The 131,781-nt window shown below is 39.4% G+C and overlaps 9 protein-coding genes and 1 pseudogene across 13 annotated transcripts; 6 read left to right on the forward strand and 4 right to left on the reverse strand.

Moving 5' to 3' along the window:
• The first annotated feature begins 10,815 nt into the window (after positions 1-10,815).
• Positions 10,816-15,630, forward strand: LOC117490567 (annotated as a pseudogene).
• Positions 15,631-27,171: 11,541 nt separating this feature from the next.
• On the forward strand, positions 27,172-32,446 carry LOC117490624 (diamine acetyltransferase 2-like). Its single transcript, XM_034140382.1, has 6 exons — positions 27,172-27,471; positions 27,664-27,715; positions 29,156-29,239; positions 29,445-29,546; positions 31,800-31,840; positions 32,069-32,446. Exons 1-6 carry the CDS (start codon positions 27,409-27,411, stop codon positions 32,246-32,248), a joined length of 522 nt encoding a protein of 173 aa, XP_033996273.1. The 5' UTR covers positions 27,172-27,408; the 3' UTR covers positions 32,249-32,446.
• LOC117490625 (diamine acetyltransferase 2-like) lies at positions 27,217-45,084 on the forward strand. Of its 2 annotated transcripts, none has more exons than XM_034140384.1 (6): positions 27,217-27,357; positions 34,771-34,822; positions 43,876-43,959; positions 44,165-44,266; positions 44,432-44,472; positions 44,706-45,084. In XM_034140384.1, exons 2-6 carry the CDS (start codon positions 34,792-34,794, stop codon positions 44,883-44,885), a joined length of 438 nt encoding a protein of 145 aa, XP_033996275.1. In that variant the 5' UTR covers positions 27,217-27,357; positions 34,771-34,791; the 3' UTR covers positions 44,886-45,084. The 2 variants fall into 2 exon arrangements, with proteins under 2 accessions (XP_033996275.1, XP_033996274.1); XM_034140383.1 differs by lacking the exon at positions 27,217-27,357 and adding an exon at positions 34,456-34,578.
• Positions 45,085-47,042: 1,958 nt separating this feature from the next.
• Positions 47,043-50,812, reverse strand: LOC117490658 (claudin-15-like). The gene is made up of 5 exons (XM_034140435.1): positions 50,596-50,812; positions 49,411-49,575; positions 47,873-47,954; positions 47,674-47,784; positions 47,043-47,164 (listed from the first exon to the last, which is right to left on the reverse strand). Exons 1-5 carry the CDS (start codon positions 50,810-50,812, stop codon positions 47,065-47,067), a joined length of 675 nt encoding a protein of 224 aa, XP_033996326.1. The 3' UTR covers positions 47,043-47,064.
• A 6,772-nt stretch (positions 50,813-57,584) lies between these two features.
• On the reverse strand, positions 57,585-69,515 carry grk1b (G protein-coupled receptor kinase 1 b). Its single transcript, XM_034140261.1, has 7 exons — positions 68,817-69,515; positions 67,368-67,495; positions 66,205-66,362; positions 65,536-65,619; positions 64,152-64,276; positions 63,842-64,043; positions 57,585-57,868 (listed from the first exon to the last, which is right to left on the reverse strand). Exons 1-7 carry the CDS (start codon positions 69,513-69,515, stop codon positions 57,585-57,587), a joined length of 1,680 nt encoding a protein of 559 aa, XP_033996152.1.
• Positions 69,516-76,370: 6,855 nt separating this feature from the next.
• Positions 76,371-82,953, forward strand: slc25a35 (solute carrier family 25 member 35). Its single transcript, XM_034139806.1, has 5 exons — positions 76,371-76,880; positions 76,981-77,046; positions 77,407-77,559; positions 79,047-79,181; positions 81,022-82,953. The coding sequence occupies exons 1-5, from the start codon at positions 76,509-76,511 to the stop codon at positions 81,196-81,198; spliced, it is 903 nt and encodes a 300-aa protein (XP_033995697.1). The 5' UTR covers positions 76,371-76,508; the 3' UTR covers positions 81,199-82,953.
• A 2,118-nt stretch (positions 82,954-85,071) lies between these two features.
• Positions 85,072-91,225, reverse strand: LOC117490146 (mannose-P-dolichol utilization defect 1 protein-like). The gene is made up of 7 exons (XM_034139743.1): positions 91,094-91,225; positions 90,227-90,292; positions 89,127-89,259; positions 88,577-88,662; positions 87,021-87,136; positions 86,401-86,511; positions 85,072-86,315 (listed from the first exon to the last, which is right to left on the reverse strand). Exons 1-7 carry the CDS (start codon positions 91,182-91,184, stop codon positions 86,205-86,207), a joined length of 714 nt encoding a protein of 237 aa, XP_033995634.1. The 5' UTR covers positions 91,185-91,225; the 3' UTR covers positions 85,072-86,204.
• Positions 91,226-92,172: 947 nt separating this feature from the next.
• On the forward strand, positions 92,173-97,908 carry LOC117490169 (transmembrane 4 L6 family member 4-like). 3 transcript variants are annotated; one of them, XM_034139784.1, is made up of 5 exons: positions 92,173-92,448; positions 93,313-93,378; positions 95,967-96,100; positions 96,881-97,100; positions 97,433-97,908. In XM_034139784.1, exons 1-4 carry the CDS (start codon positions 92,272-92,274, stop codon positions 97,092-97,094), a joined length of 591 nt encoding a protein of 196 aa, XP_033995675.1. In that variant the 5' UTR covers positions 92,173-92,271; the 3' UTR covers positions 97,095-97,100; positions 97,433-97,908. The 3 variants fall into 3 exon arrangements, with proteins under 3 accessions (XP_033995675.1, XP_033995673.1, XP_033995674.1); XM_034139782.1 differs by having other exon boundaries at positions 92,174-92,448; positions 96,881-97,110; XM_034139783.1 differs by having other exon boundaries at positions 92,174-92,448; positions 96,881-97,105.
• A 3,178-nt stretch (positions 97,909-101,086) lies between these two features.
• si:ch211-137i24.10 (uncharacterized protein LOC565274 homolog) lies at positions 101,087-106,980 on the forward strand. The gene is made up of 5 exons (XM_034140113.1): positions 101,087-101,396; positions 102,197-102,262; positions 103,953-104,086; positions 104,823-105,009; positions 106,731-106,980. Exons 1-5 carry the CDS (start codon positions 101,220-101,222, stop codon positions 106,737-106,739), a joined length of 573 nt encoding a protein of 190 aa, XP_033996004.1. The 5' UTR covers positions 101,087-101,219; the 3' UTR covers positions 106,740-106,980.
• A 104-nt stretch (positions 106,981-107,084) lies between these two features.
• slc25a15b (solute carrier family 25 member 15b) lies at positions 107,085-116,055 on the reverse strand. Of its 2 annotated transcripts, none has more exons than XM_034140112.1 (7): positions 115,771-116,055; positions 113,580-113,676; positions 112,718-112,976; positions 112,476-112,613; positions 110,835-111,010; positions 109,757-109,915; positions 107,085-108,278 (listed from the first exon to the last, which is right to left on the reverse strand). In XM_034140112.1, the coding sequence occupies exons 2-7, from the start codon at positions 113,632-113,634 to the stop codon at positions 108,157-108,159; spliced, it is 909 nt and encodes a 302-aa protein (XP_033996003.1). In that variant the 5' UTR covers positions 113,635-113,676; positions 115,771-116,055; the 3' UTR covers positions 107,085-108,156. The 2 variants fall into 2 exon arrangements, with proteins under 2 accessions (XP_033996003.1, XP_033996002.1); XM_034140111.1 differs by having other exon boundaries at positions 113,580-113,680.
• Between the last annotated feature and the right edge of the window lie 15,726 nt (positions 116,056-131,781).

Raw genomic sequence — 131,781 nt, forward strand, 5'->3', positions numbered from 1 at the left:
TGTCCTTTATTTTTATGTGAACTAGTTTGATCTTTTAATTAATACAACTATCTTTTCTTGAAATATGTAGGAACTCATAATCTCCCAGGAACATTATAATGATTCTATGCAATCATTCTCCAGAAATATATTTATTCATGTGTAAAACATACTAAAATCCACAGGAACACTTGCAAACATACCTAATGCATGACAAGACATAACAAAAATAGGTACCACTTTACAATAAGACTACCCTTATAAAGGGTTTACGAATAGTTTGTAATTAGTTTATTAATTAGGTTGTGAATACTTTATCAATCATGAATAAGCTTTTATAAGACATGAGATAAACAGGGCAACTGTGACCGGCTGCTTGCCACATAGTGAGCCCACATTTATCTGTACTGCTAAGTCTTATATTGGCTACTTCGCTTACTTCGTCTTCTTCATCAGCTACATTAGCATCCTTGGTATCTGTTGCTCACTGAGTTGATTCTCGCTAAGTAGCCAATATAAGGCTTAGTCATCTTGCCAAATAGTGAGCCTGTGTTGATGTATGAAAACTATGTTACAACTGGTTTATAAATGGTTCTTAATGATTAATAAAGTGTTTACAACCTAATTCATAACCTAATTATAAACCCTTTATGAATCCTTTATAAGGGTAGTCTTATTGTAAAGTGGTACCCAAAAATATATATAAACGTACAAATAAAAAGGTTGCATTGGTTTCAATTTTGTTACTCAAGTGTTTTGGTTCGAGAGTCTAATTGAAAACAATTCTCACTTTGTGCAGATTTACAATATTACCAAGACGTTTTGATAGATTTTAGATCATTTTACTTTGGTGTATAATTACTTGAATACCAGCCTGTTTATTTAGAGTAGATAAATAGTGCAATTTCCCAGAGAGAGGAGCGCTGTATGACATGTAATGGTGGTCCATTTAACAATCTCTTTGTAGATTTCTTCGTAGTGTGCAAAACGTCAATGCCTAATATTATTTGAATAGCCTATCAAATTAATAACAGGGTAATGTAGACATGTGTTCCCCCCAAATCTTACACGAATCACCCCAGCCACAAACTGTTCTTTCTGTTGCCGTCTGGCAGACGTTACCGCAGCATCCTGGCAAGGACAAGAAGATTCGGAGACAGTTTCTTCCCGCGGGCAGTGAGACTGTTAAAAAAATTGAACTGTTGAAACAACATCAAACATTCAACTGCTACTCAGTAGTATGTATCTAATACCTAATATATATATATCATTCCAATAACTTGTATATAGACTCATACTGCACTATTCCACATCATAACTTTATTTCATTTTTATAACTATTATTATTTTTGTATTGCTCATGCTCTTATTGTTATTATGTTATGTTATTATGTTGCATTGTTGGAGAAGCCTGTGACATAAGATTTTCAACTGCATAATTACTCTGTAGCTATGTCAGATTGACAATAAAGAACCTTGAACCTTGAATTGACTGATCTTTTATTTTTGAAGGATCAAACCAAACTGACCAGCCGGAACTTCCGGTATCGCGTAAAGTCTGCTTTTAACATCAACGCGGTTACTGTTTGTAGTCACTTGACGTCTCTCTGAGGAACAAAAAGGTAGTGGAGAAGTCAGGATTAAGAGTGAAGTGTAGAGAATTAGCAACAAAGATGCATTTCAAAGTACGGGCTGCAACAAAAGAAGACTGCAAAGAAATATCGAGAATGATATTGGTGAGTTTTGGGTTGTTAAGCTGACATGTTGCTTTACTGTGCCTAATGTAATACACAGTGGCGGCGCCAGAGCATTTTTGTTGGGTAATCTATGGTAGCCCTGCTGAAAAAACCAGCTAAGACCAACAAGGCTGGTCAGGCTGGTAAACCAGCCTGACCAGCCAGTCAATATTAGGCTGGATTAGTTTGCTGGTTAAGAGGGGTTTTGGACACTTTAGCTGGTCAGGATAGCTGGTTTGGTCACAGTGGTCTAGCTGGTCACCATTAGCTGGTCGGGATAGCTGGTTTAGCTGGTAAAAGCTGGTGGTCACAGTGGTCTAGCTGGTCAGGATAGCTGGTTTGGTCACAGTGGTCTAGCTGGTCACCATTAGCTGGTCGGGATAGCTGGTTTAGCTGGTAAAAGCTGGTGGTCACAGTGGTCTAGCTGGTAACCATTAGCTGGTCGGGATAGCTGGTTTAGCTGGTAAAAGCTGGTGGTCACAGTGGTCTAGCTGGTCACCATTAGCTGGTCGGGATAGCTGGTTTAGCTGGTAAAAGCTGGTGGTCACAGTGGTCTAGTAGCTGGTCACCATTAGCTGGTCAGGATAGCTGGTTTAGCTGGTAAAAGCTGGTGGTCACAGTGTTCTAGCTGGTCACCATGAGCTGGTCAGACTTGTATGATCTTGAGTAGAACTTTAGCTGGGATTACTTGATGGCAGTGTTGTAGTCAAGTCATCAATTCACGAGCCCAAGTCACTCTCGAGTCACCACTCTTCGAGTCCGAGTCCAAGTCCGAGTCACCAAGGAAGAGTCGTAGTCGAGTCCGAGTCCAAGTCCGAGTCACCCAAGGAGTGTCCGAGTCGAGTCCGAGTCCGAGTCAGCATTACCTGTGTTCGAGTCCGAGTCCAAGTCTGAGTCACCCAAGGAGTGTCCGAGTCGAGTCCGAGTCATCATTACCTGTGTTCGTGTTCGAGTCCGAGTCCAAGTCAGCGTACGCGATAATTCACGAGTCCGAGTCCGAGTCCAAGTCATCGTGCGCGAGAATTCACGAGTCCAAGTCCGAGTCACGTCAATCAGTGCGCGAGTCCGAGTCGAGTCACGAGTCCCGAAAATCGGCACTCAAGTCCGAGTCCAGGACTCGAGTACTCCATCTCTGCTTGATGGTTAAGCTGGTCATATGTGATGATGAAACACTCTCACCCAATTGCAGTAGCTCAATCTATCATTTCAGATCAGAGCACCTACCTTACCAGAAACTTCAGAACTACAGATTACTTCATATTTTTAAGCAGTTTCCTTCAACTGTTTCTTTCCGCTTTTTCACAAGGTCCTGTATTTTTTGTGAAATGTAGTAACCGGCCAACTTTTCCCTCTCGGTCATCTCCACGTTTTGTGAATTCAGCCATCCTCTGAAGCACTCTTGAAAAGAGAAAGGAAAAACAGATTAACTTTTAGATTTGTGTTATGATTACTTAACCTCTTAAACCCTGAGCCTGTTTTTCAGGTCTCAGGCTCGAAAATGACATTCCCAGAACAAATTACCATATCTTCCCTTCTAAAAGGGTTAAAGTAATAATCTTTATTCTCAAAGTAATGATAAACCTGTGAGTTGGATGTAGAAAAGTCAGAATCAATATAGATGTATATATATAGGTAAGACAGCTTTTATGTGCGCAGCTCCACTTGCTTGGAACAATCTTCAGCAAGAATTGAAACTGAGCAATCTCATTCCTCTGCATGTTTTTAAAGCTAGGCTAAATGAAATGCTCGTTGATACTATGGGTACTTGTAAATGTCTATAACTATGTAAATGTATCCTGTAAATATAATGTATGATGTCCTTTATTGTTTTATGTTTCATGTGGAACCTATATGCTGCAGGTCTCCCTTGAAAAAGAGATCTATGATCTCAATGGGACCAATCTGGTTAAATAAAGGTTTGAAATGAAATGAAATGACATTGGAATGATTTCAAACCTGTTTTTATTTATCCTAATAATTATAAAGGTGTGCCTTGGAAAAGGCCCAAAATTGTGCACACAAAACATATTTTCGGCTGCCCGGGCATAAGGAAGTAGCTCTACTTATGAAATCTCTGTTAGTTTAAACTCCCACTTCACTACTTTACATTCAAAACAAATAGCTTATAAAATGTGGCACGGCATTATTGATAAAGCTACATATTAGTCTATAAAATAGTTACATCATACTTATCTTAACCAGCAACACCAATAAAATACTGCTTCACATAAATGCATCGCAAATAATCATCAGTTTTTATTCAATGCATATAGAGGCAACTGAACCACACATCAACATTTCATCCATGCATTTCTTCACTTGTCAGTTGTTGTTCAAGCTCTCAAACAAACAAGCGGGCAGTACATCACATTGGCTCTTTTTGCTGCTACTTTGACAACATGGTTGCAACCGGTTTTGTTTTCGTGCTGTTGATGCCAATTTTTCATTTTTTTAGAAAGTGAGTTGATGATTTCATAAACTAAGAGTGAGGTACATTTTCGCCTCGCAAATTTTCCATCCAAATGAAGCAACATTTCTAAATCATTTTCAGACAAATTTGACTACACATGTTAGTGTTGTTAGATCTTATTGTCTTATATTTTTGTACAGCACTTTGAATTGCTTTGTGTTGAAAGGTGCTATATAAATGCCTAGTGATGACTCAAAATCTACTAGGATTAATAAATGTCCAAAGTGTCTATTACGTTAGTAGGAAATCCAAGCTAGAGCAATTGAGCATTGGAATAGAACATGTTGTTTCATAAGGCCCAATGAGAACAAACACGAGGCAGAATCTAAACAGGAAAGTGTAAAAACATGTTGAATCATTAAACATCTGATAGAACAAGAACAAGACACAACTAGTTTTTGTTTTTCTAAAAACAAAACAATGAGGTAGATACTAGCTGTCATTTTTTTTAAGGAGGGGCAGCTTGGGCGTATTGTTGTACATAGCCGTGGGAACATGTTTCAAATGGGGGGTGCTGTGGGGATGACACCAGGGCTGGTTCTGACCAATTTGCTGCCCTAGGCAAGATTTGTGCTGGTTCATTTATATCTTATTTTACCAGTTAACATTTATTTATTTATCCATATTTTTTAATCTCTCCAGTTTTAAAGGATATTGTTGGTTTACTGTCCTATAGTATACATTGGAATGATTTCAAACCTGTTTTTATTTATCCTAATAATTATAAAGGTGTGCCTTGGAAATATTTGTTTACATAAATTGTGATAAAACCGTTTGAGACACACTGAGATAACTTAGACTAAAGTGAACTATCTAAACACTAAAATGATTGGTCGTACTTTTTACAGTATTACGGCTTCCACAGATGACATTTTTTTATGGATTTTTTGTCAAAGCACTTAAGATATTCATTCCTATCGGGATGTTAAGAGCATTCCATGGAATATAACAAAAAGTGTATCTAGCCGGTTTCTCAAAGTTACCTACCCTACCTTTAAGTTGCTAAATTAACGTACACTGTAACTGTAAAACAACTTACCACTATTTAGGAAAGGCTCTGATCAGGAGGGTTGACTAGTAGGACAGCAAAGAGGTGGAGGAGGTCTATGTACAACCATTGGTAGATGTTACACCTGAAAGAAAGATAAGGAAATAAAAGAAGACAGGAGTACAAACATCCTCTTAAAGGTGGGGTAGATAAGTTTGAGAAACCGGCTCGAGATACACTTTTTGTTATATTCCATGGAATGCTCTTAACATCCCGATAGCAATGAAAATCTTAAGTGCTTTGACAAAAAATCCATAAAAGAATGTCATCTGTGGAAGCCGTAGTACTGTAAAAAGCACGACCAATCATCTGAGCCGGCCCGGCTAAAGTAACTGGATGGCCTACCTGCCTGTCAGCCTTCCATCTGTGCACAAACTTATCTCGTGCCCTCATTAGTCATGTGCGCGTTCGTGTGTGTTGGAGAAGGGGCTCTGTAAGGAAGTGGCAGATATTTTCCGGCTGTGTATTTTCAAATTCTAGCGCACTCGAGCTGGTTTCTACAAAATTACCTACCCCACCTTTAAGTAAAAGACCAAATCATGTCAAGCTTTAACCTGAGCCTGTTTTTTCAGTCTTTACAATGCAATGTTGGAAAATACCTTCTAAAGGCTCAATTCAAACTCAATACCATAAATAACTGGGTACCAAAGTGCTTTACCTGATAGAACACGTTCCACATGGAGCAGCAACCATCCGGCTCGGCCTTTTGCTGCATATCATCTCCTCCCTCTCCACTGTTTCCATTAGATCTCTACTGTCCAATAAAACTGAAATTCCCCAAAAAATCATATTAAAAAAGTTAAAAACAATAACTTGCTTTTGGCATTGAAATGGATTAGAATCTCACCATTTTCCTGGATGTCAGGAAGGCCAGGAAGTCATTCCCTTCAAGTCCGCAACCAGTCATAGGAGTTCAAATGCAAAGCCTGAACGATGACAAGAGCGGGAGACTTACATTTTCCAATTATATTTTTAATTAATACCAGAGCAGTGTGTACATAGGCCCTGTACGACATGCAGAGAACAGATCAAATCCCCTGACAGACTCACACACTTTGGTGATATCCTCTTCTGATAATGTTTCTTTTTTTTAGCAGTAAAGTAACATTACTCAAAGTATATGTCAGACCCAACTCAATTACAGTATGTTTTGCATCTCCTCAACAATGGTCTGTATCATTGAGTAGAAAAAAACTGTCCCTACAATTTCAGGTAGATTAACACACATTTGTAAGAAAAGTTTACAATGAAGCCCTCTTTGTATTAAGCGAGCTGCCACAGAAAGTACAGCTTAACATGCTAACCTTTGGTGGAGAGCTACAGTTAGCTAACTTCATGTTCAACACAACACCTCTAATGGCATTACATTGACGATTTTAAACAAAACGTAACTCTCTCAACTTGTAAGATAACGTTAAGTTAACTTACAACTTATAGCTGCATCACGTTTTTCAGGGGAAACACAAACTGGAGAAAACGTTAGCTGCTAACTGTTGTTAGCTAAGACAGCTAGCCTCCTAGCAAACGTAAGGTTAAGTTAACATTAACGTAACGTTGTAAGAAAGCAAAACGAACCTTCGAGAAAGCTTTTACTCTCAGACTTGGTGAAATTGTGTAGTGTTGCTTACCTCCAGAAGGACTTTTAGCGCGTTTCCCAGTAGACAGAGCTGTCAGAGCGGTGCCTCTCAGAAGAGCAGCCGCTGGGCGGAGTCACAGAAACGTTCAACTGATCTTCACTCCTCGACCGTTAGTGCCAGTCAAAACATACCGCTTTGTTTCAACCACTGCCGTCTCGCCGTTCCCCCGTGTCCCGCCCTCTCTGTCTGTCTGTGTCTATTTCAGTTTCGCTAGCAAGACTGCTGGTAGACCAGCTTCACCAGCTTCACCAGCATAGACCAGCTAAAACCAGCATAGACCAGCATGACATCCATGCTGGGCTATGCTGGTTTAGCTGACCAGGCTGGTCTTGAACCAGCAAGAACAGCCTGGCCAGCTTGTCCAGCCTGGTAAACCAACTAAACCAGCCTAACACCAGCCTAAAACCAGCTAAAACCAGCTAAAACCAGCTAAAACCAGCTAAAACCAGCAACCATCTTAAGCTGGTCTATGCTGTTTTTTTCAGCAGGGAGGGCTAACCCATACAGTGGTGGTGCTCAAGTCAGTATTTGCAATGTAATTACATACACGCTATATCGCCCCCCTTGACAGTGAAACGCCACGCGTGAGGTTTAGATTATTTCCCTGTCTCAATCAAAATGGAACTGTATGAAATAAAACGGCACATTTGTCTTGTAGTAAATAAAAAGGGATCACTGTGAACGTGACGTATGATAGTACACGTTGAAGATCCAATGGGGATACTGAATGGCGGTTTCGATTGATCTCAATCAATAAGGCATGACGCAGATCCAACGTTGCGTTGCTCTGATTGGCTGTAGGTCTATTCAAATTGCATTCGGAGGCATTTTGATCTGACCGCGGCCGCGCTGATATTATAACGCCAGAGAATTTCCACACCTTTAGTGTATAAAACTCCCCCACTACTTAGACTATTCCTTGCACCCCTCTTATAGCATAAGCCCGAATGGTCTCAACCATATTGCATCAGTAACGTGCACTTTAGTGATGGGAATTATGGCTCTTTGAAGGGAGCCGGATCTTATGGCTCCGTTCCTTTCAAAGAGCCGTTCAAAAGAGCCGTTTTTTTAAGGTTACTAGGTTTATCTGCAAAATAATCACCAGGATAATGATTGACTGTATTGCCAGACCTAATGTCAATAATCGGCATTGTAAACATGACACAAGGTGGCGCCATATCCATGTCATCATGTCAGTGAATGTACTTTGAATTTACCCTCTGTATGTGTTAAAGCTCCCATGTCATGCTTTTCCGGTTATTACCCGTCCCCTTGTGTGTTATGAAGGTTTTTATGCATGTAAACGGTGTGCAGAGTCAAAACCCTCAAAGTACACCCTGTAGCGAGTAAAACTCTAACACAGAAAATACCTCCCCAAAACGCCTCGTTGGAGATACGTCACTCCCCATTTGATTCTTCCGGGTACCGCCTGATGTCATGCGGTACCCGGAACGAAATGGACCAATCCCGAAGAGCTATGGCCACACCAGCAGCGGCGTGTTCCTCCTCCAGAGGTTCGAAGAACCGGCATTTCACAGACGAAAGCTTCCAAAACATTGCCCAGTTTGAGGCCGGATATGCACAGCTTGTTTGGACCGTTTGGAGCAGGGGAAGATCTGGGTATACAACCTGTAAGTTTGCATTGTTATTTGTGTATTTATCAAACAAGACTGTTTAAATGTGTAAACTGTGTTGGACTGCTAAGCCATTGACACAGTGCTAACTAAGTTGCTAGAGTTTCCATATATCAACTCTAATATCAGCAGATGGCCTTGCATACATACATAGCAGGAGAATGTCTGCATTCACACACAAAATACCTATTGACAGTATACTCCGGGTGATTTGCCGTGCGGTCAGTCGCGAAACGTAATTACATTATAGCTGGCGTAGCGATCTAACACACGGAGCTAGAGCTAGTTTTGGTCGGAAAAACATTTTTGTGATGCTACGTTGCTAGCGTTTAAATATATCAACTACAATGTCAGCAGATGGCCTTACATGTTTGTCATGGCAGGAGAATGTCTGCAGTCACACACACGGAATACTCATACAGTATACTCCGGTTTACCGTACATTGTGACCGTACATATACTGCATGTAGCTAACGAGGCTAGCTGTATGCTAGCGCAAAACAATGTATTCATGCAAGTTACATTGTATGGTAGCAGAATACCCGTATACGATTGCAATTATAAACACGTTATTGCTAGCCTAATATGAACCACTAGCTTTTGTTCATAGTAGTTTTATTACACTGCATTATAGTTGCCTTTCCTCCAAGCTAACGTTCATATCGTGTTAGCTACCAAGGTAAACAAAGCTAGGTTAGCATATTAGCAGGCAAGCTGTTCATTACACAACTACTACTAACGAATCTAAAACAACTAAGTTTCTCTAATATTTTGTGATTTGCATTTGATTTCGTCCAGCCAGATCCTGGCGGACAATCCATGACGGGGAAGGGACTTCTACTGAGGCCTCGTGCTAAAAGGCACCGCACCGACTGTGCGCAGGCAAGATGCGAGGAGGAGGAATATACCGTGTGTATATATGTATATTTATGTTCATTTTGTACATTTCTAAAAATAAAGTTTAATGGAAATACTTAGTAGGCCTATCCTTTCTTCCCTGAATTCATATATAGCAAACCATGATTTGATTTCTCATCAAACAGTAGTAGTTTATAACGGGTAAAAATAACTTACTCTTTGTTATGAGAGTGGCTCGTAGGCCACAACGGAAAGACAAGGAGACATACACGAGTTTACAAAACCACAGCACATTTATTGTGGTAAATGCAGAGATAGGTGGTTGAGAGGATCGCAGAGTTAGTCTTCCTGCAGCCGCTTTGGAGAGAGACTGGGGCCGTCGTGTCCGGAGGTGTCCGTGATCGTGCTGATTAGCCTCTTCAGCTCCACCCCATCGTAAGACAAAGGCCCTGGGGCCGTCACACTCTTCTATAACAACAGTTCCGTACCGACGCCATGATAAGACTGATGTTACGCTGAGAGCAGCCGGGAAAAGCACTGACATGGGCGCAGCCTCTCTGGTGGTTGACTAATCAGAACGAGTGGCCGAGCTGACCAATCGGAGCACACTAGGCTCACAGGGAGGGGGGGGCAAGAGCTCCAACGAGTCGTTTAGTGGAGAAAGTGAATACTGCTGAATACACATGCTTGACAGAGATGCTGTATGCGAAACCAATGTGAGTTTGGAAAATTGCACAGTATAAATCTATTTTAGTATACCTCAACAATGTAATTATGATGAGTGGAAATGGCCATGACATGGGCCCTTTAAGTAAATAAAGTTGCCTTGCCTTGAATGAAATTCATGCAACTCTTAATATTAGATACTGTGTTTTTAAGTGGCGATGGAGATTATTTGTTGATCCTGCTTTAAAGGATATTTTGCCTTTACAAATGGTGCGCTTTATCACTGCCTGGGTTTTGGTTGAAGTGAATCCAAATGCTGCTGCGTTTTCGCGTTTGGCTCATTTTCCATCCGAAAAACACGTTGTCTACCTGTCCTGTACCACTTGTTATGACTTCTCTCTCGCGTATTCCGTTAAGACCCACCCCATCTCACTCCTCGTGCTGAAACCTACCAAACAGAGTAGGGGCGGGTCTTCACAGAATACGTTTGGGGAACAAAATCAAGCTTTTTTAAAAGGCGAGTGGATTTTGGCAGGGCAGTGAGTGCGGACCAACGATTGAACGATAACAAGAACGGCTCTCACCAAGTAGGACTCGGTTCCCCTCGTTCGTACCAAACAGCCGTTCAAAAGAATCGGCTCGTTCGCGACCGACACATCACTACTGTTTGTAGTCACTTGACGTCTCTCTGAGGAACAAAAAGGTAGTGGAGAAGTCAGGATAAAGAGTGAAGTGTAGAGAATTAGCAACAAAGATGCATTTCAAAGTACGGGGCTGCAACAAAAGAAGACTGCAAAGAAATATCGAGAATGATATTGGTGAGCTTTGGGTTGTTAAGCTGACATGTTGCTTTACTGTGCCTAATGTAATACACCTGACTTCACTGTGTGTTGAAACCATAACTTTAGGTTGAACGTCTTTAAGGTTATTTGTTAAATGAAAGAGCCTTACGCCATTTATTGTATACATATTGACACATAAAGTGTGGTTTTAACCCCCTTTTTCTCAGGAATTGGCGGTTCATGAAAAAATGCCCGACCAAGTGAAGATATCCCATGAAGGTAATGCTCCTAATAATGTATTGGACAAACACTGCAAATGATGGCATCGATAATTAAAACAAATGCTGTGTTTTTCCTACTCTGGATATCAATGTCTGTGAAAGAGCTCTATAGTACCAGCATATCAGTTATAATTATGAGTGCTACTGGGTTTGCATGTTGAAGTGTGACATTGTCTAAAGTGCAGTGGTGGAAAGTAACTAAGTACATTTACTCAAGTACTGCACTTAAGTACACATTTGAGGGTACTTGTATTTAACTGGAGTATTTTCATTTTTTTACTTCTACTGTAGCCTACTACATTTTGGCCACTACAACTATTTTACAGATGTATTACTAGTAACTTTATAAATAAAGATATTGACACACAATGCTTTTTTTGGTATAGATTAAACCATCCAACATTATATTTAAGTTCACAAGAACCACAAGTGGTACCAGAAAATTATTGGCAGCAATTTTGCTTTGAAATAATTAAGAGTTTTTCCTGCAAGATCTTTTACTCCTAGTACATTTTTCTAATCGTACCTACATACTTTTATTTAAGGTACATTCTCGATGCAGTACTTTTATTTAAAATTGAGTATGATAACAGTGTGGTATTATTACTTTTACTCAAGTCAAGTGTCTGAATACTTTTTCCACCACTGTCTAAAGTGTAGGCTACAGTGTCCGTTAGTTATTATAGCCTGAAATAGGAAATGCAAGACTTTGCAACGAGACTAAGATAAACAGGTTTGCATTAATCAGTAACTGTATTACAGTGAGTTTGGATCTTCAGGATCAGGAGGCAGATTGCATGGCACTGATTTGTTTCCACTTTTCCAACATTGGAAGCTGAGTTTCTGTATGAGTTACTCCTAACAAAAGGCTGTCTCCCTTTTATAACTGTTTAAAGTTGAGTTGTAAGTAATTGAGGGTCTGTTTAGAAAGCAGGCGATGAATATAAGCACATCAGCCAGACAGTACAAAGTGTGACTATGATGTGTACAATACAAAGGTACCAGGGTTGAGTTTTTGACCACTATTGTAGAGCAGTATTTGTACTATTGACTGTACATAGATGTCTACCGATGTTCGAAGAATTACTAGTTTACTTAAGTAAAAGTACACATACTGAAGTAGGAAATGCATTCAATATGTTTATGAGTTAACAACTTAGTCTGCATGAAACCTTCCAATTTAAAGATGTGCGGTAGTTGGTTGTGCTAAAGTCAAATCATTTCTTAAGTCTCTTGTCTAATTGACTATTTTGTAGCAGTGTTATTATCCTTAGCTTATAAGAGCAGAGTTGCAACAAAAAAAAAAGGTTGAGAATTAATTTTGAAATGTTTCAAATCTTGTTTTATGATGTGTCACTTGGTTGCAGATCATTGATATTATTTATAATGTAAAATGTTGCTTTTAGGTGCTTAATTCTGTTTGTTTGTTTGTTTACTTTAGAACTGGAGCGGGACGGTTTTCTGCCAGAATCCTTCCTTTGAATGCCTCGTTGCAGAAGTGCCTGAGGAGAATAAATCTAAAGATGGTAAAGTGTTGATCAAAGCCATGGTTATCTCCCCCTGTCAGCATGCTCCAAACTTATAGGCATCTAGCACAGATAATAAAAGGTCAATAATGATTTAAAAAAAATGCAAAACAAGAAAAACAATCCTCTTTATTTGTGGCCATTTCAATGTTTCTGTAACTCTTTCTGCTTGTCTTTGAAGTGCTTGTTCCTTTTTGTCCATGTAGGATTCACAGTAGTTGGATATGCCCTTTACTTTTACACTTACAGTACATGGAAGGGGCCGACAATGTTTTTGGAGGACCTGTACGTGATGCCAGAATTCAGAGGTAAACTATGTGTTAAAGGGCCCATGTCATGGCCATTTCCACTGATCTAATTACATTGTTGAGGTATACTAAAATAGATTTATACTGTGCAATTTTCCAAACTCACATTGGTTTCGCATACAGCATCTCTGTCAAGCATGTGTATTCAGCAGTATTCCTTTCTCCACTAAACGACTCGTTGGAGCTCTTGCCCCCCCCTCCCTGTGAGCCTAGTGTGCTCCGATTGGTCAGGCTCGGCCACTCGTTCTTGATTAGTCAACCACCAGAGAGGCTGCGCCCATGTCAGTGCTTTTCCCGGCTGCTCTCAGCGTAACATCAGTCTTATCATGGCGTCGGTACAGCGGTATATTTTATATACATATATATTTTAACTGTTGTTATAGAAGAGTGTGACGGCCCCAGGGCCTTGTCTACGATGGGGTGGAGCTGAAGAGGCTAATCCGCACGATCACGGACACCTCCTCCAAAGCGGCTGCAGGAAGACTAACTCTGCGATCCTCTCAACCACCTATCTTTGCATTTACCACAATAAATGTGCCGTGGTTTGTAAACTCGTGTATGTCTCCTTGTGTTTCCGTTGTGGCCTACGAGCTACTCTCATAACAAAGAGTAAGTTATTTTTACCCGTTATAAACTACTACTGTTTGATGAGAAATCAAATCATGGTTTGCTATATATGAAGTCAGGGAAGAAAGGATAGGCCTACTAAGTATTTCCATTAAACTTTATTTTTAGAAATGTACAAAATGAACATAAATATACATATATACACACGGTATATCATTCATTCCTCCTCCTCGCATCTTGCCTGCGCACAGTCGGTGCGGTGCCTTTTAGCACCCTCAGTAGTAGTAGAATCCCTTCCCCGTCATGGATTGTCCGCCAGGATCTGGCTGGACGAAATCAAATGCAAATCACAAAATATTAGAGAAACTTAGTTGTTTTAGATTAGTTAGTAGTAGTTGTGTAATGAACAGCTTGCCTGCTAATATGCTAACCTAGCTTTGTTTACCTTGGTAGCTAACACGATATGAACGTTAGCTTGGAGGAAAGGCAACTATAATGCAGTGTAATAAAACTACTATGAACAAAAGCTAGTGGTTCATATTAGGCTAGCAATAACGTGTTTATAATTGCAATCGTATACGGGTATTCTGCTACCATACAATGTAACTTGCATGAATACATTGTTTTGCGGCTAGCATACAGCTAGCCTCGTTAGCTACATGCAGTATATGTACGGTCACAATGTACGGTAAATCACAGTACAGTATACTGTATGAGTATTCCGTGTGTGTGACTGCAGACATTCTCCTGCCATGACAAACATGTAAGGCCATCTGCTGACATTGTAGTTGATATATTTAAACGCTAGCAACGTAGCATCACAAAAATGTTTTTTCTGACCGAAACTAGCTCTAGCTCCGTGTGTTAGATCGCTACGCCAGCTATAATGTAATTACGTTTCGCGACTCGACCGGCAAATCACCCGGAGTATACTGTCAATAGGTATTTTGTGTTTGAATGCAGACATTCTCCTGCTATGAGATACATGTATGCAAGGCCATCTGCTGATATTAGAGTTGATATATGGAAACTCTAGCAACTTAGTTAGCACTGTGTCAATGGCTTAGCAGTCCAACACAGTTTACACATTTAAACAGTCTTGTTTATAAATACACATAACAATGCAAAAACTTACAGGTTGTATACCCCAGATCTTCCCCTGCTCCAAACGGTCCAAACAAGCTGTGCATATCCGGCCTCAAACTGGGCAATGTTTTGGAAGCTTTTGTCTGTGAAATGCCGGTTCTTCGAACCTCTGGAGGAGGAACACGCCGCTGCTGGTGTGGCCATAGCTCTTCGGGTATGGTCCATTTCGTTCCGGGTACCGCATGACATCATGCGGTACCCGGAAGAATCAAATGGGCAGTGACGTATCTCCAACGAGGCGTTTTGGGGAGGTATTTTCTGTGTTAGAGTTTTACTCGCTACAGGGTGTAACTTTGAGGGTTTTGACTCTGCACACCGTTACATGCATAAAAAACCTTCATAACACACAAGGGGGACGGGTAATAACCGGAAAAGCATGACTGGGAGCTTTAAGTACTTTTCAAGAAAGCCTTGAAGTTCTCACGAATACTTTCAAGGCTACTTTCAAGTACAAAGCAGTACACGTTTTATGTACTGCTTTGGTCTTGCAATATCTGTTTCATTCATTGTGTAAACGTTTTGTATTGATTTACCTTTACAGGAAATGGATTTGGAAAGGTTTACTGTGCAAAGTCGCTAAGGTAAGAATGTGCTTTCTTTAAAGATTATTTTTGACTAGTACAGCTAAACATTGACCGGAAGGAGAGAGAGGGAGGGGACGACATGCTGGTAAAGACTCCCATACATTGGACACACGTTCTGCAAGTTGAGCCAATAGGGGCACACCAAGGATGTTTGTTGGCCTCTAAAGCGCATTTAAAGAAATAATGTCCAGTGTGATGAAGAAGAAGATGGCTGTTCTGTTTCTCAGGTGGGGAAGGAGAAGCAGTGTGTGCGGCTGCAGTTATCAGTGCTGGACTGTAATACCCCGGCCAGAGACTTCTACGCCTGCTAAAGGCGCTCAGGACCTCACAGACAGCGAAGGATGGCACTGTATACGCTTTGACGGACAAAACCTGGACAATTTAGCCAATGAGGCTCCAAAAGATTAAATGTCTGCCGAGGAAACATGTATCTTGCTCTGAAAACATGTCACTGGTATTGAAACAGTGCCAAATTAAGCTTCACTAAACCTGGCATGCTCCTGGTTTAACAATCATGAAAAAAATTATGTTTCTTATTTACAGTGACCTACATGAAATCTATCATTTTATATACTCATCTTTTTAATAAAGTACTTTGACCCTCATTCCTTTTGCAGTTCATGGATAATCTTTGTCTCCTTTCAGTGAAGAACAATGTTTGTATGCATTTACATTATTATTATCGCCTAAATATGTTTAATCCTTAAAATCAAACAATCATGTTTCATATTTACAAAAACCTGCATGTAATCTATATACTTTTAATCAAACCACCTCTGACCTCTCCTTCATTTCACAGTTATGGTTAAGCTTTGTCACCTTTCAGTGATGAGTGCTCATTTTCTTTGTAATTTCATTATACCCAAAAAATGTTTGCAACTTTCATATCAATATTTGTGAAAGTGTAAAAAGAATATTTAGACAGTGATCTAGTCCTGAGTTTATTTCCTACTTTATTTCGTGTCGGTGATGATGGTTAAAGATTGTGATCAGTTTGGCCAATGAAGCTCCACAAGATTAGAAGTCAGCCAAGGAAAAAAAAATGTTCTCGTTACAAACAATGTGTTTGGTTATAAAACATTGCCAATTTAAACTTCACAACCTGGGACCTCACTGCCTTTTTTTCTTGTGGTTCATCATCATTATGTATCATGTTACATATTTACAAAAACGTGTGTGTAATCTATATGCTTTTAATTAAACAACCTCTGACCTTCCTTCATTTCACAGTTATTTCATCTAAATACAATCCTAGATGTAACACCATGTCTATCCATTAGGTGGCATGTTTAACCATCTCAACATATTTGTATTTACAACTCAGTGAGTAGACAGTCAGGGAGTGATGAGGATAGATCATGAATCCAATCTTATTTGTGAGTATTTGCCCTCCCTGTTTTAAAGAAGTCAGGAGATGATTATGTCCAAGCCAGCCCTGTAACTCTAAATGTCCTTTAATTGTATGTGAACTAGTTTGATCTTTTAATTAATACAACTATCTTTTCTTGAAAATATGTAGGAACTCATAATCTCCCAGGAACATTATAATGATTCTATGCAATCATTCTCCAGAAATATATTTATTCATGTGTAAAACATACTAAAATCCACAGGAACACTTGCAAAACATACCTAATGCATGACAAGACATAACAAAAATAGGTACCACTTTACAATAAGACTACCTTATAAAGGGTTTACGAATAGTTTGTAATTAGTTTATTAATTAGGTTGTGAATACTTTATCAATCATGAATAAGCTTTTATAAGACATGAGATAAACAGGGCAACTGTGACCGGCTGCTTGCCACATAGTGAGCCCACATTTATCTGTACTGCTAAGCCTTATATTGGCTACTTCGCTACTTCGTCTCTTCATCAGCTACATTAGCATCCTTGGTATCTGTTGCTCACTGAGTTGATTCTCGCTAAGTAGCCAATATAAGGCTTAGTCATCTTGCCAAATAGTGAGCCTGTGTTGATGTATGAAAACTATGTTACAACTGGTTTATAAATGGTTCTTAATGATTAATAAAGTGTTTACAACCTAATTCATAACCTAATTATAAACCCTTTATGAATCCTTTATAAGGGTAGTCTTATTGTAAAGTGGTACCCAAAAATATATATAAACGTACAAATAAAAAGGTTGCATTGGTTTCATTTTGTTACTCAAGTGTTTTGGTTCGAGAGTCTAATTGAAAACAATTCTCACTTTGTGCAGATTTCACAATATTACCAATACGTTTTGATAGATTTTAGATCATTTTACTTTGGTGTATAATTACTTGAATACCAGCCTGTTTATTTAGAGTAGATAAATAGTGCAATTTCCCAGAGAGAGGAGCGCTGTATGACATGTAATGGTGGTCCATTTAACAATCTCTTTGTAGATTTCTTCGTAGTGTGCAAAACGTCAATGCCTAATATTATTTGAATAGCCTATCAAATTAATAACAGGGTAATGTAGACATGTGTTCCCCCCAAATCTTACACGAATCACCCCAGCCACAAACTGTTCTTTCTGTTGCCGTCTGGCAGACGTTACCGCAGCATCCTGGCAAGGACAAGAAGATTCGGAGACAGTTTCTTCCCGCGGGCAGTGAGACTGTTAAAAAAATTGAACTGTTGAAACAACATCAAACATTCAACTGCTACTCAGTAGTATGTATCTAATACCTAATATATATATACATTCCAATAACTTGTATATAGACTCATACTGCACTATTCCACATCATAACTTTATTTCATTTTTATAACTATTATTATTTTTGTATTGCTCATGCTCTTATTGTTATTATGTTATGTTATTATGTTGCATTGTTGGAGAAGCCTGTGACATAAGATTTTCAACTGCATAATTACTCTGTAGCTATGTCAGATTGACAATAAAGAACCTTGAACCTTGAATTGACTGATCTTTTATTTTGAAGGATCAAACCAAACTGACCAGCCGGAACTTCCGGTATCGCGTAAAGTCTGCTTTTAACATCAACGCGGTTACTGTTTGTAGTCACTTGACGTCTCTCTGAGGAACAAAAAGGTAGTGGAGAAGTCAGGATTAAGAGTGAAGTGTAGAGAATTAGCAACAAAGATGCATTTCAAAGTACGGGCTGCAACAAAAGAAGACTGCAAAGAAATATCGAGAATGATATTGGTGAGTTTTGGGTTGTTAAGCTGACATGTTGCTTTACTGTGCCTAATGTAATACACAGTGGCGGCGCCAGAGCATTTTTTTTGGGTAATCTATGGTAGCCCTGCTGAAAAAACCAGCTAAGACCAACAAGGCTGGTCAGGCTGGTAAACCAGCCTGACCAGCCAGTCAATATTAGGCTGGATTAGTTTGCTGGTTAAGAGGGGTTTTGGACACTTTAGCTGGTCAGGATAGCTGGTTTGGTCACAGTGGTCTAGCTGGTCACCATTAGCTGGTCGGGATAGCTGGTTTAGCTGGTAAAAGCTGGTGGTCACAGTGGTCTAGCTGGTCAGGATAGCTGGTTTGGTCACAGTGGTCTAGCTGGTCACCATTAGCTGGTCGGGATAGCTGGTTTAGCTGGTAAAAGCTGGTGGTCACAGTGGTCTAGCTGGTCACCATTAGCTGGTCGGGATAGCTGGTTTAGCTGGTAAAAGCTGGTGGTCACAGTGGTCTAGCTGGTCACCATTAGCTGGTCGGGATAGCTGGTTTAGCTGGTAAAAGCTGGTGGTCACAGTGGTCTAGTAGCTGGTCACCATTAGCTGGTCAGGATAGCTGGTTTAGCTGGTAAAAGCTGGTGGTCACAGTGTTCTAGCTGGTCACCATGAGCTGGTCAGACTTGTATGATCTTGAGTAGAACTTTAGCTGGGATTACTTGATGGCAGTGTTGTAGTCAAGTCATCAATTCACGAGTCCAAGTCACTCTCGAGTCACCACTCTTCGAGTCCGAGTCCAAGTCCGAGTCACCAAGGGAGAGTCGTAGTCGAGTCCGAGTCCAAGTCCGAGTCACCCAAGGAGTGTCCGAGTCGAGTCCGAGTCCGAGTCAGCATTACCTGTGTTCGAGTCCGAGTCCAAGTCTGAGTCACCCAAGGAGTGTCCGAGTCGAGTCCGAGTCATCATTACCTGTGTTCGTGTTCGAGTCCGAGTCCAAGTCAGCGTACGCGATAATTCACGAGTCCGAGTCCGAGTCCAAGTCATCGTGCGCGAGAATTCACGAGTCCAAGTCCGAGTCACGTCAATCAGTGCGCGAGTCCGAGTCGAGTCACGAGTCCCGAAAATCGGCACTCAAGTCCGAGTCCAGGACTCGAGTACTCCATCTCTGCTTGATGGTTAAGCTGGTCATATGTGATGATGAAACACTCTCACCCAATTGCAGTAGCTCAATCTATCATTTCAGATCAGAGCACCTACCTTACCAGAAACTTCAGAACTACAGATTACTTCATATTTTTAAGCAGTTTCCTTCAACTGTTTCTTTCCGCTTTTCACAAGGTCCTGTATTTTTTGTGAAATGTAGTAACCGGCCAACTTTTCCCTCTCGGTCATCTCCACGTTTTGTGAATTCAGCCATCCTCTGAAGCACTCTTGAAAAGAGAAAGGAAAAACAGATTAACTTTTAGATTTGTGTTATGATTACTTAACCTCTTAAACCCTGAGCCTGTTTTTCAGGTCTCAGGCTCGAAAATGACATTCCCAGAACAAATTACCATATCTTCCCTTCTAAAAGGGTTAAAGTAATAATCTTTATTCTCAAAGTAATGATAAACCTGTGAGTTGGATGTAGAAAAGTCAGAATCAATATAGATGTATATATAGGTAAGACAGCTTTTATGTGCGCAGCTCCACTTGCTTGGAACAATCTTCAGCAAGAATTGAAACTGAGCAATCTCATTCCTCTGCATGTTTTTAAAGCTAGGCTAAATGAAATGCTCGTTGATACTATGGGTACTTGTAAATGTCTATAACTATGTAAATGTATCCTGTAAATATAATGTATGATGTCCTTTATTGTTTTATGTTTCATGTGGAACCTATATGCTGCAGGTCTCCCTTGAAAAAGAGATCTATGATCTCAATGGGACCAATCTGGTTAAATAAAGGTTTGAAATGAAATGAAATGACATTGGAATGATTTCAAACCTGTTTTTATTTATCCTAATAATTATAAAGGTGTGCCTTGGAAAAGGCCCAAAATTGTGCACACAAAACATATTTTCGGCTGCCCGGGCATAAGGAAGTAGCTCTACTTATGAAATCTCTGTTAGTTTAAACTCCCACTTCACTACTTTACATTCAAAACAAATAGCTTATAAAATGTGGCACGGCATTATTGATAAAGCTACATATTAGTCTATAAAATAGTTACATCATACTTATCTTAACCAGCAACACCAATAAAATACTGCTTCACATAAATGCATCGCAAATAATCATCAGTTTTTTTCAATGCATATAGAGGCAACTGAACCACACATCAACATTTCATCCATGCATTTCTTCACTTGTCAGTTGTTGTTCAAGCTCTCAAACAAACAAGCGGGCAGTACATCACATTGGCTCTTTTTGCTGCTACTTTGACAACATGGTTGCAACCGGTTTTGTTTTCGTGCTGTTGATGCCAATTTTTCATTTTTTAGAGTGAGTTGATGATTTCATAAACTAAGAGTGAGGTACATTTTCGCCTCGCAAATTTCCCATCCAAATGAAGCAACATTTCTAAATCATTTTCAGACAAATTTGACTACACATGTTAGTGTTGATAGATCTTATTGTCTTATATTTTTGTACAGCACTTTGAATTGCTTTGTGTTGAAAGGTGCTATATAAATGCCTAGTGATGACTCAAAATCTACTAGGATTAATAAATGTCCAAAGTGTCTATTACGTTAGTAGGAAATCCAACCTAGAGCAATTGAGCATTGGAATAGAACATGTTGTTTCATAAGGCCCAATGAGAACAAACACGAGGCAGAATCTAAACAGGAAAGTGTAAAAACATGTTGAATCATTAAACATCTGATAGAACAAGAACAAGACACACCTAGTTTTTGTTTTTCTAAAAACAAAACAATGAGGTAGATACTAGCTGTCATTTTTTTTAAGGAGGGGCAGCTTGGGCGTATTGTTGTACATAGCCGTGGGAACATGTTTCAAATGGGGGGTGCTGTGGGGATGACACCAGGGCCGGTTCTGACCAATTTGCTGCCCTAGGCAAGATTTGTGCTGTTTCATTTATATCTTATTTTACCAGTTAACATTTATTTATTTATCCATATTTTTTAATCTCTCCAGTTTTAAAGGATATTGTTGGTTTACTGTCCTATAGTATACATTGGAATGATTTCAAACCTGTTTTTATTTATCCTAATAATTATAAAGGTGTGCCTTGGAAATATTGTTTACATAAATTGTGATAAAACCGTTTGAGACACACTGAGATAACTTAGACTAAAGTGAACTATCTAAACACTAAAATGATTGGTCGTACTTTTTACAGTATTACGGCTTCCACAGATGACATTTTTTTGGATTTTTTGTCAAAGCACTTAAGATATTCATTCTATCGGGATGTTAAGAGCATTCCATGGAATATAACAAAAAGTGTATCTAGCCGGTTTCTCAAAGTTACCTACCCTACCTTTAAGTTGCTAAATTAACGTACACTGAACTGTAAAACAACTTACCACTATTTAGGAAAGGCTCATCAGGAGGGTTGACTAGTAGGACAGCAAAGAGGTGGAGGAGGAGTCTATGTACAACCATTGGTAGATGTTACACCTGAAAGAAAGATAAGAAATAAAAGAAGACAGGAGTACAAACATCCTCTTAAAGGTGGGGTAGGTAAGTTTGAGAAACCGGCTCGAGATACACTTTTTGTTATATTCCATGGAATGCTCTTAACATCCCGATAGCAATGAAATCTTAAGTGCTTTGACAAAAAATCCATAAAAAATGTCATCTGTGGAAGCCGTAGTACTGTAAAAAGCACGACCAATCATTGAGCCGGCCCGGCTAAAGTAACTGGATGGCCTACCTGCCTGTCAGCCTTCCATCTGTGCACAAACTTATCTCGTGCCCTCATTGGTCATGTGCGCGTTCGTGTGTGTTGGAGAAGGGGCTCTGTAAGGAAGTGGCAGATTTTTTCCGGTTGTATTTTCAAATTCTAGCGCACTCGAGCTGGTTTCTCCAAAATTACCTACCCACCTTTAAGTAAAGACCAATCATGTCAAGCTTTAACCTGAGCCTGTTTTTTCAGTCTTTACAATGCAATGTTGGAAAATACCTTCTAAAGGCTCAATTCAAACTCAATACCATAAATAACTGGGTACCAAAGTGCTTACCTGATAGAACACGTTCCACATGGAGCAGCAACCATCCGGCTCGGCCTTTTGCTGCATATCATCTCCCCCTCTCCACTGTTTCCATTAGATCTCTACTGTCCAATAAAACTGAAATTCCCCAAAAAATCATATTAAAAAAGTTAAAAACAATAACTTGCTTTTGGCATTGAAATGGATTAGAATCTCACCATTTTTCCTGGATGTCAGGAAGGCCAGGAAGTCATTCCCTTCAAGTCCGCAACCAGTCATAGGAGTTCAAATGCAAAGCCTGAACGATGACAAGAGCGGGAGACTTACATTTTCCAATTATTTTTTAATTAATACCAGAGCAGTGGTGTACATAGGCCCTGTACGACATGCAGAGAACAGATCAAATCCCCTGACAGACTCACACACTTTGGTGATATCCTCTTCTGATAATGTTTCTTTTTTTTAGCAGTAAAGTAACATTACTCAAAGTTATGTCAGACCCAACTCAATTACAGTATGTTTTGCATCTCCTCAACAATGGTCTGTATCATTGAGTAGAAAAAAACTGTCCCTACAATTTCAGGTAGATTAACACACATTTGTAAGAAAATTTACAATGAAGCCCTCTTTGTATTAAGCGAGCTGCCACAGAAAGTACAGCTTAACATGCTAACCTTTGGTGGAGAGCTACAGTTAGCTAACTTCATGTTCAACACAACACCTCTAATGGCATTACATTGACGATTTTAAACAAAACGTAACTCTCTCAACTTGTAAGATAACGTTAAGTTAACTTACAACTTATAGCTGCATCACGTTTTTCAGGGGAAACACAAACTGGAGAAAACGTTAGCTGCTAACTGTTGTTAGCTAAGACAGCTAGCCTCCTAGCAAACGTAAGGTTAAGTTAACATTAACGTAACGTTGTAAGAAAGCAAAACGAACCTTCGAGAAAGCTTTTACTCTCAGACTTGGTGAAATTGTGTAGTGTTGCTTACCTCCAGAAGGACTTTTAGCGCGTTTCCCAGTAGACAGAGCTGTCAGAGCGGTGCCTCTCAGAAGAGCAGCCGCTGGGCGGAGTCACAGAAACGTTCAACTGATCTTCACTCCTCGACCGTTAGTGCCAGTCAAAACATACCGCTTTGTTTCAACCACTGCCGTCTCGCCGTTCCCCCTGTGTCCCGCCTCTCTCTGTCTGTGTCTATTTCAGTTTCGCTAGCAAGACTGCTGGTAGACCAGCTTCACCAGCTTCACACCAGCATAGACCAGCTAAAACCAGCATAGACCAGCATGACATCCATGCTGGGCTATGCTGGTTTAGCTGACCAGGCTGGTCTTGAACCAGCAAGAACAGCCTGGCCAGCTTGTCCAGCCTGGTAAACCAACTAAACCAGCCTAACACCAGCCTAAAACCAGCTAAAACCAGCTAAAACCAGCTAAAACCAGCTAAAACCAGCAACCATCTTAAGCTGGTCTATGCTGTTTTTTTCAGCAGGGAGGGCTAACCCATACAGTGGTGCTCAAGTCAGTATTTGCAATGTAATTACATACACGCTATATCGCCCCCTTGACAGTGAAACGCCACGCGTGAGGTTTAGATTATTTCCCTGTCTCAATCAAAATGGAACTGTATGAAATAAAACGGCACATTTGTCTTGTAGTAAATAAAAAGGGATCACTGTGAACGTGACGTATGATAGTACACGTTGAAGATCCAATGGGGATACTGAATGGCGGTTTCGATTGATCTCAATCAATAAGGCATGACGCAGATCCAACGTTGCGTTGCTCTGATTGGCTGTAGGTCTATTCAAATTGCATTCGGAGGCATTTTGATCTGACCGCGGCCGCGCTGATATTATAACGCCAGAGAATTTCCACACCTTTAGTGTATAAAACTCCCCCCACTTAGACTATTCCTTGCACCCCTCTTATAGCATAAGCCCGAATGGTCTCAACCATATTGCATCAGTAACGTGCACTTTAGTGATGGGAATTATGGCTCTTTGAAGGGAGCCGGATCTTATGGCTCCGTTCCTTTCAAAGAGCCGTTCAAAAGAGCCGTTTTTTTAAGGTTACTAGGTTTATCTGCAAAATAATCACCAGGATAATGATTGACTGTATTGCCAGACCTAATGTCAATAATCGGCATTGTAAACATGACACAAGGTGGCGCCATATCCATGTCATCATGTCAGTGATTACTTTGAATTTACCCTCTGTATGTGTTAAAGCTCCCATGTCATGCTTTTCCGGTTATTACCCGTCCCCTTGTGTGTTATGAAGGTTTTTATGCATGTAAACGGTGTGCAGAGTCAAAACCCTCAATACACCCTGTAGCGAGTAAAACTCTAACACAGAAAATACCTCCCCAAAACGCCTCGTTGGAGATACGTCACTCCCCATTTGATTCTTCCGGGTACCGCCTGATGTCATGCGGTACCCGGAACGAAATGGACCAATCCCGAAGAGCTATGGCCACACCAGCAGCGGCGTGTTCCTCCTCCAGAGGTTCGAAGAACCGGCATTTCACAGACGAAAGCTTCCAAACATTGCCCAGTTTGAGGCCGGATATGCACAGCTTGTTTGGACCGTTTGGAGCAGGGGAAGATCTGGGTATACAACCTTTAAGTTTGCATTGTTATTTGTGTATTTATCAAACAAGACTGTTTAAATGTGTAAACTGTGTTGGACTGCTAAGCCATTGACACAGTGCTAACTAAGTTGCTAGAGTTTCCATATATCAACTCTAATATCAGCAGATGGCCTTGCATACATACATAGCAGGAGAATGTCTGCATTCACACACAAAATACCTATTGACAGTATACTCCGGGTGATTTGCCGTGCGGTCAGTCGCGAAACGTAATTACATTAGCTGGCGTAGCGATCTAACACACGGAGCTAGAGCTAGTTTTGGTCGGAAAAACATTTTTGTGATGCTACGTTGCTAGCGTTTAAATATATCAACTACAATGTCAGCAGATGGCCTTACATGTTTGTCATGGCAGGAGAATGTCTGCAGTCACACACACGGAATACTCATACAGTATACTCCGGTTTACCGTACATTGTGACCGTACATATACTGCATGTAGCTAACGAGGCTAGCTGTATGCTAGCGCAAAACAATGTATTCATGCAAGTTACATTGTATGGTAGCAGAATACCCGTATACGATTGCAATTATAAACACGTTATTGCTAGCCTAATATGAACCACTAGCTTTTGTTCATAGTAGTTTTTATTACACTGCATTATAGTTGCCTTTCCTCCAAGCTAACGTTCATATCGTGTTAGCTACCAAGGTAAACAAAGCTAGGTTAGCATATTAGCAGGCAAGCTGTTCATTACACAACTACTACTAACGAATCTAAACAACTAAGTTTCTCTAATATTTTGTGATTTGCATTTGATTTCGTCCAGCCAGATCCTGGCGGACAATCCATGACGGGGAAGGGACTTCTACTGAGGCCTCGTGCTAAAAGGCACCGCACCGACTGTGCGCAGGCAAGATGCGAGGAGGAGGAATATACCGTGTGTATATATGTATATTTATGTTCATTTTGTACATTTCTAAAAATAAAGTTTAATGGAAATACTTAGTAGGCCTATCCTTTCTTCCCTGAATTCATATATAGCAAACCATGATTTGATTTCTCATCAAACAGTAGTAGTTTATAACGGGTAAAAATAACTTACTCTTTGTTATGAGAGTGGCTCGTAGGCCACAACGGAAAGACAAGGAGACATACACGAGTTTACAAAACCACAGCACATTTATTGTGGTAAATGCAGAGATAGGTGGTTGAGAGGATCGCAGAGTTAGTCTTCCTGCAGCCGCTTTGGAGAGAGACTGGGGCCGTCGTTCCGGAGGTGTCCGTGATCGTGCTGATTAGCCTCTTCAGCTCCACCCCATCGTAAGACAAAGGCCCTGGGGCCGTCACACTCTTCTATAACAACAGTTCCGTACCGACGCCATGATAAGACTGATGTTACGCTGAGAGCAGCCGGGAAAAGCACTGACATGGGCGCAGCCTCTCTGGTGGTTGACTAATCAGAACGAGTGGCCGAGCTGACCAATCGGAGCACACTAGGCTCACAGGGAGGGGGGGGCAAGAGCTCCAACGAGTCGTTTAGTGGAGAAAGTGAATACTGCTGAATACACATGCTTGACAGAGATGCTGTATGCGAAACCAATGTGAGTTTGGAAAATTGCACAGTATAAATCTATTTTAGTATACCTCAACAATGTAATTATGATGAGTGGAAATGGCCATGACATGGGCCCTTTAAGTAAATAAAGTTGCCTTGCCTTGAATGAAATTCATGCAACTCTTAATATTAGATACTGTGTTTTTAAGTGGCGATGGAGATTATTTGTTGATCCTGCTTTAAAGGATATTTTGCCTTTACAAATGGTGCGCTTTATCACTGCCTGGGTTTTGGTTGAAGTGAATCCAAATGCTGCTGCGTTTTCGCGTTTGGCTCATTTTCCATCCGAAAAACACGTTGTCTACCTGTCCTGTACCACTTGTTATGACTTCTCTCTCGCGTATTCCGTTAAGACCCACCCATCTCACTCCTCGTGCTGAAACCTACCAAACAGAGTAGGGGCGGGTCTTCACAGAATACGTTTGGGGAACAAAATCAAGCTTTTTAAAAGGCGAGTGGATTTTGGCAGGCAGTGAGTGCGGACCAACGATTGAACGATAACAAGAACGGCTCTCACCAAGTAGGACTCGGTTCCCCTCGTTCGTACCAAACAGCCGTTCAAAAGAATCGGCTCGTTCGCGACCGACACATCACTACTGTTTGTAGTCACTTGACGTCTCTCTGAGGAACAAAAAGGTAGTGGAGAAGTCAGGATAAAGAGTGAAGTGTAGAGAATTAGCAACAAAGATGCATTTCAAAGTACGGGCTGCAACAAAAGAAGACTGCAAAGAAATATCGAGAATGATATTGGTGAGCTTTGGGTTGTTAAGCTGACATGTTGCTTTACTGTGCCTAATGTAATACACCTGACTTCACTGTGTGTTGAAACCATAACTTTAGGTTGAACGTCTTTTAAGGTTATTTGTTAAATGAAAGAGCCTTACGCCATTTATTGTATACATATTGACACATAAAGTGTGGTTTTAACCCCCTTTTTCTCAGGAATTGGCGGTTCATGAAAAAATGCCCGACCAAGTGAAGATATCCCATGAAGGTAATGCTCCTAATAATGTATTGGACAAACACTGCAAATGATGGCATCGATAATTAAAACAAATGCTGTGTTTTTCCTACTCTGGATATCAATGTCTGTGAAAGAGCTCTATAGTACCAGCATATCAGTTATAATATGAGTGCTACTGGGTTTGCATGTTGAAGTGTGACATTTGTCTAAAGTGCAGTGGTGGAAAGTAACTAAGTACATTTACTCAAGTACTGCACTTAAGTACACATTTGAGGGTACTTGTATTTAACTGGAGTATTTTCATTTTTTACTTCTACTGTAGCCTACTACATTTTGGCCACTACAACTATTTTACAGATGTATTTACTAGTAACTTTATAAATAAAGATATTGACACACAATGCTTTTTTTGGTATAGATTAAACCATCCAACATTATATTTAAGTTCACAGAACCACAAGTGTACCAGAAAATTATTGGCAGCAATTTTGCTTTGAAATAATTAAGAGTTTTTCCTGCAAGATCTTTTACTCCTAGTACATTTTTCTAATCGTACCTACATACTTTTATTTAAGGTACATTCTCGATGCAGTACTTTTATTTAAAATTTGAGTATGATCACAGTGTGGTATTATTACTTTTACTCAAGTCAAGTGTCTGAATACTTTTTCACACACTGTCTAAAGTGTAGGCTACAGTGTCCGTTAGTTATTATAGCCTGAAATAGGAAATGCAAGACTTTGCAACGAGACTAAGATAAACAGGTTTGCATTAATCAGTAACTGTATTACAGTGAGTTTGGATCTTCAGGATCAGGAGGCAGATTGCATGGCACTGATTTGTTTCCACTTTTCCAACATTGGAAGCTGAGTTTCTGTATGAGTTACTCCTAACAAAAGGCTGTCTCCCTTTTATAACTGTTTAAAGTTGAGTTGTAAGTAATTGAGGGTCTGTTTAGAAAGCAGCGATGAATATAAGCACATCAGCCAGACAGTACAAAGTGTGACTATGATGTGTACAATACCAAAGGGTACCAGGGTTGAGTTTTTGACCACTATTGTAGAGCAGTATTTGTACTATTGACTGTACATAGATGTCTACCGATGTTCGAAGAATTACTAGTTTTACTTAAGTAAAAGTACACATACTGAAGTAGGAAATGCATTCAATATGTTTATGAGTTAACAACTTAGTCTGCATGAAACCTTCCAATTTAAAGATGTGCGGTAGTTGGTTGTGCTAAAGTCAAATCATTTCTTAAGTCTCTTGTCTAATTGACTATTTTGTAGCAGTGTTATTATCTTAGCTTATAAGAGCAGAGTTGCAACAAAAAAAAAGGTTGAGAATTAATTTTGAAATGTTTCAAATCTTGTTTATGATGTGTCACTTGGTTGCAGATCATTGATATTATTTATAATGTAAAATGTTGCTTTTAGGTGCTTAATCTGTTTGTTTGTTTGTTTACTTTAGAACTGGAGCGGGACGGTTTCTGCCAGAATCCTTCCTTTGAATGCCTCGTTGCAGAAGTGCCTGAGGAGAATAAATCTAAAGATGGTAAAGTGTTGATCAAAGCCATGGTTATCTCCCCCTGTCAGCATGCTCCAAACTTATAGGCATCTAGCACAGATAATAAAAGGTCAATAATGATTTAAAAAAAATGCAAAACAAGAAAACAATCCTCTTTATTTGTGGCCATTTCAATGTTTCTGTAACTCTTTCTGCTTGTCTTTGAAGTGCTTGTTCCTTTTTGTCCATGTAGGATTCACAGTAGTTGGATATGCCCTTTACTTTTACACTTACAGTACATGGAAGGGGCCGACAATGTTTTTGGAGGACCTGTACGTGATGCCAGAATTCAGAGGTAAACTATGTGTTAAAGGGCCCATGTCATGGCCATTTCCACTGATCATAATTACATTGTTGAGGTATACTAAAATAGATTTATACTGTGCAATTTTCCAAACTCACATTGGTTTCGCATACAGCATCTCTGTCAAGCATGTGTATTCAGCAGTATTCACTTTCTCCACTAAACGACTCGTTGGAGCTCTTGCCCCCCCCTCCCTGTGAGCCTAGTGTGCTCCGATTGGTCAGCTCGGCCACTCGTTCTGATTAGTCAACCACCAGAGAGGCTGCGCCCATGTCAGTGCTTTTCCCGGCTGCTCTCAGCGTAACATCAGTCTTATCATGGCGTCGGTACAGCGGTATATTTTATATACATATATATTTTTAACTGTTGTTATAGAAGAGTGTGACGGCCCCAGGGCCTTTGTCTTACGATGGGGTGGAGCTGAAGAGGCTAATCCGCACGATCACGGACACCTCCTCCAAAGCGGCTGCAGGAAGACTAACTCTGCGATCCTCTCAACCACCTATCTTTGCATTTACCACAATAAATGTGCCGTGGTTTTGTAAACTCGTGTATGTCTCCTTGTCTTTCCGTTGTGGCCTACGAGCTACTCTCATAACAAAGAGTAAGTTATTTTTACCCGTTATAAACTACTACTGTTTGATGAGAAATCAAATCATGGTTTGCTATATATGAATTCAGGGAAGAAAGGATAGGCCTACTAAGTATTTCCATTAAACTTTATTTTTAGAAATGTACAAAATGAACATAAATATACATATATACACACGGTATATCATTCATTCCTCCTCCTCGCATCTTGCCTGCGCACAGTCGGTGCGGTGCCTTTTAGCACCCTCAGTAGTAGTAGAATCCCTTCCCCGTCATGGATTGTCCGCCAGGATCTGGCTGGACGAAATCAAATGCAAATCACAAAATATTAGAGAAACTTAGTTGTTTTAGATTAGTTAGTAGTAGTTGTGTAATGAACAGCTTGCCTGCTAATATGCTAACCTAGCTTTGTTTACCTTGGTAGCTAACACGATATGAACGTTAGCTTGGAGGAAAGGCAACTATAATGCAGTGTAATAAAACTACTATGAACAAAAGCTAGTGGTTCATATTAGGCTAGCAATAACGTGTTTATAATTGCAATCGTATACGGGTATTCTGCTACCATACAATGTAACTTGCATGAATACATTGTTTTGCGCTAGCATACAGCTAGCCTCGTTAGCTACATGCAGTATATGTACGGTCACAATGTACGGTAAATCACAGTACAGTATACTGTATGAGTATTCCGTGTGTGTGACTGCAGACATTCTCCTGCCATGACAAACATGTAAGGCCATCTGCTGACATTGTAGTTGATATATTTAAACGCTAGCAACGTAGCATCACAAAAATGTTTTTCTGACCGAAACTAGCTCTAGCTCCGTGTGTTAGATCGCTACGCCAGCTATAATGTAATTACGTTTCGCGACTGACCGGCAAATCACCCGGAGTATACTGTCAATAGGTATTTTGTGTGTGAATGCAGACATTCTCCTGCTATGAGATACATGTATGCAAGGCCATCTGCTGATATTAGAGTTGATATATGGAAACTCTAGCAACTTAGTTAGCACTGTGTCAATGGCTTAGCAGTCCAACACAGTTTACACATTTAAACAGTCTTGTTTGATAAATACACATAACAATGCAAACTTACAGGTTGTATACCCAGATCTTCCCCTGCTCCAAACGGTCCAAACAAGCTGTGCATATCCGGCCTCAAACTGGGCAATGTTTTGGAAGCTTTTGTCTGTGAAATGCCGGTTCTTCGAACCTCTGGAGGAGGAACACGCCGCTGCTGGTGTGGCCATAGCTCTTCGGGATTGGTCCATTTCGTTCCGGGTACCGCATGACATCATGCGGTACCCGGAAGAATCAAATGGGCAGTGACGTATCTCCAACGAGGCGTTTTGGGGAGGTATTTTCTGTGTTAGAGTTTTACTCGCTACAGGGTGTACTTTGAGGGTTTTGACTCTGCACACCGTTTACATGCATAAAAACCTTCATAACACACAAGGGGACGGGTAATAACCGGAAAAGCATGACATGGGAGCTTTAAGTACTTTTCAAGAAAGCCTTGAAAGTTCTCACGAATACTTTCAAGGCTACTTTCAAGTACAAAGCAGTACACGTTTTATGTACTGCTTTGGTCTTGCAATATCTGTTTCATTCATTTTGTAAACGTTTTGTATTGATTTACCTTTACAGGAAATGGATTTGGAAAGGGTTTACTGTGCAAAGTCGCTAAGGTAAGAATGTGCTTTCTTTAAAGATTATTTTTGACTAGTACAGCTAAACATTGACCGGAAGGAGAGAGAGGGAGGGGACGACATGCTGTAAAGACTCCCATACATTGGACACACGTTCTGCAAGTTGAGCCAATAGGGCACACCAAGGATGTTTGTTGGCCTCTAAAGCGCATTTAAAGAAATAATGTCCAGTGTGATGAAGAAGAAGATGGCTGTTCTGTTTCTCAGGTGGGGAAGGAGAAGCAGTGTGTGCGGCTGCAGTTATCAGTGCTGGACTGTAATACCCCGGCCAGAGACTTCTACGCTGCTAAAGGCGCTCAGGACCTCACAGACAGCGAAGGATGGCACTGTATACGCTTTGACGGACAAAACCTGGACAATTTAGCCAATGAGGCTCCAAAAGATTAAATGTCTGCCGAGGAAAACATGTATCTTGCTCTGAAAACATGTCACTGGTATTGAAACAGTGCCAAATTAAGCTTCACTAACCTGGCATGCTCCTGGTTTAACAATCATGAAAAAAATTATGTTTCTTATTTACAGTGACCTACATGAAATCTATCATTTTATATACTCATCTTTTTAATAAAGTACCTTTGACCCTCATTCCTTTTGCAGTCATGGATAATCTTTGTCTCCTTTCAGTGAAGAACAATGTTTGTATGCATTTACATTATTATTATCGCCTAAATATGTTTAAATCCTTAAAATCAAACAATCATGTTTCATATTTACAAAAACCCTGCATGTAATCTATATACTTTTAATCAAACCACCTCTGACCTTCCTTCATTTCACAGTTATGGTTAAGCTTTGTCACCTTTCAGTGATGAGTGCTCATTTTCTTTGTAATTTCATTATACCCAAAAAATGTTTGCAACTTTCATATCAATATTTGTGAAAGTGTAAAAAGAATATTTAGACAGTGATCTAGTCCTGAGTTTATTTCCTACTTTATTTCGTGTCGGTGATGATGGTTAAAGATTGTGATCAGTTTGGCCAATGAAGCTCCACAAGATTAGAAGTCAGCCAAGGAAAAAAAAAATGTTCTCGTTACAAACAATGTGTTTGGTTATAAAACATTGCCAATTTAAACTTCACAACCTGGGACCTCACTGCCTTTTTTTCTTGTGGTTCATCATCATTATGTATCATGTTACATATTTACAAAAACGTGTGTGTAATCTATATGCTTTTAATTAAACAACCTCTGACCTTCCTTCATTTCACAGTATTTCATCTAAATACAATCCTAGATGTAACACCATGTCTATCCATTAGGTGGCATGTTTAACCATCTCAACATATTTGTATTTACAACTCAGTGAGTAGACAGTCAGGGAGTGATGAGGATAGATCATGAATCCAATCTTATTTGTGAGTATTTGCCCTCCCTGTTTAAAGAAGTCAGGAGATGATTATGTCCAAGCCAGCCCTGTAACTCTAAATGTCCTTTAATTGTATGTGAACTAGTTTGATCTTTTAATTAATACAACTATCTTTTCTTGAAATATGTAGGAACTCATAATCTCCCAGGAACATTATAATGATTCTATGCAATCATTCTCCAGAAATATATTTATTCATGTGTAAAACATACTAAAATCCACAGGAACACTTGCAAACATACCTAATGCATGACAAGACATAACAAAAATAGGTACCACTTTACAATAAGACTACCCTTATAAAGGGTTTACGAATAGTTTGTAATTAGTTTATTAATTAGGTTGTGAATACTTTATCAATCATGAATAAGCTTTTATAAGACATGAGATAAACAGGGCAACTGTGACCGGCTGCTTGCCACATAGTGAGCCCACATTTATCTGTACTGCTAAGTCTTATATTGGCTACTTCGTCTTCTTCATCAGCTACATTAGCATCCTTGGTATCTGTTGCTCACTGAGTTGATTCTCGCTAAGTAGCCAATATAAGGCTTAGTCATCTTGCCAAATAGTGAGCCTGTGTTGATGTATGAAAACTATGTTACAACTGGTTTATAAATGGTTCTTAATGATTAATAAAGTGTTTACAACCTAATTCATAACCTAATTATAAACCCTTTATGAATCCTTTATAAGGGTAGTCTTATTGTAAAGTGGTACCCAAAAATATATATAAACGTACAAATAAAAAGGTTGCATTGGTTTCAATTTTGTTACTCAAGTGTTTTGGTTCGAGAGTCTAATTGAAAACAATTCTCACTTTGTGCAGATTCACAATATTACCAATACGTTTTGATAGATTTTAGATCATTTTACTTTGGTGTATAAGTACTTGAATACCAGCCTGTTTATTTAGAGTAGATAAATAGTGCAATTTCCCAGAGAGAGGAGCGCTGTATGACATGTAATGGTGGTCCATTTAACAATCTCTTTGTAGATTTCTTCGTAGTGTGCAAAACGTCAATGCCTAATATTATTTGAATAGCCTATCAAATTAATAACAGGGTAATGTAGACATGTGTTCCCCCCAAATCTTACACGAATTGACTGATCTTTTATTTTGAAGGATCAAACCAAACTGACCAGCCGGAACTTCCGGTATCGCGTAAAGTCTGCTTTTAACATCAACGCGGTTACTGTTTGTAGTCACTCGACGTCTCTCTAAGGAACAAAAAGGTAGTGGAGAAGTCAGGATAAAGAGTGAAGTGTAGAGAATTAGCAACAAAGATGCATTTCAAAGTACGGGCTGCAACAAAAGAAGACTGCAAAGAAATATCGAGAATGATATTGGTGAGCTTTGGGTTGTTAAGCTGACATGTTGCTTTACTGTGCCTAATGTAATACACCTGACTTCACTGTGTGTTGAAACCATAACTTTAGGTTGAACGTCTTTTAAGGTTATTTGTTAAATGAAAGAGCCTCACGCCATTTATTGTATACATATTGACACATAAAGTGTGGTTTTAACCCCCTTTTTCTCAGGAATTGGCGGTTTATGAAAAAATGCCCGACCAAGTGAAGATATCCCATGAAGGTAATGCTCCTAATAATGTATTGGACAAACACTGCAAATGATGGCATCGATAATTAAAACAAATGCTGTGTTTTTCCTACTCTGGATATCAATGTCTGTGAAAGAGCTCTATAGCAGGGGTACTCAAACTTTTTTATTAAAGGTCCAGTTGTGAACTTTATACAAGGTCACTGGTCCGGATCAATGCCAGTAAAGTCCCCCCCCCCCCCCCCCCCTTCCCCCCCGACATGTCATTGCAGTTCATTAAAGGGTGTTTCATGTTGTCGTTGCTGTGGACCTTCTTAATCTACCTTCTTAACTTGTATATAGACTCGTACTACACTATTCCACATCATCACTTTATTTTATTTTATTTTATAACTATTATTCTTTTTGTATTGCTCTTGCTCTTATTGTTATTATGTTATTATGTTGCATTGTTGGAGAAGCCTGTGACATAAGATTTTCAACTACATAATTACTCTGTAGCTATGTCAGATTGACAATAAAGAACCTTGAACCTTTGGGGGACCCCTTCTGGTCCAAGCACTTGCCTGCCTTGCCTGTCGGTAAACGGCGCCCCTGTATACACACACACATTCAATACATACATACAGTATGGTGGCTTGAACTAGTGGGAGAAATGGCACTGTTTGTCTGTAGTCAATGCTTTGAACCTCGGCAAAAAAGGCATTAGAAGCATTAGAAAGTCAAGGTAAACTTGCGGTTAACTTGCGGTCTGCTATGCGTGTCACGCTCGCACACACAAGTAAATATATATGCACGTTCATTCTCACAACGCGTCAGACACAAGACGCACGTACATGATGATGTACATTAATTTATCAGAATCAGACATTTTTTTTTATTTATTTTTTTTATAATTTTTTATTTTTTATTTTATAATGGGACACAGGGTTCGGTCCGGATTGATTTGCAGTTCGGTCCGGATCCGGACCTTGGTCCGGAGTTTGAGAAGCCCTGCATTAGAAAGTCAAGGTAAACTTGCGGTTAACTTGCGGTCTGCTATGCGTGTCACGCTCGCACACACAAGTAAATATATATGCACGTTCATTCTCACAACGCGTCAGACACAAGACGCGCGTACATGATGATGTACATTAATTTATCCGAATCAGAATTCTTTTTTTTTATAATTTTTTTTTTAAAATGTTATAATGGGACACAGGGTTCGGTCCGGATTGATTTGCAGTTCGGTCCGGATCCGGATCTTGGTCCGGAGTTTGAGAAGCCCTGCTCTATAGTACCAGCATATTAGTGATGGGAATTATGGCTCTTTGAAGGGAGCCGGATCTTATGGCTCCGTTCCTTTCAAAGAGCCGTTCAAAAGAGCCGTTTTTTTAAGGTTACTAGGTTTATCTGCAAAATAATCACCAGGATAATGATTGACTGTATTGCCAGACCTAATGTCAATAATCGGCATTGTAAACATGACACAAGGTGGCGCCATATCCATGTCATCATGTCAGTGAATGTACTTTGAATTTACCCTCTGTATGTGTTAAAGCTCCCATGTCATGCTTTTCCGGTTATTACCCGTCCCCTTGTGTGTTATGAAGGTTTTTATGCATGTAAACGGTGTGCAGAGTCAAAACCCTCAAAGTACACCCTGTAGCGAGTAAAACTCTAACACAGAAAATACCTCCCCAAAACGCCTCGTTGGAGATACGTCACTCCCCATTTGATTCTTCCGGGTACCGCCTGATGTCATGCGGTACCCGGAACGAAATGGACCAATCCCGAAGAGCTATGGCCACACCAGCAGCGGCGTGTTCCTCCTCCAGAGGTTCGAAGAACCGGCATTTCACAGACGAAAGCTTCCAAAACATTGCCCAGTTTGAGGCCGGATATGCACAGCTTGTTTGGACCGTTTGGAGCAGGGGAAGATCTGGGTATACAACCTGTAAGTTTGCATTGTTATTTGTGTATTTATCAAACAAGACTGTTTAAATGTGTAAACTGTTGTTAGTTATTCTTGAACCCCGAGAGCAGGAGAGACTGAAAAGAGTCAAGGCAAGCTTATACAAGTTAACAGCATTTAATTACACAAAAGATGCGGTGGTTTACAAAAGGAATGTGCTCGTTGGTGGTTTGCTCCTCCCAGCTGTTTTGGTCCCGTCCGTCCGGGTCAGCTGCGGGCAAGGAGAGAGAGCGATCCTTCTTGGGTCTCCCGGGTAAGACCTGTAGTCTTCTCCTATTGGCCGGCGTCGACGGGGGCGTGTCCAATGCAAATCCTGCCGGTTTCTGCTGCTAAATTACATCACTCTGATGTCTGTGGTCATCTAAACATTCCCTAATAAACCTAATTCCAGCGTCAATAAATGAGTGTTAAACTCAGGGTGTTTTAGTGTACAACATCACGTTATTTCACCTTCAATTCACGGTTTGAAAACGTAGCATTTCGCCACAAGCTAATGCTAACCGGAAATGACGAAATTCACCAGCGGAAAAACCGGAAGTCACATGTGAATCTTCGGTTTTCAGAATAAAACAGATTTAAATGAAATAGTGTATTTCATTCAAATTACGCCACATCAACATTGATTTTAATTTCTAACAATCCCTCCTTTCACACCTTTTAAGGTGTGAACACAATACTGGAATCAATGAGTTCTTCATAAGACTGCTTTTAAACTGACTGTATGTTTTAGACTAAATTATGCCATAAAACATTGATTTTAATTTCTAACAATCCTTCCTTTCACACCTTTTAAGGTGTGAACACAATACTGAAATCAATGAGTTCTTCATCTGAACTTTGCATAGTACATAACTCATATAAAAAAACATACTATCAAAATGGAATGGTTCAAATAACAGTCATCAAAAATACAAAAAATACTTCGGTTGGTCTTCAACATAAGTTTTCCTTTGTGCTTAAACTTCTAGTTTTAACATTCAATATCACTTTTCAAAATAGCAGCAATTAGCTTGGTTTTTAACACTGTGTTGGACTGCTAAGCCATTGACACAGTGCTAACTAAGTTGCTAGAGTTTCCATATATCAACTCTAATATCAGCAGATGGCCTTGCATACATGTATCTCATAGCAGGAGAATGTCTGCATTCACACACAAAATACCTATTGACAGTATACTCCGGGTGATTTGCCGTGCGGTCAGTCGCGAAACGTAATTACATTATAGCTGGCGTAGCGATCTAACACACGGAGCTCGAGCTAGTTTTGGTCGGAAAAACATTTTTGTGATGCTACGTTGCTAGCGTTTAAATATATCAACTACAATGTCAGCAGATGGCCTTACATGTTTGTCATGGCAGGAGAATGTCTGCAGTCACACACACGGAATACTCATACAGTATACTCCGGTTTACCGTACATTGTGACCGTACATATACTGCATGTAGCTAACGAGGCTAGCTGTATGCTAGCGCAAAACAATGTATTCATGCAAGTTACATTGTATGGTAGCAGAATACCCGTATACGATTGCAATTATAAACACGTTATTGCTAGCCTAATATGAACCACTAGCTTTTGTTCATAGTAGTTTTATTACACTGCATTATAGTTGCCTTTCCTCCAAGCTAACGTTCATATCGTGTTAGCTACCAAGGTAAACAAAGCTAGGTTAGCATATTAGCAGGCAAGCTGTTCATTACACAACTACTACTAACGAATCTAAAACAACTAAGTTTCTCTAATATTTTGTGATTTGCATTTGATTTCGTCCAGCCAGATCCTGGCGGACAATCCATGACGGGGAAGGGACTTCTACTGAGGCCTCGTGCTAAAAGGCACCGCACCGACTGTGCGCAGGCAAGATGCGAGGAGGAGGAATATACCGTGTGTATATATGTATATTTATGTTCATTTTGTACATTTCTAAAAATAAAGTTTAATGGAAATACTTAGTAGGCCTATCCTTTCTTCCCTGAATTCATATATAGCAAACCATGATTTGATTTCTCATCAAACAGTAGTAGTTTATAACGGGTAAAAATAACTTACTCTTTGTTATGAGAGTGGCTCGTAGGCCACAACGGAAAGACAAGGAGACATACACGAGTTTACAAAACCACAGCACATTTATTGTGGTAAATGCAGAGATAGGTGGTTGAGAGGATCGCAGAGTTAGTCTTCCTGCAGCCGCTTTGGAGAGAGACTGGGGCCGTCGTGTCCGGAGGTGTCCGTGATCGTGCTGATTAGCCTCTTCAGCTCCACCCCATCGTAAGACAAAGGCCCTGGGGCCGTCACACTCTTCTATAACAACAGTTCCGTACCGACGCCATGATAAGACTGATGTTACGCTGAGAGCAGCCGGGAAAAGCACTGACATGGGCGCAGCCTCTCTGGTGGTTGACTAATCAGAACGCGTGGCCGAGCTGACCAATCGGAGCACACTAGGCTCACAGGGAGGGGGGGGCAAGAGCTCCAACGAGTCGTTTAGTGGAGAAAGTGAATACTGCTGAATACACATGCTTGACAGAGATGCTGTATGCGAAACCAATGTGAGTTTGGAAAATTGCACAGTATAAATCTATTTTAGTATACCTCAACAATGTAATTATGATCAGTGGAAATGGCCATGACATGGGCCCTTTAAGTAAATAAAGTTGCCTTGCCTTGAATGAAATTCATGCAACTCTTAATATTAGATACTGTGTTTTTAAGTGGCGATGGAGATTATTTGTTGATCCTGCTTTAAAGGATATTTTGCCTTTACAAATGGTGCGCTTTATCACTGCCTGGGTTTTGGTTGAAGTGAATCCAAATGCTGCTGCGTTTTCGCGTTTGGCTCATTTTCCATCCGAAAAACACGTTGTCTACCTGTCCTGTACCACTTGTTATGACTTCTCTCTCTCGCGTATTCCGTTAAGACCCACCCCATCTCACTCCTCGTGCTGAAACCTACCAAACAGAGTAGGGGCGGGTCTTCACAGAATACGTTTGGGGAACAAAATCAAGCTTTTTAAAAGGCGAGTGGATTTTGGCAGGCAGTGAGTGCGGACCAACGATTGAACGATAACAAGAACGGCTCTCACCAAGTAGGACTCGGTTCCCCTCGTTCGTACCAAACAGCCGTTCAAAAGAATCGGCTCGTTCGCGACCGACACATCACTACAGCATATCAGTTATTATTCAGGGATGCAAACTTGTCACCTTTCAGCGAAATTCGCCGTTTTGAATCCAAAATAGGTAGTTTGTGTGATTCATGTAGATCTGCAATACAAATATTTTTGGGGTATGGGGGGGGTCTGGGACCCGGAGTAATCTGCGGCCGCGAGCTGTTATGTGCCATCATGACACGCATGGTGTTCTTTTTTTATATATTATAATGAAGCGCGAGCTGTGTGCTCGAGTCTTCCTGCCTGTCGGCTCTGCTCATGGATGTATAATAAGGCTCTGCTGCTCCGGGATGAGGGTCTAGCTTCAGCAGCTACATTACCTATGGATGCGTTCGTTAATATTAACTGTGCGGTCCGGAGTCACTGTGGCACAGACTGGACCGCTGGTGAACAGCTGTTAGAACGGGCCGTTCAGGTGTTCCGAGCAGAGCTCCCTGTTGGAGCGGCAGAGCGTGATGTGCACTGAAAAGTGTTCCTGTCGCAATATTATCGCTGAGCTAGCTAACTAGCATACTTGTCACTATCTGCTAACGTTAGCTTTCGCCTTCGTTTTCAAATAGTTTTTTCATAGGCTATAAACGGAGGTGGTATAAGTATATATCTTGTACTTGAGTAAAAGTAGAAGCACTCAGACCTTGTACTAGAGTAAAAGTAGAAGTACTCAGATCTTGTACTAGAGTAAAAGTAGAAGTACTCAGGTCTTGTTCGTAAAAGTAGAAGTACTCAGATCTTGTACTTGAGTAAAAGTAGAAGTACTCAGGTCTTGTACTTGAGTAAAAGTAGAAGTACTCAGGTCTTGTACTTGAGTAAAAGTAGAAGTCCTGCATTCAAAATGTTCTTCAAGTAAAAGTAGAAAAGTATTCTCATCAAAATATAGTTAAAGTAGCGACAGTAAAAGTAGTCGTTGTGCAGATTGGTCCATTTCAGAATAATATATATGATATGTTTTATAATGATTGATCATGAAAGTGTTCTCAAAGCTGGTAAAGGTGCAGCTAGTTTGAATGACTTTGTATACTGCAGGGTAGCTTGTGAATTTACTCCAGGGGGGTATACTACGAATCTAGTTCAACATATCCTGGATATGTTTTGAGTTATCCGGTTGACTAAATCCAAAAAAAAAAACGCTCTCGCTAAACGGTCCTACGTCGCTGGCTATGAACTCGATCGCTCAAGCCAGCCGTGTCCTATCTAGTTAGGTGCGCGTTCACATAAAAGGGGTTGTATTTGGAGCGTTCGACCAATCACAAACATGGACAAGCCGTGTACTGACAGCGCAGCGCGTCATATATTTCCTGAATGAAAAGTCAACTAATATTAGACAAATATGAAGACGTTAAACTTTAAACATCCATGACTTAAACACTTTATCCAGGATAAAAGCCACATAGTTGCAGCTGCAAGGTGAATACTGCTGGTAAAAGAAAAAGTGTTTGAATACGTTCATTAACAGTTTTATGATATCAGCTGCCCCGTCTAAGACACGAGTGGATTTGACTTTAATTACATTTGACTCGAGTGTTTCGTCAACTTAATGTGTTGCTTAAAATAATACTTCTGCATACAGTATGTGACACTGTGAGTGTTGCACGGCCAGATACGGCTCAAGAAGCTGACTCAGATAAGGAAATATATGATACATTATGATGTGATATCATGTGATATGAATGATAATGGGACACATCGCCGTCTGCACTCACAGTGCAGCGGACTGTAGGCTACGTAATGTTACTTTGATCCGGTTACTTATGTCGTGGCAGATATTTAAGTAAGCTTTCTTAACGCTAATGTTATAATAGTCAGATTGCTCTGAAGATGGGAGGTGATATTCTATTAATTTTCACGTTCACACAGTCGGTGATTTTGGTCGGCCGTCTTTCCTGCAACGGCAGTTTAAACTGTATTTCCTTTCTCCTCCTGTCATATGAATTGATCGCTTTAAACTCCGCACACTGAGCTCTGATTGGTCAGCAGGCAGTGCTTTTATCCTGGAACCTATACTGCTCCGGAGGATAGCCGTTCAGAATAAGTTATCTAGCCCGCTAAAAAGTGAACCAGTTTCGTAGGACCGGAAACCCCTGAAGTTAGCTTGCTAAACGAAAATCTTGATTCGTAGTATACCCCCCAGGTGGAACTAAAGTCTGATTTAACACTTGATTATATTTCACATCATTCATCCACATCTGTAAAGTAACTAAAGCTATTAAATACATGTAGTGGAGTAGAAGTACACCATTTACCTCTGAACTGTAGTGGAGTAGAAGAACAAAGTAGCAACACATTGAAATACTTAAATAAAGTACAAGTATCTCAAAATTGTACCCAAGTATAGTACTTGTTGAGTTTATGAACTTAGTTACTTTACACCACTGGCTATACAGATAGAAAGACTAAGCCTTGCACAGAGGCATGAAAATACATGTTCAAAATGCTCAATAGTGCTGCCAAAATTATAAACTGACTGCTACACAATTCAAATAAATGCTTTTATACATTTCTATTAGATGTGACTCTTTGGCGTTTCTGTTATTATTAACTGCTTTAGTTGTTCTGACTGCTAAAATCCTCTGTTATTCCTCATTTTAAAGCCGATATTCCGTGGGGTCGGGGGGGTCGGATCCTTGTCACCTTTTTCATACCTGATGAGTTTGCATCCCTGTATTATGAGTGCTACTGGGTTTGCATGTTGAAGTGTGACATTGTCTAAAGTGCAGTGGTGGAAAGTAACTAAGTACATTTACTCAAGTACTGCACTTAAGTACACATTTGAGGGTACTTGTACTTAACTGGAGTATTTTCATTTTTTACTTCTACTGTAGCCTACTACATTTTGGCCACTACAACTATTTTACAGATGTATTTACTAGTAACTTTATAAATAAAGATATTGACACACAATGCTTTTTTTGGTATAGATTAAACCATCTAACATTATTTTTAAGTTCACAAGAACCACAAGTGGTACCAGAAAATGATTGGCAGCAATTTTGCTTTGAAATAATTAAGAGTTTTTCCTGCAAGATCTTTTACTCCTAGTACATTTTTCTAATCGTACCTACATACTTTTATTTAAGGTACATTCTCGATGCAGTACTTTTATTTAAAATTGAGTATGATAATAGTGTGGTATTATTACTTTTACTCAAGTCAAGTGTCTGAATACTTTTTCCACCACTGTCTAAAGTGTAGGCTACAGTGTCCGTTAGTTATTATAGCCTGAAATAGGAAATGCAAGACTTTGCAACGAGACTAAGATAAACAGGTTTGCATTAATCAGTAACTGTATTACAGTGAGTTTGGATCTTCAGGATCAGGAGGCAGATTGCATGGCACTGATTTGTTTCCACTTTTCCAACATTGGAAGCTGAGTTTCTGTATGAGTTACTCCTAACAAAAGGCTGTCTCCCTTTTATAACTGTTTAAAGTTGAGTTGTAAGTAATTGAGGGTCTGTTTAGAAAGCAGCGATGAATATAAGCACATCAGCCAGACAGTACAAAGTGTGACTATGATGTGTACAATACAAAGGTACCAGGGTTGAGTTTTTGACCACTATTGTAGAGCAGTATTTGTACTATTGACTGTACATAGATGTCTACCGATGTTCGAAGAATTACTAGTTTACTTAAGTAAAAGTACACATACTGAAGTAGGAAATGCATTCAATATGTTTATGAGTTAACAACTTAGTCTGCATGAAACCTTCCAATTTAAAGATGTGCGGTAGTTGGTTGTGCTAAAGTCAAATAATTTCTTAGTCTCTTGTCTAATGGACTATTTTGTAGCAGCGTTATTATCTTAGCTTATAAGAGCAGAGTTGCAACAAAAAAAAAGGTTGAGAATTAATTTTGAAATGTTTCAAATCTTGTTTTATGATGTGTCACTTGGTTGCAGATCATTCATATTATTTATAATGTAAAATGTTGCTTTTAGGTGCTTAATCTGTTTGTTTGTTTGTTTACTTTAGAACTGGAGCGGGACGGTTTCTGCCAGAATCCTTTCTTTGAATGCCTCGTTGCAGAAGTGCCTGAGGAGAATAAATCTAAAGATGGTAAAGTGTTGATCAAAGCCATGGTTATCTCCCCCTGTCAGCATGCTCCAAACTTATAGGCATCTAGCACAGATAATAAAAGGTCAATAATGATTTAAAAAAAATGCAAAACAAGAAAACAATCCTCTTTATTTGTGGCCATTTCAATGTTTCTGTAACTCTTTCTGCTTGTCTTTGAAGTGCTTGTTCCTTTTTGTCCATGTAGGATTCACAGTAGTTGGATTTGCCCTTTACTTTTACACTTACAGTACATGGAAGGGGCCGACAGTGTTTTTGGGGGACCTGTACGTGATGCCAGAATTCAGAGGTAAACTATGTCTTAAGTACTTTTCAAGAAAGCCTTCAAAGTTCTCACGAATACTTTCAAGGCTACTTTCAAGTACAAAGCAGTACACGTTTTATGTACTGCTTTGGTCTTGCAATATCTGTTTCATTCATTTTGTAAATGTTTTGTATTGATTTACCTTTACAGGAAATGGATTTGGAAAGGGTTTACTGTGCAAAGTCGCTAAGGTAAGAATGTGCTTTCTTTAAAGATGCATTTTGTCATGACTAGTACAGCTAAACATTGACAGGAAGGAGAGAGAGGGAGGGGACGACATGCGGTAAAGACTCCCATACATTGGACACACGTTCTGCAAGTTGAGCCAATAGGGCACACCAAGGATGTTTATTATCCTCTAAAGCGCATTCGAAAAGATAATGTCCAGTGTGATGAAGAAGAAGATGGCTGTTCTGTTTCTCAGGTGGGGAAGGAGAAGCAGTGTGTGCGGCTGCAGTTATCAGTGCTGGACTGGAATACCCCGGCCAGAGACTTCTACGCTGCTAAAGGCGCTCAGGACCTCACAGACAGCGAAGGAAGGCACTGTATACGCTTTGACGGACAAAACCTGGACAATTTAGCCAATGAGGCTCCAAAAGATTAAATGTCTGCCGAGGAAAACATGTATCTTGCTCTGAAAACATGTCACTGGTATTGAAACAGTGCCAAATTAAGCTTCACTAAACCTGGCATGCTCCTGGTTTAACAATCATGAAAAAAATTATGTTTCTTATTTACAGTGACCTACATGAAATCTATCATTTTATATACTCATCTTTTTAATAAAGTACCTTTGACCCTCATTCCTTTTGCAGTCATGGATAATCTTTGTCTCCTTTCAGTGAAGAACAATGTTTGTATGCATTTACATTATTATTATCGCCTAAATATGTTTAAATCCTTAAAATCAAACAATCATGTTTCATATTTACAAAAACCTGCATGTAATCTATATACTTTTAATCAAACCACCTCTGACCTTCCTTCATTTCACAGTTATGGTTAAGCTTTGTCACCTTTCAGTGATGAGTGCTCATTTTCTTTGTAATTTCATTATACCCAAAAAATGTTTGCAACTTTCATATCAATATTTGTGAAAGTGTAAAAAGAATATTTAGACAGTGATCTAGTCCTGAGTTTATTTCCTACTTTATTTCGTGTCGGTGATGATGGTTAAAGATTGTGATCAGTTTCCCAACAACATTGGTATTTCACCTAAATCCAATCATAGATGTAACACCAAGTCCCTCCAGTAGGTGGCATATTTAACGAACTGAATATGGAAAAATATGTATTATTTACTGTATAATTTCAAGGCTTAAAGGTGGGGTAGGTAAGTTTGAGAAACCGGCTCGAGATACACTTTTTGTTATATTCCATGGAATGCTCTTAACATCCCGATAGCAATGAATATCTTAAAGTGCTTTGACAAAAAATCCATAAAGAAATGTCATCTGTGGAAGCCGTAGTACTGTAAAAAGCACGACCAATCATTTTAGCCGGCCCGGCTAAAATAACTGGATGGCCTACCTGCCTGTCAGCCTTCCATCTGTGCACAAACTTATCTCGTGCCCTCATTGGTCATGTGCGCGTTCGTGTGTGTTGGAGGAGGGGCTCTGTAAGGAAGTCTGAAGGAAGAGGCAGTTTTTTTCCGGTTGTGTACTTTCAAATTCTAGCGCACTCGAGCTGGTTTCTCCATTCTTACCTACCCTACCTTTAATATGTGTCATGACTACAATATTAACCGTATTCTTTTTTTAGTCAAAGGAGACGATTGCAAACAAGCTTTGTAACCCAAAACACATGAACTAGTTTAATTGTTTAAACTATCTTTTCATGAAATATGTTGGAAATCATGATCTCCAAGGAACATTTTATATGGTTTTATGCAATCAGTTACTAGAAATATTTGTGTATAAAACTATAAAACATACTTAAAATCCACAGTAACAAATGCAGAATTACCCAATGTATGACATTACATTTTAAAAACATACACGTCCTCATTTTTCTTTTACAAAAAGTCATTTACATTTGTGTTTCTCAAATGTTCTGGTTCAGAGGTGGGATTCAAAATAAAATCACATTGTGTGATTGGAAACATCCACCAGAGTTTACCTGAGAGGAGAGCTTTTTGAGCTGTCTGTGTTTTTAGAGGCAAATGATTGACCAGAAAACCTGAGACAGATTTGAGGATACATTACAAAGGATAATACTTTATACCCTAACTGACTACACAATTGTAAAACAGTTAAAGGTGGTCCATTGATTACTAACTTGAGTTTATCCATAGTCCTACTAAAAAGTGATAAATAGGAGTTTAAAAACAATATAATCTGTAAACCTGAGTAAGATGACGTAGTATACATGCCCTAATGTCAGACAATCCAATTTGTCATGGTATATTTATCAGCATATGACCAATTGATCCAGCAATCATTATAATAAAGCTGGATAGTACAATTCAGGTACAGCAAAATGTAGCTTTAAAAGGTTTGGATAAAACAAAATCAAATCAAGAAAACGTATCTTCACCTCCTAAACATTGATTATGATCACTGACAAGACTTAAATGTTGACTTGAATTAAATGTATTACATCAACACATTTCACACAACTGTATTAGGTTAGTTGAAAGGAATAATATTAAGTTTAATCTAATATTTTTTCATTTAAACTTAATATTATTGCTTTCAACTAACCTTTTACAGTTATATGAAATCTTGAGTCTTATCAAAAGTGTTTTCCACTGTCATGGTCTGGTGAATTGGTCAAGTCATCTCTCAGACATAAGCATTTCTTCCATAGTTGCTGCGGGCAGACTGAGTCATCGCCCCAGCCGACAGCACGTGTCCTCTGGAGGATGGTTGGTATGGATATTGTCTGAAACACAAGACAAGTTTCAGTACTATGCACCATTTCTACTTGTTGGGAATATACTGAATGTACTCTTCCAATATCAGAGTCCACATGATAACAAAGGTATCCCAACTGTAGCTGAGTACATGACAGGATGTATGATTACCTAGAAGAGCATCAGGACTGTTTTAGGCATATGATAGCTATGTGATTAACATGATGATTCAGCCTCTATGGAGATAGACATATGACAAGCATGATCATTTCTGACGTGGAGCTAATCTGAAGTAAACATTGAATACTGCTTTATATTCCTCCATCTTGTGACTGTGTAACTCCCTCTCTTGTATATCAGCATGTGAAGGACACTGTTCAGGAACTAGTTGATGCTCTGTATGTGATGACTACTTCCATTCTGGAGAGGATCATAAATACATGGATCCTGATATTGAAGCTCAAGCCAGTGACGAGTGATATTTTTCGAATACTACTATACACACTCAATACCAAAAGTTTGCTCAACACATACTCACATTTTGTCGTTGGGATCGTTGACTTTGCAAGCACACAACAGGCATGCTCCTCCACAAATGGCAAGTGTGCCTGAAGACCAGCCGATATACAGGCCCTCTCCAATCTCATACCTGTGACACAATAAGAGTGAAAACATTAGAAAACAGCAGATATTGAGCCACAGTTCACAACATAGTGATGCAGAATGTATTTACTCACTTTGTCCCTGGATAAAACTGATCAAAGAACTGCTGCGTGATGTTGGCTGCGTACCAAGAAATGGCAATCATGGTGCAAATCCCTTCACAAAACAAAACACAAAACATTGTTTACTTTAGACAAGCGGGATGTATTCTTGATGAAAACAAAGCACACCGCTACGATAAAATGAACAACCTTTTTTAGTGCTTGAGTCATTTTAAGATTCGATTTGAGTAAAAAATGAAAGCCATGTTGGGAATATCAGTCCCAATTCATGCAATGGTGGATACAATTGGAGAGCCAGCAAATGTAAGCTAGATTTCTTGAAGTATGAAACTGAAAAACCAAGCTCAATCTTTCTAAGTCTTTCAGATGAAATAGGTAGCAGCACCACCTGCAATAGTCAGCGTTATCTAACAAGGAAGTTGCTAAATTGACCCCACTGTCAGCACCTCCCTCTGAAGCCACTCAAAATGATCATAATGAAATGTTAACATTTATTTTGTCTTTGAGTACTTGATTCATTGATTGCGGTCAGGATGTGAGGACTATTTCCCATCTTATCTTAAAAAGCATTAACCCATTCCATCCAATATTATACAATTATTAAGAAACCTGCAATGGTAGATGTCAGCTGTATATCCACTATACAAAATACTTCAACTTGACTAATTGCAAGAGTTTTTTGCTTGGGACACAAAGTACTCTGAGATTACCAGTGTCCGCTCGCTGCATTTATTTTTGTACTTAACATAGCAGGACTTATTCTTACAATCCAAATACCTTTGTTACTGGCAGCCTTTTGTGCAGGTTTGGATAACATTTTGAACTGGTGAGCCACTTACTGATAGCTTGTCTTCTGTACACAGAGATTTGGGTGCCAGAAGTGATTGATCTTTCTGGGTGTTTTTGTGTCTGTGTGTCCTCCTGAGGGCTTTTTATTTTCCTCAGTCAATTCAAAGTACTACGCAGGGACCTTTCTTCATTACCCAAATACATTTCAAGACATTTCTGACCACATTGTTTTAGTTTGCTTGGTTGCATCGCCATTGCGTCTGCCTTCACTTACTGGTCGGAGGCTCAGTCATTGGTACATATTCATCTATAAAGCCATGCTGGGTAAACTACGGACTTATATATGCTCTTTGATCTCACGGAGAGTGGCAAGTAGCTATTGCCTGAGATCCCAGGATGTGTTCTTATTACATGTGCCAAGTGCTAGGACTGTTTTAGGTACTAAAGCTTTTATGTGCGCTGCTCCTCTAGCTTGGAACACCATGCAAAAATCATTGAAACTGAGCAATTTGATTCCCTTGCATCATTTTAAAGCACGGCTGGATGAAATGTTATTGGATACCTGTCACTGTAAATAGGTTGCTAATGTATACCCCTGTAATTATGTTGTGATGTCCTTTTGTTTTCTGTTGTTTTTATGTGTAACTAATGTACCGCAGGTCTCCCTTGAAAAAGAGATCGTTGATCTCAATGGGATTTTTTAACCTGGTTAAATAAAGGCTACAAACAAACAAACATTACATCCATCCATAAGTCTTTACCCTGTAATAAAAAGAAGACTCCTCCAATGGCTGCGATCCTCCCCTTCAGGACGTAGTTTTCTCCTCCTATCTTTGAGCACTTCATTCCTACGAGAGTTGCCACGAGGCCAAATGTCCCGAACACGATGGCAGCGATCATGAGCGCCCGGGAGGCCTGAATGTACCCTGTGTGCAAACATAAAGAAAATACCATAATGTGGACTTGTATCAACATCACAATTGTTTCCTATTGTGTTAAAAACTCAAGTTGTAGACACAGTAATGACGTTTATTGATACAACAATACTTGTCGCGAGCCCCCTAGTGGCTCACTAATGGTTACCTTGGTCCTTTGAGCACATGCAGAACCCTCTAACAAACATAATGAGAGGGCTAAGACTACACAAAATACATCTCAACAAACACATGTTCTTCAATCCATCCAAACATCCATCGTATTCCAAATGATGGAATATGTTTGTAGATGTTAATGCCTCTTTAGTTTCAGTGAGTTGATTCTTGCTTCCTTGAAGGGGAGCCACACAGGTCTGAGTCATGACAGCAACTTTTTGAAAACTTAATTCCAACAAACAGAAGTATGTGTGATTGGAAAAGCATGTATTGGGATGAAAGATGTTTACTTCAGGGCTCGACTAGGCTTCCAGTTTCATGTTTCATGTGCTAAACATCCCTGGTCTCTTGTATCACTTTGCTAAATGCCTTTCCTGGTGGCATTAGTTAACAGTGTCCAACAGATTCACAAAGCTTTTATTAATTTATGAGTCTATTAGTGCGGGTTCACGGTGGCTGTGCTTGCTTATCTTCCCTCTCATTTTATTATATCTTATAAAACCCATTTTTACTACAGATTATGGCCAGTACAGTAGAACTCACCTAAAGGTACACTACAATCCTGTCTATGAAAACAAAGGAAAGTAAGGACAGCTGTTTCTCTACTGGTGAGTTTGATCCAGTGGTATAAGATTCAACATGTCAAGAGCAACTCTGTGTTTAATCTGACATAACCTGTTACAAAAGCCACTTCTCCCCACACAACTTGTATATTGCTTTATGAGTAAGGTATTGCTCATTAGCTACGTGGCAATCCTGATTCAGAATCCTGACTCCTTGAGTGGGTGGATTAGCATTAAAGCCAGATAAGTACTAATAGACGCTAATAAAGCTATTTATTTGTTGGCCACGTACCATTTAGTGCGAGCAAAGATGGAAAATCCCTGCAGTTGTGAACTCCCGTAGAGTCAGTTGCACAGGACATCCATAGGTTTTCATAGATGGTTGATGTAGTGATAACATTACCATCCACTGAAGAAACCTTCCAGTATCGGTTTGGAAGTGCGATCCCAACCATCAGCCAGGCCAGAAACCCCAGGAGGAAGGCCAAAGCTTCAACTATGGCATTCATACTCGCTAGTTTCCTTTATCCGACCAATGTAGAGTTATCCCAAATAAGAGAAAATAATAAAAACGTTGACTTCCAGATATCTTCCTGCGCAAGCGTGTGGATTTGTCGGCCCCAAAGTCCCAAAGTGCCAGACCCATTCCCACCGACCCAGATGATACAGAAAGCCACAAATTAATGATTCATCCCAAATAGACCACTTATGATTTCCCCTTTCATTCTCAGCTCTATTGAAGCTATTCAAAGACTCCAAATGTTTACCCTAGTCAAGTTTCACCAACCTTTAAACCTGCGCTTAATAACGTCTGTAGACTCTCAGCTATTTGTCACCTTTTGAAGTTTCCTTTGAATACTCTGTCAATAATTTCAAAATGTTATTGATGGGATTCGAGTCACGTTTTGGCTCCTCATGTTACCCTGTGTCCGAGGGATGATGGGTAGGTGAGTGGTGTTGGAGGGTGAAGGTGCAAAAGTACACACATCCTTTACTCAAGTAGAAGTACAGATACTCGTGTTTAAAAATACTCTGGTAAAAGCAGAAGTACTGACTAAACTTCGTTACTCAAGTAAAAGTAAAGAAGTATGGGCTTTGAAATGTACTAGCGTACCATGCTGTGAATGGATCTGGCCCTTCCTACATCCAGGACATGGTTAAACCATACACCCCAGCACGTGCACTCCGCTCTGCATCAGCCAAACGGCTCGCTGCACCCTCACTGCGAGGGGGACCCAAGTTCCCATCAGCAAAAACACGTCGGTTTGCTATCCTGGCTCCAAAATGGTGGAATGAGCTCCCCATTGACATCAGGACAGCAGAAAGCTTACACATCTTCCGGCGCAGACACAAAACTCATCTCTTTCGACTCCACTTCGAGCGATAAAATGACTAACAAAGCACTTATATAGTAACAAAGGACTGGCTTATCTAAAGCCAGTTGAGTAGCACTTGAAATGGTTTGGCTCTATGAAACCTGATGTACTTATATGATTCGGTTTTCTTCAAGTTTGTATCTTCTTGGTCGAATGCACTTATTGTAAGTCGCTTTGGATAAAAGCATCAGCTAAATGCAATGTAATCTAATGTAAAAGTAAAAAGTACCCATAACTAGCAGCTGTTTTAAAGAGTACCTGACCTCCCTTTATATTAATAGAACAATAATGTCATTGTTAGCTAATGAATGTTTCCATGCTGAACAACGACAACGTTGTCATTGGTCCCTCTTCTTTAGAGAAGACCAGGAAATGATGGATACACGGATCGTGTTCAAATCAATAGGCACGCAATGGCTCTAAATAATAATGATCACGCCACCAAACACACATTCAAACTAAAGTAACCAGCCTGTTTGGAAAATGTAAGAAGTAGAAAGTACAGGTATTTGTATTCAAAATGTAAGAAGTAAAAGTAAAGAGTCGTCAGAAAAATAAGTAGTGGAGTAAAGTACTGATTTATTTGTACTCCACTACTTCCCACCTCTGCTCACCACACACCCAGAACCAGATGTTCCCCAGCTGATAAACCTGTTTGCTTCTCTGACAACTGAGCCCAGGAGACGTGAGTTATTAGTTAACAAATGAAGCGTTGTTTGTCCGCTATCAGGCCTTTATCATCATAGTGATGAAGTGCCTCTGCAGTCTTTAGGCCACACAAGCAAAAGAAAAGACTTGACTGTATTTCAAATGAATTAAAACTCAACACAAGAACCATTTGTTTTTACTGTTTTAAGTCAAAGTCGACTTCATGGACATTTCTAAAGACATATTTTAGGTGGTTTTGTACAAGATGACATTATATTTATAGCAGTACACAGTCCCAAAAAGAATGAAGTACAATTGCACAAGAAATTACAACAGCCTGACTAAACTGCTTACTAAATAAAATATGCAATTACCACTTAATATGGTCATACTCATTGGTACGCTCTTGTACAATGTAAGGATATCCTTATAGCCCTTTTAAACTGTTATTTTGTATTATTGAAAATGTGTTCATGCAATAATATACATGTAATCAAGTACAATCCATATTGCTAAGTGGATGTCAATTCCTCTTATTCAACCTAAAAAAATATATACAATTCAAGCTCCACAAACTTCACAGAGCTAATTATGTATTAGTATTATGCAGCTGCTGTTGTAGATAACACCACCAGTATAGCATTATATATGTTAATAATCTACATTTCTCTGAAGTAGGGCTTTCTGATTCTGTATGTATAGTTTATATACATTTTTTAACAAAGGAAAGTTGTGCTACGATTGTAAAATCATGTACAGTATATAAAGCAATTTTTCTCTAAGTATGACGTAGATTTGAAAATGCACAGTCAGCTATTACATAAAGCTGATTCATCAAAAACTGAAAGCACAAGTGATAATGGGAAAAATATCTATAGAACCTAAAGTACATTATTATTAATTACTATTAGCAGTCACATTTCTTCTTCTTTTTGTACAGCAGTTACAACAAAAATGACTTGTAAAACATTGTGATCCAGCTGATAGAAAGTAACATTTTCTCACTTACCTGGAAGGGCGAAAAGAGATGGAAAGTCCCGGCAGTTATAGATTCCCGTCGAATCACTTGCACAAGACATCCAGAGGTTCTCATAGATTGTGGAGGTTGTAATTACACTGCCCTCTGTTGAGGATTCTTTCCAATACTGATCTTCTAGTGATATGAAAATCATTATCCAGCCTGCAAAACCCAGGAAAAGTGCTATAACCTCGATGATCTCTTTCATCTTGAAAGTGATTGTCTATTAATAATTAGCAAACCTAATAAATAATGCCTGTGCGAGGAGCTCTATTCGCAACTTCTGTATCTGATATACATTTTGGAAGTGTGAGAACTGACTCAGGGTTTCCCCCCCCCCCCTCATGTACTCAAACCTGGGCTAATTTGAACATTGATTTGTTGGTAGAAGCTACATTATAAGTGTTCTATTCCCGCCCAAAATGGATGACATTTCACATGTTTGGAATATTACTATAGAGATGTAAATGTACATTGAGTTTTTTTTCTCCCTCTCTTCTGATTGGCGGTGGAGGTAAGATACAATCTTGTAAGACGTTTATCACGGCTTTGAATTTGCGGATCATTCGGCACTGATTGCTTTCATGTGAGGCAGTAAACATTGCAATTCACTATTTTACATTGTTTTAAGAGGAACTGTAGTCTTACTGTAAATACATTATAATACATTTCAATATACCCAATGAGACATTTGAAATGATATGATCTCAGTAAGTGATGATATTGTAGGTTTATGGGAGTCATTTTTTTGGGTTGCTCCCATCATCTTGTCCTCTTGCTTGGATCCCCCTCTTTAAAAAAAAGGTAGCTTGTGTTTTTAGGGAGGTCATTTGAGGTTCTATCAGTAAATACCATTGTTAAAATACTGAATATGAGGGCAGGGCAAACATGAAAGCTGGGGTATGGTGGGTGATTTATTGAAGGCAGAAAACTTATATTTCAGTACTGGTTAAGCATTAACAAATCTGCAGCGGGACAAAAGATGCAAGATGAAATTCTGTGTTGAAATATTACAGTGCTGCCTTCAAAAAGATAGGCTGTTCGAACACACCCTAATAATGAATTACTCCACACTATACATTAAGTACATGGAAGCGTGCACAAATCTATATATAAGTACTGATAAGTGTACATTTAATCTTTGCACCTGCGATGCGTACACTTCTCTAAAATGACTATAAAAAGTGAGTCCACCCTTGTTTATCCTTTGTTTGTGTCAAGCTATTTATATATGCGAAACTTCACCATTTACAGTCTATATCTTATCAAATGTGAATTCTGTTAAGCCGACCAGTAATCAGACGCACAGTTCAAAGTACCGTCATATACTTAAAGCATATTGAATAGACATTCAGGCTTTAAATCATAATCTTTTGTCTGTTAATATTTTATTTCCTTGCCCTTGCCTCAGTCTGTTGAACGATTTATTTAGTTGTGTCCCCGCTGACCTCCTCGCTCTAAAGGGAAAGTTCACTCAAATTTGTGTTAAAATCCAAAATAAAATGCATTCTTTTATTGGGTGTTTTTTAATCTTTCAGTGATTTGATTTCACACATTAAGTTAGTACATGACTGTAGTTGACTGTATGTAGTTGTATATTCAACACATACAGTATATTCAACATATCTTTCACTGTCATTATTTATACATTTTGCTTTTTTGTTTTGTTTTATTTTCAAATGTTGAGATGTTTGTATTTCATTCTTTACTTTCTAGTCTTTTTTTTAACATTATGTGAAATAAAAAAATAAAAAATTTGGATCAGCAAAGTAAAGTACATTTTATATCTTCTTCAGAGGAAAAAATGTATAAGAATCATTAACGTGTTTACATGTGTAGCTTTTTTAAAGTCTTTATCTGCTGGTATTTCCCTGAGCCCCGGAGAGTCTGAGCTGGGAGTGGAGGTTGTTTTGTGGTGGCTTTTTTTTTTTTAAAGGGGGGCAAGAGAGTTCTGGCTGGTATTGGGATCGTTTTGGGAGAGACACAAAACAAGTGTGAGGCAAGAGCAGGCAAAATGCAAACAGGTAAACACTTTGTTGGCAAAATTGTCAAAAACTTGCTGATGAGCAGGTGGCAGGGCAAAGAGAGAGAGAGAGAGAGAGAGAGAGAGAGAGAGAGAGAGAGAGAGAGAGAGAGAGAGAGAGAGAGAGAGAGAGAGAGAGAGAGACACACAGGCAGGAAAACAAACACATACACACACTAACAAGGGTTTCAGGGACGGGCAGTGACAGCTTCAACATTTTGAATCCTTGATTTTATTTGTAATAGTGAGTGTTCAGCAGACACTGCAGTGATTGGCTGTGGTACCATGATGCTGCACAAAATCGGTAACAATGACTGAGGATATTAATCAGGAAATTAATCATTTCAAGAGTCAAGATGACTTTTATAGTTCAGAATATTATGTAACTGAACAAACCTGCACTTCTCCACTGAGCTAACTTTAGATTATGATTCATGTGTGGATTCAGTAATAAGCGCTTAAAGCTGTATAAATAATGAGACTTTTGCCTGACTTTGAACAGTTACGATTTATGTGAGTTTCGGTGAAGTCAATGTGTCATTACCTGATCACACACACACACACACACACACACACACACACACACACACACACACACACACACACACACACACACACACACACACACACACACACACACACACACATACAGAATCTTAAAAAATCTATGATTTAGATGGTGGTCCACCATGGGTCACCACAAATTATGTACATCATTTCTCGCTTATCATGAAATTGTGTACAGACATTCATGGTGCCCAGAGGATGAACCCACATGATTGTAGTGATCCCCTGACTTGTTCTCTAGCGCCACCATCAGGTTAATATTTGTTTCTGTACGTGTTTAAGAACTAAATCCTGCAAAACTATAGATATACTTATCACCCTCAGCTTCACTCTGAATTAAGTGCTGCTAATTAGCAAGTGTTAGCATGCTAAACTAATGTGCATTTGTTGACTGATATCCGCCAAGAGGTGGATGTCCCAAGGCGGCTTTCTTTTCCCGGATTTTGTTTATACATCTGACCCTTCGCGGTCAAATGTATCCCAGGATTCAATGCGCTCTGGTCACAAGTACGTTTTGTTTTTGTCAATGGCATCTCCCGGACTCAGCAGCAGTATGGGTGTTAAGCAGGCGGAGGAATATGCTGGTGGTGATCTTTCATGAATTGTTCAACGAAAAAAAGGAAAAGCAACGTTTCTGGATTCTTTTTAACTTAGTTAGCCTACAAGTTAGCTTGTAGGCTAATTTGAGCTGTACAGCTTCTAGCAGGTTGCTAAATGGGAGTCTTCGGTAGACCCAGCCTCTGTCGATCGTGTAGGCTGGGATTGTGACACATAGTAAACTATGTTAGCATTGTTATGTGAACAGGATAGTTTACATGTTTCCACCCTCTTAATCTTGTTAAACAACAAATAATTTGTTCACGGTTCAAAATAACAAAACCATTCAGAAAAATTAGTTAAAATTGTGTTAAAATAAAACGGCCATTCTTAGATAGACTCACTTCTTCCTTTGCCAGTGAGACATACAGTATTCATGAGATTGGTATGTAATAAATATAATCTCGCATTCACTTTTACTGCTGAATTGCTCTCTGTGTTAATTTAAGATTAACTAGACCTGAGATGCTCCCTGGTTTAATATTTGACCCTAACAGTAACCCAAGAGACTGAGCCAATCCAAATAAACAAGCACTGATTATTCCAGTTATTGTTTGACCAAATTAAACACTTTTTAGTATCCTTATCTAAAATAGAGCATCATAGACTGAACCGCCGCATCACTTCCATAAACAGTATGATATAAAAAGTTGTGGTTTAATGTACAAGCTGGAAATACAGTCTGATATATTGTATACTGCAGTTTCAAATTCACACAAGAATATCTGCAATGGGCCAAAGGTGTCTTAATGACAATATTTATATGATAATGAAGATAATCTTTAACCATAAAACATACAACCTGTTCACCTCTTTTCACCCTCTGTCTGAAACCAGAGCCCAATCTTTTCATTAACTCCAGCTAATTTGTTGAAAAGCGTCAAATAAACACATTGATGTGGATAGTAAAAAAAAGTAGACTCAAAACACATGTTGCTTTTCAAGCTTTTATTGATTGCTCTTCTATCTACAATGTCTGCCATAGTAATAACTTTAATAATAATTGGTATATAATAATATATATTCTTTGCTCTATTTCCATCTGTTGCAACTCAAAGCAGAACACATCCTCCTCCTTTGGCTTCTACAAAGCTTGAGTCAAGGTCATTTGGCAGCTTGCCGTTCTCTCCCCAGATGTTCATCTCCCCAAACACACCCGTCTCGATCATCTCCTCCTGCCAGGGGATCGGGACGTTGCCGGAAGAAAAGTCGTTGTAGAAATCTATGTCTTCCTTATCCAGGACCACACCTTTGATCGAGCTGAAGGCGCCCACATCGTCAATATCTTTGGCATAGACCGCTTTAGGATCAGGGACAAATGGTGGCGGTAGCATTCCTTTAGATGGAACACAGACGAAGAACAAATTAAAGAAGATATATTATGCTCGTTTTCAGGTTCATATTTGTATGTTGTGTCTCTACTGGGACATGTCTCCATGCGTTAATGTTCAAAAAGCTCTTTATTTTTCTCATACTGCCTGTGCTGCAGCACCTCTTTTCACCCTCTGTCTGAAACCAGAGCCCTGTCTGCTCTGTATAAGCTCCCAGTGTACCGGACGTTGATGCTAATTGTCGTAGTGGCCAAAGGCGGTACTGCAACTTATGTGTCTCAGAACGAACACTTTTACCCAGGACGAACACTTTTATATCCCTTATTTAAATCGTTAGGGTCTAAAAGTTGTGAAATGTGCTAAAAGCTGAATCCAGAGTTATTTATTAATTTGACTGAGCCGAAAGTGGGAGATCGGAGGCGGGGCTTAAGAAAAACTCAAGTGCGCACTCTCTACAGAGAGGCGAAGTTCCTCCCCTTCCGGTGGGACTCATGGGACCTTATTTCGGAAAAAGTTTGTATTGAAGTCAATGGAGAGAGCAAGATTATCTTTCGATCCCGTTTGAATTGTGCCACGAATTACACATATGATGTTTGTCAATCTTAAATAATAATTTCCATGTCAAAAAAGTCACAGTTTGTCGTAAAAATCCCAGAATCCCGGTCCCGCATGCTGGCTCTTACGGAACCGACTAACTCCCCTTGTGTGTATGTACAGCTCTCAACATGCCCAGACTTGTAGTGATTTTCACCTCTTTTAATACTTTTCGCCCATGGAGGTCCCCCGGAAGGGGAGGGGCTTCGCCACTCTATGGAGCCAGATTCAATACATTTACTCTCGAGAGTTATGCGCCACTGAGCAACTTTAAAAGGAATAAACGGGGTCCCGTTTAAATTAAATTTAAAGCTGCAAGCAGCGTTGAGCGGGTCTTCGACGCTCCGCAGGCTGTTGTCCGCACGTCGAGGTGTGTGTCTAGGTGTCTCGAGGACTCGAACGTTGGCAAACGTGGAAAGTTTCAGGCCGATCGGACAACGTACATGGGATTTACAGCAGTATCATAAACATTGTGTTTGATGGCGAGTGATCTGTCGCCATGGCAACGGCATTTGATGACATCCCATAATATGCCTAGATGTGTTGAGGGCTGCATCGTTATCAAACCTGTGAAGTTCTGGGCCGTTTGGACCATGTTAACTGGAGTTATGAGAAAACCGTGTTTCACGGCGACCATTTTGTTACCATGGCAACGGCATTTGACGAAATCTCAAAACTGACACATATATGTCTTTAGGGCTGTACCGTTAGCACACATGTAAAGTTTGAACACTTTTTTACCATTTACACAGGAGTTATAGCAATATCATGCTTAACGGCGAGGGATGCGTTGCCATGGCAACAGCTTTAGAGGAAAACTCACTATTGTCATATTGAGGTGTTGAGGGCCGGACTAGTAGCCATCATCTGAAGTCTGGTGCAGTTTGGATCATTTTCCATTGACTTAAGACCAGTGGCGTCGCCTGGCCTGGGCATCCGGGGCTTTAGCCCCGAATGTTTTTTCTCTAGCCCCGGACAATTCTCCCTCAATAATATAATACATTAACCGTGCTTTACGTGAACCTCATCATGACACAAGAGAGGACGGCAGCACTGTAATTTCCTGTGTTCAGTGAATGCAACAGAGGCATGACACCAGACCAATCAGAGAGTTGCATGGAAATAAACGTGTGCTTGTGTCATTCAAGCTCGGCTCTGTGTGTGTGTGGCAATAGCGCATTTAGTGTGAGAGAGAGAGAGAGAGGTGCGGCTTTCACACCAGCGCTTTTCCCTTTCTAGCTCCTAGCGAGAGCTTTTCTGGTTCAGCTCCGGTTTCCCTTTTCAGCTCCCGCTCTGTTCACACCGCCCAGAGCTGCCGCTGCTGCGTCATGACGTCACAGTTTACGTCGCTGATTTTCTCCCACAACAACAACGGGCCGGGGACTGCGTCGGGTCGATGATCGTGTTGCTTTTAATCATACGAAGCCAGATTAAATTAAATAACGACTTCTCCAACCTTATACTTTTCTCCAGAGTGCCGTGGTTCATTGTTTATTAATGTGTTTCAGCGGCATTTACCGACCGCTGCAGTGCTGGCTGCTCTTCCACGGGAGTTTATTCTCCCGTTAGCTCCGGGTTAGCTCACACGGCTCTAAAGTATTCACTGTCTGACTGTCACACAAGCAGCTGATACATATCCCCAGTTCCCCTTAAGTGAATGTGTGTCAGTCTGAATTGACGCTGTTTGGCATCACAACGCTGTTATGAAAGTTTCTCTGGTATAACATGGGTGATGTTAGCATAGCAACCGAAGCTAAACTGACTACTTGCTAAGCCGTTTTCTACAGGCACATTTTACCGGCGTATTTTTCATTATGATTCTACTTGTGATAGTCGGACATGACAACCTGTACAGCCCATGTATTAATTCCATCCGATAGCTGCTATAATAACAAACAAAACGTCTGCCTGCTCTCCACAATGATCAATAACAGCGAACGGCTGGTCAAAGTAAGGTTTCCTGCACGCCTCGACGTAAGAGACGCCGCGTCATAGCTCCGAAGCTCTTGCCTCTGGACCGACAATTTTTTGGAGCTGGAAGTGAACCGCATTCCGGAGCTATGACGCGCCGCCGCTGCGGTGTGAACAGGAAAAACCGGCGCTTTTCCAGCTCCAGCTCCGAGCAGGAGCTGGAAAAGCGCCGGTGTGATAGGGGCAAGGGAGAGAGGGGGAGGGAGGGACCAGTGCCAGCATGGACCGTGTTGTTAGCATCTGGTTAGCTAGCTGCACTAACGGACATAAGGAGCTGTTTCCACAAGAAGCTGGAAGAGAGTCCTCTCCTCTCAGACTGAGAGACTCAGGTGAGCTAAAGGACTCTCTGAGTGTTTAGATACATAACTTTAGTCTAAGTTATCTCAGTGGGTCTCAAACGGTTTGGTCACAAATTATTCAAAAGATTATTTCCGCGGCACACCTTCATATGATCATTATAGTTATAAAAAAAATAAGAGAATAAAGGAAAAACAGTTATGAAATACTATATGGCAGTAAAACAAGAATAGAGTTTAAAAGGGGAGTGATTAGTAAAATATCCATAAAGAAAAAGTAAATCTGTTTACAGTTCTGCTTCATATGGGTGTTGAGAGAGGTATCCATAGATCTCTTCATTTTGCTCTCAAAGTGCACCAGATTGATGCATTTAACTTCAATATTTAAAAAAAAATCTTCCCGGGGAGGTGAGCCCCCCACTCATGAAAAATACCACTTTACCACTGCCTATATGCCGTGAGCTGATTATCGAGCCTTCATTGTAACAGTCGCGGGTGTACTGTGTGTGTGTGCGTGTGGGGAGTGTTGCAGTAGAATATTCCACTGTAGTGCCGCCGCCACTGTGGGCTAAGCCCCGAATGTTTTCAGGTCCAGGCGACGCCCCTGCTTAAGACAACATTGTGTTTTTTGGCGAGGGATGCGTTGCCATGGAAACGGCATATGATGACATCCCATAATTGGCGTAGAGCTGTTGAGGGCCGGACCATTAGCCATCATCTGATGTCTGGTGCCGTTTGGACGTTTTTCCAGTGAGTTAGGACAACACAGTGTTTCATGGCGAGGGATCTGTCGCCATGGCTACGGCATATGATGACATCCCATAATTGGCGTAGAGCTGTTCAGGGCTAGGGTTAAGGACAAAGGAGCCTCATTCACTTTACATTGGGGTTGTTTGCGTGGTGCAGACACGTAAATGTAGCAAAGTTCGTGACTCCACCACGCACTGCGGTGTTAAGGAGTCGTGGTGGAGTCACGCATTCTGGTGAGACCAGGTTGGTCTTGCCACATGGTCTTCCCTTGCATAATCTCAAATATTTTGTATTTAAGCTACCAACGTGTAACAGAACCATGTCATGTTTGTTGTTCTCTGACACAAAACATCATGTTGAATCAGTCAAAAACAAGATCATTGCCATTGGCATGATGACTTCTGGTTTGGAACACAAAGTTCTGTAAGTAAGTTTCACTTCTTTCGGCTGCTAAACCTTAACTTGTTTTTCACTTATCATCTTGTGTAATCTTTATCTTGTGTTATTTCAAGCTTTTAATTCAGATTGACATGTATGGTATGAGTGTTAGTGTCCCAACAATTCTGTATCTTGTGTAAGTGTATCTGATTATTGCAACACAGCAGCTGCAAGAGAACTATCGATTTTTAGCCGTGTGATTCCATGGATTGTTTATTTTGTTATAACAAAGGTCAAATGTTTCTCAGCAGAAAGTTAACCATCCAGTTCAGCAGTTGATATGGGAGCACCAAAAACTGAAGTTCAGGAAAGAGCCAACGCAAAATACTTCTCCGCTCATGTCTTCTGCTTTAATTCCCCACAGCTTCCAATAAATAGTTAAAAAAGTTGTTTAGAATGAGTATGATGCTTTAAACCAAAGTGTTAATGACTGAAAACCCTGGTTAACATTCAGTCATGTGATTTTTTTTAAAAAACAAACAGTTATCAGAATCAGAATCAGAATATAATTATCATACCAGTATATGCACTTGGCTACCAAAACATGAATAGAGTGTGCTTAAAGTATGTGTGTGATGTCATGTCAATAACAACAGAGTGAAAAGGGTCAGGGTTGGGACAAATGTAATTTCCCCTTGTGGATTTATAAAGTATTTCTTAACTTAGGCGTAGAGTTGTTGAGGGCCGGACCATTAACTGTCATCTGAAGTCTGGTGCAGTTTGGAACCTTTTCCATTGATTTAAGACAACATTGTGTTTTACGGCGAGGTATGCGTTGCCATGGAAACGGCATACGGTGAGATCTCAGATTTCACGTAGAGCTTTTGAGGCATGGACCGGTGATATAAAAGTGAAGATTGGTGGACGATGGGACCGTGTCCATTGGAGTTACAGCGACACCGTGTTTTATGGCGAGGGATTCGTTGCCATGGTAACGCCATATTAAGTAACATAAAATTTGACGTAGAGCTGTTCAGGGCCGCAGTGTTAACCATCATGTGAAGTTTGGTGGCGTTGTGAGCATGTCAGTTTGAGTTATGACATCATCGTGTTCCATGGCGTTTGATGGGCCTAGCATCGAGCGAACGCGAACTTTTGGCGCCAAATCACGGCGTGCGAAAGAAAAAAACTTCCGTGATAACTTTGAATTGCCCATGTCTGGAGATGCTACCCGACGAATTTCGAGTCGTACGGATAAAGTCGCTGGTAGAAGATAGATTTTGCGCGGAGGACGAGAAACGCGATAAATCGCGTTTTTTCGACGCCAAATTCAAAATGGCCGACTTCCTGTACGTTCTTTTTTACCCCTCCAAGAGGCTTTTTTGTTCGTCTCCGCACCCTAGATATGCGTAGCGAGTTTCGTTTCGTTTACGTGAAAGTTAAAGTGGGGGGAGTTTACGTTAAAAACGGAAGTGGGCGTGGCCTACGCAATTTTTTACGCAAAGTTCCGGAACCAATTACATATCGCAAGTTGCACCACTTCTGACGCGCGTGCAAAATTTGGTGAGTTTTCACATGTGTTGCGGGGGTCAAAGGTTTATCGGTCGCTGCGCGACCGATTTCAATAGGGTCTTCGCCGACCTAGGTCTCAGACCCTAATAAACGGGGTCCCGCCTCCAACGCTGTATCCAGTTCTCTTTATACATTCATGGCTGTGATTGGTTTGCTGTCCAGCTTTGTTGTGATTGGTCAACTGCGTAGAGATGTCCCGCCCCTTAGCCATGTACAATGTGTTGGAGCACTCGCTAATAGAAGTGCGAGGGTTACATTGTGGGGGAGGGAGTGTGTGAAACAGAAACTTTGGGATTTCAGGGGAAAACCCCAAAAAGCATAATAAAATATGACATAGGAAAAATCTATATATTTCTTTATTTCGACCTTATTATGCAGATAAGTCTTCTTCGATTGTATTTGTTAGACGTCACCCACCTCCTTCCAGGCAACCCCAGTTAATATCTTTGAAGAAAGGCTGTTTTTTCAGCTCCTCACAGTCGTTGTTTTTGAACCCGAGACGTTTTTCTGGGTCCTTGTGCATCAGGCCTTCACAGATATCCTTGCAGTCTTTGCTGAAGACCGGTGTGTATGAAACTGGATCATTCAAGATCCTGCGAGCAACCTCCGTATTCTCAACCTAAAGAAAGAGGACATTTGTATGGTTTGGCATTGGACAAGAGCAATTAGGGGATATTTTTAACCCATAAAGGTCCCCCTGTGTGTCTGTGTTACACATGTTAGGTACCTGCTCTCCTCGTACTCTAAAGGGCCCTTTGGCGGCAATCATCTCATACAGGGTGACTCCCAGCGTGAAATAATCCACTGTGTAGTCATACTCCTTCTTCTGGAGCAGCTCTGGAGCCATGAAACCTGTATTCATAGACAACATGAGTGTGGTTTCACCATAACAATAACCTGGATTAGAGCATTTTATCTACACTTAAAGGTCCCCTATTATACTGTTTTTCATCAATATATTATAGGTCTCAGATATATACAAAACATGTCTCTGAAGTGTTTGGATCCAAACACCAAACAGATCATTGCAGCATCCCATAATCCCCTCTGTTTCAGCCCTGTTTCAAAAGTGCTGATTCTCTGTCTGTTACTTTAGATGAAAATAAGGAACCACTCCCCACGCCGCTCTGAGAGATATTTGGTTCAAAAGAACTCAATGGTGCTCTAGGAGGAGATTCAGGTGATAAGGTGTGGGGGGGGGGGGTTACCTTGGTTGCTGATTGGCTAATGGTTACACACAACACAGTCTCACGGCATTTTGTGTTATAGTCACGAAATTAATCTATTGATTCGTGTTCACCAACACGATTTCCCAATTTTATTCGTGTCACACAGAACGATTTTAAAATCAATGTAAATAATAACAAATTAGAAGGATAAAGATATTTAAAAAAATACAGATTTAAGTATTCTGACACAGAACGATTTTAGAAGCAATGTATTTATATTGGTAGTATGTTTCGTGCCTGCACCAAATAATAACAAATTAGAAGGAAAAAAAGATTTTTTAAAATACAGATTTCAGTATTCTGAGGCTCTGAGCCATTTCTTTTCCTCGCGGACGGCAAAAAAACTCCGACATTATACAATTTAAAATAAAAGGGATAGGGTTAGGCTTAGGGTAAGATATTGAGTAAGAAAATGTTTTTATGAACCACACAGCTTCTGGTCTTCCAAGACCCGACCGGACAAAAATACGTTGTGCAGGCACGAAACATACTACCAATAGAAATACATTGCTTTTTAAAATCGTTCTGTGTGACACGAAAAAAATGCGGAAATCGTGTTGGTGAACACGAATCAATAGATTAAATTAATTTCGTGACTATAACACGAAATGCCGTGAGACTGGGTTGTTACACAAGCCAAAAAATCGTTATGACATCATAAAGTGGCCAAAATCTGATCAGCTCATTTTCAGACAGGTTTTTATATAAATGGATCAGGACAAAAAGTGAGAGAATATTTTTTCCTGAAACTTTCAGAATCTCTTTACACAGAGGGGACACATGTTGATGTAGAAAAGACATGAACAAGTGGATTTTGCATAATAGGAGACCTTTAAGCAGTTTTGTTAAATGAATCCAAGAATACTGGATTTGCTCATTTACCTGGAGTTCCTGCATATCCACTGGTTTTGTCTTTTCCTGGTGGAAGTTCAACAGCGAGACCCATATCTGACAGGCGGACGTGTCCTGAATGAAAAGACATGGATTTTAAACATCATTACTTGAATAGACAACCAAATATAATACATTATTTTCACTCTTACTGCCCTATTAGGGTGTGTTAGACAGCCAGGTGTTTACTCTTTTTGAAGGCACCTCTTAATAACCCACTACAGGAAAGGGAGAACCCCAAAAAAGCATAATAGGGCCTCTTTAAAAAGATTATATTTACTTGGTTCAAGGTTCAAGAGTTTTATTATCATGTGCACAGTAACTACAGTGTAGTTATGGCAATGAAAATATTAGGTACCGAGCTCCTCCAACAGTGCAACATATTATATAACGGACATAAGACAACAAAATAACAATAATAACAATACAAAAACAAGAATTGTGCAAATGAACAGAGTACGATACATTTGAATATGATACTTAAGACCAGATCAATGATTTTGGTTATGGATGGTTATGGTGATTCTAGCACTAAGATAATACAAATCAGTGTTTCCATAGGAGCAAAGAAACATGGTTGAAGAGTCAATAATGGATAGGTTAAGACATAGTGTCGTCACAGCTGTTATTTCAGTACATCCTGCAGAGGAAATGTTTCACCTGCATCATCCAGCAGAACATTCTCTGGCTTCAGGTCTCTGTAGATGATCCTGTGTTGGTGAAGGTGCTCCACCCCGCAGATGATCTGAGCTGTATAGAAACAAGCTCTCGTCTCATTAAAACCAGGATTCTTTTCATCCACATTGTACATGTGAAACCTGCAAGAGAGGGCGGGTGTTTAAAGTGTGTTCTGAAGAGTTTGAGATCAAGAAGTGCAGAAGTAATCTTCAAATTGATAAAATAATCAATGTATGGAAGCCTTAATAATTTGCGGAAAACCTTTGTACCATGATTGTCTTTCTATATGCTATCAGTGTTTCCTGCTGAATAGTGTTAAAGAATAACGGGATTATTAATGGTTCAAATGTGCGGTGCGACATAGGCTGAAAGAGATACTGTATAATGTGTGTCCTTGTTTTCTAATGTGTTATATCATAATGTCCTGAGTGTTCAAGGTATCGGATCAGTGACCGACGCAATACAAGACTCTTTATTCTCTGATTTAAAGCATGATGCACTTGCAGGCAAAGTCTATAGTAGTCCCTCAGCCGTGAGCTTTATCTACTGTAGGCTGATTGTGAGCAGAAAGAAACACTGTTCCCATATTTTAACACAGAAGCTAGTAAATGGCATGTTTTTAAGTCAGTCGATGGATGCCAGAGAGTGTGCTGTGTGTTTGTTTGTGTATGTGAGTGTGTGTTTATGTAAGGCTGTACTCAGTGTTGAAAGAAGTACTTAGATCCTAAGTATTATCAGCAAAATGTACTTCAAGTATCATCAGTGAAAGTACTTGTTATGCAGAATGGATCTTTTCACAGTATTTTATTACCATGGTTGTTATATTATCCTGTTTATATACATGTAAGAGCATTTAGGTAATGCAGTTGGTTTGGACCAAATTGAGATACTTGAAATACTGTTAAATTACTAGTACGATGCAATATGCCATATCAGCACATAATGTGTTAAAAAGTAACTAGTGAGTGTTAAAATAAATGTAGTGGAATAAAACGTACAATACATTTATCTCTGAAATGTTGTGTATTAGGAGTAGGAGAATACTTAAGTACAATTGTGTCAAAAAAGTACTTAAGTAAAATACTTGAGTAAATTAACTGAGTAACTTTCCACCACTGGCTGTACTTGGTGTTTGTAAAGCTCACCTGAGGTCTCCACCGTTCATGATGGTCATGACTAGACAGAGGTCAGACTTGGTCTGGAAGGCGTAAGCCAGCGACACGATGAAGCGGCTGTGAACTTTAGCGAGGATGCGCTTCTCCACGATTGCTCCCTAAAAACACACATTTAAACATCAGGAAATTATTGATGTCCAACAGAAGCAAGAATGCCAACTTTTAGAAGGAATGAAACCCAGTATCCTCACAGGCATGGGGCTCAAGAGAGGGGAAGCTTACAGTATATTTGACAAACTATCATACACCACAGGAGACGTATATATGTATAAAACAGCAACTGTATGCATCTACTGACCTACAATTACACACAGCACAGAAGCTACAGGGGACTGGATGTTTGTAGCAGGTGCTATTGCATCTTTGACGCAACAATCATCAATACTAATAACTACTACAGAAAGATGAGATTCAACAATGCAGGGCTAATAAGCTACCTTTAAAATGCAGGTTGGATTGTTGAGTGTTGTACAACAAATTATGTGAACAAATGCATAGACAAAGTTTATTACAAAAGCGCAAACACAACCACAATCTAAATCGTACTCGTAATGCAGAAACACCACGGTTACTGTGCAAACAAACAGTCTGTGTACATATGAACGTCCTGCTCATACATCCTGTTAGCTGCAGCCCGAGGCGACAGAACTTCAGAAATATACGTTGATCTTACGGCACTGAATAACATTTTAGATGCAGCTCGAGAGACAAACACACGTTTGTGAGTTTGTTTGTTGTGTCTATGGTTGTGAGTAACGTTTGCTAATGCGCCACTAACGACATGCTGCTACAGTTTCTACGAGCCTACCTCTGCTCAGTCTGACATCATTTAAAACATAATTAGCACCCTGAAGTTCTTAATAGTTATCTTATCATTAACTCAATTTGTTGATTGTAAAAAAACGCGGTCTTATACTACTGGCTGATATTTGAAGTCACTGAACATTTAGCTTAACTATCTTGGGGCCTGGTTTTTCTAATCCTGGCTCTCATGCATGGTTTACTCACCGTGTGGCAAATGTGCCATAATAACAATTTAGTCTGCAGGGTAGTTTAAAAGACTGAAGACTTTCCATAACACATGACACCCCCTGCTGGTACTGAATACAGGACAGGGGAATTTACTAATGTTGCACTGAAGCTTTTCTTTTATCCATACAGGATGTCTGTTGTTTTTTTGGTAACACCTACCAGCTTTACCAGTCTTGCTTTTAGAAGCAGTGGGCTTTAATTCAGTATCCCTGAGCGGATCTGTTAGGTATTTTAGAGAGTCTCAATTTTCTTTTCATTGAACCATTGTGGTAAAATAAATGTCTGCCCGCACTGGGTTAAATCCCCTCTAACCTCTAGTTTGACCTCACTTTGTGTTACTCTTGTGATTGCCACTAATGGTTATTTGCTGCCACATGTGTGCTTTACCTGGTAGCCCCCACGTTTCTTCAACCTCTTCTTCTCCAACTTCTTGTTGGCGTACATTTTGCCCGTTGCCTTAGCCTGACAAGCAAACACTTCTCCGAAACCTCCTTTACCCAGGACCCTGAAGTCAGAGAACCAGTCCTCATCAAAAGGCTGGCTCTCCAACCATTTGAACTGGACATAACGCAGGAAGTACATGCTGTCCTTGAAACCAGCGAGGGCCATCTTCTCCAGGTGTTTGAGCATCTGCTGCTCGCTCTCTTTGAAAAGGTCCCCGCGGGCGTTCTTAAAGTCTTCAACGACCCGAGCAACGGCCTTCTCCTCCAGGAAGCTGCAACAAATCTTTGAAGCTGACTTATAGTATTTATTGACCATTTTCTGGGCCTTCTGCACTCTGTCTGCTTCTTGGCATACGGTGTAGTCTTCGATGTCCTTCCACAGCTCTCCAGCATTTTTATGGGTCGCCTCACTCTCCAGAAACTGCAGGAACAGGCGATTGCCAATGGGCTGATTGACACACATGCTGTCAAAAGCTGCGTCTACAGATGTTTTCATGTGTTCACAATCTCTGATGTGTGGGAGCTTCAGCCTGGCACGCATCTTCTTGTCACGCATGGATGCTGCTGTCGCTCCATCAATACTGCCACGCGCTGAAACGTAGGCAGAGTTTGCCACGACCGTCTCCAATTCACCGAGGTCCATAGCTGCACCTTCGGCCGACACAAAACCAGAAGGGAAGTTAATGAGAGAAACATTTCTATTTAAAGGGGCTCAATTACGCTTTTTAGCCTCTGTCTTAAACGGGATCCCAGTCTGCTCTGATTGGTTAGAGATGTCCCGCCCCTTACCCTAACACATACAATATATTGGAGCACTAGCCAATAAAAACACGAGTGTGACATAATGGTGTCACTATGTTACGGAGGTAAACAAGCTTTTTAGGCAGGGGGGGGGGGAAGAAACTGGACAAAAACCTATATAAAAAACTACAGAAAATCCAAAAGCATAATAGGCCTTCTCAACCATTATGACCCCGGGTACCTAGCACAGGCTTGACATTTATAATATTTAAAAAATGATGATTAATGTTGATAAAACGATCTGCATATTTACATTCTATTCTTGATATTTCTACTCTGCTTTTCATTGATCTGGGTTTTACAGTTAAAAGCGTTTTTCTCCTCATTCCATTCATATTTATAGTAGAAATTAAACCATAGCAACAGCACAATGTTTTCATCTTGTTCATATTTTTAATTATTCACTAAAACACACGTTTGGACAAAATTCTATATAAGCAAAGATGCAGAGTTATTTCCTTTTTACAGTTGAATATAACATTATACTGACATTTTAATATATGACATCGACATTGAGTCCATTCCATAATACTTCTTCAGTTTTCTCATTTCTCAGGGGTCTGCCTCATATACAGAATAATAAAGGTATGAGAATCTTTCCCACAGATGCATTTTGTTGTGACGTGCTGCTCCCTGCTGTTCATAAGACAAACGGCACTGAAGAGGTCTTTATTTATTTCAGTTTCAAAGGGCAGTGAAATTAACCTACATGCACTTGCTTGTGAACACAATCACGCCAGTAAGGGATTTACGGAGCGGTGAGGGAAGTAGAGCATTAGCTCAGGCCGGGGAGCACATTATGCGGATTACCCTTCTAATGATTTAATTTGAACTAAAACGAGTATATCCCATGCTGAAATACACTGTGCACCAAATCAAGGCTTATGCAATGCATGCTGTTGTTAGATTTGTATGATTAGTATTAATGTGCAGTTTGAGGAAGTCTCTGCATCGCTATAATATCTGTATTTCAGTCAGACAACTCACGTGTTTCTTAATATGTTTATTAGAAGCAGCATATAGTTTGAGTTTGGCGTCTAGGCTCGGGCCTCATCACTCCACAGATTTACAAAGAACATTGAGTGATGATTAGATAACTATCCCCCGAGCCTACAGGTGGAAGCTGGGGTGGGGTGGAAGCTGGGGGGGTGGAAGCTGGGGTGGAAGCTGGAAGCTGGGGTGGAAGCTGCTGGGGTGGTGGTGGGGTGGAAGCTGGGGGGGTGGAAGCTGGGGTGGAAGCTGGAAGCTGGGGTGGAAGCTGCTGGGGTGGTGGTGGGGCAGGCGAGCAGCAGCAACATGAAACACAGCAACAGAAACATGAACGTAGCAATAGCAAGTGAACACAGCAGTGGCAGCAGCAGCATAGCGAGGCAGGCAGGAAGACCTGGCAGCTTAAATAGAGCGGCATGTTTAGGAGAATGTGTTTGGTTGGTTGTAAGAGGGACGAGGTGCGTCACGTGTTAATGTATCATTGGTGTTCGAGTTGACGACTGCCTGAACTAGCTCGCAGGCTGGCTCACTAGCTTCGCCCCATTATTGAACATTGTTGCAAAAAGGCAAGAAAGGAGTTTTTGCCCCGATAATCATGGATGTGTTGCATTTGAATCACGTTTTATCTCTGCTAATACCACCTTTATCAGTCTCTATCTGGGTATATTTCATGTGTATAAACTGTTTTGTCTCTACCTGGCCCAGTAGGTTTAGTGCCAAAAGTGATACAGTTGGCTGACTCCACATAATCCAATTTACACTGATGGTTGATACCAGGGATTAACAATACAGATAATTGACCTCATTGTTAATTAACTTCATGTTAAGACTTTCTAAATGTGTTTAAAACAGGGTCAGAGAGGATCTTATTACAGATCAAAAGCTATTGGCGGTAAAAGTATGTCAGTAGTATCAGCAAACTTTAGTTAAAGTATCAAAAGTTAAATGTACTATAGTGTAGAAGAAAAGTCCTCTTGAGCATCAATATTAACCTTTAAGTGTTTGTTACCTTTTTACTGCTTTAGATGTTTAAGTTTGTGCTAGTTTTTACTTCTTTATATATTGTAATATATATAATATATATTGTAATATATATAAAGATGAGCACAGAACAAAGATTCAGGTTTTCCGATGCATTTTCAAGCTGAGTCAGGGGAGTAAAGACTTTATTTATCTTAAGAAGTAGGACTATTTTCTCCAAACAAAATCAGAATCTAGAAAACACATTTTTCTTCCAAAATGAAACTGGTGTCTGGATATAGATTTTTAAGTTTGAATTAGGTTATGAAGCTAAATCAATCAAGACAAAACAAACACATGACAACATCTTTTATGTGTTATATTCTACAGCAAAACCAATAATCATGCCATATTAATACATTGTTGTTTTATTAAGGTAAGCATTTGACAACAATTAACATTGATAAAGCAGCACTCACCGTACTCTTGTTGAAGCCGGGCGTCAAATGAGGTATTGAGGTTTATAAATTAAATCCAACTGGGGCGAATCCAACATATATTTTACTTTCTTATATTTCTTCCATTAACTTAAAGTAATTGAAATCATCTTGTTGAAGTCCTGACAAAAATCCTTTATTTCCTTTCTTCCCCGACTCTTGCCACCTTGTCCCTATTTCTCCAATGAGTTGAAAAGGTTGGGGGATCAAGTCGAGGTGTACTCACATCTGAAATCCTACTTGGTTGTTCATTAGCTAGTGAGGATTACACGCTGACATTATTAGCGGGAGAAACTCGGCACAACAATTAGAGTAACCCAGCAGCAGGAGTGATTACTGATGATGGGCAACTCCACACACATTTCATGCTTGGTTTTGCATTGCAAAGTAAAATCACCACAAATCTGACTCTTTTTTTGCAATGCAGTCTGCAGAGGGATAGTCCAGCTCAGACGGGCTGCAGATAGATAAATGGAATGTCTTCTGTAGGTGTGAGAGAACATCACTGCTGCAAGCTTTTACAAAAAGCTCAGAACTATTCTGTGTCTCTATGGTTGGGAGGGTTATATTAAAATGTTATCCGTTACAATAGCTAGTTACCTTTAAAAAAAAAGAAGTAATCAGTACCCTAATCTGAGTATCAAAAATGTGTCCTCCACTCAGAGATTTTATTTATAGGAAAACCTGCCCATAATAATAATAATATGAATACATTATCGCTTTTCTTGAAACTCAAAGACATTTTACAGAGTAAAAATTAATTAAAACAAAGTTAAAACAACACACGTAAAAGGTAAAAAACACAACATTAATTACAGACTAAAAGCAGTTCTGAAAAGGTGAGTTTTGATTTGTGATTCGAACATTGTGAGATGTATTGAGCATATTCAGGCAGTAGCCTATGCACCTACAATGAAACACATGAGCACATACTACATTTAAAAAAGCAGAAATAACATCTGAGCTGACAGAAAATGCTCCGTTTTATTTGAATACACACAGTTAAGCTCACACACACTATTTTATGAACATATAGGTTCACCTGCTGAATTAAAAACAGAACAAATGAACAAAATAAAATGAAAACCATACAGCAGATTCAGGGAGTCGGCGTTTAGATTCACAATTAAAGTATTAGCCCACAGAACAGTACAGCTTACAGAGAAGAAATTCAATCTTCTCTTTTTAAAACAATCACAATGTGCTCTTTTTAGTTATTTAGTAACATTGTAACCCTGCTAGTAAACCCAATATTTAGAAATGTAACAGTAATCTGATCATGTCTTTTTAAATGCAAGGAAAAACAGCTACTATTTTTTGTATCATGATAACGTTATACCATTACATGTAATCGGTTTCTCCCCAAACCTGTGTGTATGAGCATCGCTGTATAAGAAAACACTATTTAAATTCACTGCAGATCCTGCACGTGAATCAAAAACCTCAGAAAGGCTTTCCTGCATGTGTCTAGCAGGTGAGAAAGACATTATATGTGTAGGTTTCAGGTGAGAGGATTTAGAGTTTGGCTGAGGAAACAGAGAAGGGATTTGGATCATCTGCTAATGAAGAGGACAGAAACCACGTCAGACAGCGGATAAACTGCGGCTGAGCTGCTGTTTAAGATGAAATCATTCCTCATAATCACAAACACAAAGCTGCTTGTAGTGCTGGAATAAGTACTCACATATTTTACTGAAGGAAAAGTAGCAATACTACGGCATACAAATACTTAGTTACAAAAGACCTGCATTCAAAATGTTACTCAAGTAAAAACAGAAAAGTATTAGCATCAAAATATACTTAAAGAAACTAAAGTAAAAGTAGTCATTGTGCAGATTGGTCCATTTCAGAATAATATATACGATATGTTTTATAATGATTGATCATGAAAGTGTTCTCAAAGCTGGTAAAGGTGCAGCTAGTTTGAATGACTTTGTATACTGCAGGGTAGCTTGTGAATTTACTCCAGGTGGAACTAAAGTCTGATTTAACACTTGATTATATTTCACATCATTCATCCAGATCTGTAAAGTAACTAGAGGTATTAAAAACATGTAGTGGAGTAGAAGTACACCATTTACCTCTGAATTGTAGTGGAGTAGAAGTACAAAGTATCATAACATGGAAATACTCAAGTAAAGTAACACCAAACTCATAATTGTACTTAAGTACAGTACTTGAGTAAATACTCAGTTACTATACACCTCGGTGTGTTATATAGGTTTTAGTGCATGTACTGTAAATGGTCTGCAGAGGTTTAAATCCCAAAGCTACCCCCCCCCCCCCTGCCTGAAATGCATGTAAACGTAATAAGTCAAAGTAGATGCACAACTACAAAATATGAACCTGAAAATGAGCAGAATAGGGCCCCTTTAAATGTTTACTTAAGTACTGTACTCGAGTAAATGTACTTGACTTGTATTTTCCTGCTGGTTAGCCCCTGCTCTGTCACACTGTGCTTTCAGAGGCAGAGAACACATAATGAGAAGCCTCCGGTTCAATTTGCAAAGCACACAGAGCAAATCCCACAATCTGCACTGCAACATAACGGGGAGGATCGGCTGATTTAGAGTTTGGCACGTAGGCAAAGCAATCAGAAAAACCCCTTAAATAGCAGCAAGTTTTTATGTTTTATTTATAATTGTACAACTTAATTAATGTAACAAAGGCAAGTGTAATAAACTGAGGCTTTAATCTACACCTTTTTAGTCAGTATATATTTATTTTGTCACTATTTCAAAAGTAATTACTTATTACTTTTAGTAGAAACCTTTGACCTCAAAAAATACTTCCTAACTGGACCACGTTTCTTCCGGTGCATTAATAGGGTTAGAGGTGAAACAGATTTTACTTTCACGCCTAATCCAGCTCAGTGACGGGAAACAAACCCACCCGTCCAGACGTGGAGTTCAGTGGGTGAAAGACCATGAAGTCACAGGTGGTAGCACAGAGAGTGTCTTCAATATCAAACATTATCTAATTCATTCAGCTCAAAGCAAAACACCCATAACATTTGCACACTCATTGGGAGTTGTCCAAATGCCTGTGATCCATCGGCAGTTTAACTGTCAGTGTGTGTTAGCTGATTCAAAAGAGATGTTGTTAAAAATCCAATCCATACGACACCGTTCTCCCTCAGACGGTTATCTCTGATTAAGAGTGAGTGTGCTGCCCTGGTGACCCAGTATTTACCTGAGATCACTTCATTACACTGTCATTGTTATTTAATGCTCAAATATTAATTTTATTAAATATTTAAAAAATATTTAAAGTGTTGAAATGTGATCACTTGAGTTCGTCGCTGTTTAAAAAAAAAATAAGTTATATGAAGATGCATGAACTGGTCCCAACAATGTGTGTGCAATGATAATCCGACAGAGAAATAGGTCACTGAGCCTGAGGGCCTTTTATAAACCACCTCAGTCAGTCATCCTGGGCCGTACGGGGCTTCTGATTGGCTAAGAAGACGAGCGTCAAACGTACGCTATGGTCTCTACGTAAACAGTCTTCCAAGATGAGACGTTCAGGGGGCGAAAGGAGTGTAGGTTCAATACACATGTCTCCAGATTCCCCCTGTAAATTATTATAAATATTTGTTTTAATTAAATTGTATGTGACATGCATTGTTATCCTCTTTGTGAAATAATTTTTTTATCACACAATTGGGAGGTTAAACTGTATGTTACTGTTTTTCTCTTGTCCAAAACAGATTTGGAATAAAATATGTTGAAATGGTGATACCAAGTGTTATTGATTAAATTCGATATTGTGAATATAGTCCTACCGTCCGTATGTTGTTTTTTCCCTTTCCTTTTTGTATACACAGTACATCCCTACAAAATAGGGAATTTAATAAAACATTATATAAAAATAGCTAAATATGTCGGTACTTGTGGGTTATTTGTCGCCACTTTTTAATAGCGGGTAGCTGCCTCCTCCACAGGAACCTTTTCATTTCTCAAAATAACAAACATTAATCCTGGGTTAGGGTTATTTAGAGAGTCTGAAAAAAACAAATATAGTGCCTATTTAGAAAAAAGTGGCGACAGATAACTCACAAGTACCAATATTTCTTTATTAAATTAACTCGTAAATGTGTTCACATAGGGGAAAAAACGATTACTGTCTCAAGCCATGTAGCCTACCTTTAAATATTTTGACTCAATAACAAGTAGCCTCTTCTTCCTTTTGAATTATCGAGTTTACGAGGCGCTCTTGAAGTGCTCTAATGGCTGCGCTCTGATGCATCCCACTGTGGGGTGTGTATCTATGAGTGTGTGTGTGAGAGTGTGTGTACAGTTATGTGGGAGGGCGAAAAGCCGCTGAGTACAACTCCTGTGTCATGAAGGACGGTTCACTAGCAGGCCTGTGACCGCCGGACAGCCGCGATGGACTTCATGCTGAGCGGGGCGGCCGCGTGCGGAGCCTGCCTGTTCACCAACCCGCTGGAGGTTGTCAAAACTCGGATGCAACTCCAAGGAGAGCTCAAGACCCGGGGCTCCTACCAGGTTTACTACCGCAATGTGTTTCACGCTTTTTACACTATCGGTAAAGTGGACGGACTTGCCGGCCTGCAGAAAGGTCTCGCGCCGGGGCTCGTGTATCAGTTTTTAATGAATGGAGTCAGACTCGGCTCGTTCGCCATCATTGAGTCCTCGGGTCACATCCACACGGAGGGCAGGGTCAGTGCGGTTAAAACCACGCTAGCAGGGGCTGTGGCCGGAGTGGTGGGAGCCGTGATGGGAAGCCCCGTGTACCTGGTCTGTATCTGGCTTTATTTCCTTTTTATTGCAGTTGTGTGACATTTCAAGGTGAGCTGTCCCTTTTGTAACTGAGGACACGCATTGTCTCCTTTGACAGGTAAAGACTCACCTGCAGAGTCAGTCTACCTCCTCTATTGCAGTTGGACATCAGCACAAACACCAGGTAATAAACACTGATGGTGTTTCATATGAATGACAGCTGTCAACAAGTTACCCCTAGTAGACCCCCACACACACAACAACATAGACTATAACACCCCTTGTTGTTAAATACCAACTATGTGCAATATGTGCAATATGCTGTTAATAACTGTGCAATATATACCTGGCTGCTACATCTTCAGAACTGTTACAGGATGTGTATTTTGTAAATTGTGTAATTTTTTTTATTTGTTATGCGTGCTTCTTAGTTAACCTTGCTGTCTTTGGCTCTTCTGCTGTAACACATGTACATTTCCCCTCTGTGGGACGTATAAAGGTATTCTGATTCTGTCTCCTCACGTGTTCTTCCTCTTCCTGTCAGGGGATGATCCACGCTCTGGCAGCCATCTACAGGCAGCATGGCATTCTGGGACTGTGGAGGGGCTCCAGTGCTGCTATCCCAAGGGTCAGCGTGGGGTCAGCTGCTCAACTCTCCACTTTCTCCTCCGCCAAGGAACTGGTGCTTGACTTACAGGTTGGAATAGTTTACTACTTCTCCGCTGAGGTTTAATCTCAACATGGGTTAAAGGCTGACCAGGGGGGATGTTGGTTCCTCAGCTTTCCACACTGTTCAGTCTGATTTCGGGGATATTGCACAACTCACATTGAGCTGTTATGATTAGTTTAGGGACTGGAAATCACTCTGAATATCAATCATACAATAGCTTGTTTTGATGTTAAAAACGTGCTGCTTTTCGAAGACTTATATGATTGTGAAATTAGTATCTTGTAGAAGTCACGTCGAGCCCTCTCTGAACCTTTCATAGGCGTTTTTCTTTATTTGTTCCTATTATCTAGAGTCCACATTGGTATAGATTGAAGACATGATTGACATTTAACTTTTGATTATTAAAAAATCAGTAGTCACATGATTCGGACGAGATCATTTGTAGTCAGTAGCCGTGTACAGATTACAAAAGCAGACATTGTGTCCCGACAAAGCATTGCTCTCTTCTGGAATAGAAATTCGATACCTTTCATTGCCCCCCCTCACTCTGAAAAAATGTAGCTTACATAACCAGGGCACCAGTTTACTGGGTGTAAGCTACACCCATACTAAAAAGCCTTACATCTTTCCAAATGTTCAGAAAACAATTCCGACATCCTGGTTTTCTATTACTACCAGACTTTGAGCCGTGGTGTGTTTGTAAGTGATAACAACTGTTGAGCTGCTGCTGTGTTGTCTGTTTATTATGTTGTTTATTGTCGTATGAAGCAATGTACTGTCCTGTGCGTAGTAGTAGTAGTAGTAGTAGTAGTCGTAGTTGACAGTAACTATAGGAGAGTGTGTGTGTGTGTGTAACAGGCACTAATAATTAGTCATTCCTCTGTTTCTCTGCATGTATGAGATCACCGCCAGTTAAAATTAGAAGTGGTGGTGATAAACTGGTCTAGCATCGATGCACAGGTGCACGAGGTGTGCTACTAGGGCTGTGCAATTAATCGTATTTTAATCGCAATTACGATTTTGGCCTGCCACAATTACGAAAACAACATAATCGAAAAAAACGATTATTTTGCTTTGCTTGGTTGTGACTGCACTGCAACATATTTGATCAAATTCATTTTTGTCTAATTTATTTGTATTTATCATATTTATATGTTTAGTAGCTTGTTGAAGTGCACTCTTGTTTATTGGTATTTATTATTTTGATATTATTTATTTAAATGTATCATTTAATTTATTTTTGTATTGGTTTTTCAGTTGAATTATACGTTCAGGGTAATCAACAGTTAAAAAGATACTGTTCAAATTATTATTTGTATTTGTTTTAAAGTTCAATAAATGGATGTTTTCAAAGTCAATGAATAATCGTATTTAATAATCGTGATATCAATTATTGACCCAAATAATCGTGATTATGATTTTTGCCATAATCGCACAGCCCTATGTGCTACATTCTGTCACTTCTCACGTCTACATTACTGAGCCTCACATTGTGTTGTACTCTTCTTCCCAAGGTGTTCCCTAAGGACAGCTGGTTCGTGGCCCTCACTGCCGGTATGATCAGCAGCGTGGTGGTGGTGATAGCTATGACGCCTTTTGATGTCGTGAGCACGCGGCTCTACAACCAGCCCGTGGATCATTTGGGCAAGGTGAGGATATGAGAAAGTTACACTCCTTTAGCTCTGTTTTTATCACGTAGAACCCCACCTTTTCTACCATGGTTGCGGTCGAATTTTCACCCTTTTGCTGAGGAAAGTTTTGAACTGAGGGAACTGACCCGAAAGTACCTGCGTGGCAGCTGTGGTGGGAATGTATTTATCAAATGCGGATAGAGAATCAAACCATTCAGCTGTCTTTGTCGTATTTTATTTATTGCAAGTAAGTTCAGTCAGTCATACAGAGAGCATACAGTCTGCAGAGTGAAAGACGAAGAATAGAGTTTGGGTTGCATATCGAAACACAGAGAGAGGAGAAAGGGAGGGGTGAAGCTTAGTGATAATGAAAGGAGCATTCTGGAAGTTAGGGAGGACGTATCAGGAAGTTCTCAGTTCAACTGAGTTGAAGGTCATACTGTTGGTGCACATGGGAGTGGAACCAACAACACTGCATCTTCTTAATAAGGAATTTTCCCAAGCTTAGCTAAGATGTGTGAGAAGTAGTAAATATAGATAAACATTAGCAAATACGAATCACACAATGATATTATTAAAGTAAGTAAGTGAGTATAATATTTTTCTATTACACAGCCATGATAAGATTTGTTTGGAATCTCTAGATGATAGGAAAGGAGCTTCAATTTTCCTTTATTATACCCTTTAGCTTAGGATACACTGGACCATCCTTTTGCGATAGGAAAGATATTGTAAGTTAACGGTGCTTATAAAGCATCTTTCAACTTATGCCATAACATTTCATTTTTTTTACAAATGTAAAGTCTGTTTACAAGAGAACTACTGCAGGTGTCAAAAAGACATTACATGACATTGCATTTAGCTGACACTTTTATCCAAAGCGACTTACAATAAGTGCATTCGACCAACAAGATACAAACTAGAAGAAAAACAGAATCATATAAGTACATCAGGTTTCATAGAGCTAAAACATTTCAAGTGCTACTCAACAGGCTTTAGATAAGCCAGTCCTTTATTAGTATATAAGTGCTTTGTTAGTAATTCTTTGTTAGTAATTCTATCGCTCGAAGTGGAGTCGAAAGAGATGAGAGAAAAAAAAAGAGTTGTATAAAAAGGTATTTGTGACTCTAGAGGGGTTCAAGTGAAGTCTTTTGCCTCAAGTGATGTCAGTCGAGTCAGCTTTGGTTGAGTCTTAAGACTTCAAGTTTGAAATATGGGTGTTGGATTTAGAAAAAAGCTTACCCGCTCTCTGTAGCGCTGAGGCTAACGGCTCAAGCTACATTAGCCACTCCTAACAAAACACACCAGAGGATGCGTTTGATTTGTCAGTTTAGCTTAGGAAGGTTCCTAATGAAGTGAAATGACCCGGATGTACCTCAGTGGCAGCTGAGAAACTCCTTTTATAATCTCCTTTATCTTAGAAAACACTGGACCTTCCTTTACGAAAAGAAAGGAAAAATGCTGTCCCACAATGCCTTGCAGCCGCAACATTTACCGCGGCACAACAGAACAGAAAACTGTAGTTTCCCCACAGCAGACACACATTCAAAACATCCGCTGGCGGGTCATAAACATGTCGGATAGTGTCAGTGCAGTCAGATTCTCTTGAAGACCGTCGTCTTTTCCTAAGTCCTTTTGAATTCTCCTATCCACTATTCCTTAACCCTGTGACATTTCACACGGAGGTCAAGGAATAGTGGTTCGGAAAAGGAGAAAAAACAACTCCAACTAAACTGTCGCTTGCATTGTGGGCAATATATACCTGCCATATTTTGACAGATCTCTGGTTCTGCTGCATGGATTTTTAGATCTCAAACACTGATCACACGCAGGCTGACTTTTCTTTGTCATATTTCAGGGGCAGCTTTATAAAGGCTTCACTGACTGCTTCTCCAGGACGCTGAAGAAGGAGGGCCTGATGGGACTCTATAAAGGCTTGGGAGCCTCTTATTTCCGGATCGGCCCACACACCATTTTGTCCTTGTTCTTCTGGGACGAACTGCGCAAAATGTACCAGCGCCAGCAGCTCAGATAACACAAGGGACAGGGAAGCTGGAAAATGGGTAACTCATTAAGCGGTTAATGAGGTTAAAGGAAAACCAGGAGATATTTTCTTGGTGTGGAAGAGAAGAAGCAAAGGTTACATTTTTACACTCCAAGATGAAAACAAATAAGTACTGTCAAACTATGACAACCTGCATAGGGACTCGGAGAGAAACGCGTTAGACCTCATGTACAGTTTGCTCTGTGTCAAACACTAGGGCTCTTTTGTAGCAATGAAACTCCTCAGGTGTGCCATTCCACAGATGTAAAATAGCGTGCACTGGACACACAAGAGTAGCTTCTGGAGAAAGCACGAAATGTGGCCACAGTTTGAGGAAATGAAGGGATTGTGCCAACACACACAGCAGCAGCAGAAGATGTATTTTAAAGGGAAACACAATGTATGATGTCAGGGTGAAACAGAGCGTTCAGATTTTACTGTGAAATTGTTCAAACAAGGCAACGTTTTGAAGAGTGTTGAGTGCTTATACAATGTGTGTGCTGGGATATTTTACAAACCAAGCCTTACAATTATAACATATCAAGTGTCTTACTTGTTAAAAGAGACACTTTCTTCGTTTAATTAATAGAAATAGCAAAAACATGTACATTTTTTAGTACATTTTTATTAGTTATTGATTATACTTGTTTAACAATTGCAACCATGATTAAGGTTACCTGAATGTACTTTACAATACTATTTAATATTTTAAGCCTTCATGCGTTGTTTGTTTATTTTTAAAGGGTCAGATACATAACAAATTAATTGTTACTGAATAGATAACGCCATTGAGCATTTCACTATAGATTTAGCTCATCTGCTAATGCACTTTTTTTTAAAGAATAGATATACAGTGCAATACAAACACACAATAAAACCAAAATAATGCTGATGAAGTACAGTAAGAGTAGATGGAGGAAGACATGATTGCCAAACGACTCCTCAAGAACTGCATTTTGAGTAACAAATTGTCAAAATTCACGAAGTTTAAACTACCTACAGTATATGTGTATTTTATATGTAGGTGGTGGTAAATGTACTTACTGCAAAAAAGTCTGTTTTTGTTTTACAATTTTAAGAATTAATTTATTATAACTATTTAAACTTTACATATAAATACATCATTATGCTGTTACAGTATGGGTTTTTAAAAACTTGCTTTTATTGTTATTAATAATATTTAGTTTCTAAAACATTTCATTTTTATTATTTTTATTTATTTAACTTCAATCCATTTTTGAGCATTTTTCAGTTTTTTTCAGGCCTCCGAGAAGTGCCTTCAAATTCCTTAAAGTATCAGATTATTAAAGTTAGAGTACAGAGGATGTCCACTCATTATGGGCTGGACAAATACATCCTGTACATATTTTAATTTGACCCTCTCCAGGTCAGCAAAAGTATACACCAGTGCTCCTAAATTAAATAAGCGTATAGCCAAAGTGAAGACAGATTACATTATGAATACAGTTTGTTTCCTCACAGTTTGAAAATATCTTTGGTCATCAGAACGAATCACATTTAACATGAAATAAACAAATTCAACTGTAAATATTTACATATTTGGTGCTTTCTTCATAACTTGCACAATACTCCACAAAGTGCCAAGGCTTTAATAATACATTATAAGTTTACTGTAGCTTTAATAACACATATTGTTCTGTCTTAACTCCTGTTAAATAACTCCTAACCTTATTTTTGAATTATGAAGATTTCCTGATATTGCTGTTTTTTTTTACTTTCCAAACAACCAGGTTAATTAAAAATTAAATTAAAAAATGCCCACTTGTACCGTGAACACATGTGTTCTAGAGTAATATAGAACAGGATAAACAAATATTATAATAAAGCTGGAGCAAACAGACTATAATAGTCTCTCCCATGACGCATTACTAGACAATGAAGAGCAGTCATTAAAGTAACAGCTTCAACACGTCTAACCAGAAATGATTCCTTTCAGACGTACTAACGTTTGTTTACTTCACATCGAGAATCTGATGACTTTATAAAACTAAAAGCAGATTAGAAACCTACTGGGAGGCTGTGGCGCAGTGCACTAGTGCGCTGGTGTTCGGATCAGGGGAGCACAGGTTCAAACCCCATTGCAGTCAGCATGTCGTTGTGTCCCTGAGACACTTCACCCCAAATGGCTCCTGTGGGGATTGCCCACAGTATTGAGTATGTTAGTAGCTTTGGATAAAAGCGTCTAACAAGTAACATGTAATAATACTGTGAAAAGTGACTGGCTAGACTGAGCCTTTAATAACAATTATTCAGCGGTAAAACATTTCATTTTTTGTACGTGCCACACTGTCCAAGTTGGCCATGTCAGATTCTGATGATAAAGCCATTTAGTTAATTTGTGTGGATAAGAGAGAGGGTGAGCGAGGCTCAGATATCTTTGTAGTCCTGTTTTAGTTATTGTTTTACCTCATTCAACCTAGCTAAACTATAACTTCAATACGGACTATTTTACTTGCGTCACATGATGAGCCCGAGGGGAGTTGTGGCTGGAGGTTAATTTCCTCCAGTTTACCAGAATGACTGTGATCTTCTGACTACATTCACAATTGTGCAATTGATGAATTTCCCCACCAACCTATTGTCTAATTGGAGAACAGAGAGTGCAGCACTGTGAGTTAATGCACTCATCAGGTTACTCCATTATCACATTGTGTAACATGCACAATTATTTTTGAGGATCTGGTTATTTTAGAAACAGAAAGTTAGATAAACAGAATAATAATTAATTATCTTTAAATAGTGTCACACGGCATGTTCTGAAATATGAAAGGAAAGCTAGGGTATCAATAGTTTTGCATTAGCATTATATTTACCTGTGCACTTGTTTATGTTGGGGAATAATTCTCCTATATCCACCTTTTGCCCTTTGACGTTTATGACCAACCCTGACGTCTGTTATCTCCCTTAAGGAAGGGGCTGCTTCAGCCATATGTTGTTGTTACCAGTTTATGACCGGGTAACTCTCGGTCACAAATGGTTTATTGTTGTGGGTACACTGGAACACTAACTTCTTGGGGTTTGTGGACTCCAAGGTGTGAAATCTTCGAGGCCATAAGCGTCAGACACAAGTAATTCAGTGTCCCTAGCTGTTTAGTCTATCTCCCCAAATATGTTGATTACTCTCTCGGAACTAGTTAAAAGGGCTATCGAGAGAGAGGCTCTTCAGAATTGATGTGGCAACTCAACCGTGTAGTCAGACCTCTGACTCCTGACTTGTTTTGTGAATTCTCCGGCCGAAGCTCCTAAATAAACCATCAGTGTTTGACATAAAATCTCCAGCTCTCCCCGTGTCTCCTTCCTGAGTCGGTGACTCCTCCTGCATTGCTACACAGAAGTTTCCCCCACAGTTTAGATAGAAGGCAAGTGGATGGAGGAAGTATTTAGATCCTTTACTTTAGTAAAAGTGTAAATACCATACTGTAAACATACTTTATTCCAATGAAAAAGCCTGAATTGAAATCAGAATCAGAATCAGAATACCTTTATTCGTCCCACAGAGGGGAAATGTACATTTGCACATACATACATGCACTCAAAGTATCTAAAGAAAAACCCAAAACCTAAAACAATCAATCTATTAAAAACTGTTCTTGTATGAACTGTGAAAACTGTAGTTTAATTTAAATTTTAATACAAAATATTTACTTAAAGTAGCTAAGGCTGTAAATGATATGTAGTGGACTAAAAAGCATAATATTCCCTATGAATGGTACTGAAGTAGAAGTATAAATAAGATATCAAAGTAAAGTACAAGTACCTACATGTTATACTTGAATACATACCACCACTGATATAGTAAGATACAAATGGTGATGAAAAACACATGACAAAGAAACTATTAACTATTATTTTATCTACCTGCAGGCATCAGGGTTTTATTTTTTCACTTGCAGTAATGTTTATATATATCATGTCACATGTGTGCAACAACAGGCTTTAATTTTGTATATTTTGTTTGTATTTTGTCATTGTAGTTTCACTAGATTCACTTGCAGGTTTTCTTTGGTTTTCTTTGTGTATATGACACGTCACATGTCTCGTGTCAGCTGGGTCACCATGCCATGGTGCTGGGTCACCATGCCATGGTGCACAAGGCTAATGCTGTGTAAAAGGCAAACAAAGAGGAAACTGGAGGAGGTCAGTTCTTTATGTACACCTTGATAATGCTCGACTAAGGTCTTTACAGTGCTGACACAAAGGTGAGTGAAGGTGACAGCTCTTTTAAATCTTACATTTGATTACAGAGACAATTATAAACACCATCATTAAATAAAGAAATGGTTTATTATCTGGTGATATCTCATTTTGTGAGCTGTTGGATGGAAAACACGCTCACCTTACCGAGTGTGTCTTGACTCTTGGCTGAGCTCCTGCAAACATCCAGTGTTACCGAGCAACAGTGAGTGTTTGAGGGCGGGCGTTGCCTGAAGCATATAAACCTGTTAATGGAAAGCTTCTTGCATACAAAATTAAAAACGGTTGCTTAGGAGGAAATAATATAGTTTTTTGACATAATATACCATAATTTGTTTCTGACATACTAAACTAACTTTTATGACATTACATTCAATGTATTTCATTCACAAACAGTTTCAAATACAATCATAATACATGATGGAGATATGTGGAATGGGACACCCCAATAAACGATCCAGACACTAAACAGGAAGTCCAACACATTGTACGTGATGGAGCGGGACTTCTCTCAGCAGTTGATCAATCACAACAGAGAAATACAAATATGCACCTGGAAATTAGCATAATATATCCTCAATATGAAATATCTTAATGTAGCATACAGCCATATATATATATACAAAAAAGTGTTCTGTACTGTAAACATTTCCTGCTACATCTGTGCTGTATTTGTAGCCATTCTTATTCCAACATCTGGCACAGAATCCCAAAGCATTTCCTCAAAGGACAGGAAGGATTTGCATATGATGTGAGTGTTTGTTCATCACTGTCCTCCACCTCTACTCGCTCTTCTTCTTGGTGGCATCAGGGCAGAGGACCTGAGCGAGGAGGACGCAGCTGAGACAGGCTGACAGGGTGTGGGACACCGTGGCTAACCAGTTTCCTGTCTCCTGTAAGACACAGTTTGGAGCAGTTAGTAAAGATAACCATGAGAGATTGGAGTATAGCGCATGCTGTGTTTCTGTCTGAGCGTACCTGTAGAGACACAAAGATGAATCCCAGAGAGCCGGCCCAGGACAGAAGCACCGACAGAGAGGACAGCTGGCCCGTGCTGTCGTTACTGTGGTTTGTTCCAGCCTGGAAGACCTGGAAACAACAATAACAGCAAATACATTCTCTGTCCTCTGATAGATTTACATTTTGCATGCTTACTTTTAGTTTGTCTCAAAAAGCCATGTGTGTAAAAAAGTGATCCACTAACAGAGATGTAAGAAAGATATTCACAAGTGTGATTTGTTGAGTTGTATTTTATAATTAGAGAATTCACAGATTTTACTTCATGATTTTCCAGATTCAAGACTTTAATAGTCATTTGTACATATAGCTACAGTGTAAATCTGAGTTCCTCCAACAGTGCAACACAATAAAACAGATAAAATAGTGCTAGTGCATTTGTAGCTTTGTATGTGTACTTGCTAAATATTTTTGTGAGTTTGCACATTTTTCTTTTGCATTTGTGGAAGGTGTTTTCCATTAACACATTTCACGCATTATTGGTCTGTTCATACATAATAATTTTGAGACAAATCATACAGGTTGTAATGGTCATAGGACAGCAAACATATTGAGCTGCAGAGATATGTTTGAGTTGCTACCTTGCTTGCTATTACGGCTGGCAAACTGGAGGCCTGCATCGCTGAGACGACTGCTGCCGCTGCATAGGACGCCAGAAGGAAAATGGCCCCTCCGAAAGCCAAGAGGAACAGAATTCCTGCCATGAAAAGAGAATAACAGGAATGAATAAGGAATTTCATGCACAAAGAAAAAAAAAGGCTACACTGAAAACCAGCTCTGGTTTCAGACAGAGGGTGAAAAGAGGTAGGCAGTACAGGAAAAATAAAGACCTTTTTAAACATGTCACAGTAGAGGCACACAAATCAAATATGAACTTGAAGATGAGCACAATATGTCCTCTTTAACTCAGTGAATAGTGCTCTCTGAACACAAGGTCCCTCTGAGAAGTGTATGAGTCACAAGATAACGCCACAAGAGGGCGCTCCAGGAAAGCATTGAGCAAAAACATTAAACAGGAAGACTTTATGAGTCACTGATAAACCCCTCTTCGCATCAACATCACACTGAACAACAACAGAGCTGCACACAAGCGTTTTAGTAGCAGAAATATATATACTATTAACGTACTCATACAGGATGCACAGGACCTTTTCATTTGTCAATAAAGCATTTGACTTCTTAATGTTTGATCTGACTCTACAAAAGTCACCTTCTGTGAAAATACAGTTATGACTTTTGACTATATATATTTTTATTGAATAACTCTGTAGAGTCTTTAAGCTTGAAAAAGGCAGGTTGAAGCCTTGCTGAGGCTCCATCTAGATAAACCTAATCAGAAGCTATTTCAATGGTTCCTAAATGTAACTACTGTACACTATGTGCAGAGTTTGACCCTTGAAGGCTGTTTCTTCTGCTCTGAAATGGAATATATTTGTTACATATTAATAGAATTTTAGATTTTTTGATTTGATTTCGGATTTGTGAATGGGAGAAGTAGTAGATGGAAAACATACCAAACACTAATTATTCAAAGTAAAGTACGGTTTATATACGGTAATACTAACGAGGCATAGGCCTATATGATGATATAATGTTTGACATTATTGATATTAAAAAAGTGATTTGTTTTCCATGTCATTCGTGTGTTTTTCTTATCAGAAATGTAGTTATTTATTTGTAAGCTCCAAATCCAAATGTTTCCCTCAACGGCCTTTGCGCCCTGAAAAAATGTGTGACACCAAAGGCCAAATGGCTTTGCCCCTAAAATGACAAAAATCCAAGCCTGATTCTGACAAAAGGTAGTGTGGTTTTTAAAAGATGTTCAACATCAACAATTGTAGGCAATGTAATGAGGGTATCATATTTGAATTAAAAAGTAAATAATAACAAAGGATTGGAAAACAAACTATGTAAGGAAATGGTTTAAAGTAACTGATGATAACATGCATGATTTTGTAATGACCAAGCTTGGGGGGGGGGGGGGTACAACTGGTACAACATGCAGCCGCCAGATTCCTCACACACACCAGATCATGGCACCACATCCCCCCAGGCTTCCCGCCAAAAAAAATGCATACAAAGTATATTCATATTGTGGAATATGAAATTAGAAAATTGTGCTTCAGTGTGCGCTAACCTGTGAGGGTTTGGCCACGATAATACAGGATGAGGAAGACAATGGCGGCAGTCTGGGTCAACGTGATGAGCCTCTCACCCCAGGCACTGCGAAGAAGTAAAACACATCTATGATAAGTATAATAACAGATATACAGTCAGCTGCAGACAAAAGCTCTCAGAGAAACATCCTTCTCTGCAGAACATTAACAGTCTTCCTGTTTAACTTGGCAGATTCGCATTAAGGAGTGTACATTTGATTGAACTCAGTGCACACCCAGTGGCTTGTTCAAACAGTGAGTCATATATTCATAAACTGAAGCTAGCTGAGGAAATAACTGGTGAAACGAGGTTTGATGTTGGGCTTGTTGTTGACATTGGAGTATACTAATAGCATCACAGAAATAGATGTAAACAGTAAAGTTAATGCATCTCAACTCAGGACCTATTGACACAGTAGTAAGAGGAATAATGAGTAACATATGCAACTGATTAATTAATGACTTGTGGTCTGATCTACCAGTGAATCAGACAGAGAACTCTTTTGTGTTTTTTCGATGCTATATACGTACAAGAGGGGGAAGTGGTGTGCTATGGCGTACACGACAGGACAGGAGAAGGCATAGAGCTGCAGCAGGGCGGAGGTCAGACTCAGACCGTCTGCACTTCTTCTCCACAATATCTTCAGCAGCTGAGGGAGCTGCGCTGCACAGAGACCACAACATGCAGTCAGTGTCAGGATTAACAATACATATCTTTACAAATGAGTAAAACATTGAACAATTGCAGTGGAAGACGGAAACATTTCGCTCTTGATTTGCAATTATTGTCTGTATTTCTTTGAGGGGGAGACTGCTCTGTTTCTTCTTCTTCTTATTATAATTATTATTATTATTATCATTAAAAAGAATGTGGAAATATGAAAGGTTATTGTATGTCACAGCTAATGTCATAATATAGTATTTTCATCATATAGCAGTTAGCCATAAAAGAGTCATAAAAAGGCATAGCATCATATGCAATACAAATTTGTTAAAAAATTAAGTATATCATACACATTTCACAAAAAAGTTGTAGTATAGTTTAATGTAAAAGAGTACTTGTATAGTATGTCATAACATCTCACTTTAAAGTCATTAAAAAGTCATAGAATAATAGAGTATGGCATGAAAAGGTGATAGAACAGTATAATCATAATTAATGGTATTTATTTGTAGCTCTTTTCCCAGTGCTCAAAGGGCTTTACATTACATATTACGTATATAATACATTGAATACTGTGGACAATACCCACAGGAGCAATTTAGGGTGGAGTATAGTAGGTTAGGTCATGGAAAACTCACAGTACAGTACTGTATGTCTTCTTACTAGTATTCTTACTATCCAGATACAATGCTCTACTTTATTTTTGCAGTGGCAGGGTTCAGCTTCGAAGAGACATTTAGAGATGTCACTGTTTCTGCATTTCAGATATTTAAATGCAGTGGTGTTGTGATACCATCAGCAGGCCTGATGTTGACATGGTGATCTACAGTGTTCAGCGTTACACAACAATTTACCAGAAGAGTGTGTGACTCATCACAGTGGTGGCCATTGATCAATCATTATGGAGAGGACAGACTTCTTTGTTACTGTTGCATGATTACATCAGATGTAAGGCTTATCTTCTTACCCAGGAAAGTGTCCAGTAAGATCAAAAATCCCACAACTCTGTTCATCACAAACCTAAGGCAAGCCCCTGCAACATAGATACAAACAAATATTAAAAACAATAAGAAGTGGGAGAAGTACTCAGATCTTGTACTTGAGTAAAAGTAGAAGTACCAGAGTGTAGGAATACTCTGTTACAAGTGAAAGTCCTGCATTCAAAATGTTACTCAAGTAAAAGTACAAAAGTATATTTAAAGTACCAAAAGTAAAAGTAGTCATTGTGCAGTTTGGTCAATTTCAGAATAATATATATGATATGTTTTATAATTATTGATCATTAAAGTGTTATCAAAGCTGGTAAAGGTGCAGCTTAATGACTTTGTATACTGCAGGGTAGCTTGTGAATTTACTTCAGGTGGAACTAAAGTCTGATTTAAGACTTGATTATATTTCAAAACATTAATCCAGATCTGTAAAGTAACTAAAGGTATTACATAAATGTAGTGGAGTAAAAGTACAGTACACGTCACGATTTATCTCTGATTTGAGGTGAAGTAGAAGTACAAAGTAGCATAACATGTAAACACGCAGTTACAGTAAAGTACAAGTAGGCCTACCTCAAAGCACAGTAGCCTACTTGAGTAAATGTAGGCTACCTAGTTATTTTACACCCCTGCTTATGTGTGCATTAAACAGGATTTTGTAAACGAATTACGGAAATAATAGCCACATTTAACACATTATCACAGTTTGTAAAAACGCTAAACACAGTGCTAGGCTAGAGGAGAAACGCCTCCTCACATCTGGATATTTCTGCAGGATTTACCCAGAGACTGTTTATATATTAATAAACGCTGTTCGTTCTGAAACGTCCTCGCGAGGAGCTCACCGTTCATGTGAAAGTTGACGAAAAACCTCTCGTAACATTTTTCGGGCATTAAAAAAGTAACCAGGAAGTTTTTGAAGGCAGACGGGGCCATGGTGGAGCTGCAGCCGGGACTGGTGCTCTGTGCCTGGGGGAGGGACTCTGAGGATCCCCGGTGTTTACAGAGGAGCCGGAGGGTACCCTGACCTCTGAAGACCCCCCTCTCTCTCTGATAGGTTCCAGTTATTAATTGTCCTGCTGTTAAATATAGGCATCTTAAATAATGATAGCTGCATATATTTTTTGTTAAGCATTTTGTAACTTTAACAATGAACTATACAAACAACCTTTATTATTAATATGATGTATTTTTCTTTTTATAGAAATACTTGACTTGATTAGTTTTTGGTGTAAAGTTGTTGCTTTTTCCCCCCATGTGAAGAATGGGCCATTTCAATTACATGTTGCTCTCCTTCCTTAAAAAAATAGATTATAGGAAAATGCAAATATTAATTTGTGTTTTCAATTTTATGCATGTGAAAAATAGGCAATTGAAATGACATCTCTTTATAACTACATTTAGAAGAAGTTTTATTTTTCACTTAAATCAAATAAATAAATAATAATCATAATAATATAGGCAACAATACACATTCAAGATTTTGCACAATAACGTGATAACAAAATAAAAAATTGCAGCGGGGACTTATACAAATAAATAATTGAATAAATACATTCCTTAACATTATTTGTAAGGGAATCCTAAATTCATTACAATACAAAAGACAACTTCCATATTTCTAAGTTTTCATCTTCAGACAAGAAAGCCATCAATTACATGTTATGATGCATTGCAGGTTTGACTCCCTGGTTAGATATCTATATATTAGGGATGATTTAAACAGGTAAGTACATCTTTTACAGAGAAAATTCCATTCTATTGCATGAAATGAGGAGAGACGTGTAAACATAAAATATACATACACATGACAGATTTCCCCCCCCCCCCCCCCCCCCCCCCCCTATTTAAGTAAGAGTATAGTGCAAAATATGCAAAATTAAAATTACTCAAATAAAGAACTCAAGTGTGTGTGTAACTTATCACACCTCCCTCACCATCAGGGGACTTGTCTTCTCTAAAAACAGGAAGGAATAGAGCAGGAGAGTCAGTGCAGCCGTTAGTCAACATCCACTCTGACAAGATGTGTACTGCAAAATGTTCCAAATGCATCGCCTTTTCTCTGTATCCGTTCGTGTTCATCTCCATCCTCTGTAACATCGTGCTGTTCTTCCCCGCCGGGTCCGTCAAGTTCGCAAAAGAGGGCCACATCACCGAGGAGGTGAAATACATGGGGGGGCTCCTCGGAGGAGGAATCATGGTGAGTGGAAACAGACAGTGTTACAGCAGCAGAATAAAGGCAAACAAATAAAAAGACAAAATAGAGACAAGCCCATATTAGTCAAAATTAAAATAAAGACTAATAGGTGCACATTTTAAAAGCTAAGTGAAATTATGAATGTGTAGAGCTTGTATATAATGCATGTATTGCACGTTTTACACTATTGCTGAGTGAAGTTGCAGCAGAATAACGACTGCATTCTGCTGCAACTGCGAATGCAAAAGAGTGTATATCGCACATACAGTAGCAGTGTTATTACATGAGATTGTCATAGTCAGTATTGTTTGGTGGTCTATCAGGGGCCGTGGTGGTTGTACAGTCTGAAGGAGGTGACTTTGGAATAGATGTAACTTGTTTCAGAATTGTGCTGGCTATGGTAAATGAACAACATTCTCTATAGCGTTTGTTGAATTAGTTTCGGCTGTGGCTCAATGGATAGAGTGCTGGACTTCGATTCAGGGGGTAGCAAGTTCGAGTCCCACTGCAGTCAACATGTCGTTGTGTCCCTGGGCAAGACACTTCACCCTAAATTGCTCCTGTGGGGATTGTCCACAGTACTGAATGTATGTAAGTCGCTTTGGATAAAAGCGTCTAACAAATGACATGTAATGTAATGTAATGTAATGTAATGTAATGTTTCAGTAAATTAGTTCTAATGTGGTGCTAAATTGGTCAAAATATGTGTTTTTCTTAACTAGCTATTTTTTACCAGAGTCAACACGTATCCCATTCTAGTGTAAGAGACCTTCAAGAGGCACCAAGACTTACATTTTTACTATTTTGAACATGTTTTCACACAATTGCGTCCTCTTATTCCCTGACAACTAATGTGTTCCTCCACAGGTGTTGATCTCATCGATTTACATCAACTTCACTGGAGAAAATGGCTGCTGTGGGAATCGTTTTGGGGTGAGTCAGTCAGACAGCTAGCTAGAGTGCCTTGAGTTCACATTGTTTTGTCAATCTATTATTTCTCAGGGGAAGAAGAACATTTGACTAGATTCAAGTGTTTGATGGAGGTTAGTCAAGCTGAGAATGACTCAATAAAAAAAAAAAGGAAAACAAATATGCTGCATAATGCTGCATCACCATTGCAGAACATGAATTCTCGATAAAGGAATGAAAATGCACATTTCGTTTCCCCTTTTCTTACTTTAAAAAAAGCACACTCATTTCTATCGTAAGGGCGTCGGTTCAACCAGAAAAAACACTGGTATAATCTATACCAGGGGTACTCAAATACAAATCTTAAAGGTCCAAAAAAAATGTTTCAATAAGACAAAGGTCCGTTTATTACAACAATTGCAACAAGATTCTTAACACGAGGTTGCAAAAACAAAAATAATCTGTATGCAGCAGTTTTCATTGTTATTGTGTCTGTGCTTGATCCCTCAGAGTCGCAGTGTAAGAGCTGCACAGTTATGAATAAAGGCAGCTGCACCCTCTTTCATTCAGCATTCCCATTATTGCTTTATAAATGTCTTGCCCCCTTGTGTGTCCACTGAGGTTCGTCAGGCCCAACACATCTTCAACAAACTCCCCCTTTGCCTCATCATAAAAACTCACAAACACCAGCAACTGAGCATTGTCAGTGGTGTCAGTGGACTCATCCACAGCTAAGGAAATGCACTGTGCATTTTTTATTCCATCACAAAGCTGATTAATCAAATCACCAGCCAGTATTTATGTTCTTCTGGTTGCTGTGGAATCTGAGAGGGGGATTTGCTTGATTTGACCTGTTATTTCCTCTTTTTGTTTGCCTTCAAACATGGTCTTCATCACTTCAGTCATGCATTCTTTTATACTTCAGTTATTATCCAGTGGAATGTCCTTACCTACTGGCCTAGTTAAATCAAAGTGGTTACTTTTTTTTGGCTGGGCAGTGTAGTTTTACACACCGTCTTATTTGACTTTCTCAGGACTTAAAACTGTTTTTTGGGGGCAGACCCCCACAAAGAAAAAAATATATACACGTAAGGTCATCATCTTAACAGTTTTGTATGCTCATCCGTGAGCAGAGCATCAAGTTGACATGTCTATTACAGCTGAATGCGGCGATTACCATTTTGTTCAGCAAAACGCCTCACAAACTTATTAAGATCAACAGCTTTAGTGCGTTTTGATTCAATGCTGAGTACAGCCAAACTTGACAGTCTCTTCTCTGTCATTGTAGACCGCAAATACCTCATTCCTTCAGTACTTGGGTCCGAATGCTTCTCGTTTTGCGCCGTCCCGTTCAACTGAAATAGCCGCCAATCATATTTCCACGCTCACGCCAGGGACGGGGGAGGGGTTACAAGACGTGCATCTTGTGCTGCATTCACTTGCACTCGGACATTAGAGACTTTCTCTCATAAATGTCAGATGAGCCACAACTTTTCTTTTAAAACAAAGCTGCCAACTGGGGTGGCAGCTGGGGTGGCAAGGCCATTTTTTAGGGTGGCAGTTACCACCCCATGCCACCCCGGTAGGTGCAACTAGGCTACTAGCTACAGTACAGATGCAACTAGATGAGCTGTTAACTCTCGCTCTGACTTTTTTTTTTGTAAACTCTCGCTCTGACTCAGACAGGTTGAAAGAGACGACACACGCATTTTTCCCACCCGCAAACCGCGAAGACCCGCCCTACTGTGCCTCTGATTCGCAGACTGTTGGTGGGGGGAAAAACGCTGACGGGATGCTGAATGTGATTGGACCAAAGCGTTGACAGACACACACAGACAGTGTGGAACAGTCTGACATGCAGAGCGCTGTATGCAGCGGACATAGCGGATAATTTTGACTCGTTGCGTTGTGGCGATGTCTCGCAGATAACACAGATAATACAGATAATACATTATGAAAAGTATAATTTGCTCAGAGTCCAGAGACAGTTGTGGTTCGATCCGGACCGGAGTCCGGACTTTGAGGATGCCTGAAAATATTTTAAAGGTCCCCTATGATACTGTTTTTCATCAATATATTATAGGTCTCAGATATATACAGAACATGTCTCTGATTGGCTGAAACACCAAACAGATCATTGCAGCATCCCATAATCCCCTCTGTTTCAGCCCTGTTTCAAAAGTGCTGATTCTCTGTCTGTTACTTTAGATGAAAATAAGGAGCCACTCCCCACGCCCCTCTGAGAGATATTTGGTTACAAAGAACACAATGGTGCTCTAGGAGGAGATTCAGGTGATAATGTGGGGGGGGGGGGGGGGGGGGGGGGGGGGGGGGGGTTACCTTTGGTTGGTGATTGGCTAATGGTTACACAAGCCAAAACATCGTTATGACATCATAAAGTGGCCAAAATCTGATCAGCTCATTTTCAGACAGGTTTTTATATAAATGGATCAGGACAAAAAGAGAGGGGGTATTTTTTCATGACACTTTCAGAGTCTCTTTACACAGAGGAGACACGTGTTGATGTAGAAAAGACATGTAAACGTGGATTTTGCATAATAGGTGACCTTTAACATCTAAATCTCTGACCTTTCTTTGTCATTTGACTGCAGATGTTCCTCTCCATTGCCTTCGCTGCAGTGGGGGTGGCCGGCGCTCTGTACAGCTTCACTGTGGCGATGGTCGGTCTGGGCAGTGGGCCCCTCTGCTACGCTGGGGGCAAATGGACGACACCTTTCAAACACAGGTTACGAACAGATTTCCGATTAAAAAAGGACATATTATGCTTATTTTCAGGTTTATATTTGTATTTTGTGTCTCTACTGTGACATGTCTCCATGCTCTAATGTTCAAAAAGGTCTTTATTTTTCTCATACACCTCTTTTCACCCTCTGTCTGAAACCAGAGCGCAGTCTGCTCTGATTGGTTAACTGGACGGCTCTGTTGTGATTGGTCAACCGCTTACAGATGTCCCGCACCTTAGCCTATCATGTACAATATGTTGGAGCGCTAGCGGGTGTTACTTAGTGATGTCACTATGTTACGGAAGTAAACAAAGGAGTCCAATGGAGGCGTTTTCTCCCTCTGAAGGAAACTTAAGCCTTTGTCAAAGTCAAAGTCAACTTTATTGTCAATCTTTCAGTTTGTGAGAGATCGAAATACCGTTTCTCACAATCCTGAATACAAAAACAAATATATATAAACATATGTATACAAATATGTATATACCTATATATACACAATCAAAAGACACATGTATACATATGCACACATTAAGACCTAAATAAAAGCACAACAATCAATATATACAAAATAACAGTCACTTCAATATCTTTGAGAATGTACATTAGTGCAAGACTGTCCATAGCAGCGTAAATAAAGTGTCTGGTGCTGGAATTTTGCAGCCCATTTACATGCACAAAAACCTATACAACACACTATATGAAAAGGAAACCCTCCAAAAACAGAATAGGGCCCCTTTAAAAACGACAAAGTGGTGGTCATTTAAGCATCTTATTTCCCACAGTAATACCTCCTACCTGGCCGACTCTTCTTTGTGGGCAAAGTGTGAGGTGCCTAAGAACGTGGTGCAGTTCAACGTCGGGCTGTTCCTCACCCTGATGGCCACCAGCTGTCTGCAGGGGCTGCTCTGCGCCGTGCAGATGATCAACGGCCTCGCTGGCTGCCTGTTTGGAGCCTGCAACGAGAAAAAGCTGAATGAAGTCGCACATTCATCATAAGCAAAGGCAAGGCAAGGCAAGTTTATTTACATAGCACCTTTCAACACAAGGCAATTCAAAGTGCTTAAGAGCATTAAGAAACATATTATAAAAGGGCATTTGAAAACACTCCTTTAAAAGCAAAGATGATAAAACATGAATATCAAAGGTACATGAATTAAAGTGACAGAGCAGTGTGAGATACACACAACTGAAATGTTTAGGTCTGACTCAATCATTGCTCACTTTTTAGCAGAAATAGTTTCTTTCTACTTTCTTTTTTAACTTATTATAGTAGTCTGAAGCAGATAGATAGATTCTGTTTTTATTATATTTGATGTGTGTTTTTTAAAATTCAGGAACCATGAATCAGGAGGAACTAATACCACTTCTGAAGATTTGAATGGCGCCACCTACTGGAATGCTGGGAGAAGTTCGCTTCGCTGGTTCTGCATCAAACGCTGGCTTTGAAGTTACTGACACTCAACTCAAACTTTATCCCATAATTGTTCCTCTTTTAGGCCCTAATGATCTTCCAACAGCAACTTCTCATAAATAATTCTAAATGCTATAGCGTTAGCATGTATAGTTTGAAAAACAACATAATTCAGGAAGACGTAAAAATCTATTGTGCATGCGTTTTTCCCTGGCCCTAAACTCCACCATACTCTTGTCTACTGTATTTGATCCGACTTTAAAAACGTTAGCTTCATTTAATTATCCTTTACAATGTTGCACAGTATTAAAAATAACCAATGCTAATTATAGTCAAGTTTTACTGTGTCAAGTATATCATTTTATTGTTGACTGCAATAAACAGCATGCAATACGGTTACAGTATCTTTATCTATACAAATGTTTCAGAGTTATCTAAAATTGTTGGACATGTAAATTTACTTTTGAACAGCTGACTGTTATGAGAGCCAACAGGTTAGATATCAGGAAGGTTAAAGTGTCATATTCACCTGCTGATTCTCCTAGCATAGTCAAGTGTATACTGCTGTTTAACAAAACAAAGTAAGCTTTTTCACTGCTTATTGCCTGATAACGGGGAGAGAAAGTGGATTATGGCACACTTTCTTTTATGATGCAGCACCACAGGAATGGAAATAAAAATTAAAAAAAGTCAGTAAAACACTTGTCATATATCCATAAAATGAACAATCAGCGCCTGCCCTGCCCTGACATGTTATCATGAAGGTGAATCATGTACTTCTGTTTGATCCTAACACAGGAGGAGTACAGTAGTTACTTTAATCCTTTGATGAACGTGTCAATACACAATTTATGATACTACTATGATTTATGTAAGACAACAGAACAATGAGACCTTAGAAAGGAAGAAACCAAGATATCAAAGGTATCAAAAATGAAACACATGAGCACATACTAGAGTTTAAAAAAGCAGGGATACAATCTGAGCTGACAGAAAATGTACATACAGTTAAGCTCACACACACTATTTTATGAACATATAGGTTCACCTGCTGAATAAAAAAAAGGACAAATGAACCAAAGAAAGTTAAAACCATGAAGCAGATTCAGGCAGTAGTCTACAGAACAGTACAGTTTACAAAGTATAATCTGATCATTTTAAAACAACACAACATGCTCTTTTAGTAATCAATCAATCAATCAATCAATCAATCAATGTTTATTTATATAGCCCAATATCACAAATGTTACATTTGTCTCAGTGGACTTCACAGTTTGTACAGAATATCAGTATGACAATACAACACCCTCTGTCCTTAGACCCTCACATCGTACAAGGAAAAACTTCCAAAAAAGGAAAAACCCCACAGTTTAAAGAGGAACATGGGAGAAACCTCAGGGAGAGCATCAGAGGAGGGATCCCTCTCCCAGGACGGACAGACGTGCAATAGATGCCGTGTGTAAATTGAAAAGATAATACATGTACAACATAGGTAGTCCAAATGTTTGGAAATGCATGTGTCTATAATAAGAAGATGAATCCACGAGGATATCCATCATGATCCAGGACCACAGCAACAGGATCAGCCACGACTCAGGATCCCGGCGTATATAGACACCAAAAAGAAATTTGGGGAAGCTGGGTTATTCAGAACATGAGACAGGTACAGACAGAAGGAAGAAATAAAGTGTCCACCGACAGTCTAAGCCTATAGCAGCAAAACTAGGGGCTGAAATGTATATATACAGTCTATGGGCTGAATCTAATCAGCCCTAACTATAAGCTTTATCAAAAAGGAAGGTCTTAAGCGCACTCTTAAAAACGGATAAGGTGTCTGCCTCCCGAACACAAACTGGAAGCGGATTCCACAAATATGGAGCTTGATAAGAAAAGGCTCTGGCTCCCATTGTACTTTTAGAGACTCTAGGAACAACCAACAACCCTGCATTCTTGGAACGCAATGCCCTTGTAGGACAGTAGGGTATAATGAGTTCTTTAAGGTAAGATGGCGCCTGCCCATTAAGGGCTTTGTAGGCGAGAAGAAGAATTTTAAATTCTATCCTGTGTTCTATAGGGAGCCAGTGTAAGGCAGCCAGAACAGGAGTAATGTGGTCCCTTTTCCTAACTCTGGTTAGTACGCGTGCTGCAGCATTTTGAATCAGCTGAAGCGACTTAACTGACTTCTTGGTACACCCTGATAATAAAGAGTTACAATAATCCAGCCTTGAAGTAACAAATGCATGGACTAGTTTCTCTGCATCGTTTTGAGGCAAGATATGCCTGATTTTTGCAATGTTACGTAGATGGAAGTAGGCGGTCCTTGAAATTGATTTTATGTGGGCGTTAAAGGATAAATCCTGATCAAATATAACACCAAGATTCCTTACAGTCTCACTGGAGGCCAAATGAATGCCATCCATAGTTAATATATCTTTAGATAGTTTTTTTCGGTCAGTTTTGGCCGTGTTTAACATCAAAAAGTTTAAAGTCATCCACGTTTTTAAGTCCTTAAGGCAGTCTTGAATTTTATTTAGATGATTAACATTAAGTAACATTGTAATACTGCTAGCATTTTTTGGAAATCTCACTAATCTGATGACGTCTTTCTTTAATGTAACTCTAAGGGAATACTGTTACCATTTTTTTTATATCTAACTTTATCCTGTTACATCTGTAACTCCCGTGGCCTGGTTGTCAGTGATGGTGGTTGTGTTTTTAATAACAAATGGGAACAATACTCCTCTTTATGTGAGGAAGGACACTATAATCAATATTTACAACCGTTATCACTGAAGACTAACAGCCTCGCCCGGGTGTTGCCTGGAGACAGCACGTGTTTTGGGAAGCTCTTCTTGCTTTAACTTACTGACACAATTTCCACAAAACCGCTGTCAACAGCTCACTAGAGGAACTGAAACAAGTGTTTATTCTTAACTCTCTGTAATGTTGTCCAGTATCACCATTTTGGGGTTGAATGTCAATGACACATTGTTCTTGCTCAGCTAAACGTGCACTTCAGGTCTAAAGTCCAACCGTGCTCTGATCCTGAGGCACAATGTCAACATTCACCAGAATACTGCACACATAGTGGAGTTGAAACATGTTTCAGTAAATCATGCTTTTCACAATCCCTACTTTAGTAGCACTTAATATTGATCTATTACAGTACGCTAAGTAACTGAGATTTACAACTGAAGACCCATCTTTTTACATTGGCTTTTGTTTCTACTTGAGATGTATGTGATGTGTTCTGTGTTTGTTCCTTTCGGGACTCTGTGTGTTTTGTTTTTATGTTAACCTTCAATTCAGCCTCATGTTGTTACTGTATTTATGTTGTGGTCTTAATTTTAACTTTTGTTCTTTCTTGTGAAAGAGAATGTATTATTATTACAGCAAGCTAAGTAACTGAGATTTAACTACAATTACCTTCTTGTAGGACCTTAACTAAACAGCAGTATGAGAAAGTGGTAACTTGTCTGACTCATATTCAACAGAAGACACCACAGTGAGTCACACAGAGCGTTGCGACCTATCCCTGCCTCTGTTTATCCAAGTTATCAGTTTCTCAGTACGCCTCCCACACCCATCACTCCCAGTATTTAGTTTCTGCGCCCACTGCAAACACATTTCTGTCTTTGGGTCAGTTTCTGTCAGAACTTCCCTCTGAAAGCAGCTCAAACTTTGCTGAGTTATTTTTCCACTCCGACAACATGTGCACTGGAAAATGTTCCCGTTTCATTGCCGTGACTCTGTATCCATTGGCACTTATATCCATCATCTGTAACATCGTGCTGTTTTTTCCCGGCGGGGACGTGAAGTACGCCCAAGATGGACACATTACTGAGGAGGTGAAATACATGGGGGGACTCGTCGGAGGAGGAATAATGGTGAGTGTTTTTCCTCTACTCTGTTTTTGCAGGGCGTGACTCTGGGACGCACACTGCTTTAAATTAGTGTCTGGAATGTGCAGCCTCAAAAGTATTTTAGATATGTAAACTAAAACACACGAATAATGGATTTTAACAGTGCAGTGCGCATGTAATACGTTTAATGCAGTTTGAAGTTTTTACTTAACTTTTTAACTCTTGCTTTCTTTACCAAGCTTTTTTCATTTGCATTTTTTTTAGGAATGATTTGGTTACAAGGCATACATAACTAACTTAACCCTCTTAATGTTTTCTGTTCTCTACTTTACCCATTTTTCCCCTCTCTCATCAAAGATATAAACTTGGTTTCTTACTTCATGGTTCTTTTTTACATTCCATACATTTCATTTACCAGATTCTTCCATTGTGCGTTTATTAAGTTATTATCTTTTAACTAGTTCCTTGTAATTTATGCAATGATTGCTACTCTTTTTCCAAGGAATAGAGCAGGAATCCTTTTTTGGATGTCCTCTGGGGTTTTCCCAAGTATTAGTATCAGTGTTCTTAGTTGGCATTGCTCTTACAGCTATTTCCCAGAAATGCTAGTGACTTATCCGACCGGCCCACTTCGGTACCGCTAGTAAATTGTCCCAAACGTCCCGATGGCCAGTCCGCCACTGCCCAGAACCCACTGAAAACTGTGCAAGACCTAAATATATGACTTTGGCTTGCTCCTTGTTCTACAAGTTATCAAAATTGAGTGAAAATGATAAATTGTTTTGTCTAAATTGAGCTGAATGTGTATTATTGTCCTGCTCCAGGTGCTGCTCCCTGCGCTGTACATCCACCTAACGGGGACGCAGGGCTGCTGTGGGAACCGCTGCGGGGTGAGTCTGAAAACACTGTTTCAGGAGTTCAGTGAAAGACGAGCGCTGGCTGCTTAACAACATATGTTACAAACTCAATTATCTATATGTGCATACCATAGATACAGTGGTTCTCAACTGGTGGGTCGCGACCCAAAAGTGGGTCGCGGACCCATTTCGAGTGGGTCACAGATGTGTGAGTGAAAAAAAAAAAAAATAGAAAAAAAACATTTCCTTTTTTTTGGGGGGGAAAAAAAGTCAAACTTTTATTTTGAAGGTCCGATTTTTTAACGCTGTGCATGCAGTAGGCGTTGGACTGGAAGTACCGGAGACCATAAACGGTTTTGAAAACTTTGTCACGTAGCCTATTGATCATCTTCTCAATAAAACATCTCCTCTTTGCTCTTCTCTCTGTGTGGAGCAGCAAGCTGTCAGAACAAAGTGAAAAACAAACAATGGCATAAAATATTATTAATATATCAGGTAGTAATAAATGTAATTATTTTCTTCTCAGAGTGTACCAGAATGCGTAGTTTATATGTTAGTATTTCTAAAAATCTCCTGGGGGAGATTCTCCCCAGACCCCCCTTCTGAGGTTGGGTTTTCAGCATGTGTAGCCTTTTTATGTTAGTTCAGCTTTGATTCCATCATCTCATTAAACCTTTTTTAAAAGCATTCTCTTGTTCTGTGAAGGGATATATGCACTGTACTTCACTTTCATTAATATTGTATGCTGAAAAGCGTATATATTACCTCACAAGTTTTTGTTGAATAGATTTGAGTGGTTCAAAATTTCGGGTCGTGATCTATTGACTAAGGAAAAAGTGGGTCCCGAGGCCTGACCAGTTGAGAAACCACTGCCATAGAATATATGGTGCACAGAAATTCTCTAGATATGCTGGCATACAATTACAGATAAAGGGAATTTAAACTTTGTTTATTAGGAACCAGTGAAATAAATATGATATAAATCAGGGGAAATAGCTGATGAAAAAAAACGTGTTTGTGCACATATGGCACAAAAACATAATTAATAACACATTACTTTTCAAAGATTGTTGAATTAGTAAATAACAGAAGCTTAATATGCAGCATGGTGCTTGAAGAGGCCACGGCTAAGCTGCTTTGTGTATGTGTGTGATGCACGCTTTAGATAGTCAGGTGAATATAAGTCCAATACAAATTGTTTTCCAATTGAACACATTGCCATCGCCATACAAAAATGACAATTAAAACAGGGTGGGTATAGTTAGGAAAGCATGATATGTAATACATGATTAAGCCTTCAGAACAAGAATATTAAAGTTCAACACCTGCAAGTTTTTAGAGCTTTTAAGAGGTTCTGATAACATATTCCGTATAATTGCAGAAGTGTATATAATAATAGCAGTACAGGGAATAGTGTGGGAACCTGCTTCAGATAAAACAAATGTCACCAACCAACCTCTCTGATGAGAAACATGTCTCGGCAGGTTTTGGTGCAGCCTCACCCTGTAAGTGTTGTGAAAAGCAGCTGTGAGAGTTGAAATGTGAGGAATTGGAGAGAAACAAAAGTTGTGCCTGTCCTTTTTAAACACATAAATTACTAATTTATCAATTGCATGACAAAAATGTGAGGAAGGAGTGATAGAGTAAACATGGGGAATAATTCAGTATGAATGAGCGATGTGTTGCACAGAGACGTTTCTGACCTTTGCTCTTCCTCCTGCAGATGTTCCTCTCCATTGCCTTCGCTGCGGTGGGTGTGGCCGGCGCTCTGTACAGCTTCATCGTGGCGGTGCTCGGTCTGCAGAACGGACCTCTCTGCAAAGTCATTCTGATCTGGGGGACACCTTTCAAAGACGGGTGAGACACTTTTTTCAAGATTCAAGGATTTTATTGTCATGTGTACATAGCTACAGTGTAGATATAGCAATGAACATCTTAGGTCACAGGCTCCTCCAACAGTGCAACACAATACAACTGATAACATAGTTAAAATAGTTAAAATAGTGCAAGTAAATACAAATAAAATAGAATAGAAATAGACACTGAAGTTCTGATGACATTTGTTAAGTTTCTAAAGTCCTGATCACCAGGCTTTGGGAGATTACGTGTAACGGGATGATGTAATCAGGATACAGGATTAAAATGTTACTAAAAAACTAAAAAGAGTATATCGTGTTTGTTTTAAAAGGAGCAGATTGAATTGCTTCTTTGTAAGCTGTACTCTTCTGTAAGCTAATACTTTAAGTGTGAATCTATACGCCTGAATTTGATTTATGACTGAACCATATGCTCATAAAATAGTGTGTGTGAGCTTAACTGTATTTATTAAAAATAATGGAGCATTTTCTCTCAGCTCAGATATTATTTCTCCTTTTTTAACTGTAGTATGTGCTCATGTGTTTCTTTTTTGGTGTATAGGCTACTGCCTGAATATGCTTCATGAAAGGCAGCTTTCCCTATAAATACAATCTCTGACAGAAAACACATTTTGATACTCAATATCTTGGTTCTTCGGTTACTAGTAATTGCAACAGAATACATTTTAAAGTAACCCTCCCACCCCTGCTGATGAGTGACTTCCTGTTTTCCACAGCGACCATAGTTACCTGACTGACAGCACGTGGTGGGGCACGTGCACCGAGCCTAAGGACATCGTGCAGTTCAACATCGGGCTGTTCGCCACCCTGCTGGCCACCAGCGGCCTGCAGCTGATCCTCTGTGCCATCCAGATGATCAACGGGCTGTTCGGCTGCCTCTGTGGCACCTGTGGAGACAAAGGGGTAAAAACAGTAGCATAACGAAAACAATAGCAGGGTTTTATGTGTTGTGAGGACATCCTAATTCAGACACTTTTCAGATAAGAAATGTTCAGTGGTGTAAAGTAACTAAGTGGATTTACTCAAGTACTGTTCTTAAAGGTCACCTATAATGCAAAATCCACTTGTTCATGTCTCTTCTACATCAACATGTGTCCCCTCTGTGTAAAGAGACTCTGAAAGTTTCAGGAAAAAAGATTCTCTCACTTTTTGTCCTGATCCATTTATATAAAAACCTGTCTGAAAATGAGCTGATCAGATTTTGGCCACTTTATGATGTCATAACGATTTTTCGGCTTGTGTAACCATTAGCCAATCACCAACCAAGGTAACCCCCCCCCCACCACCTTATCACCTGAATCTCCTCCTAGAGCACCATTGTGTTCTTTTTTAACCAAATCTCTCTCAGAGGGGCGTGGGGAGAGGCTCCTTATTTTCATCTAAAGTAACAGACAGTAACAGCTGCCATGATCTGTTTGGTGTTTGGAGCCAAACACTTCAGACACATGTTTTGTATATATCTGTGACCTATAATATATTGATGAAAAGCAGTATAATAGGGGACCTTTAAGTACAATTTTGAGATACTTGTGCTTTATGTTGGGGAATAATTTCCTTAGGTATTTAACTTTTGACACAGTTCATCGTTTTCTCCTTTCACCGTCTCTTTTCCCATGGCATTGGACTAGACTCTAGGCTAGGGCCTTGGGTATTGCTGCTCTCTCTCTCTCTTAAGGAGGGGCAGCTTGGGCACATTGTTGATGCCACACTTTATGACCGCGCACAAGCTGCCATTAGATAGTTTAATGTTCAGGGACATCTAGAGGCCCTTCTTTTCTGGGACGTAGGTTCCCTGGCACATATTATTTTCTATGGACGACAGCTCTAGTTAGATTCAGGGTCCATATTTGTTTAGTCTCGCTGATGAGGAATGTTGATTAGTACACTCTGAACTAGTTAAAACCTCGAACTGCAGACGAGATCTTCAGAATTGGTTTGGCAGCAGCTGTGTCACCTCGTGGCGGCAGCACATGTCTCGTCAAATTCTCCGGCCGTAACTCTATAATAAACCTTCAGTGTGTGCCATCAAAGCTCCAGTTCTCCCCGTGTCTCTCTGAGTTTCGTCTCCATTGCTTCAGAAGTTTCCACTTCGAGTATTTCCATTTTATGCTTCTTTGTACTTCTACTCCACTACAATTCAGAGGTAATGGTGTACTTCTACTCCACTACATGTATTTAATACCTTTAGTTACTTTACAGATCTGGATGAATGGTGTGAAATATAATCAAGTGTTAAATCAGACTTTAGTTCCACCTGGAGTAAATTCACAAGCTACCCTGCAGTATACAAAGCCATTCAAACTAGCTGCACCTTTACCAGCTTTGACAACACTTTAATGATCAATCATTATAAATCATATCATATATATTATTCTGAAATGGACCAATCTGCACAATGAATACTTTTACTTTTGTTACTTTATGTATATTTTTATGCTAATACTTTTCTACTTTTACTTCAGTAACATTTTGAATGCAGGACTTTCACTTGTAACAGAGTATTCCTACACTCTGGTACTTCTACTTTTACTCAAGTGCAAGACCTGAGTACTTCTCCTACCTGTGGTAATTGTAGAGAATCTTGACTTCCTGTTCTAATGATGTGTTTTTTTATTTACTTACAGCCGCTGTGAGTCTGACAGATGACCGGCGCCCTCTGCTGGAGGATGGAGAGAAGTGTTCCTGCTACAAAATATTCACTATGACATTTTTATACTTTTTGTGTTTTTCATGAGGCTAAATGCTGCATTTTAATAAAATAGACATCTTTTATGTCTGCAAGTGTTGTTGTGAAAATGGCACAGTATTATAAACAATTTATGCTTTTGATTTAATTTGAAATAAATTGTTTTAAAATAAAAGACGCTCATCCAGTTCTCTGTGATGTCACATTATATTTCGTAGGAAATCGATAATACTTTCGCTTTATTTAAGTGTTTTGTTACAATAATTAACAGCTAATGAAATAACACACACCATTTAATTATTCTACAATGACACCTTTAATGTAAGTCATTTTCTGCAATGAATACCAGGATGCACAAACATGTCAGTGTCATCTCAAATACAGTAGTTAGCATTTTAAAATGTGTATTAACATTGAAGGGAATAGGACTGAGATTTCTGAAATGCCAACTAAGCACAGGAAAAACCCTGCACGCCAAATGCATTGTGCAAAAGGTCCATTTGATTAAAAGAAGGGATATTTCTTCACTGACTTTTACAGAATGGACACAGATAGAGGTTACACAACAGAAAAGGCAAAGCGTAGTGATCAAAAAAGGCAAAAACTGGGTTTAAAGAGATTGAAAATACAAAAACAGTCAGTATGACAAAACTCCTGCTGGCAGTGTTTGTTTTAGTTGAGGCTGGGGAACCCTGTTAGACTTTAGTTCATGGTTAAAGCAAATTATTTTAACATATTTATTACCAGAATAGCCATTTTCTTTACTCTATGAATTAAAAATGTAAAAAAAAAAACATGTCATCAAAACCCATTTTAGGCAACTTCAATTGATTAGTATATTCTACCTCACATTTCTAACTTCATGCATTAAGTTTCTGTGCATTAAAAGATAACCTCTCAACCTAACGGAGTGTTTCTCTGTGTACCTGCATACACAGAAAGTAAAGAATCATTTGAAATGTCTGTCAGAGAAACACGTTTCTGTGCGTATATGACTTCTTTTGAGGTAGACATAAGAAATAATAATACACTGGAGTGTTAACATCCTCAATGAGGCTAGTTACCGTTGCTTCTATGCTGCACATACATTTTCTAATTTTAGTATGCAAGCTGTATGCTGGCAGTAGCAATTTTGGAGTTTAAAATCAACTATATATATATATATATATATAAAACACTAAAAAATTAATGAATACGATGATCTAAACACTATGTTAGAAGGGTAAGTTAAAAAAGAGATGAAGCGTGACAGTTTTGAGGGAAAACCAGATCCCTAAAGTATTGAGCTTGAATGCTTCAACTGGAGTTTTGGCGAGGTTTTATGGCTGTAATACTTCACTTCCTTCATTCGAGTTGTGCGTGTTTTAGCTGTCAAACTGCTTCATCATGAGCTTCCGGCTGACCTCGTATCCCAGGAACAACGCTCCGTTAGCAGGGAAGGTGCGCACCATGGTGGGGGTGAGACCGGAGTACAGTGCCCTCACACCTGAACAAAACAAACAGCAAAGATTATTTTCTAAGTCATGGGTGTCCAAACTTTTTTCACCGAGGGCCACATACAGAAAAATATTCGAAGGGCCGGGCCGCTCACTAGAGGTGAGGTATACTGTCTCCTAAGTTAAGTTATAAGTTAGCAAAATCAATCAAAAGTAGGTAAATGATACTTGAATCTGCTTTAAGTCAAATAAACACCCTACATCCCAGCTCTCCACAGGGTTTAATTTAATTTGTTAGCAGCTCACTCCTTACAACAGGAGCCCCAGACTGATTATCATAAGAGGAAATAGGAAGGGTCTATTTCAAGGTTGTTATGTAAATAAGTGAATGGGCTTTTTTCTTATCGACTTAGATTTGTTAGAACATATTTTCAAATGTAATTGACTGAATGTATTGTAAATTGGGCTTATTAACACATGAACACTACTGTGTAATATACAGGGTTCTTACACCTTTTCCAAAGTCAAATTCAAGCACTTTTCAAGGTGCATTTTCAAGCATCTTACAGCTGTTGTAAATTACATATTTATATACACATACTTATACTCAAATGATTATTTCCCTACCTCACATTAAATCAGATGTTCTTTATGCTATAAACAACCAAGGACTTGGACAACCAAGGACTGTTGACCTCTGGGTGAGTGCTGCTTCCTACCTTCACTGGACTAACAATGGCTAATCCCAAACTGTACTGCTTTTTCCTTGCATTATTCGCCGCCTCCCTACCCCCTCCTGCTATCTCTTGGCCGTGCTCTGATTGTATTACTACTGATGATATCGGGCAATGTGCATGTTCATCCTGGACCTTCTATTGTATGTAGCCCTAGTTCTGACCTGTGCCCTGATGTCAATCTTTGTCACAATGATCTGAGTTTCCCTGACTTCTGCTCTCGTAAAGCTTTAGGTTTTCTACATGTAAATGCTAGAAGCTTACTGCCAAAAATTTACCAGATAAAAGTACTTGTTCACAGCTCAAATCCGGAGGTACTTGTCATCAGGCCGGAGCGGAGCTGTTTTATGTGAAAGCGAAGCAATTAAGCGTGCTCCGACTTCTTTATTTTCTTTTAATCTAAAAAGCGAAGTAAAGCATTTACAATTTCAAGCACTTTATCCCAAATTCAAGCACCATTTCCAAAATCCAAGCACTTTTCAAACCTTGAAAACACCTCATAACATTTCAAGCATTTTCAAGGATTTCTAGCACCCGCACGAACCCTGAATATATGTTTACAGATATATTTAATAAGTACAATACAAGAAAAGCTCAAGTTTAATTTGTGGGCCGTATTCAAATTATACTTTTTTAATTTGCTGAGGGCCGATTCAAAATGTCCTGCGGGCTGCATTTGGCCCCCGGGCCTTAGTTTGGATACCCCTGTTCTAAATTAATGAATCCAGTCAACATCTCTGCAAAAACTGCTGAAACAATCACAAACTGATGATCAAAACTGCGATGCTTCCCACCTTCAGTACGAGCGATGGTCATGAAGGTCTTGAAAAACCCCGCCTGTTTGCCCATCATCGACATGACCTGGATCCGAGATTTGACGCAGTCCATGGGATAAACAACGAGCCACAGACAGGCCCCCCCCAGACCCCCGCTGAACATGATGGGCATCACACCTTCAACACACACAGGCACACAATACATTAGATTTGAGGGAGTGGAAAGCAAATATGTATACGATAGAGAAAAGGAAAAAGGATTCATATGGGAAGTACATCGTATTTAAAGTCCAACAAATGTAACATTGATAAAGTGTGAGGGCCCTTGAAAAGCCTGAGATGGAAAATGTGCTTACATTACATTTTGATGTCAGTGATTGACCAAAAAGGATCATAACTAGGGCTGTAAACATTAACTTGTTAACACATGCGATTAATCTTCCGCCTGTTATGTCAGCACCGATGTTTAACATGAGTTATATGGCATTCAAATGGCAAAGAAAGTGGAGAAATTGGCACAAGCAACATGTCATTTCCAGGTGGTCTCCAGTCAGTGCATCAGGAAGAACCATCACTACCTCGGTGTAAAGACACAGCGGCACTCATTACTTAGGTGTGTTGAAAACAGAGAAAAGGTGTTGTGAGAATATGCCTTGTGTTGCGCACAATATACAAAGGGGAATCACAGCGACTCTCCGTGTTTGTCGTGCATGTCTTCATTACAACCTGTGTATATGTTTTATCTCCCCCCAAATACAAGTATCACTATTGTCATCAAGGCGATAAATGGTTATATTGATTTACAGCACTTATGATAACTGAATTATAATTGGATGATTCTATTTTTTCAAAGATTCATAGGTTTTATTGTCATATGCACAAAGCTACAGTGTAGAAATGGCAATGAAATTCTTCTGACTTGAGCTCCTCCAACAATGCAACATATATAATAAAATACAAAATAAAAAAGTAGTGCAAAAAGTCTATATACATGTCAATAGAATATGGGATATGTACAAGAACAAAATATGAAATTAAATAATGTAAATTAAGACTAAATCAAATAATAATCAAGGTAAGTATTTTGTGCCAGTACCTATGTCGTCTTTTTCACACTTCATGTAGTCGGCAAAGGTCGTGCGGCAGAGCTCGTAGGCCCCGAAGAAGCAGAAGTACCCGGGCACCTCTCTGGCGATGGTGGGGGTCAGACCCTGGAAGAAGCCCCGCGGCCCCTCAGCCTTCATGATGGATCTCACCACCGACCACACTGTGCTGCAGACAGAGCAGAGGAGCGTCAATGCACAAACACACACTACAAAAATACAAGCATTAGATTAAAACATTTTCATGCATGACTTTATAAACAAAATATTGGGATGAACAGTTTTTGAGCGGTTCTGTTTTTACCTTCTCTAAATTACATTTTCAATATTCAGTTTTCATAACTTGGTCAATGATCCAAAAACAATAATGAATTCATAATTAAATGTGGTAAAAGGTCTAGATTTCTTAAGTTCCATATCGCTAAGTCTGAAACCAATTATCTTTATTATAAGAAACGCGATATATCAAAACGTTTTGTAAACAAATATTCTTTTATGATTATTAACCTTTAAAAAGGGACACACTATGCTCATTTTCAGGTTCATATCTTTATTTAGTGTCTCTACTGTGACATGTCTCCATGTTTTAATGTTCAAAAAGCTCTTTAATTTTCTCATATGTGCTGCAGCACCTCTTTTCACCCTCTGTCTGAAAACAGAGCCCAGTCTGCTCTGATTGGTTAGCTAGCCGGCTCTGTTGTGATTGGTCAACAGCTTAGAGATGTCTCGCCCCTTAGTCTATCACGTATAGAGAGGCGAAGTCCCTCCCTCTCCGGGGGACCTCCATGGGACCTTATTTCGGAAAAAGTATGTATTGAAGTCAATGGGGAGAGAAAGATTATCTTTCGATCCCGTTTGAATTGTGCCACGAATTACACATATGATGTTTGTCAATTTAAAAGATAATTTTGCAAGTCAAAAAAATAAAATTTGTCGTAAAACTGTGAAACCGCTCAATGAACTACATCTCCCGTCTCGCACCACACACCAAGACGGCCGTCACGTTGGCACATTTCACTTCTTTCTTTCAGAATGAGGCGGAAAGTATTAAAAGAGGTGAAAATCACTCCAAGTCTGGGCATGTTGAGAGCTGTACATACACACAAGGGGAGTTAGTCGGTTCGTAAGAGCCAGCATGCCGGACCGGGATTCTGGGATTTGTAGTCTTTCTAGTTGCGTATTTTTCATAGTCTTATATTTCAACAGTTTTACGACAAACTGTGACTTTTTTTGATGGAAATTATTTGTTAAGATTGACAAACATCATATGTGTAATTCGTGGCACAATTCAAACGGGGTCGAAAGATAATCTTTCTCTCCCCATTGACTTCAATACATACTTTTTCCGAAATAAGGTCCCATGGAGGTCCCCAGAAGGGGAGGGACTTCGCCTCTCTATATTGTGTGGAAGTGCTAGCCAACAGAAGTGTGAGTGTTACATATTGATGTCATTATGTGACTGAAGTAAACAAAGGAGTCTAATGGAGGAGTTTCAGGCAGGGTAGAGTGTGTGGGAGAGAAACTGCCTCTTGAAGGGACTTTAGCCTTTGCAGACCATTGACATGCACAAAGACCATACTACAGGAAAGGTAAACCCCCAAAAAGCATAATAAGGCCTCTTTAAAATCACTTACTTATGGCTCTTTGCAATCTTGCCTGATAACTCCATTTCATACATGGCTTGCAGCCGACACTTGACCAGCTCAGTGGGGCAGAGGACTAGCGAAGAGAAAATGGACGCTATTGAGCCAGCACAAGCTTTCTGCACATCACTAGAAGAGAGCAAGGGATAAACAGAAGACAGTTAGAGATCTCAAATGTACCTTCAGGGAAATATTAGATTCAATGTAATAGCAAAAAGGACAGCATAGTTAACCTGAGCACAGTCTCGTTGGGCAGACCAGCTGAGAGGCGGATGACCTGCTGGCAGAATCCGTAGCTCATGAAGAGCACGGAGTTCTCTGCGATGTTGGCCATCAGAGCCGGGGAGGTGCCTTGGTAGAGACCCCGCAGACCCACCTGTTTGTAGGTGGACGTGACGCAGTGGATGAAACCCCGGTACAGATTAGGAAAGGTCTGCATCTTGACCTTTGCTGTGTCGAGAGGCTGCCCACTGAACACACATGCAGCCCCCCCTGAGAGGAAGACAGTGGGAAAAGAGAAAGAACATGAAGAAACTGAATATGAATGTCACACTAGCACAGTGACTAAGTGTCTCTGTTTTAACCAATCACATGTATGTAAGAAAAAACAAAGCTAGTATACACTTCTGTATTTTAGTGATGTGGTTCTGTTTTAGGCCAGTTGTACTCAGTTTGTTTTTTAACTATTACTTATTCCCCCCCCCTTTTTCATTTCTTATTCTTTCCTTTATAATTTGTTCCTCTTTTTCTTTTTATCCTGTTTTCTTATTTGTTTTTCTTTATTCTTTTCACTTGGTCTTGTATTTTTAACATCTTTTTTTTTCTTACCTTTTTTCTTATTATTTTTGTTTGTTTTTCTATTTTCCTGTCTTCAAGAGAGACAGGGCTTGACAACATGTGTTGCATTCAACTGAATGGGTTAAAGAGTCTAATGTGGAGAAATGAGGCGGAAAAACACCGGAGTCATCAGAAGCTCCTGCTGCGTCAGACAAGGCTTGTTTGGATAAGCAGTGGAAAGGCAGCCTGGTTTACTTTAAAGAGATTAAATATTGTTTGCTTGCTCTGTTTTAGAGAAGAGTTTTGTAGTTACTGTACCTATGGCTCCTGCAGAGAGGTCAATGGCGGCCTGGACCGCCGGGTGAGGGGCCATGGCGTCCGAGTAGTTTTCAGAAGAGGTTTCTCTTTCTCTCAGCTACCTGGTTAAAAAAAAAATGTTCTTGAGGCTCCAATCACTGCTACACAGGGGCGGCGCCAGGGGGTAGCTTGGAGTTGCTATAGCAACTCCAACAATTGGCTGAGCAACGGCTTAGCAACCCCATTGTTTTGTTATGAAAATGCATCTAAATATATTTATACACATTCTCGCGAGATCTATCAGGGGTCGTTGTAAGTTAAAGCGCGAACTGTTACTTGGCTAATGTTGTTATAATTCTCAGTGTGTGAACACAGATCGAAAATGGAAAGATTTCTTACAAGTCAGCGTAAACGACCGCGATCTCCAACGGAGCCGGTCCAGCCGGACAACCCTGTGTGTGTGTCAGTCTGTTTGCGGTGTGGTGATGAGGTTAAATGCCACAGCATGCCAGTTGAAACAGTGAACGATCGCTATTATGTACGCTTAGGGTGTAATGGTATTATACACAAATATTGTAGGAGCACAGAAACAGTGTTCAAATTCTGTTTTTACAAACTTATTTTGGTTGTGCTTACCTTGAAAAGTAATGTTATAAGTGTCAAAGGAATGTTTTAATGTAAATATTAATGATAATATTGTAGCGTGTCCAAGTTAATAGTTATTTCAGTTATCAGATGTGCACAGTTTAGTACATTTGTAAAGTTATTTAGGCAATGTTGTTGGTGGGAGTTAGGGAGAGACCGCCCCTTCCAGGTGTGTGTGTGCGTTTTCCGGTGTGTATGTAGGGAGTAGGAGACGGTAGGAGTTGTGTTCGAGTGTGGGGAAAAGTCATGAGTGTTATACTATTGATTGGTTCTGTAAGGCGTGGCTATGTGGCCGTCAATACCAGAAAATAAAGAGAACGTTTTCGACATTGAAGGCTTGTGATCTGTGATCTTGAATAGCGGTGAACGCTACAATATGAACAGGCTCGTGCTTGGCCCACTGGTATTGTTTGTTTATTTATTTTGAAAATTAACTAGCAACACTGTGCTGTCATATAGCAACTGCTAAGCTACTGCAGCAAAAGAATCCTGGCGCCACCCATGCTGCTACATCTTATTAAAGCACTCAAATTACTCTAAAAAAGGAACATAACCAGTCATTTGTTTTCTTAAAACACTTCTATTACACAGAGAATATGGGCATGTTTCCACACAGTTATCAGGGCAGACAACACAGCAACAGCAGCAAGGTTATAAAGTTCACTACAATAAAACCTGCCCTCCTACGTGACAATCAGAGGTGGAGAAGTACTCAGATCTTGTACTTGAGTAAAAGTAGAAGTACCAGAGTGTAGGAATACTCTGTTACAGGTAAAAGTCCTGCATTCAAAATGTTACTCAGGTAAAAACAGAAAAGTATTAGCATCAAAATATAATTAAAGTACAAAAGTAAAAGTAGTCATTGTGCAGATTGGTCCATTTCAGAATAATGTATACGATATGTTTTATAATGATTGATCATTAAAGTGTTCTCAAAGCTGGTAAAGGTGCAGCTAGTTTTAATGACTTTGTATACTGCAGGGTAGCTGGTGAATTTACTCCAGGTGGAACTAAAGTCTGATTTAACACTTGATTATATTTCACATCATTCATCCAGATCTGTGAAGTAACTAAAGGCATTAAATACATGTAGTGGAGTAGAAGTACAAAGTAGCATAACATGGAAATACTCAGGTAAAGTACAAGTAGGCTACCTCAAGATTGTACTTAAGTACAGTAGTTCAGTAAATGTACTTAGTTACTTCCCACCTCTACTAAACAAAAATGGCATGATTTCTTCTTTAAGGGACATGTAGTGCTCTTGCTGATGTAACATGTTGGCCCCACTTAACATAACAATGCCTAACACAAGGTTACCACCAGTGGGAGACAAAAGGCTATTTATTGTAACGATAAAGAAATTAAATATAATGTCAGATAGCAACACAACTATAAGACACACATTTATACTTTAGAGACAAAGAGTAAACACCGTTTTTATTACAGATGTACCACGTGCTGATAACATGTGTAGCAACAACACCCAATATTTACCGGGTGAAAGTAAGTCGGTGCTGTTCAACAGATGGTTACTCTCCAAAGGTGGAAATAATGTGAGAATACAAACCTTACAGAAGGGCGACAAAGTCAAACTGGAGCATGAACGTGTTTCTGGTCCGGTTACCGTGAGAGTCTGCCTTCATCACACGGTGTCAACCCGGGAGGGGCTGCTGACCCGAGCTAACATCCTCACCGGCAGACCACATGCTAACCCGAGCCAACGCATCCAAACACCCGCAGTTTGTCTCGCTGTTATCTCGTGTGTAACATCTGCACCGGGGTGGTCATCATGGATGTATAATAAGAACTGGATACAGCGTGGGAGGCGGGGCCTCATTCATTCCTATGAGAGTTGCTCATTCGCGCATGATGATAAAATGGCCCAACTTTTGAGAGAGCGAAACGTCACAGATTACCCGGCATGCCTGAGAAGTACCCGTATGTGCGCTCATAGCGCATGCGCAACTTTAACCTTGGTTGCATTCGAATAGTCAATAGCCTCGTCTCAATACCCCTCCTCGACTCCTCCTTTCCCTCACTCGCGTCCCTTCCTTGCGTCTTAGCTCCGCCTCCGTAAGATGCGAGCAAGAGACACGAGGAGGTGACGCGAGGACAGAGGAGTCCTCAGGTATTAATTGGGATGTCCTCGTTCACTCAAACGTCACTCTTAAACGACGTCTGTTAATGATGACATGTGCACAGCTGTATCCCCTCTCATTGGGTTTAACTGAATAACCCTTTAGAACCGGCCCATTTATTGTTAAATATGTATTTAAATTATGAATCTTTCTCTTTTTACTCAAGGAATTCAATGTATGATGGTTGGTCCTGCTTTTGTGTTCCGTTTTGGTGTAAAATGTACATTTCAATAAAATTATAATTATAATAATGTGAAAGCCTTTACTCGGAAAATGTGTGTCCTGTAGATCCCCACATTCACCACAAACCCACATTCAGGACTGAATTTTAAATAATTTAACTCCTGAATATCTTAACACAAAACAAAACAAATAATTTTTATTTATCAAGATCTAGCCATTTATGAAATAGCTTTCTTAATAGCTATGTTTTAGTGACGTTCAAGATCATTAAACATGACTTAAATTGTTAGTATAACCTTAAGAAATGAATTGCACATAATAATTCCCACGGAGCTGTGAGCACTTATACATTTATGTGACGCTTTTCCACTCATTCTTCCAGTTCTCCGTTTTCCTCTCTTGAAATCGACCAGCTGTGAAGGTGGGGGCGGGGCTTTTATACGCGAGTAGTGAAAACACTTCCGCGTAGTCTGCTCTCGTGTATCCTCCCTTTCGTCTCCTCCCGCACCCCTCCTCCCTCACCTCTCCTCGACTCCTCCGTGTGCATTTCAGCTATTGGGACGTCCTTCAAATTTCTGCAACATAATTAGGATGCTCTACTCGGACATTTATAGTTCTGTATCTTTGAACCCTGGAATGAGCCCTAGGTTTAAGGTTTTACGTGGTATTCGACAGGGTTGCCCTATTTCCCCCAAATTATTTATTCTGACCACCCAAGTATTAACAACGCTTATTATAAAGAATCACAAAATATTAGGCATTACCCTCTTTGACAAAGAGTTCAAAATTAGTCAATTTGCGGATGACACATCCATTTTCCTAAAGAATAAATCTATGGTAAAGGAAACTCTTAACACAATTTCAATTTTTTCAAAAGCATCAGGGTTATCTCTTAATCTTTCAAAATGTGAATTACTCCCTATCCATTCATGTGATGATTCCACTATTGACTCTATTAGAGTGGTACCTGAGGTGAAATATTTGGGAATAACATTATCTAAAAATTATATCAGGAGAGAAGATCTTAATATTTGTAACCGTATCACAGATATGAAGAAATCTCTCAGTCGTTGGTTAACCAGAGATCTTACTATTTTTGGCAGAGTTCTTCTTACTAAAGCAGAAAGTATATCTAAACTTATTTATCCATGCCACTCATGTTTTGTCTCTTCGGCTAATATAAAAAAAGCCAACTCAATTATTTTCCAATTCTTGTGGAGAAATAAAACTCACTACATTAAAAAGTCACAGCTTGTTAAAGAATATGATAAAGGCGGAATTAAAGCTTTAGACTTTGAATCGATGATTGGAACAATTAAAATAAAATGGTTGAAAGCCTTTTTGTCCCAGCCAGAATCCATGTGGTTCCATATTCCAAAGGCCATATTTAAACGTCTAGGAGGGTTTGATTTTCTTTTAAAATGTGATTTTGAGGTTAATAAGATTCCGACCAAATTGTCAAATTTTCATAAGCAGATACTTCATTATTGGAAGATGATATTTACCCACAATTTTTCTCCTCATGGATCTACGTTATGGAACAATAGAGTGATTATCATAAACAGAAAATCCTTGTTTAGGAGTGATTGGCATGAGAGGGGTATTTTGTTTGTTAGAGATTTACTAGATTGCAATGGTAAACTGCTAGATTTTTTGGCCTTTTCAACGAAATACAATATAACGTGTACTGCTAAAGATTATAACAAAATCTGTAAAGCAATTCCTGTACCACTTATTGGAATGATTCATAATACTTTACTGTACTCAAATGTTGTATCAGTTTTACCTAATTTGGAAATTATTGGCGATACTCTTAAGAATAACAAATCTATTAATGCTTCCCTGAAATCCCACATTTTTCACAATTTTAACAGAGGCTTATTTCCTCAAGTGACCGATTTAGACACTTTATCTGTAATGGAAAAAGCTCTATCTGATTTTATAAAATGGCCTATTTCCCCTAAAGCAAAAGAAACTAATTTTAAAATTGTTCATAAAATCTACCCGGTTTCTACTTTTTTAAATTCAAGATTTAAATTTGAAGTGGAACCATGTTCCTTTTGTAATTTATCTGATGAATCGTTGGAACATTTATTTTTCTCTTGCCCTTTTTCTGAATTGTTTTGGTCGAATGTGAGAGATTGGTTGTTACTTAAATTAACAAATATTCCGGCCTTCAAAATATATCACATTTTATATTATATTGATAATTTGGACTCTCCCATTTCTGATTTGGTAAATATAATTATTATTTTGGGTAAATACCATTTACATTGTAGTAAATGGAGAGGAGGCAAGCCCTCCTTTCCCTGTTTCATAAATGAGTTCAAGTCCTTTTTTCTGTCCCTTAGAAAAATACAATCTTGTAACCTGTCTATAAAGATTTGCAATGACATTTCCAAATGGTTATTATTTTAAGTAAGCTTAATGCCTCTTAAATGTTTTTGTGCCTTTATGCTTTTTTCTTTCCCCCTGGCTCTTACTGGATGTATTAGTTATGTTTTTTTGTCTTATTGTGAATGAATGTCTTGAACTTATGTTGATAAGTTGATGATATCCTCACCGAGCTTTTGTATGTTTAAAAAAATGTTCAATAAAAAAAAAAAGAAAAAAAAAAAAAAAAAAGGACGTCCTTCAAAATGGCGTGTCTTGATCGATTTCCGGGTCAAGTCCCGGAGGAGGGGAAGAGAGGAGTCGAGGAGGGGTATTGGGATGAGGCTCATTTAGCTTAGGAACCTTCCTAACGGAGTGAAATGACCCGGAAGTCCCTCAGTGGCAGCCATGATAAGTGCCGTTCGAATTCTCTAAATTAAAAGGAAAGGAGGTTTCAAACTTCCTTTATAACCTCCTTTAGCCTAGGAACCACTGGACCTCCCTAACCGAAAGGAGAGGAGAAAATGCTGCCCCACAATGCCTTGCGGCCGCAGCATTTGCCGTCACACAACAGTCGGCCGTTCACGGAAACAACCGATTATGAACGAGAAATGATATCATGAAAGTTACGGTGCTTATTAAGCATTTTAAAACGTATGTGGTAAGTTGCCAAAGTGCTTTGTTTTGAACGTTCATCAGTATTATAATCAAAAAGAGAAATATGAACGTTAGTTTTTACTGAAATGATCAAATAAAGTCAACATTTCACAGTCTTTACTGAGCTGTGTGGGGTTTGTTCAACTTTTAAAAGATGTTTGAATGGTGATATACACAGTGATAGATGTTAAGGACTAACGTTTATAATAAATACATTTGTATTGATTTTAAGATCTTTTCATACAATCATATGTATTGGGATCATTTGTATTAATGTGGACCGGAGGGAGAGGGTGACGAGCATAAGTTTCACTTTCCTTTTTTATTTCAATTTCAACTTTGGTCATGAAGAATATGTTTCTCTGTTGTCCCCGTTCATAAAGCATAAAACAACAGCATCAGAGCACGGTGCAGAGTCTCTAGATGAGTTTACAGTAGTCCCTCGTTCTTATTAAACATCCATGTTGTAGTCCGCTGTATAGAAAACTGTAGTTTCCATAGTTTCCCCACAGCAGCAGGCGCACATTTATGACCTCTGCTGGCGCATCATAAACACGTCGGATAGTGAAAGTGCAGTCGGATTCTATAAAGTGCCGCAGTCTCTTCTCCTAAATCCTTTTGAATTCTCCTATCCACTATCCCTTAACCCCATGACGTTTCACTCCGAGGTCAAGGAATAGACGATAGGGTTAGAATTTAGGAGCTGTTTTTTTGGAGTATTCGAACGCAACCCATGCCCCCCAAAATGCTCGTTCACATCAAGCACGTCAATTTGCATACACGTAACAGCACCGCACGTTCATAACAGCATGGTAATGTGTTGTTATTATGATAGATTTGATATTAACGAGGCGGCAGTTAGCAACTAGCGGTTAGCTAGTAATTATGCTAATTTACACATCAATCGTTATGTACTTTTACGCTGTAACAGGATCTAGTGATATCCAAGCAACAGAGCTTCATTTAGCATGAAAGAATTATTGCACTGTATATACATATATATATATATGTATATGTATGTATATATATATATATATACAGTGCAATAAGCTTCTTAGTGCAATAAGAAGCTACTGTACAGGGACGTTAATCTACGTCGGTAATATTAACTTTATTTAATACAACATTTACGGGACAAGATTTAATCATACAGCCCATGTAGTATAATATTTTACAAATTATGAATTACAGCAAACATGTGCAATATATCCATTATTACAGCTCCGTAGGCTGGCAGTAAGGCGATATGGGTCCGTTCTTATTGTGCATCCATGGGTAAAGATAAACGCATGTAGTGGCTTAACACGTAACATGAATGTGCCGGGCGGCGCGGTCCCGTGGGTTAGATGCGCGTTCATAATGCAGAGGGAAATAACTCACAGAATAACGTTATTAGCACATTTTTACAACTTGAGGAACGAATGTTTTTAATAAGGGCTATACAAGTGTTCATACTGGGTAGTTTATTTAGTTTAAAAATTATCCAACGATTTACAGACCACTCTTTCCCCATGTAAGTCAATAGAGTGGCGAAGTCCCTCCCCTTCCGGTTGAGCCCCATGGGACCTTATTTCGGAAAAGTTATGCATTGAAGTCAATGGAGAGAGAAAGATTATCTTTCGATCCCGTTTGAATTGTGCCACGAATTACACATATGATGTTTGTCAATTTAAAAGATAATTTTGCAAGTCAAAAAAATTAAAATGTGTCGTAAAACTGTGAAGTAACACATTTGTTTGTGTGAAAGGCTCAATGAACTACATCTCTGGTCAACCACACACGTCACCAAGATGGCCGTCACTACTGTCTTGTCAACAAACGATTGACTATCACCACAATGAAACACGTCCTGAAGAATGTCATGCAAAGCCTGCCTTCCTTTGATTCTCTCTGAACTGCCTGGTCGTTTTAATGTTTAATGTCAACCATTTGTGCAGATAGCATGAAGTAGAAAAGATCGCCGATGCTAACGTTAGCGTTAGCATTTCTCCCCCGGAATTAAATGGTGTATTATAGAATGATCACACCGGTGACAGTACTATTCAAAGGGTTCACGAAATATGACTACTACTCTTACTGTTTAACATTTTGGGTTACTTAATGTTACTTCATGTTAAGGCTAATAAAAATGACAAGGCTGTAATGCTAACTAACGTGCTAGCTACTAGCTAGGTAGCTAACTTGATCAAGCCACTCCTGGTCGTTTCATCAGACGGGAAGCAAAAGAACGAGCAAGACCCATTGCTGGTATAATAACAACCTGGTACTAAGCACACAGGCATCTTGTTAAAGTTATCTTATCTTAGCCAGCGCCATATAGATAGATTATATCTATATTGCGCTGATTTTAGGTATCTGAATGGTGGACGTAAACAATTGTGACATCACTTACGCGACTCTGGGATTTGTAGTCTTTCTAGTTACGTATTTTTCATAGTCTTATATTTCAACAGTTTTACGACAAACTGTGACTTTTTTGACATGGAAATGATTTTTTAAGATTGACAAACATCATATGTGTAATTCATGGCACAATTCAAACGGGATCGAAAGATAAGTTTTCTCTCCCCATTGACTTCAATGCATAACTTTTCCGGAATAAGGTCCCATACCCCGGAAGTAAGTGGGAGGGACTTCGCCACTCTATGGGAAAAAGTGTTTCCGGGCCTGGCAACCAAAAGGAAGTGTAGTACCGCCGTTTGGCCAGAACGAATATTTTCATCTGAGTCCGGCGCACTTCCTGGGGGCTTGGTGGTCATTCGGTGTGAACGGTGAATGGACCGGCCATCGGTCACGGTGCTGGAGAAGAGGAGAAGCTAGAGGTTGTTATCGGGGATAAAGAGGTCCCACTCCGCGAGAAATCCCAGGTACCAGAAGCTCAGTTTTCAAGGATTGATTGATTGATTGATTGAAAAGTTTATTAACAGCTTGTATATTGGGTACAGTACAGTACAGCTCAAAACATACAATTGTTAAGGGGATGCAGACCAGAGAAAGACTTTCGTCTTGTTTACATCAGGGTCCCCCATTTCCAATTCATCATATCATTTAAGACATATAAGACATATTTGACATACAGATGGCTTATTTACAATTTACATACAGGTGGTTTTTTACATACAGATGGCTTATTTACAATTTTCATTTTAGATTTCGTTCTAATACATCCTAACCGGACATTTAAGACATACCAAGTCTACAGATATACAGTTAGTAACAGAGTCTAAAATGCGAGTATATACATAGATGGGGGGGGGAAGCTGTCCATTGTACGACAGGTTGAGATTTGTACCATTACCGGGGCCAGTTTTGCAATGCTTTCCCCCGAAGGTGCTCTTTAAGAGAGGTTTTGAAGGTAAGTATAGTTTTACTTTCCTTTACAGTTGTGGGAAGAGCGTTCCACCTTGATGTGGCATAATTGCGAAACGTGTATTCCCCTTTTTTTGTGCCAAATCTGGGTTTTACATGATTTGTGGAGCTCCCTCTGGTGTTATGATCATGGTATTCCTTGACCTTTGGGAAGAATTTTGACATGTACATGGGTACCATAGAGGTGTAGTGGATCTTGTAGACCAGGCCCATTGCAAGTAGCTGTACTCTGTCGTCTACTCTAAGCCATCCTAGGTTGTCAAAGTGGGCAGAGGTGAGGTGGGTTCTAGATGAAAGGTCAAGCAGTAGTCTGACCAGTTTATTTTGCGATGTTTGAAGTTTTATTTTTAGCGCCTTGGAGGTGCTATGGTACCATGACGTGCAAGCATAGTCATAGTACCCTTGAATGAGTGCTCCTGCCAGAGTTTTCAGGGTGTTTTTGTTTACCAGAGAGGAGATCCGGTATAGGAATCTAGTTCTTTGATTGACTTTTTTTATTACATTGGATGCCATTTTGTCACAGGAGAGGTTTGCCTCAAGAATAGATCCTAGGTATGTAATTTCCTTCTTACTTGTGACAATAATGTCACCCACTGCAACTGAGAAGTCGTCGGATTTGCTGAGATTATGTTTCGAACCGAAGAGAATGGACTCTGTTTTACCCAGGTGTAATGATAATTTATTATCGGCGAGCCAGGTGCAGATTCTGCCGAGCTCGGAGCTGAGGGTTTTTTCAACCTGCAATCTGCTCCTGTCAGAGACCAGCAGGGCTGAGTCGTCCGCGAACAGGAACAAGTTGCAGTCACATGCTGATGACATGTCATTTGCATAAATTAGGAACAGTAACGGACCTAATATGCTTCCTTGTGGAACACCACAGCTCACTGGGAGGGGGGGGGACAGAGTACCGTTTACCTCCACCATCTGTTCTCTCCCCTCCAGGTAGGATTGCATCCAGCTCACCGATAGTTTATCAAAACCAATTGCTTTTAGCTTGTCAATCAGAATGGGGTGATTGACAGTGTCGAAAGCCTTTTGTAGGTCCAGCATCACCAAGGCTTTTATTGTCATGTGTGCATACTGTATACTTAGGTCACGGGCTCCTCCCACAGTGCAACACAATAAAACTGTAAAGTAACTAAGTACATTTACTCAAGTACTGTACTTAAGTAACATTTTGAGTGACTTTTACTTTACTTGAGTATTTCCATTTTCTGCTACTTTGTACTTCTACTCCACTACAATTCAGAGGTAAATGGTGTACTTTTACTCCACTACTTTTATTGAATACCTTACTTTACAGATGTGGATTAATGATGTGAAATATAATCAACTCTTAAATCAGACTTTAGTTCCACCTGGAGTAAATTCACAAGCTACCCTGCAGTATACAAAGTCATTCAAACTAGCTGCACCTTTACCAGCTTTGATAACACTTTAATGATCAATCATTATAAAACATATCATATATATTATTCTGAAATTGTCCAATCTGCATAATGAGTATTCCTACACTCTGGTACTTTTACTTTTACTTAAGTACAAGATCTGAGTACTTCTACTTCTTCTCAAGTACAAGAACTCAGTACTTTTACCACCTCTGTCATGTAGGCCTAAAATAACCTAAAGAATCTTTAAATACAAATAATGTACAGATATAGACACTGAGTGAGATGTCAATATTGGATCTATGACTTTTGAAAGGTAAAGCTTCCGGTTCACAATTCGTTTTTCAAACTAAAAGTGTCTTCAGAAAGTGATATACTACCCTCTGGTGGTTTTTTGGGAGAAGTACTCAGATCTTGTACTTGAGTAAAAGTAGAAGTACCAGAATGTAGGAATACTGTGTTACAAGTAAAATCCCTGCAATCAAAATGTTACTCAAGTAAAAGTAGAAAAGTATTGGCATCAAAATATACTTTAAGTAAAAGTATTCATTGTGCAGATTGGTCCATTTCAGAATAATATATATGATATGTTTTATAATGATTGATCATGAAAGTGTTCTCAAAGCTGGTAAAGGTGCAGCTAGTTTGAATGACTTTGTATACTGCAGGGTAGCTTGTGAATTTACTCCAGGTGGAACTAAAGTCTGATTTAAGACTTGGTTATATTATATATACATCATTCATCCACATCTGTAAAGTAACTAACGGTATTAAATACATGTAGTGGAGTAAAAGTACAACATTTACCTCTGAATTGTAGTGGAGTAGAAGTACAAAGTAGCATAAAATGGAAATACTCAAGTAAAGTACAAGTATCTCAAAAGTGTAATTCAGTACAGTACTTGAGTAAAGTTACTTCCCACCTCTGCTTTTGCGCTACAACAATCTTAAATAATGTAGTCTTTGGTAGCCCACATAATATTTGTGGATGAGCCTGTATTGCAGATTCACTTTTTGGGTTAAAAAGATTTAAACATTTTTACTCAATAAAATAACAAATGTATTCTCAGTTTTAAAACTTCCGAGTGAGATCTGTTGAATGCAGTAAAACAAGAGCTTGTGTGTACAAGGTGAAGGATGTGGCTATCAAAGGTCAATACAGCTAATCAATGAAAACCCTTTCCCTCATACTGCGGCTGTTTAACTCTCCCACAGTATTGACTTTAAACACTTTGGTAGTCTTAATGGATTTTTAATGGAACCAACCAACATGTGTTGTTCACTCAGTTCGACTCAGCATTGAAAGGAGAAAAGTAGTTTTTGTACACAACGTCAAATATATTGTACATTTGATAGAGATACACAATAGAGAGATTCATCTTTTACTGTCAATATGTACGGTATATATTTTCTGTTTTGTTGTTATTTTCTCATTTTTAGAGTAAAATGCAATGCCTTGTTTACATGCAGCTGGGACGTAAAAAGAAATCCCACATTTAGATCAATAATCTAATCTAATTTAGTCTTTTTGAAACTCTTCCCACAAGAATGGTATTTTCTTTATCCGACCTTTTTTTAGTTTGAAATAGATTGAAAAACTAATAATTAAATCGATTTTTTATAATGTTGCAAAGGCACCAGAGACAGTGGTTGAATATATATATATATATATATATATATATATATATATATATATATATATCTTTTTTAAATTCAACTTTTAACTGTATACTAAAAGTGTTATGTATAATTTATTTAATTAAAGAGCCTCATTACGGCTGTAGGGCGGTGGTGGCAAAGTCCATAGGGACTTGGCTTGGCAACTGGAAGGTCACTAGTTCAAGTCCCGGAAAGACCAAGTGCTACCGAGGTGTCCCTGAGCAAGGCACCGTTCCCTAAAACTGCTCCCCAGCTATGAGCAAATAGCAGGGGCAGATGGGGCTCATAGCCATGGAAGGCAACCCATCTAGGAGAAGGACACTCTGAACTAAAAACCAGGACTGAGAGGAGTTGCGCCCCCCAGTCCTTAATCAGCATAGTAAAGCCAACCATGAAGAACAAAGTCATCCCAAATCCTATACTTCCAGCGGCGGGAGTCCGCAGGAACATCGCAGCGGATGGTGAACTGGCCAGATGTATGGAGAACCGGGATGACTGGAAGCGATGATGGAGGGCTCGTCTGAGGACGACCTAGAGAGATTACCGTGCCATATACTTTTTCTATGCACATTTTTACTTCAACTTCACATGTTTTTACAACTATTTACTTTATTCTAATGTTGTGAAACTGTCACAACACTTAATTACAGCTGGAATTAATAAATGGGGTGAAGCCTGCGAGTTAGTTCAGGCAGTCAACTTGAGCACCAAGGATACATTTACACTTGACACATATTGTATTGTATTGTATACATTACATTACATGTTACTTGTTAGACGCTGTTATCCAAAGCGACTTACATACTGTGGACAATCCCCACAGGAGCAATTTGTCGTGAAGTGTCTTGCCCAGGGACACAACGACATGCTGACTGCAGTGTGCTCCCCTGATCCGAACACCAACGCACTAACCCACTGCACCACACGCCTCCCATATAGGTATACACCTGTAGGCTCGGGCCTCATCGCTCAACAGATTTACATAGAACATTGAGTGATTAGATAACTAACCCCCCCGAGCCTACAGGTGTATACCAAGGGCCGGCCCTAGACTTTGGGGGCCCTAAGCGAGCTTTGGCTTGGGGGCCCCCCTCACTCTAGACGCCAAAATCAAACTATATGCTGCTTCTAATAAACATATCAAGAAGCACGTGAGTTGTCCGATTAAAAGTATATTCTGATTCTAATCGCAATGACTTCTCTCCACCTGTAGATTGCAGATTCAAGGGAGAAATATGCTATTCAAACACCAAAAAATCCTTAAAGTCACATTGTTGTTATTCAATTAAATACCATCTGTTAAGTAGCCAGGGATTAAATACATGTGCCCCCCTCTGTCCACAGGCTTATGGTTTACGACAGTCTAGACCAGGGTTGTCCGAAATACGGCCCAATAACTTATTTAGCATAGTAAGCTTGAAATCTACCCTTCCTATTTCCCCCTTATTATAAGCAATCTGAGGCTTCTGTTGTATGGGATGAGCAGCCAACACCGTTTGTAATAAAATAAATGAAACCCTATGGAGAGCTGTGATGTAGGCTGCTTTTTTTAATAAAGCATATTCAAGTATCAAGCATCATTTTCCTACATTTGATTGATTTTGACAACTTATAACTTAACTCAGGGGTGTCTTTCAAGCTTACTATGTAAATAAGCTGTAGGGCTTTTTTTATCAACTACGATTGACTGAATTTATTAGGAAAACTATGCTTATTAACACATGAACACTGTGTAATATTTTTGACATACTGTATGTTCGGGAAATATTTTCCAAGGCCCATAACTTTGACCCAGTTTATCAGTTCATACTGTCCTGACTGAGCACAAGCACCTGTAACCTTGGCTGCTGTGCTCTCAGTGTTTTGTCTCCCTGTTCCTGCCTGTTGGCGTCAGCTGATAGAGGTGTTATGATTCTATCTTGTTATGCTCAATGTTGATTATTCTCTCTGAACTAGCTAAATACATGGGTCTGGGGTAGAGTTCTTCAGAATTGACGTGGCAACTCTACCGTGAAGTCAGGACCTCTGACTCTTTGACTTGTTTTGTGAATTCTCCGGCCGAAGCTTCAAATAAACCCATCAGTGTTTGCCATCAAAGCTCCAGCTCTCCCCGTGTCTCCTTTGAGTCAGTGACTCCTCCTGCATTGCTACACAGAAGTTTCCCCCACACTGTATATATTTAAGAAGCACAACATAAGCTTCATGTTTGGCCGTATTACATTAAACTGAATAATTAGCTGAGGGCCATTTCAAAATGGACAACAGGCCGTAGTTTGGACGCCCCTGACTTTACTTATTGAGACAATATACCTCACCTCTAGTAGGGGGTCCATCCCTTCGTATATATTTCTGTATGCGGCCCTCAGTGAAAAAGGTTTAGACACCCCTGCCCTAGACTCACTCAACTAAAAGTAGCCGCACCTCGTCCATGTAGACGTTTCAGATCAACAGACATCATACAAAAACTCACAATTTTCCATTTTCATCTCACTTTTTCCTTTATCAAAAAACATTGACGTTGTCTACATCACAGACAAGAATCATCAATATTCTGTTTTAAACAATTTCGCCATGAACAGAATAAACCCCATGCCCATCCCTCCCCTGGAGCAAACTCCTCTATACACAGTATACTTTACATCGTTTCCGTTCAGTCTTTTTGCATTTTACATCATTATCAAAGTAGTTTCAACAGCTTTAAAATACATACAATGCTCTTTTCCCATTGTAATTATACTCGATATCCTGATTGTACATACAGTATCATTTCCCACAGTTAGAGTTAGAGCTCTTTTCAACACAAAAAGGTTTCTGCATTTCATTCAAAACACTCGCAGAATTTGAATGATTCATACATGAGAGGAATTTCAAGCCGTATGTCATGAGGATGGAAACACTGCTTTTGAGCACAACATACATCAAATGATATTTACTCAACTCCACAGCTTTTATTCATGCCTTTCCTTCCTGTTGGACGTCAGTAATATCCGCCTCAGACTCTCGAGGGGCTTTAGAACCAACTGTTACGTCTGCCCGAAGTTGAGATTATGAGGTACAGTCAGAGAATCTCGCTAATCCCCAATTAGAAGAGTTACACTGAGGGAATAACAAAGAGATTATAAAAGATCACTGTAACAAAAGAGGAACACAAGTTATAAAACCAGTCCATGTAGTTGAGTTGTTATACAAGAGTTTGGCAATATAGTTTCCTGTGTTGAGCACAAACTGTTTGGCAGTAGTGGGCTGTGCTCAATCTACCTGGTAGGGTTCAAAACAGTGATTTATACGTGCGTGACAAATTGGTAAAAAAAAATCAAATTAGCTTTGCGTCGCAGAAGCTCAGAGATCTCTATAAAACTTTGGCACCAGTCTTTCGCGAAGGAAATGTGTGCCAGGTGTTGCCCACATCTGCAATTTGAATACTAAAGAAATGTATGGAAGACTTTTTCAGAAGCTGGTTCAAATGTCTCTTTTTTCATTAATGACCACAGTAATGACAGACAAACAATGATACCTCCAGGATTAAAACACTCACATTACTTTTCATGTGTATCGGCATGTTAAGCATTTGTCAACTTATTTGGTTTGTGAAATAAAAAATCTAAATGTGGGAAAAGCTACCAGTGTAAAAAATGCATCAAGAAAGCCTTTGTAGTTTCTACCCTGTATACAAACATCCAGAGCCCTGGACTGACTGTTTTGCTGTAAACCAACACATCTTCATTTAATTTAAGTATCAGTAACGTCACAAACTCTCCGCCAGTGGCTCTGGATACAGTACGCAACCTTTCAAAAGTAACGCTACCTTAAGAAAAAAACACTTTTTTGGCACAGTGGCTGTCCAAGTGAAAAAGTGAGGTGTCTTTTAATCATCTACTTATCGTTAAAGTAGAATTTCTTGAATTGTTGTCAGACCTTTTTTTTGGCAATTTGTTTGACAGCAGCAGAATCAATGGAGTACATGGAAAAGTAATGAACAGTAGAGAGCAGGGATGTCTCATTCGATGTGTTGAGAGAAAAAAGAGTGGTCACACCTTCTGGGAACTGAACCCACGTTCAGATAATCCACATCCAAATAATAAAGAGCTAGCATATTAATACTGTTTAGCACTCGAAGAATATCTTTTCATGATTGTTTGGGGGTTTAAAATAATAGCAAATGTTAGATTTACTGTCAAATACTGACCTTTTTTTTAACAGTGGGCAACTTATTTTATATACAAGACACTGGCAACTGTCATTTCTTCTTGGTGTACAAAAGAAATATGATTTGACATTAAAATCTGTACAATGAATCCTCATGTACAATTCTTCTCTGCAAGCACAATGCGCACTAAGAACCAGCTTCAGATGGAGGATCCCATCTGCAAAAGGCCGTCAGCTTTTACACCGGTGGCTGGTTGGAAGTGGACAAAATAATAATAATAATAATACGAAGTTGGGCCGGAAGTGGACGCATCCCAGGGTGTGAAATTACAGTGACATTTTTTTTTTTTTTTGGGCCAAACATCAGCTTGACGAAACCAAAGAAAAGAGTGCTTACATTGTGGCTGAAGTGTTAGGCACTGCAACAAAATTAAAAACAAGATTTATTTTGTTATGTTTCTGATAAACACAGTAAGGCAATTTGATTATGGCTGACTGATAGCAACATGAGTGTCAGTTCTGTCTTCAACATATTCACAACTCAGGAGAGAAACACGTTTTTTCTTCTTCTAACCCATTTTAAGATTACCTGTGTAAAAACAGCTACAATCAAAAATGAGGCACTTTATAAAAGAGTATATAGATATCTAGGCTATATAGTATTAATCATTATATGTATACTGTATGTTTTATATACCATTGTAATGTGTCACTTTATATTAGAGTTCAGTTTGCAAATGAGGAAACAGACTACAGTATGCACTATAGTTTCTGTCGTTCTACTTGTATACCGTAGTATACACTATAGTATAATATACAGTTTTAATAAAGCTCAGTTGCCCAAATAAGTATTTACAATTTGACCTTTTTTTGTGCTACACACATGGTTCAAAATGCATTCATTTAAATCATTATTTGATCGGGAAGTGTTAACCTATGTAGTAGTTTGTCTACTACAATCTTAACAAATATGTTGACCTTATGCTGTATTTAGGGACTGTTTGAACATTATTAGAGAAGTTTTTTCTTTTCACAGAGCAGTGGAGCATATTTTAACTTTTTCTAATCCCAGATTTAGTCTCCCCCTGTGGACTTTATTGTATTTTTTCTAAATAACACAGTAGTTACATCACAATACTTCCAATACAATATTGAGGAAGTGTGCTTTTTTTTAAAGAAAGCATACTGTAAATGTCAGGCCTTAAATACAATTGAAAAACATAATATCATTGCCAATTTCCTGTAACTGTACTCTTTACTTCAGAATACTGTTGAGGTCTGCTAGTAGCACAAAATGAGGTCAGGAAGTGTAAAGTCATCTTTGGGCAACTGTATATACTGTACTAAATCAAATATGTTTACAGCGTGTATGAGTGTATGATACCTCTGCCAAGCTGCATTTCATTCAAGTCAAAATGACACCTGGTGATCATTGAACTTATTATATACGGACAAAAGGATAATATACAAAAACATAAACCTTGAGGATTACAAATGTGGGACCCAATACATGATTTACTGTATTCAGCTGCCATTGTGAGCCTTAAGAAAATTGAATAGAGCTCATGCACCGATTACCATGTGATTTAAGTTAAGATGTACAGATGTTTTGTTGTTGTTGTTGTTGTTGTTGTTGCCATAATGGCCACCTGAGAAGTCCCACAT

Source organism: Trematomus bernacchii, unplaced genomic scaffold (genome assembly GCF_902827165.1).
Source record: "Trematomus bernacchii unplaced genomic scaffold, fTreBer1.1, whole genome shotgun sequence".
Classification (NCBI taxonomy): domain Eukaryota; kingdom Metazoa; phylum Chordata; class Actinopteri; order Perciformes; family Nototheniidae; genus Trematomus; species Trematomus bernacchii.

Coding starts and splice junctions, on each gene's coding strand:
- LOC117490624 (XM_034140382.1), top strand. CDS start 27,409: ATGCATTTCAAAGTACGGGCTGCAACAAAAGAAGACTGCAAAGAAATA. Junction 27,472..27,663: donor AAATATCGAGAATGATATTG/GTGAGCTTTGGG, acceptor CCTTTTTCTCAG/GAATTGGCGGTTCATGAAAA. Junction 27,716..29,155: donor AGTGAAGATATCCCATGAAG/GTAATGCTCCTA, acceptor TGTTTACTTTAG/AACTGGAGCGGGACGGTTTC.
- LOC117490625 (XM_034140383.1), top strand. CDS start 34,516: ATGCATTTCAAAGTACGGGCTGCAACAAAAGAAGACTGCAAAGAAATA. Junction 34,823..43,875: donor AGTGAAGATATCCCATGAAG/GTAATGCTCCTA, acceptor TGTTTACTTTAG/AACTGGAGCGGGACGGTTTC. Junction 44,473..44,705: donor TACTGTGCAAAGTCGCTAAG/GTAAGAATGTGC, acceptor TCTGTTTCTCAG/GTGGGGAAGGAGAAGCAGTG.
- LOC117490658 (XM_034140435.1), bottom strand. CDS start 50,812: ATGAATGCCATAGTTGAAGCTTTGGCCTTCCTCCTGGGGTTTCTGGCC. Junction 49,576..50,595: donor ATCTTTGCTCGCACTAAATG/GTACGTGGCCAA, acceptor GTTTGCACACAG/GGTACATTCAGGCCTCCCGG. Junction 47,165..47,673: donor AACGATCCCAACGACAAAAT/GTGAGTATGTGT, acceptor CTTGTGTTTCAG/ACAATATCCATACCAACCAT.
- grk1b (XM_034140261.1), bottom strand. CDS start 69,515: ATGGACCTCGGTGAATTGGAGACGGTCGTGGCAAACTCTGCCTACGTT. Junction 67,496..68,816: donor AGAAACGTGGGGGCTACCAG/GTAAAGCACACA, acceptor GTGTGTTTTTAG/GGAGCAATCGTGGAGAAGCG. Junction 64,277..65,535: donor TGGATATGCAGGAACTCCAG/GTAAATGAGCAA, acceptor CTATGAATACAG/GTTTCATGGCTCCAGAGCTG.
- slc25a35 (XM_034139806.1), top strand. CDS start 76,509: ATGGACTTCATGCTGAGCGGGGCGGCCGCGTGCGGAGCCTGCCTGTTC. Junction 76,881..76,980: donor TGGGAAGCCCCGTGTACCTG/GTCTGTATCTGG, acceptor CTCCTTTGACAG/GTAAAGACTCACCTGCAGAG. Junction 77,560..79,046: donor AACTGGTGCTTGACTTACAG/GTTGGAATAGTT, acceptor CTTCTTCCCAAG/GTGTTCCCTAAGGACAGCTG.
- LOC117490146 (XM_034139743.1), bottom strand. CDS start 91,184: ATGGCCCCGTCTGCCTTCAAAAACTTCCTGGTTACTTTTTTAATGCCC. Junction 87,137..88,576: donor TCGTGGCCAAACCCTCACAG/GTTAGCGCACAC, acceptor TTTTCATGGCAG/GAATTCTGTTCCTCTTGGCT. Junction 86,316..86,400: donor TCATCTTTGTGTCTCTACAG/GTACGCTCAGAC, acceptor TGTGTCTTACAG/GAGACAGGAAACTGGTTAGC.
- LOC117490169 (XM_034139784.1), top strand. CDS start 92,272: ATGTGTACTGCAAAATGTTCCAAATGCATCGCCTTTTCTCTGTATCCG. Junction 92,449..93,312: donor TCCTCGGAGGAGGAATCATG/GTGAGTGGAAAC, acceptor GTTCCTCCACAG/GTGTTGATCTCATCGATTTA. Junction 96,101..96,880: donor ACGACACCTTTCAAACACAG/GTTACGAACAGA, acceptor TATTTCCCACAG/TAATACCTCCTACCTGGCCG.
- si:ch211-137i24.10 (XM_034140113.1), top strand. CDS start 101,220: ATGTGCACTGGAAAATGTTCCCGTTTCATTGCCGTGACTCTGTATCCA. Junction 101,397..102,196: donor TCGTCGGAGGAGGAATAATG/GTGAGTGTTTTT, acceptor GTCCTGCTCCAG/GTGCTGCTCCCTGCGCTGTA. Junction 104,087..104,822: donor GGGACACCTTTCAAAGACGG/GTGAGACACTTT, acceptor TGTTTTCCACAG/CGACCATAGTTACCTGACTG.
- slc25a15b (XM_034140112.1), bottom strand. CDS start 113,634: ATGGCCCCTCACCCGGCGGTCCAGGCCGCCATTGACCTCTCTGCAGGA. Junction 112,977..113,579: donor CCTCTCTGCAGGAGCCATAG/GTACAGTAACTA, acceptor TCTTCCTCTCAG/GGGGGGCTGCATGTGTGTTC. Junction 109,916..110,834: donor GTGTGAAAAAGACGACATAG/GTACTGGCACAA, acceptor TGTGTGTTGAAG/GTGTGATGCCCATCATGTTC.